This window comes from Dermochelys coriacea, chromosome 1 (assembly GCF_009764565.3).
Source record: "Dermochelys coriacea isolate rDerCor1 chromosome 1, rDerCor1.pri.v4, whole genome shotgun sequence".
Classification (NCBI taxonomy): Eukaryota; Metazoa; Chordata; order Testudines; family Dermochelyidae; genus Dermochelys; species Dermochelys coriacea.
In genome coordinates this window covers 215,579,580-215,723,758 of record NC_050068.2, presented here as the reverse complement: position 1 = coordinate 215,723,758, position 144,179 = coordinate 215,579,580, and the positions used below count along the sequence as shown (strand labels likewise).

Below are 144,179 nucleotides of genomic sequence, written 5' to 3'. Positions count from 1 at the left end.
CGGTGGGCCAGCCTATATTCCATCCTAGTCCCAAAGCCCGCCGGGGATGTCAGTTGGCGGCTCCTTCACGGAGCCGTGAGCACGGGTGTGTACTTGGCGCGGTTCACCACAATCCCAGACACCTGCCCCTTTTGCGGCGTGAGGGATACCCTGGCACATGTCTACTTGGAGTGTGCCAGGCTGCAGCCCCTATTCCGGCTCCTCACCAATATCTTATTACGTTTTTGGTTGCACTTCTCCCCTCACCTTCTCATTTATGCACTCCCTATCCGTGGCCCCACAAAGTCACGGGATCTCCTGGTCAACCTCCTCCTGGCCCTAGCTAAAATGGCCATCTACAAAACCAGAGTGAGGAGGTTGGCCGATGGAGTCTCCTGTGACTGTGGGGCCTATTTCCGATCCTCGGTCCGTTCACGTATCCGGGCAGAGTTCCTCTGGGCGGCGTCCTCTGACTCCCTTGACGCCTTTGAGGAGCAGTGGGCGCTGTCCGGGGTTCTCTGCTCGGTGTCCCCGTCCGGTTCCCTTCTTTTGACCCTTTGACCGCACTCCTGTCCCTGTTATTTTATTAGTTGTCCCCCGGAATTTTTTGGGTATCTAGGTCCTGTGGATCCCCCTTTTAGGCTGGGGGGGACCCTTTAGCAGTGGACGGGCTTCGCCCTCCCACTTCCCGGATCCCAATAAGACTGCTCTCCCATAGCCTTCTAGCTTGGAGGGAGGTGGGAAGCTGCTACTCCTGCTACTGCTGCTAGGCCCTGAGCTCTCCCTGCTGCTCCAGCTGCTCCCCTGGCTGGGCCAGACACCCACCCCCCCCTTCTCTGCTACCTGGTTGCTGGACCCCCCACACTTGGGTGCTGCTACTGCTGCAACTGCAGCCCCGGGGGGGGGGGGCTGCTAGCCCACTCCCCAGAGAGGAGGAGTGAGGGACCCCAGCCACTGCTGTTGTGGACACCACCACCACCACCACCTGAGAGGGGTCCATTCTGCCTGCCTGGACCACCACCTGGAGCTGCTGCTGCTGCAGAGGCCGCTGTCTGGATCTGCTGAAGCCCGAGGAGGAGAAGAAGAGGATCATCTGCCAGTGGGGCAGCACCTAGAGACTTTGCAGACCACCATGGAGGGGGCCCTAAGACTGAGTAATTTTCAAACTGTGCTCTTGTGGTGGGGGTTTTGACTGTGTTTACAGGGACACAGGGGGTGTGGTGTGGAGCTGCCCCCCGATCCATCTGTGTGTCCCCCCCAACCCCCACCACTATTACCACCACCGCTGCCCCCTCCACCACCCCCACTGGCTGTATACCATCTGCCTCAGCTCCTGCCTCTGGACTCAGCTGCTTGCTTGGCTTGCCACGCCCTATTTCCACCCTTTGGGCCAGAAGCAGCAGCCAGCTAAAAAAGACTTGTGCAAGTGCACATGGGCACATGTGCCCCCCCCAGACTGCCTACCCCCCAGTTTTGCCCTTTACTACCTGCCCCATTTGCCACTTGCTTTGCCTCCTCTTTTGCTCCAGCCCCCCTTACTAGCTTCAGTTTGTTTGCCTGCCCCGCTCATTTCCTTCTGCAGCCTTTGTTTGTTTGCCCCGCCCCAGCCGCTGAAGCTAGCCCCTTGGTTTCCCTGTTCTACCCCCAGACTGCTTAGCCCCTCGCTCCGTGTGCCCATGCCCCCTCCCATGCGCTTGTGCAATTCCCCTTTTTAGTTGCAACCCTCTTCACTGCACCCTCAATGTTGTTGAATCCCCCCCCCCGGTAGTGCACCAAGAGGAGCCGGAATTTCCACCTTGTGTCGGTGACTGACCCCTTACCCCTGATTGCCCCCCGTCCAGCCCACCCCTTTTGGCACCCTCCTCCCCTGCCTGCAGCCTAGCGGGGAGGAGTGGTCGACCTGCTTTCCCTCTCCCCTCCTCCTTTTGATGTCCTCCCTTTCCTCCTTGCTCATGATGGCGGGGGATGAGATGGGTGAGACCTCTCCAGTAGCCCGAGGTCCCCCTCCCCCGCCTGCCCCTCTGTCACCCCCCCAAGCTTCTACCTCTGCTGCCAAACCATCTGCCATCGCCCCCGTTGGGGCACCAGCAGCGACGGGCACCGGGGTGACCTCCACTGCTGCCACGTCTATCACCCCCTCAGATTTGCGGGGAGTCCTCCCAGCCGGCGGGAAGGGCCAGGGGAAGAAGAAGGGGAAGGGCCCCGCTAAAAAGACCAGGCCCTCCATGGCAGGGGCTGTCCCCGATGCCCCGGCCCCATCTCCAGCTGGGGCGCCCCTCCCCGCTGTTCCCTCCACCAGCTCTGCAGGTGACCCTCCCCCGGCCCCCAGAGCATACGCCCAGGTGGCGGCAGCCCCCCCGCCTGCCGCTACATCATTTCTCCAGCCCACCGCCTCCGCTACCATCTATAGCGGCCGGGGCCCCTTTCCCACCATGACCAGGAAGCACGGCGTCCGTTGCCTCCTGGTGCCCGCCTCACCCCACGTGGAGACTTATGTGCGGGCGTTGGCGAGGGTGGTGAGGCCCACGGCCATTGTGGCGGCCTCCAAAATGTATGGCAAGGTCGTCTTCTTCCTAGCATCGGAGGCCGCCGCCCAGGAGGCGGTGGAGAAGGGCCTGGAGGTGGGGGGCGTGTTCGTCCCCTTAGAGCCGCTAGAGGACCTGGGCGTCCGCCTGGTCCTGACCTCCGTCCCTCCCTTTCTCCCCAATGTCGCCCTGTTACCCACCCTTTCTGCCTTGGGAAAGCCCATCTCTGTCATCAGCCCTCTCCCGTTGGGCTGCAAAGACCCCGCCCTCCGTCACGTCCTCTCGTTCCGCCGGCAAGTGCAGCTTCAACTGCCGCCGGCGGCGCGCGACGGAGAGGCACTGGAAGGGTCCTTCCTAGTCCCCTACCAGGGGGCCCATTACCGGGTGCATTATTCCACGGGGGAGGCCCGGTGCTACCTCTGCCGGGCGATGGGGCACGTCCGGAGGGACTGCCCCCTGGCCCGGGAAGAAGGGGCATCCAGGATCCCCGAGCCCCGGCAAGGCACCGACCCCGTCATCGCCAACGCCCCTGGCTGCCCGGCGCCCGAAACCGCCCCTCCTCCTTCCCAGTCCACCATTGCTCCCGCTCGGGCCCAAGGGGCACCTCCCCCACTATGCCCAGACGAGCGGGAGAACCCCGCCCCCGCTGTTTGCAATCTGGCGGGGCTTATGGAGGAGGGTGCGGCAGGGACACCACCAAGCATGGGAGAGGGCCCACCCCAAGGGGAATCTTCCCTCCCTTGTGCTGCCCCACCGTTACCCCCTCGAGTCCCTGAGCCATCGCCTCTGCCCCCTGACACAACCCCTGCTAGCCAGCCCCTGGATGATGCCATGGAGGGCTGGGCCCTAGTCCAGGGGAAGCGGGGCAAGCGGAAGGCTTGAGCTCCGCTCCTCCCATCTGATGCGGAGGCCCCCCGGAAGACCAGGAAGGGGGGCACCGATGCCGAGCCTTCCGCTCTACCCACGGGTGTGTTCCATCCACTAGAGCCGGCTGGGGAAGACGTGGCAGCACTGAAAGGCAGTATCTCGCCTCCATGTGAGTCCCTCCCCTCCAAGACCCCTGAGGCACCATCTGAAACCCCAGTGTGCCCCGAAGTAACCGTCGCATCAGGTGCCAGCGGGGAGAATCCCGGGGTAGCGGAAAACAATTTCCCCTCTCTATATGAGGAGATCGAGGCCCTGGGTCTGACCCCGGTCACCCAGGGGGAGGACGATCCTATGCCAGCGGGCCTCGATCTGGGCGACTTCATTCCAGCCCCCCTTTCCCCATGTTCCCTCCCCCTAACCGTTGCTTCTGCTCCCACCTCCGAGGAGCCCCTGGACTCCTCCATCAACCCAGCTGCAGAGGGCACCCCGCTGAGAGCTGCCGAGCCAGTTGAGGCGACGGCCAGTGCCACGCAGCTGGAACCTGAGCCACCAGGGGCATCCCTCGCTGGTGAGGAGCATTCGACCTCCTTTCCGGGAGAGGACCCTACAGAAGAAAGTCCACCTCCTGATGCCGTGGCTGCCAAATCCACCAGAGAGCTTGCGCCTGTCATCTGTGAGAGCCCTCTCCCGACCCAGACTCTCACCTCTACCCCTGCCCCTGCCCTTATCCCGCCCACCTCCCGAGATATTATTGCCACCCCTGGGACTGTCTCCTTCCCCTTTCCAACAGATGACTCCCAGGGAATGGCCTTTGTGTTTGCCCGTCCCGACCCACCAGGGGCTGCTATCCTCCTTCCGCTGCCCCCTATCGCCCCAGCATTCAGGTCAACCCATCAAGAGCCCCGTCGGGGATCCGCACCCTGTCTGCCCATCTCGCTGGGCCAGGGGGCTGTACCAAGGGCCCCATCGGGGAGCAACCAGACCATAACCCCAGCCCCCCATGCGCTGCGAGAGGAGTTGCGGGAGTTCCTAGAAGACGTCCGTGGCTCTCGCAACAAAGTCCAGCTTGCCCTCCAGCGATGGGGGGACTTTAATCAAATCCTCCGGGCTGCAAGGGCCCTCATGGGGGAGGGGAAAAGGACCGGGAGACAGGGCGCCGCGGCCTACCAGCGGGTCCGCCACTTCCGTGACTCCTTACTCACCTACGGGGTGGGTCACGGACTGCTGCGCGGCCCGCCGGGAGCCACGAGCATCCCTGCCGGCGAGGATCCCCCCCAGCCCTCCTAATGGCCCCCTTTACCATCGCAACATTGAACACCCGTGGCTGTAGGATTGGTCTCCACAGGTCCCAGGTGCTCTCCTTCCTTCGAGAGGGGAGGTACTCTGTGGTTTTCCTGCAGGAGACCCATACGGATCCGACCGCCAAAGACAGCTGGCGGCTGGATTCGGGGAACAGGGTCTACTTTAGCCACCTCACAGTTCATACGGGTGGAGTGGCGACCCTGTTCTCCCCCGACCTACGGCCCGAGGTGCTGGGGGTCGCCGAGGCTGTGCCGGGTCGCCTGCTGCACCTCCGGGTCCGTATGGAGGGGCTCGTAGTCAACCTCGTCAACATCTATGCCCCAGCATCGAGCCCGGAGCGGCTGCAATGCTATCAGCAGTCATCCGCCTTCCTCGGCACCTTGGATCCTCAGGAGTGCCTGGTCCTGGGAGGGGACTTTAACATCACCCTTGAGGAACGGGACCGCTCGGGGACCGAGCAGAGCCCGGCCGCCATCGCCGTCCTCCAGGAGATAGTCGAACACCACTCCCTGGTGGACGTCTGGTGCGACAACCACCCGGATGACACTTCCACGTTCACCTTTGTCCGGGTGGAGGCCCATCGGTCGCGCCACTCCCGGTTGGACCGCATTTATTTATCACGCTTTCATCTTTCACGAGCCCACTCCTCCAGCATCCGGCCAGACCCATTTTCTGACCATCACATAGCCACCGTGACAGCCTCCCTCTGCGCGGAGAGGCCGGGGCCGGCCTATTGGCATCTTAACAACGGCTTGCTGGAGGATGCGGGCTTCGTGGCGTCCTTCCGGGAGTTCTGGCTGGCCTGGCGAGGGCAGTGGCATGCCTTTCCCTCGGCACGGCGGTGGTGGGACGTAGGGAAGGTGCGCGCCCGGCTCTTCTGCCGTGACTACACCTGGGGCGCCAGCCGACGGAGGGATGCAGCGATAGAGCAGTTGGAATGGGAGGTCTTAGAGCTGGAGAGGCGTCTGGCCGCCAGCCCCGAGGATCCACCCCTCTGCGGAGCGTGCCGGGAGAAGCGGGAGGAGCTCCGGACCCTCGAGGACCATCGGGCCCGGGGTGCCTTTGTTCGATCCCGCATCCGTCTCCTTCGGGAGATGGATTGCGGCTCCCGCTTCTTCTACGCCCTTGAAAAAAAGAGGGGGGCTAAGAAACATATCATCTGCCTACTGGCAGAAGATGGCACCCCCCTCACGGATCCGGTGGAGATGTGCGAGAGGGCGAGAGCCTTCTACGCAAGCCTATTCTCCCCGGAGCCGACCGATCCTAACGCTTGCAGAGTGCTGTGGGAGGAGCTCCCGACGGTTAGCGTGGGCGACCGAGACCGGCTAGAGCTGCCCCTCACTCTGGCCGAGTTCTCGGAAGCCCTCCGTCGCATGCCCACCAATAAATCTCCGGGTATGGACGGGCTGACCGTGGAGTTCTACCGCGTATTCTGGGACGTCCTGGGCCCAGACCTAGTCACCGTCTGGGCCGAGTCTTTGCAGAGCGGGGTCCTCCCTCTTTCGTGCAGGCGAGCCGTGCTGGCCTTATTGCCGAAGAAGGGGGACCTCCGCGATTTACGAAATTGGTGTCCTGTCTCGCTCCTCAGCACAGACTACAAAGTTGTGGCAAAAGCCATCTCTCTGAGGCTAGGGTCCGTGCTGGCGGACGTGGTCCACCCAGACCAGACCTACACCGTACCGGGCCGCAGCATCTTCGACAACCTATATCTGGTCCGGGACCTATTGGAACTTGGGTGTAGGGATGGTCTGTCGTTCGCCCTCCTGTCCTTAGATCAGGAGAAGGCGTTCGACAGGATGGATCACGGGTATCTCCTGAGCACTCTGCAGGCGTTTGTCTTCGGACTCATGTTTGTGAACTTTCTCCAGGTGCTGTACGCTTCCGCAGAGTGTCTGGTAAGGCTCAACTGGACCCTGACCGAACCGGTCAACTTCGGGCGAGGAGTACAGCGGGGTGCCCCCTCTCAGGCCAGCTGTACGCTCTGGCGATCGAGCCCTTCCTCTGTCTCCTCCGAAGAAGGTTGACAGGGTTGGTGCTGAGGGAGCCGGAGCTGCGTCTGGTCCTGTCGGCGTACGCTGATGACGTGCTCCTCATGGTCCAGGACCCAGGTGACTTGGTGCGAGTGGAGGCTTGCCAGGCCATCTATTCAGCAGCCTCCTCTGCGCGGGTCATCTGGGTCAAGAGCTCTGGCTTGGTGGTAGGGGACTGGCGGCAGGCGAGCTCCCTCCCACCCGCGCTTCAGGCCATCCGGTGGAGCACCGGTCCGCTGCTCTAATCTGGGCGTTTACCTTTCTGCCACGCATCCCTCTCTGCCGGAGAAGTGGCAGAATTTAGAGGGCGGGGTGATAGAACGACTCCGGAAATGGACAGGACTACTCCGGAGCCTCTCCCTTCGAGGGAGAGTGTTAGTGCTTAATCAACTAGTCCTGTCCATGCTCTGGTACCGGCTCAACACCCTGGTCCCGGCCCCGGCTTTCCTGACCAACCTGCGGACATCGATTCTGGAGTTCTTTTGGTCAGGACTGCACTGAGTCCCTGCAAGGGTTCTCCATCTACCTGTGGAGGAGGGAGGGCAGGGCCTAAAACGTCTGCTTACTCAGGTCCATGTCTTCCGCCTCCAGACCCTGCAGAGGCTCCTTTATGGTGCAGGTAGTCCGGCGTGGAGCATACTGGCGCACGCCTTCCTGCGCCGCTTCCGAGGGCTCCGATACGACCGGCAGCTCCTTTATCTCCATCCGAGAGGTCTTCCGCGAGACCTCTCCGGGCTGCCGGTCTTCTACCAGGACCTCCTCCGGACCTGGAAACTCTTTACAACGAGCAGGTCCGTGGCGGCCACCGAGGGGGCAGATCTCCTCGCGGAGCCCCTGCTACACAACCCCCAGCTCCGTTTGCAGGTGGCGGAGTCCCGCTCGGTGCGCCAGAGGTTGGTCCTGGCGAGGTCACAAGAGTCGGAGACCTCCTGGACTATGACCGGGGAGACTGGCTGGATCCCCTAACCTTCGCTCAGCGCATGGGGCTTTCCAGACCTTGTACTCCCCGATGCATACTTCAGGAGGTGAAGGCCGCTTTGCCCCCCGCTGCTCGGGTTTATCTCCACCGGGTCCTGCACGAGGGCACGCCCCGCCCACCCACTACCCCAGGCCCGCCGGACCTTTTAATTGGACCCCTCCCCCGTGGACCCAACCGATCCCTTCACCCCTTCACTAGAAGCCGGCTGCACGAGATGCAGCCGGTCTGTTTTCAAACCGCGCCAAGAAAACATCTCTACACGCTCGTGTTCCACGCCCTTCACGCCCGCACCCTCGTGTCCCGCCCCGATACAAAATGGCGGGACCTCCTGCCACCTTTGGAGGGTGAAGAGCCCCGGTGGGCCAGCCTATATTCCATCTTAGTCCCAAAGCCCGCCGGGGATGTCAGTTGGCGGCTCCTTCACGGAGCCGTGAGCACGGGTGTGTACTTGGCGCGGTTCACCACAATCCCAGACACCTGCCCCTTTTGCGGCGTGAGGGATACCCTGGCACATGTCTACCTGGAGTGTGCCAGGCTGCAGCCCCTATTCCGGCTCCTCACCAATATCTTATTACGTTTTTGGTTGCACTTCTCCCCTCACCTTCTCATTTATGCACTCCCTATCCATCGCCCCACAAAGTCACGGGATCTCCTGGTCAACCTCCTCCTGGCCCTAGCTAAAATGGCCATCTACAAAACCAGAGTGAGGAGGTTGGCCGATGGAGTCTCCTGTGACTGTAGGGCCTATTTCCGATCCTCGATCCGTTCACGTATCCGGGCAGAGTTCCTCTGGGCGGCGTCCTCTGACTCCCTTGACGCCTTTGAGGAGCAGTGGGCGCTGTCTGGGGTTCTCTGCTCAGTGTCCCCGTCCGGTTCCCTTCGTTTGACCCTTTGACCGCACTCCTGTCTCTGTTATTTCATTAGTTGTCCCCCGGAATTTTTTGGGCATCTAGGTCCTGTGGATCCCCCTTTTAGGCTGGGGGGGATCCTTTAGTGTGGACGGGCTTCGCCCGCCCACTTCCTGGATCCCAATAAGACTACTTTTCTACAGCCATCTGGCCTTGCCCCGTCACAACGTGTATATGTTACTTACAGTGCAGTGTGCTGCCCAAATTAGGATCTTCATGAGTAGTCCCATTGACTACAGTCCTCAAGGTAAGTAGGGGTATCGGAGTGTTGCTCTCTTTGTTTAAGTTCCCCAGATTAGGGACACTTCCAGGTGCAGTGAGGGGGTCGTGAGGTGGATCCTAGCTCTATGCTAGAGTGAACCAGAGTGAATGGGTCTGTGCTATAAACCTGGGGATTGTGATTCACAGATTCCCGCAGTCCTAGCAGGGCTGACAGCCCTTCATCAGGTTGAGGTTGGTGTTGCAGAAGCAACCTATATGAAGAGATCTCATCCAAACTGTGAAGCCATTACAATCCCATTTTACTCTCTGGAAAAGTAGGTGTTTGCCTGGTGTTCCTGGCCAAAATGCTTCTCCCCCTTCCCCTCCCCGCCCGTTGCCCACCATGGGTTATGTGCTGGTAGGCTGCAGTCCACAGCTGCAGAGCTTGCTCAATGTGTGTATATGTTTATAGACATAAGAACAACAAAACCTACAAAACAAATATTCCCAACATAGCCCCCATGGTTGTGAAAGGGTGGGAGGAAGGAGGAAGGGTGGGAGAGAAGAAAGGAGAGTAGGGAGAGGATGATGAGGAGAGGATGTTGGAGTCTGGCCCATCAGCCCTGCAAGGAACCTTGCTAGCAGATGCTCAACTCCCCAGTGAATAAGGCCTGCCCAGTACCCCTATGTATTGTAAAGCCCAGCCAAGCAGTTGCAGCTTGCAATGGTCAGTGAGACAATCACCAGCCCAATTTTTTTTCCTTCTGCCCAAAGATTGTGGGAAGAGAGGGATTCTGCTTTGCTGGGAATCCCAAAAACAGACAGCCAGGCATGTACTGTGTGTTGGCCTAGCCCCAATCTTCATCACAGACAGAGCAACAGTTCACCCTGGTGTGACAGGCGGGTCAACTTAGCCGATCCCACACTTTCCCAGTATGTACAGGGATTTTTACCAATCATGGAACACTACCTGGCAACAAGGGACAAAATTCAGTCACCAAACAGACGGAACAGGGAGACCCAAAAAGATTGAAATATTAAATAAAACCCAACAATATTTGTAATTAAAAATTTAAAAAGGACAGCAACATTTTTGTATCTGAAATTTTTGTCACAGAAAGGATATTTCTTTCAAATTCGCTTAATTCAAAACAGCAATTATGAGTCGTATTTTTTCATTAGAAAATTTTCAACCATCTCTACCCTAACAGCAGCTTAACTTTATGAGACTCAAACTCCCTTCAGCAGGGCCTGAGTGAGGAAGGACGGGATTATTCTCCCACTACTCTTTTTATCTCAGGCAATGTCATTCTTTCCTCTCTCCAGTGTAAACTCTGTTAGCTCCATCTCTTACATAAACACCTTTAGAACATAAGAACAGCCAGACTGGTCAGATCAACTGTCTATGTTGCCCAGTATCCTGCCTCTGACAGTGGACGGAGCCAGATGTTTCAGAGGGAATAAACAGCACAGCAATTTCCAGTGATCCATCACCTGTTGTTCAATCCCAGCTTCTGGCAGTTGGAGGTTTAACGAAACCTGGAGTAAGGAATTGCATCTCTGACCATTTTGGCTAATAGCCTTTGATGGACCTGTCCTCCTTGAATATAGCTAATTCTTTTGTTAAACCCAGTTATACTTTTGGCCTTCTCAACAAGTTTCATGGATTGACTGTGGACTGAGTGAAGAAATACTTCCTTTTGTTTGTTTTAAATCTGCTGCCTATTCATTTGAAATGGCAGTAGCATGATAGTTAAGGTTGCACCAGAGTTTTTCTTTAGGCAGAGAAATTAAACTTTCACCGGAATTGCCCATTTTGTATATTAGGACTGAGTTTAAAATGTTATTCATATGTAACCCTTCTGCCAGGTCGAGTCAGCAACAACATCTACAGGGTCCTCTTAACAATACAGAACAGAACCTGCTCAAGTCCCACTCAGTAACCTGGGAAAACTGATGACCATAGATAGAAGGTGATAAAGTACAGGTAGGAACAGAAGAGAAACAGTCAAATGAAAAAGAGTCCCATTCAATTGCATCACATAATGACAGACAGCAAAAAAGTGACACATTTTATAAGTGCTTGTATGTGAATGCTAGAAATCTAAATACTAAGATGGGTAAACTTGAGAGCCTGGTGTTAAATGGGGATATTGATGTAACAGGCATCACAGAAACTTGGTGGAACAATGATAATCATGGGACATGGTAATCCCAGGGTAGAAAACATACACAAATGACAGAGTAAATCATGATGGTGGGGGAGTGGCAGTATATGTAAAAGACAGTATAGAGTCTTACAGAAAAAAACCTTTAATGACAAACTTTACAATAGTATCTCTAAATACCTAGGTCTAAGTATTAGACCTACTTTCGGACAGTGTCTCTATTGCAAGAGACTGCCCAGCATGCACCAGCAGTGAGTCTCCCCCACTAACAGCTGAAATCACTGAGAGCTGTGTTAAGGTTGCGGGGGGAGGGGGATAAAGACATCTTGGCAAGCTGGTGTGGCAAGAGGTGTGGCAAGCGGCTAGCAGGGCGGCTGGCAGAGAGATGTGGCAAGCAGCTAGCAGGGCGGGTGGCAGAGAGGCTGGTGGAGAGTGCCAGAGCAGAGCCCCGCAGAGGCATGGCCATTGGCCATTGAGGCAATGAGCGAGGGCCCGAGCAGTGTAGCATGTAAGGTGCCTCATTACCCCCACCCCTTCGACACAGGGTGGGAGTAAGGATGAACCTCTGAATTCTGGGGCTGCACTGGCCAAGGACAGCAACTGTGAGTGGGGTACACAGAAGGGACAGCCACGTTAAAGGGACTTTTGGGTTGCTGGACTTAAGACCTTGAGGGGAAAAGGACACTGCCCAACTTACTCAGGGGTGGGTCTTTTGCTCATGTTTTTTGTTTATGAACCCTAGTTGCAGTGTTTTCCCAAATTAATGCTGAGTTAATTCCCTCCTTTTATTAAAAGTTTTTGCTGTACTCAAACTCCGTGCTGGCAAGAGGGGAAGTATTGCCTCTTAGAGGTGCCCAGGGGGTGGTGTGTAATTATCGGGGCTCAAGCTGGTTTTGTGTTGTATTGTTGAAAAGGAACCCCTAGATACTGAACCTGGCCCTTGCTGCTGCTGGCTTCACCTGGCAGAAGGGTTACATCTACACTACGCTCCTTGTGTTGGCAGAGTGAATCCACACTACCAGCTCTTGCAGAGATGCAGAACAGTGCACTGTGGGTAGCTATCCCACTGTGCAACTGGCTGCAGGGTGCTTTGGGAAGGGTTTGCAATGCCTCATGGGGCAGGTACAGCATCACATGATGCAGGTTTCTCAATCCCATTGTTCCATGGGCATCCTACTAGACTTCCAATCACTTTTCATCTGAAGTGTGTCAGGAGAATAGGGGAGAGTGTTTGACAGGAGACAGAGACAGAGTGTGTGTGGGGAAGTTTGTGAGAGATTGTGTGAGGGGGATTGTATATGTGAGAAAGATAGTGTGTGTGTTGGGGAAGTGTGTGTGTTGGAGGAGAGTGTGTCAGCATACTGTCTCTTTAAGTTCAGGCAGCAGCTTGAGCAACTAATCCTGAGGTAGAGGGAGAGGGACACCCTGCCACACATCAGTCCCCTGGCTCTGCAAAGCACAGCTGTCTTTCCCCCTTTCTCCCCGCAACAGCAAGCCACTGTGCCTGTCTACTCTGCCTGCCGCTGTCTTCCTAGTGCCGGGGAGAGCAGGATTCCACATTAATGGTTTCTTCTGAGTTCTCCCACAGCCTCCTCAACTGCCAGGAGTGGCATCCTCAGCAGCTCTGTGAGCTTTCTACGTTGAGGAATGTCAAAGCTTCCCAGAGCTTTGAAAGGGGAGGGGTGCATGCCCGTGTAGCGAGATGCAGGGCAGCAGACTTCAAAACTGTGAGAAGAGTGATCAGGGCAGGCATTATGGGATACTGGGATGGGCCAGTTATGGTGAACATAACGAAGGGCAATATCTACACTGATACTTTGTTGCTTTAACTTTGCTGCAAAAAGCCTATAGGGATCTGGCCTTTGTTCGGGGAAGGACAGCAAAAGATCTAGGAGCCCAGGCCCCCAGGTAGGGCAGAGCACCCAACAGTCTTAGGGGTTCTGCCTTCTGGTTGGGGCAGATCAGAAAAGGGTCTAGGAACCCAGGCCCTCAAGCAGGGTGGGACACCAAATAGTCAAAGGGCTCTGACATCCTGGCTCTGACAGATGGCAGACAAATGCAGGCCTCCTAGCCTAAGGTGGGGAGGCTGCCACCTCATGGGTGGGGTTGGTAGAAGCGGGGTAGGGAAACCTGGATCCACCCTACTCCACTGGGTCCCAGTCCAGAGTCCTAACAGTGGTGGATCAATCCGCCACTTGGTCAGCAGAGATCCAGCCACAACACGCTGACCTGGCTTCAGGCAGCTACACAGCCAGACTACAAACAGTTGTCCCTGGGCTTCTTCCTCCCCTTCCCTTGGGCTGTTCCTGGATCCTGTCCTTCATCTCACCGGGATATATGGCCAATGGTAGTCCCAGCAGCTCCTCAGTCTCTGGAGTGGCTGGCAGCTCTGGAAGCTCAGGCAAGTCTTCAGGGTGGCAGAGGTCCTCCTTGGCATCCTGCTCTGGCAGTGCAGTGGGGGAGAAGCATCTGTCTCCCTCGGCAGCTCCAACACAAGTGAGTTGCGGGGCCCACCTCCTTGCTACACAGTGTCATTAACTCTAACATACCTTTTCACAACTCTTCCACTTTTAGCAGTAGCCCAAAAATGAGTATCTTCTTCTGTACCTGGAACTTGAGACATAGCTTCAGAATTAGTGGCAGAATGAATTTCCTTTCAGCTCTGTGTTCTCTTCTTTTGCCTTGGAATTAGGGGTTCACTTCTGAGATGTCAGTTAGGACCTGAGGGCACGTGTCTCAGAAGCCTGGCATTTTGAATCGAGATACAATCATCCTTTTTGTTTCTAAACATAAATTAGTTTTTGGACAAGTTTCTAATGATAACAAATTGCTCATTTTTTACAGGCTGAGTCCAGCATGCTCAGCCTTGTAATGCTGGCAACATAGACACGATCCCCAAACCGGAAATCCTGGCTCTTTATAGTTCAGTGTTCTTGATCAACTTTTTGCTTCATTTTCTCTTTATACACATTGCTGTCAGAAGCTAGGCAGGGAAACAGTGCAGATTTCACATGAGAACTCATTTAGCAGGGGTTTCCCCTGAAGCTCTCCATGTATAGTTGAGCAGTATGCAACTCTTTCTCCCAATCCTTTCCTTCACTTAGTGGTATTGAAAGCTTTTTTCAAGTAACAATGAAAATTCTCTATCTTTTCATTACTATTTGAATCAAATGGAAAGGTCCTTCTGTGTTTGTTTCCACAGTCTTGAAAGAATTTTTCAATGTAATTATTCACAGACTATTGTCCATTCTCTGTAATGACTTTAGAGGGCTCTTCCTAACATGCAAAGACATCCTTGAGTTCTTCTCTTGGTTTTTGGTGTGAAATCTTTGATCAAAAGTCCCTTGCAGTGTGATGTCTAGCGGCCAGTTGTGAAAAAAATGAAGTATTACTGTCTGAGTTCCAACCAGATCTAGACCTAGCTTTATCCACAAATCACGTGGTATGTCTAAAGATTGTAGCAGCTAGTCATCATGCAGAAGTTGATATATTACAATTTCTGATCAATTATTCAACATCTGAGTGCCAGAAAAGCCTTACAGCACAAAATGTGTTTAACAAAAACAAACAGTAACTGTGTTAGTCTCACAACTCACTGAAATATTCCTGTCATCTTGGAGATTTGAATCACAATCTAATCTCCTTTTAATACAATACCATCCAGGGTAGACAGTTCATTTGTGGCTCTCTGAAATGGAATGCTTGTCCATTGTTGTGTTTGGCCATTTTCCCAACTGTCAAATTTTATAACATTCCCTTAAGAGATCATCTTGCTAAGAACCAATCCTTAATTCCACCAGAGCTAATACTTCCAAATGTGATTTACACATTGTGTTCTGTTATTAAGTCAGAGGTAGTTATGGAAGCTGAAGTTATAACAAAGAGTATGAATGTCTCTGACTGTCCCTCTTAACCATGGCCCCCATTCCGAAAAAACAACAGAAAGAACTGGAGTCCTATTCCTTTCTTTCAGGCTGGAGTATTCTGGCAACCAACCTGCTTTGAACAATTTAATTTTTTCAAAGAAAATAAGTTGGTCCCCTAGAGCACCCAGGTCATTTTGCTTTTCCTGTGAAGTGTGCAATAGTAAAATGTGATGGTTGAAGTCTCCATCCTAGTTTCTGGATTTTAAGTGGTAACACAGTAGATTTACTATAATTGGACGCTACTTAGGGGGTTTAAGATCAGTCATTTACTTCCTCAAACATATATATGAAATAAAAGGATCTATTGCCCATGCATGGCCAAGAATTCCCTTTCAATTTAAGAATAATATATTTCAGTGTTTTATAATTTCACTCCCATTTGACTCTTTTTTCTGTTCAGGTTTCAGTTCTGAAATATTCAAAAAACCACAGGCTTCTCTGAAGAAATGCAATTCTCGTACATTTGCTGCTCTTGGTGCTTTAGGAACAGCTTCCACCAGCTTAGTAACAGCTGATTGTATTAAACCTGATCCAAAGTGTCACAAATATTGGTTTTTCATTTAAGTCTAAAACAACTTTTAATTTCACTGGACTTTCAAGCCTCTTTCTTGAAATTGATCAAAAATTTCCTTCAGTCTTTCTTGCAGTTAGTCCTCATTATCAGCAAAGATAACCAAGACATCCATATACCAAACATCTCCAGGTAAACTACACTTGAGGTAAACTATTTAGTACTTGTTGATAGATGTTCGGCTGCATGTGTGTGTGTGTGTGTGTGTGTGTGTGTGTGTGTTTGTTCTTTCAGTGTGCTGTCCCAATTCTGTGCAGATAGCGGAGATAGCAGACTTCCCAATAAATCCGACTCTGTTTTTAGCAAAGGCAACCGGCCAGGTTTATTGTCAACATGGCATGATCCTACTATCCCTCAGACTCTACAGGACCACTAACACATTTTTGTATGCCCATTACAATGGACCAGCTCAGTGAACGGCGGGACTTTCCATTCCCCCCTAGGCCAGGCCCTGACACCCCTCTCAGAGATACCTCTTTATACCCCAATACAAACAAGTTACGTTCTGCCCCTCTGACGTACTTAGATGCTACTCTCTGACATAGCTAACCACTACCCATTACCTTGTAGCTGTTGGTTCAATCAAAACTTCTCTATCCATCATGCTGTCATCCTGACCTTATTTTTAGGATGGGTCAGTGTGTTCCTGTTATCTTTGGGGAATGTGTGGGTATCGAGGTGTTCTGGTACCACCCTTCTGGAATGTGTTGGTGTGAGTGCTCTATGCCCAGCACCTCTTAGAAATGCGCGTTTTTGCAATATCAGCCCTGTTCTTCACAGATTCTGTGGGCAGGGTCTGCCTCTTGCTCACAATTTAACTTTGCTTTATATCAGCAAAGCTTTGACCACTAATTTAGCCCAGGCCTCAGGCCTCACATAAGGCTTCTGATACAAGGGCTTATATTTCAGGCCTTCTTCCTACTACAGTACTGAATCCTTTTTATAGGTCTCAGGAGCACTGTAAGGTCCAAAATGAGTTTTAAAGACTCTGTAACAGACACAGTGAATTAAAATGGTGGATTCCTGAGTCAGGTCATTATATAACTTGCCAGATGCCTTTCCAGCATCAAGTTTAACAAAAACTTTTCAGTGGTTCATGGCATGGGGAATATTTATCTTTTGTAAGTATAGAGTGATGCTCTCTAACCACAGGTTTATTGAGTTTTCTTAATTTTGGTCTTCTCAAAGTCCGATCTCTTCATTATCATTTCTGATGCCCATTCTGTCCCCTTTCTATGGGGAGCTGTGGGGTTGCTGCCTGCAGGCAAGGGCAGTGCACAGACTTGCCTGGCCAAACCCTGAGCCTAGGAGCCGGGCATGCTGGTTGCTTCTGGGAGTCGCTCGAGGTAAGCACCGCCTGGCCGGAGCCTGCACCCCTCACCGCCTCCTGCACCACAAACCCCTCATCCCCAGCCACACCCCAGAGCCCGCAGCCCCAGCCAAAGCCCTCAGTCCCTTCCTCACCCCAACCCCCTGCCCCAGCCTGGTGACAGTGAGTGAGGATGGGGGAGAGCAAGAGACAGAGGGAGGGGGGATGGAGTGAGTGGTGGTATGGCCTCAGAGAAGGGGCGGGGCAGGGGTGTTGCCTCGGGGAAAAGGGGGTGGGGAAAGGGTGTTCAGGTTTGTGCGATTAGAAAGTTGGCAACCCTATATGTCTGTGTGTGGGCTGCAGCCAGTCAGACATACCTTGGCTCTCACCAGCATTGGGTACATTGCAGGGTGACTCCAACATACATTTGTGGGGGAAGATCCCAGACTGAAGGTATGTCTGGTACTGCCCAGCCCTCTCCTGAACAATACAAACTGATATAAAGTCAATTTTATTAATAGAAATGATATGCAAAAATCTTGTTTCCCAAACAAACTTCCATTCACATAATAAAACAAGTTAATTAACTACAAAGAGATAGATTTTAAGTGAATACAAGTAATGAGGAACAACAGTCAGAAATCATTACAAGACAAATAAAGATAAAACACAACTACTGCCTAACTTAACAAACTATGTTAAACGTAAAGCCAAGTTTTTCTCATCAAAGGCTCTAACAGTCTTACTGGCCAAACTTCTTAGGCCAGGACCCTTTCTTCTGTTTAATGGCTGCTTCCTTTGTTCCTTCTGGTGCAGTGAATCAATGGGCAGAGAGAGTAAGACAGGAGGAGGGGGGACATGGAGTGCTTGTCCCTCATTTTTATAGTATCAGTCTCCCTCTTGGAAAACATTTCCATTCTCTGCGTAAAAGAATAAATGGACACAAATCAGACGTCAAGAATTATAACATTTAAAAACCAGTCAGAGAACACTTCAATCTCTTTGGTCACTTGATTACAGACCTAAAAGTGGCAATTCTTCAACAGAAAAACTTCAAAAACAGACTCCAGTGAGAGACTGCTCAATTGGAATTAATTTGCAAATTGGATACAATTAACTTAGGGTTGAACAAAGACTGGGAATGGATGGGTCATTACACAAAGTAAAACTATTTCCCCATGTTTATTCCCCCCGCCCCCCACTGTTCTTCAGACGTTCTTGTCAAGTGCTGGAAATGGCCCACCTTGATCATCACTACAAAAGGTTCCCCCCCCCTCTCCCGCTGGTAATAGCTCACCTTACCTGATCACTCTCGTTACAGTGTGTATGGTAACACCCATTGTTTCATGTTCTCTGTGTATATAAATCTCCCCACTGTATTTTCCACTGAATGCATCCAATGAAGTGAGCTGTAGCTCCCAAAAGCTTATGCTCTAATAAATTTGTTAGTCTCTAAGGTTCCACAAGTACTCCTTTTCTATTTCCAGCTGAGATTCAGGAAACAGAAAGTCTCTAGGAAAGGATGTTTCCTGCTATTTTTCCTCACCTATTTGAGGTTTCTTTGTTCACCCTTCCTGCTTGATGACTCTGTTTACTTCTTAAATGCAAATTAAGCAGAGCACATATTCCTTTGTTTGAAACAGATGTTTGCCAGCCTCAGTTTGGAACATGTATTAAGATCACCATACAGTGGAATCTTATAACTTCACTTGTTGACACACCCATTTTACTAGGAAATATTGACCAACAAATTATGAATTTTCAGATGACACTTTACAAGACATACTTTGTACAGAAATTATTACAACAGTGTGTAGGGTGCGGACACGGGTACGTTCTGTCACACCCTCCTATTTCTGAGCTCATAAAATAAGCTCTTCTGCCTCTGAGTCAATGCTATAAGAGAGCTCATACTTTCCCACATCAATCTGGGGACTCTTTTACTTAAGAGTTTCTTTATTTTATTCCTTTCTGCGAACTTTAGCATTGTGTCCCACTATGTTTTTTTTACTGTCTGTACACTTAGCACTCCTTTTCCCACATTTATCTTGTGAATGCATAGACTGGCCACGATACTAACAAATACAATTATCGTTTACAGTGCATTTTGTGCATATGCTGAAGATTTATTTTGTTTATTAAAACAACTGTTAGCTGCGAGCCTGCACTGTGTAAATGCTCTGATCTGCAGACACAGCAGAAAGAATTCTAGATTCTGCCGGCACTGACTCAGACATTCCTGCCATTGCCACTACCATTTTCTATGTTTAAACTCAACTGTTGCTAGAATTTTCCCTATAATGTTTTGCGAGCACATGTCCCAGGGAGTTAATCTCTAATTTCATCTTATTCAAATGTGTCAAAAATGACAAGACTTAGCTAATTCCCTCAATATATTTACATAGGGGTGGATGGATATGACAGCCATTTGTATTCTCTGTCTGAATTTGCACAGTTCATATACTATGTTTTATATGGAATAGCATAACCATCTAAAGGCACCTCCTTCCAAGTAGTAGGTCCAAATTCAAGAGTTACTCCCAGGCTTTACTTGGTTGGAATTCAGCCTGGTTCTGACTTCTCCTCCTGCCTTAGCAGGCTACTCCTAATCCTCCTAGCCAGGTAACTCCCTTGATATCAGGGTCTTCCCTGCAGGATTCTTTCCTCAGTCTCTGCCACAGCTTCTTGAGTTTCCCCCCACTATCTCCAGCTTCCTGCTGCATTTTACTGGGGAATCATCTATCTTCCATCAGGCCCTATTAAGGCAGCATGGATGGCTCCCTCACTAATCAGGATTGGCTGGCCCCAGGCCTCCAGCCCTTAAAGGGCAAGCCACCCTGTTTCAAGGAATCTCTTAATCCAATTCCTGCTGTTATTTTGTTAATATAATGGTTAAATGAAAGGTCTGAAGCCTTAGACTTGCTGCTCGTTTGAGAATACAACTATGCGGTCAAGAGAAAAGGATTTGTAAAGGTATTTGGGTAAATTGGGGATTGCCATTTTTCTACCACTCTTGCCTTCCAACCTGACTGCAACTGATCTGTGTGCAGAGAATAAGACATTGATGGATTCTTTCTTCTCCTGGGAGATTGTCAATGGACTACATTAAGCAGATCATAAGGTGAATGAGGCTTGGGGCCTGCAAGGCCAAACTTCTGCTTGAGTTGGGGAGGGGGGATAGAGGGAGCTGAAACACTTTCCCAACTTTCGAGAAAAGGGCTGGGAACTCCCTACCTAAGCAGTGAGAGAGACTGAACTGGGGTTTAGGCCAGAGGGCTAGTATGTAAGGACCCCAGGAGGCAAATGTTTTAATTACCTTTGGACTGAGTGAGTTATTAAGGGGATCTGAAGAGGAGAACAGAGGCAAGGTACAGCAGACTGACCTCTGGCCATGAGGGGGCACTCAGGAGGCAGCCAATCCTTGTTACAGTCCCTAAATTCTTTGGTTTTGTGTCTGTCCAAGCCACTCCCCCTCCTCTTACTATCTCTTGTATTTCCTATTAGCCACATACAGCGTGCCATAGCCGTCTCCTGCCTGGATCACCTCTGCTGGATAAGGGGATTCCCATCCTCATTGTGGGCAGCCTGGCTTCCATCCCACTGGGAACAGTCTTGTGTCTACATGCAAAGACATTTTGGCTGAGATCAGCTGGTGGCTTCTGTCCTGCAGAGGAAAATAGGAGATAGTGGCCATTTTTTTATAAAAGCAAAAGCCATGAGAGGGCCCCAGATTTTCCTGGGAACATAGCAGCTTTAAAAAAAAAGAAAAAGCACATAGGTTTGCGAGATTTATGACAATGTTGTGTGATTGGGCTGCTTTGAGACTGTCCAGTCATTGCTCTCAATGCAGATCCTCTGTTGCTGGGCACTGACTGTGCTGGTAATAGCAATGGGGGTGGAACTCAGTGCTCTTTGTAATTCTGTTCTGTCTCTCATAGGTGCTGAGGAGCTGAGGCTGGCGGATGGAGGCAGCTGCTGTGCTGAGAGAGTGGAGGTTAAACACCAGGATCAGTGGGGGACGGTGTGTGATGATAGCTGGGACATGGCAGCTGCTGGGGTTGTCTGTAAGCAGCTTGGATGTGGAGTTGCTCTCAGTGCCCATTCTAATGCTCATTTTGGAGAAGGAACTGGACAGATATGGCTGGATAACACTTTCTGTCGTGGTACCGAGTCTGCTGTCTGGGCATGTGAACACAACAGTTGGGGTGAGCATAACTGCAGGCATGGAGAGGATGCTGGAGTGACCTGTTCAGGTAAGGAATTGGCCAAATCAGTCCTAAAAGCAAATCCTTTGAGAGAAAAAGGCTTGAACCCAGAGGCTTCATGGGCCTATGACCCTAATGAGACATGGATAAAAACTAGAGTAAGTTCTGTCATTATTATCCATCTTACTGGATAGTATAAAAACCTTGGGGGATTCCTATCAAATGAGAATTACTGTCTCTGAAGGGATTTCACTATCCCAGTCTTCATAGTTCCAGTGCCATGTCTTTCATTTTCCTTTTAATGGTGGCAGAGGGGTGTTTAGTCCAGCTGCAGGAGGCTGAACCATGGACCTGGGTTCCTCACAAGGAGAAGACCCTGATCTGTCTGGCAACTTCTCTGCTCTGCAGGGCTGAAACTCTTTGTGGTGCAGTTCACTTAGCCAGGTCCAGTGCTGCCTGCTCTACAGGGCACTGTGACTGATTCCTAGAAACGGAGAGCAGGGACAGGATAAAAGGAAACCACATGATCCTGGGGTGAAGGGGCAGCTAATGCCCCCCCTCCACGTTTATAGCTGCAGGATCAGATTTCCCCCATTTCCCATTAAGCTCCATTGATGGGAACTGGAGGAAGAATATAAGAAAGTAGGACTTCCCTCTACCCCCTTAATAGTGTCCTTCCTCTCTCCCTTCCCCTTTTATTCTCCCTCGTATTGGAATCCCCATCCATACCTTCTTCAACAGATGCCCATCGGGTACAATATTTCTACTCCCTGCTCTCCTTCCTTGAGCATGTCAAAACCTGGAACTCCTGTTGCAAGGGAAATTACAAAAGTAGTAGTAATAATAATAATAATAAATAATAAATCATTCTGATTTGGAACAGCAATTTAGAATTTCAGAATTTCTGTGTAATGAGAATGCTGAAATTTAATTTCAACCTTATGGAAACATTTTTGTTTGGACTTTATCTGCTCAACTATTATGTAAAAAGAAAAGGAGTACTTGTGGCACCTTAGAGACTAACAAATTTATTTGAGCATAAGCTTTCGTGAGCTACGGCTCACTTCATCGGATGCATTTGGTGGAAAATACAGAGGGGAGATTGATATACATAAACAGAGAACATGAAACAATGGGTTTATCATACACACTGTAAAGAGAGTGATCACTTAAGATAAGCCATCACCAGCAGTAGGGGCGGAAAGGAGGAAAACCTTTCATGGTGACAAGCAAGGTAGGCTATTTCCAGCAGTTAACAAGAATATCTGAGGAACAGTGGGGGGTGGGGTGGGGGGGAGAAATAACATGGGGAAATAGTTTTACTTTGTGTAATGACTCATCCATTCCCAGTCTCTATTCAAGCCTAAGTTAATTGTATCCAGTTTGCAAATTAATTCCAATTCAGCAGTCTTTCATTGGAGTCTGTTTTTGAAGTTTTTTTGTTGAAGAATAGCCACTCTCAGGTCTGTAATTGAGTGACCAGAGAGATTGAAGTGTTCTCCAACTGGTTTTTGAATGTTATAATTCTTGACCTCTGATTTGTGTCCATTTATTCTTTTACGTAGAGACTGTCCAGTTTGACCAATGTACATGGCAGAGGGGCATTGCTGGCACATGATGGCATATATCACATTGGTAGATGCGCAGGTGAACGAACCTCTGATAGTGTGGCTGATGTGATTAGGCCTTATGATGGTGTCCCCTGAATAGATATGTGGAAAGATCAGATATTCTTGTTAACTGCTGGAAATAGCCTACCTTGCTTGTCACCATGAAAGGTTTTCCTCCTTTCCCCCCCTGCTGCTGGTGATGGCTTATCTTAAGTGATCACTCTCCTTATAGTGTGTATGATAAACCCATTGTTTCATGTTCTTTGTGTGTGTATATCAATCTCCCCTCTGTATTTTCCACCAAATGCATCCGATGAAGTGAGCTGTAGCTCACGAAAGCTTATGCTCAAATAAATTTGTTAGTCTCTAAGGTGCCACAAGTACTCCTTTTCTTTTTGCGAATATAGACTAACACGGCTGCTACTCTGAAACCAACTATTATGTGTTATTCATAAAATAAAAATTTTAAGTTAAATGTTTGGATAAGGCTGAAATGAAATATTTTGATCTTATCAAATCTTTTTGACAACTTTTCGTCTAAAGTTTGACAAAATTAGTCTATTTTTGCAGAACGTTTTGATTTTGTCAAAACCAGCTTTTTCAGATGGAAATCTGTTCCATCATAAAATTTTTGAGCAGCTCTACTCTTTCCCCTAGGTGTCCTCATTTGTGCCTCCCTATTCTGTTCTTCCTCTTCTCCTCTTCCTGTATATGGGATATATATCTCTGTCTCTTCAAGTCCCTCTCTCTGACTGCTCTCCCTGCTCTGAAGGTCTTGTTTTCTCTCCCCCCGCCACCCCACATGTGTCCTTCATCTCTCTTCAGAGCACAGAGCAATAGAGATGAGAACTCCTTGTAGAAATTATAGACTACTCCCTGCCCCGAGGAGTGAGATTAATGGACACATCAGGAAGGAAGGAAGTATGAAAGAGGAATGCACCAAGGGAGGGGGAGAGTGGAAGACAGATGAAAGAGTAGAAAGTAGGAGGAAAGTAGAAATGCAGGGAAAGAAGAATGGAGTCAAATCATTCTCTTTATCTGGATCAGCTGTTTGTCCTACATTTCCATTTGATTGGCTGAAGTTTAAGCCACTTGACTCATATTGGGTGTACACAGGTAAAACAGTCCATTTGCAGGCTCCATAGGAGGCCTGGATCCTGGAGAGCTCAGCATTCCTCTGTCAGTGTGAGCAAGCAATCAAAGAAGAGCTCAGCTGCCGCTCACACAGGCAGAGATGAAGTACTGAGCAATTGCCCTTTGCTGCCCTGCTGTTCCCCTCAGGGGTTCCCTCCTTGCTAGGGCTGGATTAACCTAATACAGAAGCCTAGGCTCACCTGCCTCTAAAGCAGTACCACTCTCTGTATGCGGTGGTAGTAGAAAGAGTCAAGTATGCAAGAGCTTTCTGAAGAAACTGTGGTCCCCTGCCATTGCCACCAGGGCATCAGGCTGGCCAGAACTTCCCTCATTTCCTGCTCCCTCTCTTCAGATAGGCTGGGGTCTAGTCCAGGACAAAGGTGGTCTCAGGTCCCCACCAAACCTGACACAGCCCTTTGCTCTGGGACATGGGAGGTGCCATACACTAGGCCCTCTGCTCCAGTAAGTGGAAGAGTAATGGCAGGCTGGAGGCTCCCTCCATTCTAACCCCTGCCCCTCCCCAAAGAGCTTTAGGGCAGCAGCATCAGAGGCAATGGGTTTGACCCGGTTGAAAAGCAAGAGAGACACTGCTAACCCACAATCGCTGCAGCGGGATAGCATATGTGATCTCTGTGGAGAAGGGAGGTCCATTGGTCCCTTATGGTCCACCCACAGACGACGCTTGAAAAGAAAGAGTTCTTTTAACATTTCTGTCAATGGCGCAAGGATTCCTTCAGAGCCCTGCCCCATTCCAAATGCATCTGTACATTGAATTAGATGGAGTTTTAAAAAAATGATTAGTACAGTTCCATGTTGTTACATATGCAGATACAGTGATGATAAAATATTGGAGATAATTATTAAAAACATCTTTATCATTATTAAAATATTAGTGTACATGAGCAAAATACATTTCTATGGCCTTATAACTCAGCCAAATCAGAGTGGATCATCACCCTATATAGCAACAACTCTCCAAATTTCAAGTTTTTGTCCTATTCCACTGAAATGCTAGAACTGTTCAACATGCTCAAAAGTGTACTTATTTTACTGCTGTCTTTCTCAAAAGTGGTTGAAATACCTAGCTCCATCTTTTTAAAAGATTCACCTTTGACAGAGGACAGACCTGGAAAATTTCAGGCCAAAAGGTGGTAGTTTAACAACACTATAAGCAACAGAACAAGGGCTTTAGGATGCAAAATGCTTATGCAACATTGGTTATAACTAGAGGCATAAGTTATACACCTGTTAAGAATGTCAATGGCTGCTACCCCAGCAGTGAACTCTACCCACCTATACAGCTGTACCTTCACAGAAAAGCAGGAACTGCCATAGCAGATAAAGGCCTCCTGCCTGTTTGAAAGTATCTTAGTGATGGTGCAAGAAAGTAAACTTAATTTTAGTCAAGTGCGAGGGAGATTATGGAATGTCAATGTAACTAACATTGATGGATTTACTGACGGTCTAGGACCCCTTGAGCCCCAGCTGATTGGAGGGAATACTGCCTGCTCAGGACATGTTGAAATAAGACACGGAGACACATGGACCACAGTCTGTGATTCACACTTGGACCTTCAAGCCGCCAGTGTCATCTGTAATGAATTAGACTGTGGAACAGTTGTATCCACCCCAGAAGGAGCACGCTTCAGTGAAGGATATGGGTCAATCTGGTCTGAGAAGATCCATTGCTTGGGGAATGAATCACACCTCGTGTACTGTCCCAGAACATTGCATCCTAATGAGACATGTTCACACTCGAGTGATGCCAGCATTGTATGCTCCGGTAAGGATTCAAAGTGATAACTTTAAAATATCTATGTGTCTTACAGCTGGGTTGCTCAGCATCTCTCTACACAGATCACCATATTCATCCACATTTTCCCCCTGAGAACCCACAAGCCTTTGCACTACTGGTTACAGTGATACTTCAACAGGTTCCTGACTGTTAGGAGAGATAACTCCACTCTCTCTTCCTCTCCCAGTGCTCTAGTTGCCAGGAGAGGATCAAGAAGAGCATTATTGTCTCGACCCCTTGTCCTTGTGTTGAAGTGGAATAGTTCTGCTCTCCAGTAGCGCTCTCACTCATACTCTGTCTCTTCTTGTCCCCTCACCCCTGCCACAATGTGCATGTTATTCAGGGCTTCTTGGATGCTAAGCATGCCCTACTCTGCCATGTTTCTAAAGGGAGTGGTATTTTGTAAAGGTCAATACAGAAAACCAAGAAATGGGAGACTTGATTTATTTCCCACTCCGACACTGACTCTGTCACTCAATCTTTGTTGCAGATTACTTATATGTAAAATGGGGATAATAACATTTCCCCCTCTCTACCCCATTGTGAGTTTTAATCCATTAATGTTTATAAAGAGCTTTGAAATCCTTGGACATAAGGTGCCAGAGAAGCACAAAGTATTATTATTTTTAAAACTTGCATGATAGAGTTGCTAGTTGCAGTCACCTTTATTTGCTATAGCTCAGTGGTTTGAGCATTGGCCTGCCTAAACCCAGGCTTGTGAGTTCAATCCTTGAAGGTGCAATTTAGGGATCTGGGGCAAAAATTGGGGATTGGTCCTGCTTTGAGCAGGGGTTGGACTTGATGACCTCCTGAGGTCCCTTCCAATCCTGATATTCTATGATTCTATGTAACTGTCTGTACTACCGATTGATACTGATGAAATATTATGAATAATTGTGTACAAAAAGTCTACCAAAAATTAAGATTTTTGCATCCAAAAGTGCAGGAAATGCTAACAGTAGGGTTGCTTATGCAATCTCAACTCTGGCCCCTTATACTTTATCATATAATCTTTAATTACATGATCACATGCTATTATTTCCCATGCTATCTTGCCTCATCTATTGTGCATCTTGTTCCTTTCTCTCACACCTTTGTGCTTTATAAACTCACCTGGCTCGTATAACATTCCCATATTATTATTGTTATTTAACAGTTATGTTTAGGGCCCTACCAAATTCACAGCCATGAAAAACATGTCACAGACCATAAAATCTGGTCTCCCACTGTGAAATCTGGTCTTTTGTGTGCTTTTACCCTATACTATACTATACTATACTATACTATACTATATTATATTGACCCAAAAGTGAGCTGCAGGGTGGGGTGGCAAGGTCATTTTAGGAGAGTCATGGTATAGCCACCCTTACTTCTGTGCTGCCTTCAGAACTGGGTGGCCAGAGAGCAGTGGCTGTTTGCCAGGCGCCCAGCTCTAAAGTCAGCACCCCGCTAGCAGTAGCACAGAAGTAAGGATTGCAATACTATACCAAGCCAACCTTACTTCTGCACTGCTGCCTTCAGAGCTGGGCAGCCGGAGAGTGGCGGCTGCTGACTGAGGGCACAGCTCCGCAGGAAGCAGCACAGAAGTAAAGATGACAGTACCACACCATGCCATCCTTACTTTTGCGCTGCTGCTGGCAGTGGCTCTGCCTTCAGAGCTGAGCTCCCGGCCAGCAGCCACCACTCTCCAGCTTCCCAGCTCTGAAGGCAGTGCTGCTGCCAGCAGCAGCACAGAAATAAGGGTAGCAATACCACTACAATAACCTTGCAACCCCCCACCCCACCCCCATAACTTCTTTTTAGGTCAGGATCCCTACAATTACAACACTGTGAAATTTCAGATTTAAATAGCTGAAGTCATGACATTTATGATTTTAAAAATCCTATGACTGTGACATTGACCAAAATGGACCGTGAGTTTGGTAAGGCCCTAGTTATGTTGTAATAATGTCTAGAAGCCACAACCAGGTCAAGGCCCCATTGTGCTAGACACTACAAAGACATAGAGAAAATAACAATCCCTGGCACAAAGAGCTCACACTCCAAGACATAACAGGGGGATGAGACAAGCAAACTGGTCAAGGTAGGAGTGGAAGGAGATGGTAATAAAAATAGTGTGTGCACAATTTTTTACCATTATTCATAGGCTGTGGAGCCAGAGGGACCACCCAGGCCATGATCTGACCACTTTTTGGCCAGGCCAAACCTGAGTGGTGCTGTGACCCTGTGTGGCAGGTTGCAATGCCGTTCACTCACATTAGGAGGGTGTGAGAATAGGGGCTCATGGGCCAGTCTGCTGGTAGGTGAGGGGCATTAGACAGTGGAAGAGAAGGGTCAGGTGGGGGAGCGGGCAAATCTGTGTTTCCTGCACATACACTTTAATGGCACTCTGCAGCCCATGTTATAGGACAATAATGACAACTCACCAGCTGCCTTACCATTGTCAGGTTGCATGTTGCTCTATGAATTATGGAAGAGGTGAGTTTTGAGGAGGGACTTGAAGGAGGATTAGATGATAGTGTTATAGCTTTTGACTGGGAGTTCTTCCTATGCAAGGGAGGAACATGCAGAGATGTTTAAGGAAGAAGCAAGCAATGAAGGCTGCCTTCATTGGCAGAGCAACGGTGGGAGTTAACAGCTTGATAAGTAGAGTTAAGCAGATAATTGATTTTTTCAGTTCAAAGACCAAAAATAAAACCTGAAAACTAAACAAAACCAAATTTAAAAAAATTGTTTTTGGTCAAATGAAACATTTTGTTCTTCCCAAAATAATTTTATTTCAGTTTTTGGTTTAGTTTCATTTTTCAGGTTTTTCACCCTTTTGTGGGTTTTTAAAACAAATATAGCTAAATTTCTAAGCAAAATGTCATTTTGAAATGAGAAGTCAATTTTTTTCATTGCAAAATGAATGAAATGAACCATTTGGACTTTTTATTTTCTTTCTTTTTTCTGAAACTATTCACCAAATGCAAATCAGCAAGTTCCTGTGCAAACAGGACTGTAAGGCTTTGAGCAATGAGTCAAAGATGGCAAAAAGGTTGCTGGGATTGATTCCCCCACCTGCAATCAAGGTGGAGAAGGAGAGTTGCTTGGCTAAGAAAATGGTGGATTTGAAGGAGCAGAGCATGAATGTGTAGTGGAGGAAGTCAGACTGGCTATAGGATTTCCACCAGAGATGCTCTGCTGTAGGTGAGTAGGAGTGTTTGGGGTGAGGCTGGGCTGGGGGTTGGCAGGCCGGACCTTACAGTGGGAGAGTGGGGCTAAAGAGTCAAAGGTGCAGGAAGCAACCACCATGTCACTTCGGGAAAGAAAAGAGAGGAGAGGCTAAGCAGGTCATTGACATTGATAGACTGGAAATCAAGGAAGGACCAGACAATGTGGCAACAGAGAGGAGACTGATGGGCAATGCTAGAAGTGACCAGGTGATGGCCAGAGCGGGGGAACTCAGCAACAGCAATATGCAAAAGAGAGCTATGCTAGTTGAAGACCATGTCGAGTGAATGTCCCATTAGGGGAGTGGGAGAGCTGATCCAGGGCTGTAGGTCAATGCAGAGGGGAGGGCGAGGAGACGGGTAGCTAAGAGGTTAGAAATTGAGCTTGTTTCAAATTTTTTAACATATCCTGCTTTCATTGGAAAATACTAATTTGTCAAAACTCAAACTGCGGGAAAGGTTGATTTTGGCAAATTTTTTGAAAAAAGTTTCAAAATTGTTGAAATGTCCCATTTTGATATTTTTGAAATGGAAAATTCAAGTTTTTGTGTCAAATGACTTTTTGTTTTGAAAGTGAATTTATAGTGCCTTTTTAAATTTAAAATGTGTAAATCATAACTAAACATTTAGACATTATGTAAACTGATCCAAAAAAGTGTTTCAATTGACCTGATCCAAAAAAATTATGGATTTTCAGTTTGTGAAATTTTTTGAAATATCAGCGTTTCATTCCAGTTCAGTATGGTAAAATTTATCAAAATCTCAAACATTCGTGCACAACAGGAAAATTGTTTCCCTTCAAACTCTAGTCAGATGGGCCATTAACATGGGTGATAAAGTCTTCAGGGATGAGTGTGGAAGATTGTAGATAAGAAGATAAGAGGAGGAGAGAGATCCAGGACCTGAAATCACAGAAGAAGGCTGACAGGGAGGAGCTGGGTAGGCAGTAGCTGACAGTAACATAGAGGGGGAGAGGAGAGAATAGGTTGGAGTGCTTCTCAAAGGAGGAGAAAATGTGAGAGCAGAGAAGTCCAACACACTCAGCTTGTTCCTTTGGGGATGATTCAGGGCCGGGATTGTGAGAAGAGGAGAGGCCTCTGTAAGACAGAGCAGCTGCAGCGACAATGTCAGATGAAGGGATGCAGGTCTCTGTGAGAGACAGGAGCTGGAGGGAGGGAGTGATGAAAAGGTTGTGGATGTCTGTGATCTTTTTAGGGATGCAGTGTGCATTCTAGGGACAGCAAGAGGAGGAGGGGGGCTGGACATGAGGTTAGGAATGGTGGCATGAGAGGGGGTGATGGGGATGGGCTTGGAAGTTGGAGATCGTGGGAATGAAGGGGGTCCAGGTTTGGAGAAGTTGTAACCAGAAACCAAGAGGAGGAGGCAGAGGAGGATGTGGGATCTAGCTGGGAAGGGGATAGAGATCAGGATGGAAGAGAAGCGGGTAGAGCTGGTGGGACCTGTGGAGGGGTGAAGGTAATAGAATGGGGAAATGGAGCCAGTGAGGGGGAGTTTAGGGTTGGGGGAGGAAGAGGGCAGATCTGTGATGCACGAAAAGGTGTGATAAGAGCCATGGGCAAGTGACAGATGAACATGGTTAGTAAACAAGTGAACAGTGAAATAATAAATGGAATCCAATTAAATCAGTAGCAGTGAATCAATAAGCAGTGAGATGAGATATGAGGTGAGTTAGTTAGCAGTGAGTTAGTTATTCCTAGAGATGGTCAGGAATTTTTCATCAGAATTTTTCTTTAACTGAAAATGCTGTTTCCTCAAAATCAAAACTTGCCCTGGGAAACTTTCAGTTTTGCTAATAGAAATGAAATGTTTCATTTGGGCTGGGTTCAACCCTGATGGGAATATTTCAGATTGTAGAACTGACCCAAAATGTTTCATTTCCAGTCAGTTCAACATTAATCTTCATTTCCCGGTTGTGGCACATTGCCTCATGGGAGTTGTAGTTCAGGCTCCAGTTCTCTCCTATGAGCTGGGCTCCCTGGCCAGACAACATCTCCGCTTATACAGTGCAGTCTTTCCTCTAACTGGTAGCACAATTGCCTCATGATAGCCACGTGTCTATAGGTGCATGGTGGGAGATTTAGTCTGGTCAGGGAATCTGGCCCATAAGGCAAAACAGAGGCATCAGAGAGAAATGAAGTTTAATGTTGAACTGACTCAAAACAAAACACTTGGGGTCAGTTTGACAAACTGAAAGGAAACATTTCAATTTGGGAACGTGGAAATTGTTTATTTAGATTGAAGGTGAAGATGTAGTGAACAGTCAGGCGAGTGGGACAGTAGCAGCCAGTACACAGTCAGAGCTGTTGCCCTGAGAAGCTCATGTGGCTGTTAATCAAAAGCAGGAGCTGGATGATCTTCGCAGTCACAGAAGGGGTTGAAGGATTTAGCCGCAGGAGTCAGGGGAAGATGGCAGCAGCTCTGCAGGGCTTTGGAACAGCAACAGAAGGGGTGAAGTGAGGAGGGTGAGTTCAGTTACTGGGCTAGGGTAGGTAGACGAGGCTGTGAGCTCAGTCAGGTGACACAGGAGAAGGGGCAGCCAATGGGAGAGAAGGCAAGTTAGATGGTGCAGATCTAGAGAAAAAACAAAAGTGGAGTGATACCAGCCAAAGAGTTAGATTGGGCAGTAAAGGTTCACTTTCAAACCCCGTGCAGCCAGGATGTGTTGCCTTGCCCTGGGAGGGAGGAGGAAGATGGTGGTCAGCTTCAAGCTCAGGCTTTTCGGAAGAATTATACCTGGAGGAGTGCACACAGGGACCCAGTGGCTAACTGGACTTCTTGATCCCCATTTATTTTTTTAACCCTTGTTGGTGTCCTGTAAATTCTGTTTACATACAGCCTCTCCCCCAAAACACACTATGTTAAAAGAAAGTTACTTAGGTTACAAGTTGAGCACTTGAAAATTAGGAAATGCCAGAGTTAACGTGGCCTGGGCAATCCCTATGTGTATGTAGATTACGATACAGTTTTTACTTATGTGCTCACTTACTATTATTTCCACAGGAAAATACTCTGTCCTCTGATCTCCCTTCTCCTTGTTCTCAGGGTACGGCGGGTACAGGCTGGCAAATGGCAGCACAGGGTGTTCGGGGAGAGTGGAGCTTCTCCATGGAGGCACCTGGGGAACCCTCTGTGACTCCCAGTGGGATTTACAGGCTGCCCACACCCTCTGCCAGCAGCTTGACTGTGGATTCGCCCTGTCGATGCCAGCAGGGCAGCTCTTTGGCACAGGAGATGGGCCTGTCTGGAACGGCACATTTGGCTGTGAGAGGAACGAATCCCGCCTGAGGGATTGTCCTGTTACTGCGCTGGGCAAAACTGAGTGTCCCCCTGGGAGCGAAGCCAACGTGGTCTGTTCAGGTGAGCAGCTGCAGGGGGAAAGAAAAGAATTAGGGATTGGGGAACATCCTCAGCCAGATCTTCACAGTGTGGCAATCTGCCAAGCTCCATTGGGCTCAGTGAGGCTATGCTGATTTACACCAGGTGGGTACCTGGCCCATAAATTGGAGCCCTGTCCCTGCAGCAGCCAAGTCTGCTGGAACTGATCCCTCTGTGAAATGCTTGTGCTGCCTTCAATATGGAATGTACCAAGGAAACCAAATTCTGGTCCCTGTTCCTCCCTTCTCACTAATTGACGTGGATCGAGTATCAGTTTGTGAATGTGCAGGTGCAGAATAGTCCCACAGCCCCCACAGGGTAACTGCTAGCATTGAACACGAGCAAGAATCCCTTCCTGTTCCCCACTCCCCTCCTTGCCATTGCCATTAACACTGATCACTGCACCACCTCGACACTCACTTTCCCTTGTGCTCAGGGTGCCCAGGTGGCAGGTTAGTGAATGGCACCGAGTGCTCCGGGAGAGTGGAGATCCGACATGGAGACACATGGGGAAGCCTCTGTGACTCCCACTAGGATTTGCAAGATGCCAACGTCCTCTGCCATCAGCTGAACTGTGGATATGCTGAGTCGATCCTGGGAGGAGCCCATTTCGGGGAAGGGAGTGGAAAAGTATGGAGTGACGCTTTTCATTGTGAAGGGACTGAATCCTGTCTGTGGGATTGTTTTCACATGGCCCTGGGCAACCCAGCCTGCTTCCCCAGAGACACGGCCAGGGTTACTTGCTCAGGTAAGTTTAATATAGACATGTATATGTTAGTTACAATGCAGTGTACTGCCCAGCTTAGGATCATCATGAGTAGTCCCATTGACTACAGTACTCAAGGTAAGTAGCGGTATCGGAGTGTTGCTCTCTTTGTTTATGTTCCCCAGATCAGAGACACCTCCAGGTGCAGTGAGGGGTGGCGAGGTGGATCCTAGCTCTACGCTAGAGTGAACCGGAGAGAATGGCTCTGTGCTATAAACCTGGGGTTTGTGATTCACAGATTCCCTCGGTCCCTGCAGGGCTGACTCAGCCCTTCATCAGGCTGAGGTTGGTGTTGCAGAAGCAACTTATATGCAGAGATCTCATCCAAACTGTTGGGCCATTACAGTCCCATTTCACTCTGGAAAAGTAGGTGTTTGTCTTGGTGTTCCTGGCCAAAATGTCCCCCGGTGCCCATCCTGGTTGTGTGCTGGTGGGCTGCAGCCCTCACCTACAGAGCTTGCTCAGTGGGTGTGTAGATTGATAAAATCTTTAATTCCTCACAGCACTTCAGAAAAATTGTAATTTCTTTGCCAAAGATCCCAGTTTTCAGGGAAGTGTTCAGATGGCTCCAGAGCTTGGCTCCTGAACCAGCTGGGAATTTTCACAAAGATCCTGCTCTTCGTGAGAGCAGCTGGTGCTTTAATGAAGATCCTCCTCTACAATGCAACACAAAAGCCTGCAGGGGTCCTTTTTCCTGCAAGCATCTCCAAAGATTTTCCCTCATCCAACTTCAAAAACTTCCTCATTCCACACTGGAGAACAACAGTGGCTGATAGATGGCAAGTTATCTGAGGGCTACCCAGAGTGGCATAGGCCAAGATTTTTAAAGGTATTTAGGCATTATTGCACTGATTTAGGAGCCTAACTCTCATTTTCTAAAAGGATTTAGGCACTGACCGGCCTTAATCAATAGGATCCATAGGCTTCACATCCCTGAGCATTGTAGCTGTGTCAATCTAACCCCCAGTGTAGACAGCAATTGAAGAATTCTTCCATTGATCTAGCTAGCACCTCTCAGAGGTGGATTACCTACAGCAATAGTAAAACCCCTTCTGTCACTCCAGGAAGAATCTGCAGTGCATACAGCGTCATAGGTGGAATGCTGTAGCTGTGTCACTGTAGCACCTGTAGTACAGACATGGCCTTAGTAAAACAAACATTTAATGCACACCAAAAGTATTGTAAATAGTATTTGGAGTACTACGAAAAACTTTAAAAAAAATCTATTAGACAGTAAATCTACTGGTTTTCCTTATACAGCCTTCCCCCCCTTTTGTTTCTATTACAAACATTCAAATATAAGGTTTCAACTTAACATGTTCTGTATTTCAGCACACACATCAAAACACATTCCCCACTGATCTTCTCTCAGAGGTGATTTCTCAGGCTTCGCAGTGCAGTCAAAACATGTTGTGTGTGTCACCTGGATTCTTCTGAGTTTAACAAATGGCAGCACCTCAGTCATTTCAAACACTTCAGAACTTGGTCAGCAACCAATCAGTGTGGGGATCTCAGCAGCTAGCAGAGTTCCAGCCCTTGAACTCACTGGCTCTCAGTTGCTGATGAAACAGAAATCTGTAGCCTGTATTCAATGTGGTACAAGGATTGGAAACAGCCCTCACAGCAGACAGATTTCTCAGTCCTTCATCTATCAGCTGTTGAGTCCACAGGGCTGTATTTGATACCAAAAAATAAGGTTGACCAAGCTACATCTCTCAGGGGTGTGAAAAATCCACACCTCTGAGTGACATAGGTAAGCCGACCTAACCCTCGGTATAGAGAGCACTAGGTTGACAAAAGAATTCTTCCATAAGCATAGCTACTGTGTCTTGGAAAAGTGGATTAACTACAGCAATGGGAGAACCCCTGCTGTTGGCCTAGGTAGTGTCTACACTGAAGGGCTACCAGACGTGCAGTGGCAGCAGTGGAGCTGTGCTGCTGTAGCCTTTCAAGAGCGGACAAGCCCTTTAATTCCACTATTTATAACCCTTCTCCGATTGCACTCTATTGGCGCAGCCCTCAGAGGGTGACTAGGGTGTGACCTGCCAGGTTGGTTGCCCACAATGTAACAGAAGTGCAGAGTATCCAGCTATAACCCATGTCCCCTCCCCACTGCATCTCTCCCTTCCTGTTGGAGAAACAAAGTCAAATGCTGCAGTGCAAAGCATGTAGGTCACATTGACCCAGAGATTCTGTGCTGTAAGTGAGGGGAGAGTACACTGGGTCCAATTCTCACTAACCCCATCTAATCAGTGTAAAGGAGCCTTAGTGGGAGAATCAGACCATATGTAACTTACTCTGCAGAAGAGAAGATTTAGTCTGCAGAAGAGAAGAATGAGGGGGGATTTGATAGCAGCCTTCAACTACCTGAAGGGGGGTTCCAAAGAGGATGGAGCGCGGCTGTTCTCAGTTGTGGCAGATGACAGAACAAGGAGCAATGGTCTCAAGTTGCAGTGGGGGAGGTCTAGATTGGATATTAGGAAACACTATTTCACTAGGAGGGTGGTGAACCACTGGAATGGGTTACCTTGGAAGGTGGTGGAGGTTTGTAAGGCCTGCCTTGACAAAGCCTTGGCTGGGATGATTTAGTTGGTGTTGGTCCTGCTTTGAGCAGGGGATTGGAGTAGATGACCTCCTGAGGTCTCTTCCAACCCTAATAGTCTATGATTCTATGTAACTTTAATAGAAAAGAGTAGTTGACTCCCTGTCTTACATGCAACATTAAGCCCATCCTGAGCTATGAATCACTACTGACCTGTGTATATATATTTATTTAGGAAGTTTTAACTGGCTTACAAATCATGTTTTGGAAGCACATTGGCTCCTTTGAAATGAAAGGTGCTGTACACACTGTATAAAAAAATCTCCAATGGCAATAAACACCTGAAAGGGTTTTGGCTTCTCCTACAAGGAACTTCAACAACTTTATGTGCTCAAAGTGAACAAACTTTTAAAATGAAATATATATACACATATATGTTTAGAAAAAATGGGACATTTTTCCCCATTGCCCAGAGGTCACTCACCCCTCCAAACATCATCTCCAGCCAAGCCAATAGCTAGAGTTCATGGGAAAGGAAACTCAAATGTTCAGAGTTGCAGACCTGGCCTGGAAAAACCCTGCCGGGTGCAGAAAAGCCTTTATTGTGTTAGCTCCTGTCATAAATATAAAGGGAAGGGTAACCACCTTTCTGTATACAGTGCTATAAATCCCTCCTGGCCAGAGGCAAAACCCTTTCATATGTAAAGGGTTAAGAAGCTAAGGTAACCCTGCTGGCACCTGACCCAAAATGGCCAATGAAGGGACAAGATTCTTTCAAATCTGGAGGGGGGGACAAAGGATTTGGGCTGTCTGTGTGATGCTTTTGCCGGATCAGATCAGGAATGCAGCCTTCCAACTCTTGGTAAGTAATCTAGTTAGAAATGCATTAGATTTCCTTTTGTTTAATGGCTGGTAAAATAAGCTGTGCTGAATGGAATGTATATTCCTGTTTTTGTGTCTTTTTGTACCTTAAGGTTTTGCCTAGAGGGATTCTCTATATTTTGAATTTGATTACCCTTTAAGGTATTTACCATTCTGATTTTACAGAGGGTGATTCTTTTACCTTTTCTTTAATTAAAATTCTTCTTTTAAGAACCTGATTGATTTTTCATTGTTCTTAAGATCCAAGGGCTTGGGTCTGTGTTCTTATCAAGGATTCTTATCAAGCCTTCCCCAGGAATGGGGGTGTAGGGCTTGGTGGGATATTTTGGGGGAAGACGTCACCAAGTGGGCTCTTTCCCTGTTCTTTGTTTAACATGTTTGGTGGTGGCAGCATGCGGTTCAAGGACAAGGCAAAGTTTGTACCTTGGGGAAGTTTTAACCTAAGCTGGTAAGAATAGAGTTCAGACCGGGGAAGGAATTGACACCTCCTTATGAGTTTGGAGCTGATGCGATGATCAAAGTTCACCATTGTACATTGAACAGTGAAAACTGGGCATGGCTTTCTTTAAAGGAGCCACCTGTCCTGGCAGTGCTGGATCTGGGAATTGTAGCAGTGAAATAGGCCAATACCCAGATTCCTGTTGTAAATCACAGCTATCTCACAGTGCTGTTGATATCAGTGCATTGTGTGGGCATGGGGGCCTTTTGCACTGGGCACTTTGAAAACCAGGGACCTGATCTGCCAGGTGTTGCTGAGCACCTTCCACTCACATTAACTCCAGAGAGAAGTGAGAGCACTCTGCATCTTACAGAAGGGGCCCAGCTCCTCACAGGATATGGCCTCAGAACTGGGGAAGCCTTTCCCACCATTATCCCCTGCATTTCTGAGTAGAGAGATAAATGGAGCCCTTGAGATAGGTTGTTCCCTGTAAAACTGCATAGCAGTGAGGGTTTCCTTCCACGTGCTACAGAAAACTGTGTTTCACATCACACGTGTGCATTATTTATAATGCAGTACCAGCGGGGAGTTTTATTCAGTGTATTTCCTATCTCTCTGAGCCCAGGTCGTTCTGAATCGCTCAGGCTGTTGAATGGAGAGAGCCGGTGTGATGGCAGAGTCGAGATTTCCCTCCATGACTTGTGGGGCAGAGTGTTGGATGATCAGAGGGACATGGGCGATGCCAGCGTGGTGTGCAGGCAGCTCCAGTGCAGAGTCGCTGAGAAAGCTTATAACCCCCGTAAGTCTCAGCGAGGAAGGGGCCCTGTGGGGCTGAGAAGGGTCCAGTGTGCAGGAAATGAGTCTCGTCTGACTCTCTGCGACAACTCCACGTCTGAGACAGCCCAGGCAGGAATTGCTGAGGATGTCGGTGTCGTTTGCTCAGGTGACTTAGTGTGAAAATCTTATAAATATCCTGTCCTTGTTCAATGGGAACATGACCCACCCCAGGGCCTGCCTCCACCCCACCTTGTGCTGTGATCTCAGCAGTCCTTGAAACGATGACGATCTGAGGTTCAAACTTTTGCCAATTTATAGTAAAAATATATTATATACAGAAAAAGCATAGCCACATTATAGGTTTAATAAAATGCAGCAAATTCCCCCAGTCCTGTCTCTCTGTTGTATATTTTTATGTATTGGAGCTAATAAAAAAAATTGATGAAAAATCTTCACAATAAGATTACTGATTTTCACAGAAAAGAAAAGGAGTACTTGTGGCACCTTAGAGACTAACGAATTTATTTGAGCATAAGCTTTCATGAGCTACAGCTCACTTCATCGGCTGTAGCTCATGAAAGCTTATGCTCAAATAAATTTGTTAGTCTCTAATGTGCCACAAGTACTCCTTTTCTTTTTTGCGAATACAGACTAACACGGCTGCTATTCTGAAACCTGATTTTCACAGAATGTCTCTTTCCATTGAAAATGTTCAGATTTTTGTTGAAAAATCTAAATTTAGTTGCAGAAAAGAAAAAAAATATTCATGGTCATTTAAATATTTTGTGGGAAAAAAGAATGAATTTCCCGAGCAGTTCTAGTGTATCTAGTGGCTTCTTTATGTTAAAGTCTTAAAAAATGTGCTGTCTTGAATCAGAAAACAATAGTAAGAAAAGGAAGTCATATGCAACCTGTTTTGACCAAGAGTGCCATGGATAGTAGCTCTGGGCTAGATCCCCGAAGGACTTGTGCATTGCAAGGCCTGACTCCTAGGTGTCTTGCTACCCAATGAGATCCTCAGCCCTGAGTCGCATGCCTAGCTTCCCCGTACAATGCATGGGAAGAGTTAGACACCTCAGAAGCCTGCAAGCTGAAGGGGGAACCACCTAAATTTGCCAGCAGTGAAATGCCAAGGAAGGGAGAAGGGCCTAGATATACCAAGTTATTTAGATGCCTAACTGCCATTGATCTAATCCTTAGGCCCCTGACACACAGGTCAGAGATAGGCACCCATCTTTGCTCAGGACTCTCAACCACGAACTCACTCATGTAAGCCAGGTCATCTCTCCATTTTATCCATAACCCAGTGGTTAAAGCACTCAACTGGGATGTGGGAAATCCATGTTCAAATCCCTGCTCTTCCTGATTTGGAGCAGGGATGTGAACACAGGTGAGTGCTCTAGTTACTATAGACTATAAGGTATGATGGGGTGGGTCTCTCCTGCTGGAAATGTTCCACTTTGTACAAATAATTGGTCACTGAATCAGAGAAAAAGCAAAAGAGTGACTCTAGCCTGGTGGCCAGGACACTTGCATGGAATGAGGGAGAGTCAATTCCCTGCTTCAATAAATATGTAACAATTTATACATTATGTATTTATAAAGAGGCAGTTAGGTATCTATGTACCTTTGTGGATCTAAGCCTCTGTCACTTAGGAAATACATCAAAGCCCTGGTCTACACTAGGAGTTGAGGTTGAATTTAGCAGTGTTAAATCGATTTAACCCTGCACCCGCCCACATAACGAAGCCCTTTTTTTCGACTTAAAAGGCTCATAAAATCTATTTCCTTACTCCACCCCCGACAAAGGGATTAGCGCTGAAATCAGCTTTGCTGGGTCGAATTTGGGGTACTGTGGACACAATTAGATGGTATTGGCCTCCGGTAGCTATCCCAGAGTGCTCCATTGTGACTGCTCTGGACAGCACTCTCAACTCAGATGCACTGGCCAGGTAGACAGGTAAAGGCCCGCGAAATTTTGAATTTCAATTTCCTGTTTGGCCAGCGTGGCACGCTGCAGGTGACCATGCAGAGCTCATTAGCAGAGGTGACCATGCACAGCTCATCAGCAGAGGTGACCATGATGGAGTCCCAGAATGGCAAAAGAGCTCCAGCATGGACCGAACGGGAGGTACGGGATCTGATTGCTGTATGGGGAGAGGAATCCGTGCTATCAGAACTCCGTTCCAGTTTTTGAAATGCCAAAACATTTGTCAGGATCTCCCAGGGCATGAAGGACAGAGGCCATAACAGGACCCGAAGCAGTGCCACGTGAAACTTAAGGAGCTGAGGCAAGCTTACCAGAAAACCAGAGAGGCGAACGGCCACTCCGGGTCAGAGCCCCAAACATGCCGCTTCTATGATGAGCTGCATGCCATTTTAGGGGGTTCAGCCACCACTACTCCAACCCTGTTGTTTGATTCCTTCAATGGAGATGGAGGCAACACGGAAGCAGGTTTTGGGGATGAGGAAGATGATGATGATGAGGTTGTAGATAACTCACAGCAAGCAAGCGGAGAAACCAGTTTTCCCGACAGCCAGGAACTGTTTCTCATCCTGGACCTGGAGCCAGTACCCCCCGAACCCATCCAAGGCTGCCTCCCAGACCCGCCAGGCAGAGAAGGGACCTCTGGTGAGTGTACCTTTTAAAATACTATACATGGTTTAAAAGCAAACATGTTTAATGATTAATTTGCCCTGGCATTCATGGCTCTCCTGGATGTACTCCCAAAGCCTTTGCAAAATGTTTCTGGGGAGGGCAGCCTTATTCTATCCACCATGGTAAGACACTTCAGGCCAGTAGCACATACTCGGGAATCACTGTAGAACAAAGCACTGCAGTGTATGTTTCCTGGCGTTCAAACAACATCCGTTCTTTATCTCTCTGTGTTATCCTCAGGAGAGTGATATCATTCATGGTCACCTGGTTGAAATATGGTGCTTTTCTTAAGGAGACATTCAGAGGTGCCCATTCCTGCTGGGCTGTTTGCCTGTGGCTGAACAAAAATGTTCCCCGCTGTTAGCCACGGGGAGGGTGGAGGGTGGAGGTGCTAGCCACGCACTGGGGGGAGGCAAAATACGACCTTGGAACGAAAGCACATGTGCTGTGTATGTAATGTTAACAGTAAAGTTTACTGTGAAAAAGTGTAGCCATTGTTCTATAAATTGTGTCTTTTTAAATACCACTGTCTCTTTTTTTTTCTCTACCAGCTGCATGTCTTTCAAGGATCACAGGATCTTCTCCTTCCCAGAGGCTAGTGAAGATTAGAAGGGGAAAAAAACGCACTCGCGATGAAATAGTCTCTGAGCTCATGCTGTCCTCCCACACTGACAGAACACAGACGAATGCATGGAGACAGACAATGTCAGAGTACAGGAAAGCACAAAGTGACTGGGAGGAGAGGTGGCAGGCTGAAAAGACTAAGCGCTGGGCTGAAGAGAGGGCTGAAGCTGAAAGATGGAGGTAGCGTGATGAGAGGAGGCAGGATTCAACGCTGAGGCTGCTGGAGGATCAAACTAATATGATCCAGCATATGGTTGAGCTGCAGGAAAGGCAGCAAGAGCACAGACCGCTGCTACAGCCCCTCTGTAACCAACCACCCTCCTCCTCAAGTTCCATAGCCTCCTCACCCAGACGCCCAAGAACGCAGTGGGGGGGCCTCCAGCCACCCAGCCACTCCACCCCAGAGGATTGCCCAAGCAACAGAAGGCTGGCATTCAATAAATTTTAAAGTTTTAAACTTTTAAAGTGCTGTGTGGCCTTGTCCTTCCCTCCTCCACCACCCCTCCTGGGCTACCTTGGTAATTATCCCCCTATCTGTGTGATGAATTAATAAAGAATGCATGAATGTGAAGCAACAATGACTTTATTCCCTCTGAAAGCGGTGATCGAAGGGAGGTGGGAAGGGTGGTTAGCTTACAGGGAAGAAGAGTGAACCAAGGGGTGGGGGGTTTCATCAAGGAGAAACAAACAGAACTTTCACACCATAGCCTGGCCAGTCATGAAACTGGTTTTCAAAGCTTCTCTGATGCGCACCGCACTCTCCTGTGCTCTTCTAACCGCCCTGGTGTCTGGCTGTGGGTAACCATCAGCCAGGTGATTTGCCTCAACCTCCCACCCCACCATAAACGTCTCCTCCTTACTCTCACAGATATTGTGGAGCACACAGCACGCAGTAATAGCATTGGGAATATTGGTTTTGCTGAGGTCTAACCGAGTTAGTAAACTGTGCCAGTGCGCTTTTAAATGTCCAAATGCACATTCTACCACCATTCTGCACTTGCTCAGCCTGTAGTTGAACAGCTCGTGAGTATTTTCAAGGCTGCCTGTGTATGGCTTCATGAGCCATGGCATTAAGGGGTAGGCTGGGTCCCCAAGGATAACTATAGGCATTTCAACATCCCCAACAGTTATTTTCTGGTCTGGGAAGAAAGTCCCTTCCTGCAGCTTTTGAAACAGACCAGAGTTCCTGAAGATGTGATCATCATGTACCTTTCCCAGCCATCCCACATTGATGTTGGTGAAACATCCCTTGTGATCCACCAGTGCTTGCAGCACTATTGAAAAGTACCCCTTGCAGTTTATGTACTCGCCGGCTTGGTACTCCGCTGCCAAGATAGGGATATGGGTTCCATCTATGGCCCCACCACAGTTAGGGAATCCCGTTGCGCAAAGCCATCTACTTATGACCTGCACATTTCCCAGGGTCACTACCCTTGATATCAGCAGCTCAGTGATTGCGCTGGCTACTTGCATCACAGCAGCCCCCACAGTAGATTTGCCCACTCCAAATTGATTCCTGACTGACTGGTAGCTGTCTGGCGTTGAAAGCTTCCAGAGAGCTATCGCCACTCGCTTCTCAACTGTGAGGGCTGCTCTCATCTTGGTATTTTTGCGCCTCAGGGCAGGGGAAAGCAAGTCACAAAGTTCCATGATAGTGCCCTTACGCTTGCGAAAGTTTTGCGGCCACTGGGAATCGTCCCAGATCTGCAACACTATGCAGTCCCACCAGTCTGTGCTTGTTTCCTGAGCCCAGAATCGGCATTCTGCCGCATGAACCTATCCCATTAGTACCATGATGCCCACATTGCCAGGGCCCGTGCTTTGAGAGAAATCTGTGTCCATGTCCTCATCACTCTCATCACCGCGCTAACATCGCCTACTCGCCCGGTTTCGTTTTGCCAGGTTCTAGTGCTGCGTATACTGCTGGATAATGCAGGTGGTGTTTAATGTGCTCCTAATTGCCAAAGTTATCTGAGCGGGCTCCATGCTTGCCGTGGTATGGCATCTGCACTAAAAAAAGGTGCGGAACGATTGTCTGCCATTGCTCTGACGGAGGGAGGGGCGACTGACGACATGGCTTACAGGATTGGCTTACAGGGAATTAAAATCAACAAAGGGGGTGGCTTTGTCAGAAACAGAATGGCCCCCTCAAGGAGAGAACTCGAAACCTCAAGGATAGAACTCAAAACTGGGTTTAGCAGGCCGTTGATTTCACGGAGGGAGGGAGGAGAAAATGAATACAAAACAAATCTGGTCTATTTCTTGTTTTGAGCCACTTCATCTATCTTTATACATCTTGCTGGCAGCAGACTGTTCAATTCGACTGCTAGCCATCATCATCTCCTGGGTGCTCGGCAGAAGACGGTGCAGTATGACTGCTGGCCATCGTCTTCTGCTGGCTGCTGATTAAAAGACAGTGCACTGCCGGTAGAATTCAATCGCCATGAGACGAAACTTTAAAGGAAATGACTTTGCTGAGTCACTCTCATGTTTGCCCAGGCGCCCCTGACCTCATCAAGGTCGGTTAAAAGAGCACCCAGGACTACGTTGATGACGGCTACCAGTCATACTGCACTGTCTGCTGCCAAAAGGCAATAAACTGCTGCTGTGTAGCAATGCAGCACTGCATCTGCCAGTACCCAGGAGACATACAGTGACAGCGAGCTGAGTGGACTCCATGCTTGCCGTGGTGTGGTGTTTGCACAGGTAACTCAAGAAAAAAAGTGCAAAGCAATTGTCTGCCTTAGCTTTCATGGAAGGAGGGAGGGAAGGGGGGCCTGACGATATGTACCCAGAACCACCCGCGACAATGTTTTAGCCCCATCAGGCACTGGGATTTCTACCCAAAATTCAAATGGGCAGCAGAGACTGCTGGAATTCTGGGATAGTTACCCACAGTGCAAAGCTCCGGAAGTCCGGTTGCCTCGGTACTGTGGACACACTCCGCCGACTACATGCACTTAGAGCATTTGTGTGGGGACACACACAATCAACTGTATAAAAATGCTTTCTACAAAACCGACTTCTATAAATTCGACCTAATTTCATAGTGTGGACAAACCCATAGTTGCTGTTAGAATGTGACGTTGTTAAGTCCTAATCTTATAACTGTGCAATTTTCCTTCATTTAAAAGGGGAAAAAAGGAATCTGTGATGGGATTTTTACATTGTTCTTGGTTGTAGATGACGATTGTACAAGATAATTCTATTATTCTTTTTGATGGTATATTATTTATTTTAAGACTCCACAATAAAAGTAAACATAGGACCATAACACTGGTATCCCTGGTATCCTTCAAGTAACATATCCCTATATCATGCACTCTATGTTACTGCACTGAAATCATTTTTCATGCCCATTCCAACTGCAGGGTAACTACGGCACATTAAGGGTCCATTCCTGCTCCAATTGTGTCAGTGGGGGCTTCACAGTTGATCTCAGCAGGGTAGAATTGGGCCCTAAGTGTCGGGGACTTTATTGTAGACTTGTGCATCCAATTGCCTTTCTTTCCCTGTATTTCTAAAATAAATTGTTACGATGTCTGCTTTTTTAAAATCCTCTGGTGTCTCTCCAATTCTATAACAATTTAAAAGACTACTTGTTTTTTGTTAAATTTATTGTCTAATAATTCCTTGAACAATTTGATGCTTATCCTTTAAGAGCAGTTTGAAAATATTTAAACTTTCCAATAAGGGGTGATTCTGCATACCCTTAGTTTCACTAGTACCTCTTACCCATGTGATGAGTCCCACAAGATGGGCCCTACCAAATTCACAGCTATGAAAAACATGTCACGGACTGTGAAATCTGGTCTCCTCCTGTAAAATCTGGTCTTTTGTGTGTGTTTACCCAATACTATACAGCTTTCATGGGGGAGACCAGCGTTTTTCAAATTGGGGGTCCTGAACCAAAAGGGAGTTGCAGGGAGGTCACAAGTTTATTTTACGGGGGGGAGGATGGTATCGCTTCCCTTATTTCTGTGCTGCCATCAGAACTGGGCAGCCCCAGAGAGGCAGCTGTTGGCCGTGTGCCCAGCTCTGAAGGCAGCACCCCACCAGCAACAGTGCAGAAGTAAGGCTAGCAATACCATACTATGCCACCATTACTTCTGTGCTGCTGCCTTCAAAGCTGGGTGGCTGGAGAGTGGCGGCTGCTAACTGAGGGCTCAGCTCTGCAGGCAACAGCGCAGAAGTAAGGGTGGCAATACCACACCAGGCTATCCTTACTTCTATGCTGCTGCTGGCAGCGGCTCTGTCTTCAAAGTTGGGCTCCCGGCCAGCAGCCACCGCTCTTCAGCTGCCCAGCTCTGAAGGCAGCACTGCCACCAGCAGCAGTGCAAAAGTAAGGGTAACACTACTTGCACCCCCCCCACCCCAACTCCTTTTTGGGTCAGGGCCCCTGTAATTACAGCACTGTGAAATTTCAGATTTAAATAGCTGAAATAATGAAATTTATGATTATTAAAATCCTATGACCATGTAATTGACCAAAATGGACCCTGAATTTGGGAAGTCCCTACCTATAAGGGTTACTCAGTTGAGTAAGGACTTCAGAATTAGGCCCTTACACTCACTTGGTGTTTATCAAAACTGCTCTGTAAAAATCTTCCTCATTTCCTTACATTACAGGCTTCTTTTCTTTTCTGTGTTTCTTTCAAAGACAGATTTTTAAAAGTATTTCAGTATCTCAACCATTGCACTATCATCATTAATTTGCCTGGAAGCTGTTCAGCTATTATTATATTGCATGTTAACAACTGGGATTCATCCTTGCAGGAAGCAGGCGGATCAGACTGGTGAATGGGGCAGGTCGCTGTGCTGGGAGAGTGGAGATTTATTACAATGGCAGCTGGGGGACAGTCTGTGATGATGCCTGGGATCTGTCAGACTCCAATGTCGTTTGCAAACAACTGGGATGTGGACATGCCATCAATGCAACTGTCTCTGCTCATTATGGGGAAGGATCCGGGCAGATCTGGCTGGATGATGTGAACTGCTCCGGGAATGAATCCGATCTCTGGGTGTGTCCTTCCAGGGGCTGGGGCCAGCACAACTGCAGACACAAAGAGGACGCGGGAGTTCTCTGCTCAGGTCTGTTCTGGAAATGCTCTTGTGAACCTGGTTACCAGGGGATTTAATGGAGGAGGAAGATATCTGAGGAGAGAGCTGAGAATGATTGAGACTCTCCCTTGCTGTCTCTCCTCCCAACCTACAGGGATCATGATTAAAAAGTCACCATTTCCCATCGGTTCCCACCCAGGGGTATTGGAAATATCGAAGCATTTCTCTAGTGGTGGGAGGGCAGTCACTGCTGTATTGCAGGTATCTGTGTGTGTAACTGCTGGGAAATGGTGACTTTCAAGAGATGATCATTCTATTTCTAATGGGCTTGTGATGTCCAGAAGAGTTTCTGATTCTTGGAGTGATTGTCTCTGGCACTTGCATCTGCAAAATAATGAACAGGACTGTTAGGAATTCACTCTTTACACCCCAGTTCTTTTCAGAAACAGATGATTTAAATTCCCTTTTTGTGCATTTCCTTCTAGAATTCACAGATCTGAGGCTGGTGAGCGACAGTGATTGTGCTGGGCGGCTGGAGGTTTTCTACAATGGGACGTGGGGCAGTGTTTGCTCCAATCAGATGTCTGGAGTCACCCCAAAAATTGTATGCAAACAACTGCATTGTGGAGATGGAGGACAGCTTGAAAGAGACTTTGCATATGGAGCAGGTTCTGGTCCCACGTGGCTGGACCATGTTTCATGCCGTGAGCAGCACAGGTCCCTTTGGCAGTGCCTGTCAGGCCAATGGAAACAGCAATCCTGTGATAACCGAGCAGAAGAGACCCATATTTCTTGCAGTGGTAATTTTGAAACTGTCTGTGTGCATGCACACATGCACCCTCTACGTGTTTAATTCATTGAAAATGTGTGATAGAAATTTTGCATGTATTTACTTTTCAGAATAGACAGTTTTACATTCTCAGCAGTGACACAGACATATTTTCATTGTCCATTCTAGGAATGAGAATGAGGCCCATGGAAAACAAACTGGGGAATTAGTTATTTATACAAGCTGTGTGGTACACAGTGCAATCACCTAGTGAGAGCTCACAAATGTCTCCTATTAGCTAGCATCATTTGGGAATCTCTGTCGTTATCCTTTGGGGCTAAACAATCAGAGATGGGCCCAGTGTCAGTGACCAGAACATAGATGGTTGTGGTGAGTGGTTGGAGCAGGAGTCAGGTACAGTGGGTAGAGCAGGAGCTGGTAGTCGGAACTCGGAGCCAGGGGTCAGAGCCAAAGTCATAAGTCAGGAATCGGAGGCGAGAGTCAGGACTGGGTTACCTGGAGCAAGGCAAGGCCAGGATAAGTCTGGGGTGAAAGCAAGAGCAAGGCTGGGAACAAGGCAGGAGCACAAGGTATTGCAGCTGTGGGAAATGCTTTGAGCAGTCACTGAATGGCTACTGTGGCTGCTGGATTCAACAGCTGCACTGCAGACCCTTCCCACCAATCAGGCAACCTACTACAGGCCAGCTGCACTTGTTAGGCTGCCTGGAGACTGCTCTGCTTCAGGTGCTGATTTCTGAAACCCTGCCTGTGAAATCTTGGTCAGGATCAAAATTCCCCAAAATTGTGTCTGTGTGTAGGTATGATGGGGGTGCTCTAGTCACCGCAATATGGCACTTCCTCCTGGTTGTCCTGGGGACTAGCTTGCCAGGTCAATGCCTCTCCCCATGGTTGCAAACCATCCCTGCCTCTCTGTCTCTCTGTCTGCAGCTGCTCTCTTGATCCAGGAGCCGCTGTGGTCTCTTTGTGACTCAGCCCTCCAGCTAGGTCACTATTGTGGTTTGCACTTCTGGGCGGGGGGAGTCTCTTCTCCCAGACAGGCTCAGCCAGTCTTCCTATAGTGCCACTTCCCTAGTGGCTGGTTGGGGAATCTGGGCCCCAGCTCTACTCTGGGTTCTGGCTGAGGGACCCTCTCGTCAGCAGTCAAGGTCTGTTCCTTCCCATACTTTGCTGCATTTCCCTAAGCACTTGCCTAATCTTCTTGCTATCTCTTCGTTCTCTGTGTCGACCAGCTTTCCCGCTACCTCCTCCTAGGGATTTAGATTTAAGCTTATGAAACTGCTGTAATTTAGAGGTTTAATATAACAATAACCCTACTCTCTCCTACATCCCACACACTTCTCAGTCTGTTCATGTCATAATTTTCTATCCATAGGAATAAAAAAAAACCTACCTCAGACCCCGTTTGGCGAATGCCCGAACTCTACAAGTTGTACAGGTATCTCTGCTTCTCACTGTCTCACTCTTGGTCCCTAAAGACTTTCCCAGCTGTCCCAATAACGTGAGGTTTCTGCATTTCCAGACCAGGAGAAGTTACGTGTCGTGGGAGGAGAGGACAGATGCTCGGGGAGAGTGGAGGTTTGGTTCCGTGGCTCCTGGGGAACAGTTTGTGATGACTCCTGGGACATGGCAGATGCTAACGTTGTGTGTAAACAACTGAGCTGTGGATCGGCTCTATCTGCCGCAGGCGAGGCTGCATTCGGTGAGGGGACTGGTCCCATCTGGGTGGAGACGTTGAATTGCAGAGGGACAGAGTCATCTCTCTGGGACTGTCCTGCCAAGCCATGGGGTGAGAGTAACTGTGATCATAAGGAAGATGCTACTGTTAATTGTTCAGGTGAGAGACAGGAGATGGTTCTGCTTCATGCTGTAATTTTCACAGAAGGGATGGATCCAACTGCCTCCCCACCTTCGTCACAGGCCAGGCCCTCTCATCCCCTGTGTGCAGGAGCATCATGGATGCTGTGGGGTAGAATCTTTGTTGGGTAAGATTAGCTAAGGCATCATCCCACATAGCCCTTGTATCCATCATAGGTCCCAGTGTGCTGGTTTGTTACTAGTGTTCTCAGCACAGAGGACTTAAGTTGGGCCCAAAATCTCTATCATACAGGCCCTATGCTCCTGTGCAGGAGTTTCTGGGAATCAGAACAGGTCACAGCTGGAGACCCCCAGGGACTCTCAGAGGGCCCATTCTCCTGGTAACAAACATGTCACCTCCCCCTCACTCCAGACTCCAACTCTCCTCCCTTTCCCTTTGCAGGTCTGACAGAGACAACAGATTCACTGACTAGAACAGGTAAAACATCTATCTCCTTCCATCAAGGGTTAAATTTACCTGGTGCTGGGTCACAGAGGAGGAACTGCAAGCTGCAGCCTGAGGAAAGGAGCTCCTTTCCATGGCCTGTGAAATCTAAGGGTGAATGATACCCGCGTGCTGGGCAGGACTCCATGTGACAGGGCAGAGCCCATGATTTAAACAGCAGTCTGTGAGCTGCCCCCATGGCACACAGACTGTATCCCAGCCCGTTACCTTGGTCTCATGGGCCGTGCAGTGAGTGACTGGGGAGCTCCCTGGGGCCCCCCGACTCTCACATGATAATCTGTCTCTGTTGCATGTTCATTTCCATCCAGCTCCCCCGCGCCGCCCTCCAACTGACAGTGGGAGAGTCACAGTACCCGTGGTCATCTGCATTATCCTGGGGGCCTTGCTCTGTCTGGTCTTAATCATTCTGGGGGCGCAGGTGCAAAGTGCCAGGGCACAACGCAGGGGTGGGTCCTGCTTGGTATCACTATGTGAAATGCCTCTGAAATAGCAGGAGGAGCAGTAGCTGAGGAGAGGGGCATTGGCAGTGTAATGGAAGACTAAACTGTATTATACTGTTCAGCTACAAGGTGGTGCTGTATGTCGCAATTTATTTAAACTAATCTCAGTCATGCCATGAAGAGCATTAAAGGGATCTTATAGAGAACACATCTGGCGTGAATTTATCTAGGAAGGAAACTCTATAGCCGGTCCATCAGTGGTACAGAAGTCTGACCAGCTAATAGCAGCCCTGCCACCTACTTGTAAAGGGTGTACATGACATGGAGTCCAAAGTTCAGCAGTGCCAGAGTAGAACAAGAACAGAAGGAAAACAGCAACAGAAGTTACATGCAGAAGGAACAGCAACAAAAGTTGCAGACAGAAAAAAAAAAAGAACAGAGATTGCAGGATCTCATCAATATCCCTCTCTTCATTGCCCCAGACAACTTCAGCTTAGATAAATCTTCACAGTGGACAGATGAGAAGCAGCATTTTGCACGATTTCAAATTGCTACAAAATTCTGTAAGGAAACTGAAGGTATACAAGTATGCTCTTTAATTTATGCTACGAGGAAGCAGGCAGAGCATAACTTTAAATCCTATGATTTTAATCAAGACAGCCATGAAGACAACCATGAAAGGGTTCTGGATAAGTTTAATGCATACTTTATACCTCAGAGAAATATGGTTTATGAAAGTGCATGTTTTCACCAGAGAATTCAAGGACTAGGGAAAATGTTGAATGGCTTATTAGAGCTCTGCATGCGTTGGCTGAAAACTGTGATTTTGCACAGCAAAATATGAAAATATCAGAGACAGGCTAGTAGTGGTTATTAGGTTAACAGATAAAAATATTTCACAGCAGCTACAATTAAAAACAGACTTCACCCTACACATTGCTATTCAAAAAGAAAAGCAGTCTGAGCTGTTTAGACAGCAAAACCCAGAGCAACTTGCCAAACTTGAAAAACAAGAAACTAGCTTAGAAGCTGTTAATAAATGCAAGTAATTACCATAAGACTGCTTAGGTAAGGAGACAGAATTCCCAGGCTAAGAAAGTTGAAATCCAAGCAATTACAAAAGCCTTACAGCCTAAATGCATAAGATAAGGACAAATTCATATCCCAAGAGACGAGGAATGTCCACCCAAAGGCTCAGGGTATAATAAATGCACAAAACATGGACATTTTGCTGTTGTTTGCTGCATCAAAGTAGTCATGGAGTTGATTCGTATTACAGACAATCAAGAGACATTGTTTCTGAGATTTATAATGTGTAGGGTCCTACCAATTTCCTTCCCCATGAAATCTGATCTCCCACTTGCAGCTGAGAGCACCCAGTCAGGGGGTGCCTATCTGCAAATTCTGGCTGGGCTGGGAGGGAGACGACTTGTCCTTCCCCTGCACGTCCGCTCTCTCTCTCTCAGGGGGAGATCAGACCCACCTCGGAGTGTCTCCTCCTACTGTAGGAAGCTCCAGTTCTGGAGGTTCCTGCAGCTGGAGGAGACTTGTGGAGGTGGGTCCAATATCCCCCTGCTCCTGGGAGTGCCCCAGGCAAGGGACTCCTAGCTGCAAATCCATGCTAGGCTGGGGAGGGACAGGACTTGTCCTTCCCTTCCCTTGCATGGCAGGGGAGAGTGGAGGGGGAGGGGGGAAAGACCCACATCTGAGTTCCTCCCCCTGCTGCAGGAAGCTCCCTGCCCAGAAACTGAGGTTCCTGCAGCTGGAGAAGACTTGTAGAGGTGGGTCCAATATCCCTGTTCCTGGAAGTGCTCCTGCCAATGAGCTCCTAGCTGTGAGTCCCTGCTGAATTGGGGAGAGACAGGACTTGTCCTTCGCGTGCATGGCAGCTCTGGGGGTGGGGGGGAGCAAGGGAGATCAGACCCACTTCAAGATACCTTTGGGTTCAGTCCCCCATGATTACAACACCATAAAATTTCAGATGTAAACAGCTGAAAATGAGAAAAGGACCAATTTGAAAACCCTATGGCCATGAAATTGATCAAAATAGACCCTGAATTTGGTAGGGCCATAATCATGTGTGAAGATATGGAGCCTGTCTGGAGAGTGAAACTGAATATTCAGAGAAAGGCTGTTGACTTTAAAATTGACTCAAGAGCAAATGTCACAGTCATCTCAGAAGGGACTTAAATAACTTTCAGCCCATCCCAGAGCTGAAGTAACCTGACACAGCTCTGACTAGCCTTGGAGGCATTCGGATTGCATGGGACAGTTTATCACAGAAACAACTTACCAATACAAAAGCTTTGCATTCAGATTGCATGTGATCAAAGGATCAAAGGTCAACAACCATCTCCGCCTCAGTGTGGCAGCCATGATGGGCCTAGTGAGAAAGGTGGAAGAGCTTCACAGAGGATTTTGGATTTTTGAAAGGCAACCCAGTAGAAATAAACTCAAGAGACAATGCTGAACTGTACAGTGTACAAATACCAGACAGAACTTGGAAGAAGCTAGCTGCAGGTTTATGCGAATTCAGAGGACATCATTCCCTGATTGTAGTGGACTATTTTTCCCAATATATAGAAATAATGTACTTGAAAGACAAAACATTTCACAATGTTATCAAAAAACTACAGTTCACTTTTGTTTATTTCGATATTCCAGAACAACTAGTGATAAACAATGGATCACAATTCACTGCAGGAAAATGTCATTCTAAACAAAATATGAGTATGATCATATTACTAGCAGTCCACATTACCAACAAGCAAATAGAGAGTCTGAGAGAGCTGTACAGACAGCCAAAAAATCCTGCAATAGGAAGAGCCATTCCTTGCTCTTCTGAGTTACAGATCAGCATAAATAGCAGCTACTGGATGTGGTCCAGCACAACTCCTGATTGGAAGACAACTCAGAACTACTGTTTCAGCTTTAGAAAGGAATCTATCTCCAAAGTGGCCAGATATGAATAGAGTAGCCAATTGGATTAAAAAAGTCAAAAAAGAGCTTAAGAACACTTTTACAATAATTCCACCAAATGCATCCGATGAAGTGAGCTGTAGCTCACGAAAGCTTATGCTCTAATAAATTTGTTAGTCTCTAAGGTGCCACAAGTACTCCTTTTCTTTTTGAGAATACAGACTAACACGGCTGCTACTCTGAAACCTTTTACAATAATTGTCACTCAGTAAGAAAACTACTGTGTCTAGAAACTGGTGACAATTTTGTGCCATAAGAACATAAGAATGGCTATAATGGATTGACCAAAGGTCCATCCAGTCCAGTATCCTGTCTTCCAACAGTGGCCAATGCCAGGGGCCCCAGAGGGAATGAACAGAACAGGCAACCACCATGTAATCGATCCCCTGATGCACACTCCCAGCCTCTGGCAAACAGAGGCTAGGGACACCATCCCCGCCCATGGAATTTATCTAGTTCTTTTTTGAACCCTGTTATAGACTTGGTCTTCACAACATCCTCTGGCAAAGAGTTCCATGGGTTGACTGTGAGTTGTGAGAAGAAATACTTCCCTTTGTTTGTTTTAAACCTGCTGCCTATAAATTTCATTTGATGACCCCAAGTTCTTGAGTTGTGAGAAGGACTAAGTAACACTTCCTGATTTACTTTCTCCACACCAGTCATGACTTTATAGACTTCAATCATATCTCCCCCTTAGTTATTTCTTTTCCAAACTGAAAAGTCCCAGTCTTATTAATCTCTCTTCATATGGGAGCTGTTCCATAGCCCTAATAATTTTTGTTGCCCTTTTTTGTACCTTTTACAATTCCAATATAGCTTTTTTGAGATGGGTTGACCGCATCTGCACACAGTAGTCAAGATGTGGGGATACCATGGATTTATATAGAGGCAATATGATATTTTCTGTCTTATTATCTATCCCTTTCCAAATGATTAACAAAATTCTGTTTGCTTTTTTGACTGCCACTGCACATTGGGTGGATGTTTTCAGAGAACTATCCACAATGAATCCAAGATTTTTCTTGTGTGCTAACAGCTAATTTAGACCCCATCATTGTATATGTATAGTGGGGAGTATGTTTTCCAATGTGCCTTACTTTGCATTTATCAACAATGAATTTCATCTGCCATTTTGTTTCCCAGTCACACAGTTTTGTGAGATCCCTTTGTAACTCTTTGCAGTCTGCTTTGGACTTAATTATCTTGAGTAGTTTTGTATCCTCCTCAAATTTTGCCACCTCACCGTTTACTCCTTTTTCCAAATAATTTATGAATATGTTGCATAGGACTTGGCCCAGTGCAGGCCCATGGAGGAAACCACTATTTACCTCTCTCCATTCTGAAAACTGACCATTTATTCCAACCTTTTGATTCGTATCTTTTAACCAGTTACCGATCCATGAGAAATCCTTCCTTCTTATGTCATTACAGCTTACTTTGCTTATAAGCCTTTGGTGAGGGACCTTGTCAAAGGCTTTCTGAAAATCTAAGTACACTATATCCACTGGATCACCCTTGTCCACGTGCTTGTTGACGCTCTCAAAGAATTCTAGTAGATTGGTGAGGCATGATTGTCCTTTAGAAAAACCATTTTGACTTTTCCCCAACAATCATCTATGTGTCTGATAATTCTGTTCTTTACTAACATTTCAACCAGTTTGCCCAGTACTGAAGTTATGCTTACCGGCCTGGAATTGCCAGGATCACCTCTAGGGCCTTTCAAAAAAATTGGTCTCACATTAGCTATCCTTCAATCATCTGGTGCAGAAGCTGATTTAAATGATAGGTTACATACCACTGTTAACAGTTCACAATTTCACATTTGACTTCCTTCAGAACTCTTGGGTGAATACTACCTGGTCCTGGTGATTTATTACTGTTTAGTTTATCAATTTGTTCCAAAACCTCCTCTAATGACACCTCAATCTGGCACAGTTCCTCAGATTTGTCACCTAAAAAGACTGGCTCAGGTTTGGGAATCTCCCTCACATCCTCAGCCATGAAGACCGATACAAAGAATTCATTTAGTTTCTCTGCAATGGCCTTATCATCCTTGAGTGCTCCTTTAGCATCTCAATCATTCAGTGGCCTCACTGGTTGTTTAGCAGGCTTCCTACTTCTGATATACTTTAAAAAAATGTTGCTGTTACTTTTTGAATCTTTGGCTAGCTGTTCTTCACATTCTTTTTTGGCCTGCCTAATTATATTTTTACATTTCACTTGCAGAGTTTATGCTCCTTTCTATTTTTCTCACTAGAATTTAACTTCTACTTTCTCAAGGATGCCTTTTTGCCTCTCATTGCTTCTTTTACTTTGTTGTTTAGCCATGGTGCCATTTTTTTGGTTCTCTTACTATGTTTCTTAATTTGGGGTATGCATTTAAATTGAGCCTCTATTATGGTGTCTTTAAAAAGTTTCCGTGCAGCTTGCAGGGATTTCACTTTTGGTGCCGTACTTTTTAATTTCTGCTTAACTAACTTCCTCATTTTTGTATCATCCCCCTTTCTGAAATTAAATGCTACCATGTTGGGCTGCTGTGATGTTTTCTCCACCACAGGAATATTTAATTTAATTATATTATGGTCACTATTACCAAGCGGTCCAGCTATATTCACCTCTTGGACCAGTGCTCCACTTAAGACTAAATAAAAAAGTGCCCTTCCCCTTGTGGATTCCAGGACTAGCTGCTCCAAGAAGCAGTCATTTGAAGTGTCAAGAAGCTTTGTCTCTACATCGCATCCTATGGTGACATTTACCCAGTCAATATGGGGATAGCAGCTGTTGGATGTGTTCCAGTATAACTCCTAATGGGAAGAAAACTCAGAGCTACAGTTCCAGCTTCAGAAAATAATCTATCTCCAAAGTGTTCAGCCATGAAGAGAGTAGCCGAATCGCATAAAAAGGCAAAAAGAGCTTAGGAACACTCTTAAAACAGATGACAGTCTAGAGTCTAGAATCTGGTGACTGTTCATGCGAAATTGGGTGGAGGAAAAGAATGGACAACTCCAGCTGTCTCAAAGAAAAATAATTGTACCCAGATCACATGTGATTGTGACCAACAGTGGAGAGTTCAACAGAAACCATCAATACCTTCAGTTTATTCCTCAGAAACAACAATCAACAAACCAAACTCTACAGATGGTAGATGCATAACAAGAAGAAGATTCAAGGATTCCAAACCAGCTGTAGCCCGTTATTGCAACTAATGTACAGCCGGATGACCATGTTGTTATGTGCTTGGGTCGGGTAATTAGAAAACAAGTACAATTGAGAGACACTTAATAGACTGATTCATACTGACCTACAATGATAGCATGACAGTTTAAATTTTGAACGGTAGGAATGTAGAACTTAGGGTATGTCTAGACTACCCATTGGATTGGCAGGCAGCGATTGATCCAGCAGGGATCACTTTATCGCATCTAGACTAGATGCGATAAATCGACTCCCGAGCGCTCTCCCATCAACTCCTGTACTCCACTGCTGCGAGAGGCGCAGGCAGAGTCGACAGGGGAGCAGCAGCAGTCGACTCACCGTGGTGAAGACACCACGGTAAGTCGATCAAAGTATGTCATCTTCAGCTATGTTATTCACGTAGCTGAAGGTGTGTAACTTAGATTGATCCTGCCTCCTAGTGTAGACCAGGGCTTAAAGTGGAATACTTAAAGGAATGCTTAACTGTATTATACTGTTCAGACGCTAGGTGGCACGTGTGTAACATAAGTTGTTTCAGCTAACATCAGCTATATCTGGCAGGGTATTAAAAGATCTTATGATGTACACAAGCAGCGAGTATCTCTCTGGAAGGGAAGCTCTGTAGCCAGTCATGCTAGTAGGTGAAACCTAGGTGGCATAACAGTAGCAGTGAAAGCTGCTTGCTGAGGTGTGTTTATTCATGCAGTGCTGCAATCACACTTCCAGATTGCAGTGTGGATGAACCCTTATGTAGATAGCACTTTCCATTGTTAAAGCACTGCACAAATAGTAGCTAATTATTCCCCAGATAGTCTCTAGGCAGGACATAAATATGTAAGTACTGTTTTGCTTATAGGTATAAACACCAAGATGGAAGAGGTATGATTTTGGGTATTAGGAGTTGCAGGACAAATTTATCAAGGGACCATAAAGGCTGAATATCAAGATAAAATTAATGACAGTGAAATACCCAATGGAATACTTCAAAGGGGCATAGTCCCTGTCATGTGGGAAGTTCAAATCTAGATTAGACAGAGCAGTGGGAATGTGCTGTAGGGAGCAGTCCTGTGCTGTGCCCAGGAGGAGGGGCTGGATGATCTCATAGGGTTTCCCATTCCTAGTTTCTGACTCTGGCAGACCCTGCCCTTTGTTTTCAGGCTCCAGAAGATCCCTGGACCCTTTCTCTGAGGCCATGTACGAGGAGATTGATTATAACCTGATGAGAAAGAAGCAGATGTTCGGTCGCTCAGGTCTGTGTGTCATTCCTAACAGGGAGCAAATCTCCAATGCACTTTCCATCTAATACTCTGACTTAGAGATAAATATCTGCAGCCTTCAGCCCTGTGAGCCCTGGATGGCTGTGGGCACTGAGTCTGTGGAGAGATCTGCCAGTTACTGGACTCGAATGAGTTTCCTCCCAAGCAGACTCTTCTAGCCCCATTCTGAGGACAGTCGGTCCCATCTGTACATCCTGCAGCCTTGAAGGGTAACTAGTTATGGGTCAGAAACCTGTCTGTTTACACCATTTTGACTCAATATCAATCAATCCTACTGAAAGGTGAACTGTCAGATTGGAAGGAGGTTATTAGTGGAGTTCCTCAAGAATCAGTTTTGGGACCAATCTTATTTAATCTTTTTATTACTAACCTCGGCACAAAAAGTGGGAGTGTGCTAATAAAGTTTGCAGATGACACAAAGCTGGGAGGTATTGCCAATTTAGAGAAGTTCCGGGATATCATACAGGAGGATCTGGATGACCTTGTAAACTGGAGTAATAGTAATAGGATGAAATTTAATAATGAGAATTGTAAGGTCATGCATTTAGGGATTAATAACAAGAATTTTAGTTATTAGCTGGGGATGCATCAATTAGAAGTAATTAGGAGGAGGAGGAGAAGGACCTCGGAGTATTGGTTGATCATTGGATGACTATGAGCCGCCAATACGATATGGCCGTGAAAAAAGCTAATGTGGTCTTGGGATGCATCAGGAGAGGTATTTCCAGTAGAGATAAGGAGGTTTTAGTGCCGTTATACAAGGCACTGGTGAGACCTCACCTGGAATGCTGTGTGCAGTTCTGGTCTCCCATGTTTAAGAAGGGTGAATTCAAACTGGAACAGGTACAGAGAAGGGCTACTAGGATGATCCTTCCCCATTAAGGAGCTTGGCTTGTTTAGCCTAACCAAAAGAAGGTTGAGGGGAGATATGATTGCTCTCTATAAATATATCAGAGGGATAAATACCAGAGAAGGAGAGGAATTATTTAAGCTCAGTACCAATGTGGACACAAGAACAAATGGATATAAACTGGTCATTGGGAAGTTTAGACTTGAAATTAGATGAAGGTTTCTAACCATCAGAGGAGTGAAGTTTTGGAATAGCCTTCCAAGGGAAGCAGTGGGGGCAAAAGATCTATCTGGCTTTAAGATTAAACTCAATAAGTTTATGGAGGAGATTGTATGATGGGATAACATGATTTTGGTAATTAATTGATCTTTAAATATTCATGGTGAATAGGCCTAATGGCCTATGATGGGATGTTAGATGGGGTGGGATCTGAGTTACCCAGGAAAGAATTTTCTGTAATATCTGGCTGGTGAATCTTGCCCATATGCTCAGGATTTAGCTGATCACCATATTTGGGGTCGGGAAGGAATTTTCCTCCAGGGCAGATTGGAAGAGGCCTTGGAGGTTTTTCGCCTTCCTCTGTAGCATGGGGCACAGGTCACTTGCTGGAGGATTCTCTGCTCCTTGAAGTCTTTAAACCACGATTTGAGGACTTCAATAGCTCAGACATAGGTGAGAGGTTTTTCGCAGGAGTGGGTGGGTGAGATGATGTGGCCTGCGTTGTGCAGGAGGTCAGACTAGATGATCGTAATAGTCCCTTCTGACCTTAGTATCTATGAATTGGGAAGATGCTGCTCTCAATTTAGCACATTGTCAGGCTCTCTGAGCATGGTCAGTGTGCCTCCTTGAGGCTACTTCTGAGATCCATATTCTTCTATTTACTAAGGGCGGGAGTAGACCGCAGGCTTTTACTCTTGGAGGGACGTGGCCTACTCTGGTAGCAAGGCAGGGGAGGGGAAATATCTTGCTTAACAAAGTGGGAGTTTGTTGGCTAAGGAGGTCTGGACCTTCCGAAGACCAGCAGCCTCAGCCATGATTTTCTGCTGGACCAGGCCATGAAGTAGCAACATTCAGAAGGAGTAAAAAGCATTCCTCTCTAAACAGATTCTTACAGCCTGAGTGTGAATGAATACAGGCTCCCCAGTTAATGAGAACGATTCAAATGAAACCCACAGCAGTCGAGGATCCCATGTTAAAGTGCTCACTCAGTCCCTCCCTCGCCTCATGAGGTCAATATGGCTGTTCCCAGTATCTTCCCAATGTGATTTTATCTGCCCCAAAGCCACATTTACCACAAAAAAATGGATATTTCTCTTGGGAGGTCAGCGCCAGTTGCTGTGAATTCAGCATCTTCTCTAGAAGGAGCAAAATACTGAGACCATAAATCCTGCTCCAGGACCTGGAAGCATTGCCCATCAGCCAGTTTCTCTGCTGTCACTGTGATAACATCCCGTTTACCATCTCTCCAGTCTCCTTTTCAGATGATTCAGTGGCAAAGCTGCAGTATTACACCGGGGATAGTGAGGAGGAAAACAATCCTGCAACAGAAGAAGGTAACAAGGGAGGGGGGGTCAATACAAAGACAAACATCCACATATAGGTGGGGAATTTAAATTCCACATCAAAGATTTATGTCCAAACTCTTAATGGAAATGTATGATCAAATCCTGACCCTTTCTCTGCGTAGCTCATGGTGCCCTCCCCCAGGGTAAAAACTGAAGAGAATAGGGCAGAGAAATATTCACTTGGCATGTAAGAATCTGAATTTAACAGCTGGCACCTATCACTAAACAGTTCCTGATCTGGGCTCCATGATCTTAGCCCTCTGCCTCTCCAGCATAAGCATGTAGCCCATGTCACGTTCTACCCCTTATAAGGTAAGAGACTTACTCCTGAGGGAATTCTGCACCAAAAGATTAAAAATTATGCACACAATATTTTAAAATGCTGCAAAATTTTGCATATTTTATTTGTCAAAATAACACAATATAATCACACCATTTAAATTATATACTGACAAGTATTTCGAAATAAATTATCAAAGTAATTGAAAAGCGTGTGACTATATTGCTATTGTGTTACTGTGTTATTTTGGGGGCGGGGGGGACAATAATAGAAAATGTGGAAATGGCTGAAGTGCTAAATGACTTTTTTGTTTCAGTTTTCACCAAAAAGTTGAGTTCCAAATGGACATCTAACATAGTAAATGCCAGTGAAAATGAGGTAGGATGAGAGACTAAAATAGGGAAATAACAAGTAAAATATTACTTAGACAAGTTAGATGTCTTCCAGTCACCAGGGCCTGATGAAATAGTCCCTTGCACTCTTTTAACTGTATGCAGTCTGGCAGGATAATATGAAACAGGTAAACTGAGGTGTATATTACATTCATAAGAAATAATATACATAAATCCCTTGTTCTCCACACCTGGCATGTAGTTTATTTCTCTATTCAGTGGAAAGCCCCTTTTCATTATGATTAATTACCATCTTTATTTCAGAGGTCCCTGCCCTGCCTGGAGGTGCCCCATGGGACAGTTATGATGATGCCAGAGAAGTTTATAACACTGAAGACGATCCTGCTTCTGGACCGAGTGCCCAGGAAGTCACTGGGGACCATGAGGACAGTGACAGGAACAGAGATGATCAGACTGGTGAGTGGGGAAATGCAATGTTGCCAATTGTCACAATTTTTTCATTAGTCCCATGATATTTGTTTTTCTAAAAGTTTCAGTTTCTGGAGTTTAACCTAAAGACTCAGAAACCACAAGACAAAACTGAGAAATGAACCAAAAATTGTTTAAATCTCATTATTTGTAAGCCAAACTCAAGATATTTGAGGCCTGACCACTCATTTCTGAATACTTGGGGTTGGCAATGCTGGAAAGGTCTATGTTTCCCAGTGATTGATCCACAGGAACAATCTCCAGTTGGAAACGTGGGTTTTGCAGCAAGGAAGCGACCCTGGCCAAAGCGATGGTTGTGAGGAGTCTCCTCTCCCTGTCTCTGTGAGCAGACACGTTTGAGATAGAAATTCCAGATGGGATTGTTGGGCCTGTTTATTGGGATCTCTGTTGTTGGCAACTCACCTGGAAGAGCCTTTACTGGCCATTAGAGGTCACTGTCACTGCACTGAAATACAGTTATTGGTAAAAAGAAAAGGAGTACTTGTGGCACCTTAGAGACTAACAAATTTATTACAGCATAAGCTTTCGTGAGCTACAGCTCACTTCATCGGATGCATCGGATGAAGTGAGCTGTAAATACATCCAATGAAGTGAGCTGTAGCTCACGAAAGCTTATGCTCTAATAAATTTGTTAGTCTCTAAGGTGCCACAAGTACTCCTTTTCTTTTTGCGAATACAGACTAACACAGCTGCTACTCTGAAACAGTTATTGGTAAACTCCTAGGTGTATCCCCACCCTGACCTTTACTAAGCAGAGGTAAATGGACTTAAACCAAGAAAGAGAGAAGATTTCCTAGATAAGGTCCCTGATCCTACAAACACTAGATCCATCTGTCACTCTACTCATATGAATAGTCTCACTGACTTTAGTGGGACTGTCCAAATCAGCAGAATTACGTGTGACCATTGGCAGGATCAGGGCCAAAGTTCCTTTCCCCAAACCAGGTGTCAGTGCCCTGGATAGAAATGGGAAGAGCAGGGCCCTGCTGTGGGGTTGGTTACTGGCCCAGCTTCAGGTTTGAAATCACTCTCTTCTATATATAAATGTTCCTTTTAGGCTAGGATCAGACCTGGGGCCCAGCGATGAAATGTGCATTTATTTGGTCTTGATGGCAATAACATGCAAACAAGCATTGTGTGGGCAGGTGAGATCTATGAGGTCCAGGCATGTCCCTTGGGGTAGGGCCCCCACCCTACTCCAGCCACGAGATCTCTGCTGGCGTGTGGTCCCTTAGGGACTATATCAGCTGTCAGCAGTTACAGCAGCCCCTAGTGGTCTGTCAGGGAGTCGTCACCAGCTCACTGCCATCCCCACACTTCTCCTGCACCAGGGAGGTCTCAGCACAGAGAGAATCTGTTCCCACATGTTTTCTTTGAAGAACAGAGAGAGATAATGGATTAAACTTGTCAAAGGCCCACTCAGAGGAACTGGGGGCAAAGACTGATTCACAGCCCATACTGTACGTGCATTATGTGAATGCACATGGGTGGAGAATGGATACATTGACTATAATGTGACCTCCTTGCTATTTTCAGGCAGGAGTCTGCAATCGCTAAGAAGTGAAGGGGCCTCTGGGGCTGAGAGGGACGCCCTGTCCCCACCTCCTCATGACCTGGGTTATGATGACGTTGATGATGGCACCTCTGGGACATGAATATAAGAATGGCTGAGTTCAGATCCAATATCCTGTGAGGATGTAAATGCTGTATGGCTAAACTCTTCCTGTCCGAAATGTTCATTCACCCATGGGGGGTATCAGAGAAAATCCCTGCCTGGGAACTACTTCAATCAGCTTTTTTTATTGCAGTTTGTTTAGATGCAAGAAATGTAAGACAGGGGCTGTGATTTCCCCTGTAACTTCCCATTGATCAGTCAGTCTGGAACTTCCTGCTTTTTTGTTCCTAACATTTCTTCATTGTGAATTTTTGCTTTTTCTTATTAAACCCTTTTTGAAGATCTGTTCCAGGGCTGATGTTTCTCTTGTGAGGTCTGTTAGGTGGCTCCATGGGGACCAGCAGGGAGAAAGATAGAGACTGAATCACCAAAAAGGAATAATGTTAAAATGTCACTTCTCAGGTATCACGGGCTCTAGGGCGGGGCACTGCACTGAGAGTGAATGTTCTGTCAGGGGTGTGGTAACAGTGAGAAACTTAGCAACAAAATATTCCTAACTCCAGAGAGGGCCCTAACCCCCAATACAGACTCCAGACTTTCCTCTGAAATCCAGGAGGATAAATGGGAGGTTATTTACAGGTACCTTAATGCACGCGCGCGCACACAAACACACACACACGATTAGTGAAAAGAGGCTCCTAATCTCTTCTCTGCCCTACAAATTCTGATACTATACCCATCACTGTGGCCCCAAAGCATCTTAAAGAGATGCATTAAGTGGCATAATTTTCTTCCATCACATGTGGTTTGTTCTCCATCCCTCCCCCTGGGAAAAAATGTGCATATGGATTCTTATGGAGGGTTATGGAGGGTTATTTGTGGTTTTATTTTATGACCTGCTGTGAGCTTACATTAGTGAAGGCAAGTTTCAGAAGCTCACTTTCAAGTGGAACAGAAAGAGGGTTCAGGTGATTTTGTGATCCTGTAGGAGTTGGGTCCAGAGTCTTGAATCAACCAGAAAGAAAACTGTCTCCTGAACAAATGAGATTTCTCTGGCAGGAAACAGCTCCACTATGCCTGAGGGATAATCTTGCTTTCCTTTGTCACAGGCTCAAATTCTAAAGGCTCAGATCCTCAGAGGCATTTAGGCCCCCTAACGTCCATTGATTTCAATGGAACTTAAATACCTCTGCAGACCTGGGCCTAAGTGCCTTGAAGTTAAGGACTGAGACATGATATTCTAAGAGAAGTTTGAAATGCTTTGTTTTAGATAAGATTTACTCATCTTTGTTTAAAGAAGGCATCTTTGTACCATTTTCACTCTTATCTGCATGGTGCATTGTGGGTGTGGCACATAGTGGTGGTGTATGATGGTATCTGTATGGTGGTGGTATGTTATGTGTTTTGTATGGGGTCTGTGATAGTGGGGTGTTGCATGTGATGGTGTATGTGTCTGATGGTGAGGTGTCTGTATGTTGTGTATGTGTTTGGTGTGATGTGGATAATGTGTGGTAAAGGATTGTGTTGGATGTCTATGTGTGACTGTGGATATGATATTTTGTGTGGTGCAATATTGCAATTTAAAAGTAAAAAATGTAAAATGAAACATTTGAATAATTTCCTCTTAGAAATGTTCACAAAATCAATACTTCCTTCAAAGTGTTTCCATTTTCGGATGGAAAAAAAAACCATTCCTTTGGAAAAAAATGCAATTAGCTTTCCTGGTTCTCTTTCTAAAAGATATGCTTAGTTGGACCAGAAATTATGGGCTTGATGTCAGAATTACTGGGTGAAATCTGTGTTATTCAGGAGGTCAGACTAGATGATCATAATGATCCTTTCTAAGCCTTGAAAGTCAAATATGAATCTCTCTTGTGAGATAACCCATCAAGGTACACACACCCTCAACAGAAATATGCACAAGTAAATAAGCATCCTGGCTGAGTTTTACAATATCGAGCAACTGAACGATCTAGGTACTCATACGGCCACCGTCACTGTAATATCTGAGTAACTCCCAGGCATTCATCAGTTTTCCCTCACAACAACCCTGTGAGTCACATAAATATCACTATCCCCAGTGTACAGGTGAGGAGCTGAGCCACAGAGAAATGGGTAACTTAGCCATATGTGATGCTTCAGGGTTCACCCAGGCCAGTAAGGGGTTCAATCAACACCTGCCTTGCATCTCTGGATTCCTTAAATGCTTTGCTGCTTTGGCTCACAGCCCTAAAACCAACAGCTAGCAAAGAAGCCTGAAGTTCACACCCTGCCTTGCTCCACCAGGTTACTCTTTGCAGGGTGACCTCAACAATGCTCCCAGCCCCCAGTTCTCCCCACAAAACCTTTCTCTATGCACTGCTCAGCCCCTCTTACTGGAGCACCTACAAAACCTTGTCAAGTTTGCTGCTCCTTTAAAGAGACAGTACACAAGAGCTTATCAAGTTAACTGGGCTTGACAAACTCTTCACTTCAATCAAAGCACTGAGATGGTTTATGGGCAGAGTAAAATAACAAAAGGACATAGGTTTAAGTGATACCAAGTATAAGGAATAAGGAGAGAAACAGTTACAAGCAAATGAAAGTAGAAAGACTCTTCTAAGACTAAAGCTCATCTTAAGAAACTTGAGTGTCTTGTTCAAAGAAGTTTTTCTCACCACACTCCTCCAGTATGACTGACTCATTCTTTAGCCAGGGCCCAACACACAGAGCTGAAAGTGCTTGGTTTCTTTGACTCTTCAGGTGAGGAATAACTTAGGGGTTCTCTCCCCTTCTCTTTATAGTCTAATAAGTCTTTGATATGCATTCATCTGAAGTATATCCCCAAATAGAGTTCCTTTCACCTGCTGGTTGCAGATGACATACTGGTTAGCTTGATAGTCTCAGGATCCCGGGCAAAGATAGGCAGAACTAATGGCAGGAGCTTGGGATCTCAGAACTGAAGCCAGGGGTCAGAGCCGGTATCGGGGTCAAGAATCAAACTGGAGTCAGAGTCAGGAATCAGGCTGAGGGTCAATACCAGGTATCAGGGCCCATGTTGGGAACCCATGGGTCAATTGGGAGTCAGAATCCAAGTCAGAGTCAAGGTCAGTTCCAGGGGTTGAGGAACAGAGAAGCAAGTTATGACAACTAGCTAAATCTCCACCTTCCTGCCTGGACATTTCCTGCTATGTTATAAGAACACAAGAACATAAGAATGGCCATGCTGGGTCAGACCAAAGGTCCATCCAGCCTAGTATTCTGTCTGTTGACAGTGGCCAATGCCAGGTGCCCCAGAGGGAGTAAACCTAACAGGTAATGATCAAGTGATCTCTCTCCTGCCATCCATCTCCACCCTCTGACAAACAGAGGTTAGGGACACCATTCCTTACCTATCCTGGCTAATAGCCATTAATGGACTTAACCTCCATGAATTTATCTAGTTCTCTTTTAAACCCTGTTAAAGTTCTAGCCTTCACAACCTCCTCAGGCAAGGAGTTCCACAGGTTGACTGTGCATTGTGTGAAGAAGAACTTCCTTTTATTTGTTTTAAACCTGCTGCTCATTAATTTCAGTTGGTGGCCCCTAGTTCTTATATTATGTGAACAAGTAAATAACGTTTCCTTATTCACTTTCTCCACACCACTCATGATTTTATATACCTCTATCATATCCCCCCTTAGTCTCCTCTTTTCCAAGCTGAAAAGTGCTCGCCTCTTTAGTCTCTCCTCATATGGGACCCATTCCAAACCCCTAATCATTTTAGTTGCCCATCTCTGAACCTTTTCTAATGCCAGTATATCTTTTTTTAGATGAGGAGATCACATCTATATGCAATATTCAAGATGTGGGCGTACCAGGGATTTATATAAGGGCAATAAGATATTCTCCATCTTATTCTCTATCCCAGGGGTTTATATAGGATCAATGCCCTAATCAGGGATTGCTAAAACCACTGTCAGTCAGATCACTTAAGGCGGAATTTCCTGTGGTGTTTAGCCTCTGCGGATTGTGGATCACAGGAAGTAGCCCAATTACAGCTGCTGCTGCTGGGTGGGAGCGTGGGATGTTGGTTGCCTGCTAGCCCTACCAGCCAGGCTTTAAGTCATGCTGATCCTTACTTCTAGCTTTGTTTACCTGACATGTAAATGTACCTCCATTGTCTCAGCCTGACAGCCAGGCTGGTCAGACAAGCAAATACACATTCCTTTGTCTAGGGCAGACTGGGCTTACATATTACTTGCCAAACACGTTAAGAACATAATACTAGATCACTAGCACATATCCATAACTTTGTATACGTACCCCATACATATATCACACAATGATTTTTGGAACCAGGATGTTATCAGCTTGTATATGATATCTTACATGACACCTTCAGATCCAAATTATAACAACAGTGTATCAGGTGTACTGAGTGTGTCAGACCTGACAAGAGTTGTTAAAACAGAGACATGAACCACCAAGGTGCCTCTGAGTCACCCCATATAACTGCAAGCACATTCTCCCAGGGGAGTCTGAGACATTGGCACAGAATCTGTTGGGGGTGGGGAGAGCACAAAGATAAGACATGGCCAAAGTCCGCTAGCAAACAAACACCCCAAGATTCCCCCCCACAGCAGTGAGGACACCGGTAATGAACAGACACAACATATTAATGGAACCCACCCTAGAGTTCTGTTTGCAGGAGCCCAGCAGACATACGACAGGGGCCTGCATCTTGCCTAGGATGTAACTGGGGTTCATCCCAAACACTCCTGTTCTGTCCTGCCCAGGTACAATATCCCACCGTGACCCACATCACTGGAGGCACTTTCTAAAAGGCAGCTGTGGAGGTCATGTGTCTCCGTAGAACGGCTGAGACTGCTTTGACTGATCAGCTTTTACCTGGATCCTGTGCTTTGCAGATGAAATCCAGCCAAATCACTGCAGACTTGCAATAATATTCAAAGACTTCACAAGCACATGGTTTAATGTACGTGGTGCAGTTTTGTAAGCACATGGGTAATTAGGTGGTTCTAGTCTAGGTATAGGCACTGCACTATAGCAAGTGAGATATCCCAGGGTATGTATGTTGAAGGACCAATGAGACTAACACAGACTTTAATGTACACGTGACTGTGTGAAGGATAAAAAAATCAAATAAACCAAGTATCTGTGAGTGACGACACAGTCCTACCAGCACCTTCTCCATGTGATTGACCCTACAGCCAAAGATCTCTCCAATTCATTTCTGCTAACAACAGACAGTTTCAAAAGCAGATTAAAGCCAGGTAACCTCTCCCTGTGTGTAGGAGATCACTTGTCAATCAGTGCTGCAATAGAATCCACTGCTGCACAACAGATAATGGTAGGAAGGTAGCCACCAAACAGGATTTGCACAATTCCAATGGCCAATGACACATACCCTCCAGACTTCAAGTGGATTTTGGGTGGAGAGAGCAAAGCTTCTGTTGTAAATGAAATCAGACCACTTTTCAGTGTGATGGTTAGAAATGCTGCCCACAATGTACACCTGCTGCTGCTTTGGTAGAAAGGCTTCTTAGCACTTCCAGCCGGCCTGCTTGGGCCCAAATACCTAATATCTTAGAGCAGACCGAGTCTGACCTGTACCTCATTGTGGTGGAGGGGGTGTAACATCTGAAGTAGGGGACTGCTCGTTGGAGCTATACCATCAGCAATGAAGGCTTGTCTGAAATATCACCTTGGGCATTATGCGAGGTGGGCAGATCCAATGATGGCTGACACAGGTGATGAAGATGCAGGGCAGCAACTTCACCTAGCTACCTGAGGCAAAGGAAGTCTCTGAGAAAGACTCAATGGCTCAGGTTGCACAGCATGAAGCCATTACTGATAGACCAGGGAAAGGGTCGCATTACTGCACCTCCATCTCATCCTAGTGGGAAGAGGTATTTCCTGGGATAATCATTTGCTCTTGTTTTTCCAAATGGCACACAATCGCTACTGCTGATGGTCTGGCTAAGCATTGAGGAGGATACTTGGTGGCCCCAAGCAAGACAAAAGCAAGTGTGGCACCCACGAGCATGTCTAATCAGTGACTGCACTCTACAAATTAGGCACTGACCTACATTCCCCATAGCTGTGGGTAGAAAACCTCTTATCATTCCCAACTGAGAGTTGTACAGACTTCTGTGGCTGTAGGGAAATGAGGAGCATTTGATACCCTGTCTTGCCAAGGCTGGGACTAAGGAGACAAAATCTGTAATTTCTTCCACCACTATTTCTGAGAAGTCCTTGCCTGAGGAATTGCTCGAGGAGGTGGATCCACGTGAACCCAGACTATTTGCCCTCAGCAGCAAATTTGGATGGTTCTCATAATGAGAAACATCCATCTACTACTTCAGAGACATGGCTGATGGGCTCCAGACTTGTTTGGCTGAATCTATGGGGATCTGTGCCATGTCAGCAGGGGGCAAAAGCCCCTGACATGGCACAGATCCCCATGGATTTTGATTACTACAACTCATGGGTTTTGATTACTACAACTCATGATGGCACTGGTTGTTATGGGGATCTATAGCCTGCAATTTCCATGTTAGACCAAAACCTTTTATGCAAGGGTGGGGTCATTGTGTCCACTACTGGCTGAGACTATTAATGCCTTGCTATGGAAGAGCACAGAGCCATCTTCGCTCAAATGATCCATTGTTAAGTCAATGCACAAGCCATGACTTCAAGCTCCCATTGCCCTGCCTTTACTCTCCATGTTCTGATAATTTCATTGAGCAGGTTGCAGGGAAGCTACTCTGATGTCACCTGAGGTCTCCTGCTGTATCTGAGTTGTCTTGGTCAGGACAAATCCTGGGCATGGCACAGAAACTGCTCTGATTTCATTGGTTGATGATCTTCTCCTAGCTGTGCTGGCTCTCTTAGATCTGCCATCAGCTTCTGACATCCTTGACAATTGTTTTGTGGCTGGTCTACATGCTATGGCTTGGGTGCAGGGTGCTGCCTTGAAATGACTCCATTCTCTCCTTCCACAGAGATCCCCAAGTGTCAAGGAAGATAGGGTGAGGGGAAATTTTAAAGTTTTCAATTTTTGTTAAAATTTGAATTCAATAAGGACAAATGCAAAGTGCTCCATTTAGGAATGAACAATCAACTGCACACAGCAACTCTGAGCAAGGGAGAAAATATGGCATTTCCCCACCCATTCAATATTCTTGTTTGAATCAATTTATTAAATAACTTTTTCTTTGTCTGACAAGTTTCACATTCACCAAACACATTTTCTTTCCCTTTTTAATGTGATTTTTGGTCACCAGGAACAGAGGACTTAATAGGTCAGAGTCAAGTAATGAGAATGGACACAAAACTCAGTGACCATGACATCCTAATCAGGGATGAGCAATATTTCATGGACAATAAACAAGCTTTAAGGCAGAGCTAAGAGCTCAGACATCCATAACTCAGCTGAAATCCTGGGCAGAACAATAAGTGTCAGAGCACTTTCTAAGTCCCTGTCCCAACAACTTTCAATCAGGTTTCTGACCAATCTGATGTGATCTGCTGTAAACACAGGATCCCATCTGGAGGCTGCGATTCCCATGGAGCCTTGGCTCCTGACCACTACTGGATCCATGAAGAGGCCAGTGGGCCTGGGCATGTCTATCTTGTTCACATGGCATGAGCTAAATTTAGGTGTCATTTGGGGCTCCCTTGTCTCAGGAAAATTCTGGAGCCCCAGGGGCACAATTTGGGGTGCCCTTAGCCCAGTTCAGTTTGCCCCATGGACGGTCTGAGTTCATCTTTTTGAGCTCATGTTCAGAAGCAGCGAGATCGGGTTCTCTGAACCTCATGGGGGTAGGTTATGTTTTGCAGTCTTTGGAAGAGTGGACATGTCCAAATGGACTCCAGTAGAATCCTAGGTGCCTGCCATCAGGTGTATGTACTCCACATTCGTCCAGCAACCAAAACGTTAATACAGACATTGCCAGCCACTACTGATTGGCAGTCTCACAGCAGCTGGTAGGATAAAAGGGCTGGGAAGCAGAGGGGTGGGCAGGCTACCAGAGGAGTGAGCAGACTGGAGAAAGTAATTCCTGTCAGCAAGGTTTTATCTGTATTCAGTTTTCTTACTGTATTAGGCATAGCTTTGCATGTTCTATTTTATTTTGCTTGGTAATTCACTTTGTTCTGTCTGTTACTACTTGGAACCACTTAAATCCTACTTTCTGCATTTAATAAAATCACTTTTTACTTATTATTTAACCCAGAGTATGCATTAATATCTGTGTGAGGGGGAGGGGGGTAAACAACTGTGCATATCTCTCTATCAGTGTTATAGAGGGCGAACAATTTATGAGTTTACCCTGTATACGCTTTATACAGGGTAAAATGGATTTATTTGGGGTTTGGTCCCCATTGGGAGTTGGGCATCTGAGTGTTAAAGACAGGAACACTTCTTAAGCTGCTTTCAGTTAAGCTTGCAGTTTGTGGGACATGGTTCAGACTTGGACTGTGTTTATGGCTGGCAAGTGTGTCTGGCACAACCAGGCAGGGTTCTGGAGTCCCAAGCTGGCAGGGAAGGCAGGGGCAGAAGTAGTCTTGCCACATCAATTGGCAGCCCCAAGGGGGTTTCTGTGATCCAATCCATCACACCCAGGTTCTGCAGTCCTGGGTCCTAGATCTCAACTCCTTACACCCATGCTACAGACCCTCTGTATTTTATTCCCTTGGTGTGGGTTTTATGGGTGTCTGAGTTTTTAAAATTTGTCTGGTTTGGAGCTGTAGGAGGGTGGATGGATGACTCTTTTCTTTTCTAGGGTGGGTGGAGGACTGGCAGGAATAGGTTCGTGACTACATGTGCCCTTCTGCAGGCTTTCCTGACTACAGCTCAGTGAATACTTGATTTTTCAGTTCAGTGGCAAAACCAACAAAATCTGAAAGAACTGATTCATTTAGGGCCAAAACTGCATGTTTTTGTTTTTTCTTGCAGAAACAAAATATTTAAAAAAATCCTTTCTCCTCTAATGAAGGATTTGAAATGTGATTTTGAAAAGACATTTCAAAAAGAACCAATTTGGGGCAGGGCCGGGAGAAATTTTAGTAATTCACTCAGCTGTAATCAGGAGAGCTTGCAGCGATGCACATGCAGTTACTAACCTGCTGGAGCTCATTCGCTGACTCGGCACTGGGTCCAGCGCCCCCTCACCTTCATTTTCTCTGATAGTGCCCTGTAGACCTCTGCATTCTGGTGACTCTTATCTAGAGGGAACTGGACATGCTTGTCTCCAGACAAGCCAATCAAGTCCAGGACCTCTACATGGGTCCAGGTGGAAGCAGAGGGGCCATGTTTGCTATGGGTATGTGAACTCACCACTACCTGGTAATGAGAAGACCACTCTTGGCTGCCTGCTAGCATTTAACCAGAGAGGGTACATCTGGTCAAGATGACCTCAGAGCAGTAGAGCACACACAAGCAGATTGATGCAAGTATGAAGCAATGCAGGGTGGGACACTAACTGGAGGACTGTCAGCAGCATTAACATTAGGAATTATTTCACAGGAAACTTAGAGTGAGCAAACTGATTGTGAAGTGGAGCTACTCCTTCTCCAATAAAGGATAGTTATGGTTATGGCAACCTAAGACACCAATAAATTGCTCTGAGAACAGGGTTCATGTGGACACAAAGAATTTAAGGTGAGCTAATTACAGTTAATGTGATGTAACAACCCCTGTAGACAAGCCATAAGAGTAATTGAGAAGGGCTTCACACTGAAACCAGTGTTCCAGGTGTCAGGCTCTGTTGGCGTGAGGCCGTCACATGAGATCCTAATTCCAAGCAGTCAGAGCAGCTCTGCTTTCTGGCATTGTCCAGCACATTCCCCTGCTTCATTCCCACTAGTATTGTATCTGGTCTGTTCTAGACTATCTTCAGTCACAGTGACTTGGTTACTTCCCCTTTGTGTCTATCCCACGCTCTGCTCTTTCCACTGATGGGGAATTATTCCTCCTCTTTGCCATTTGCTTTTCCCTTCTGAACTCTCAGCCATTATTTTTGTATTTTCAGATGATATGAATGAGCACCTACCCTCCTGGTTCTCACCCCTGTGGAGACACCTGCCTTTTCTGTCCCTTGCCCCTTATTCTCCTTTACTCCCCAGTCTCATGTCCAAGCCTCCTGGCCTCATCATGGAATAGTTTCCTTTCTTTGAACTTTCTCCAGTTTTTCAATAGCCTTCCTATAATAAAGGGACAGAGATACAATATTCCAGTGGAGGATGTACTAAGACCATGTAAACACTCATCAGTCCCATTCAGTCCCACTTACAGACACAGTCACGTACTCTACTTTGTGTCAACCTGTTCACTCATGAGAATTATGTTGTTGGCTACCCCCACGCACCAGCAGTGTCACACTTTGCCCTTTTATTCAAACTCTCTCTCATCACTGGAACACAGGAATTGGCATACAGGGTAAAGGGCTGCTGCTTATTTACCAGTCCTTGATGTTAGGAGCATAACCAACACCCTCTGATGGATGTATTGACTCTCTTGGTCACATTGATCTGGTTGGAGGGGACACTGCCAGATCAGGACGTGTTGAAGTTAAACATGGAAATACATGGGAGACAGTCTGTGATTCACACTTGGATTTCAACACCACTTCTGTTATCTGCAATGAATTAGGGTGTGGACAGGCTGTAGCCACCTTGATAACAGCTCACTTTGGAGAAGGACATGATCTGATGTGGAAGCAAAAGTTCCACTGTGTGGGGAATGAGTCTCTCCTTCAGAAATGTCCCAGGATGTCCCGTCCCAACCACACATGCTCCCACACTAATGATATTGGTGTATTGTGCTCAGGTAAGAATTCAAACTGATGAACCACTAACATGGCCCCTACAGCTGAGCCACTCAGTCTCTTTTCTCCCACATCCAATATCCCTCACGTGAACCCACATCCCAGAAAACTTTGCGTGTTTCCAAGTTGCTCCAAAGGATTCCTGTCTGCTGCAAAGGATGGCTCCACTTTCCCACCACCCAGAGGGAGCCAAGAAGAGATGGTGTGAATCCCATTATCTGTCTCATATTCCTCACCCTATTTCAAGGATCTCCAATAAATGGGGACAGTTCTATTTATCTTTCTCCTGCTAGAAGGATAGGGTCGCAGAAGAGCTCTGATTTCCCTTATCCTCCACTAGGGATCCATGTTCTCCACTGCTGAGCACTCTCTTCCCCACTCAGATACATCTGTAAGGGGAAGGGGCAGGGTTTAGTGATCAGAGCACAGAACCATAAACCAGGAGACATGGGTTTTATTTCCAGTTCTGGTTCTGTATTCAATAATGCCACGTGCCTCAGTTTCCCATCTTTAAAATGGAGATAACAATAAACTACTACCTCAGCAAGTGGGTGTGAGGCTTAACTTCATAGTGTAAAGTGCTTTCAGGCACTTAAATGCATAGTTCTATGTAGGGGCTAGGTGGTGTTATTTTAAAACATACTTGAGAGAATTGGAGCAGTTGTGGCTACTTTTACGTTATTGCCCTGCAATGGGGGTTGGCTTTGTGCCACCCATTAATAGGGATCTGATTATTAGAGACTAACTGGAAGCTTGTGCTATTGCATGGGTGTAATTTGTAAAGTCCAGTGAAGCAACAGTGACTGCTGGAAGCAAATATTAAGCAAAAAAACCAGAAAGAATATGAGTGCAAAACATGTACATTGTCAAACTCTAGTGTATGTATGTGACAGCTTTGGCTCATATCATCTAACTCAGATATACCCACCTCCTGCCCAGTTGTTTTTTGTATTGCTTTGTCAATGTTTTCACAAAATTTGGAACCGCACATTTTATTAATGTTGAAAGACAAATGGTTGACAACTTGTTTTATTTGAATGTGAAACTTACTTATTATGAAGGTGCCTTTAATCACACTGAGTCTATCACTGTACCAATACTGTATTTAATGCTAAAGTATGTTTTTGCCCTAGTCTGTCTTTGGACTTTTTAACTGCCCTCTGTTCCCCTGCCAATGTGTGTGTGTGATAATTTCAGGTTGAAAAGTCAACCCTGTAATGCACACACAAAACACCCCTCTCCCTGGCTGCTCAGCTGGAGACTGAACTTGCCCTCTCCTCACCCCTGAGATGGGGGAACTGCCTTTCATTCCTTCTTCACCCATTGCAACACTTCCCTGCCTCCTGCTGCCCTGGGACACCACCTAGGACCCAGCTCCATCACTTCCCTGACTCCCCACTCCCTGCCTCCTGAAGCCAGGGGCTTGTCCTCTGCCTGGTTCCCAGCAGGAACACTTTCCCAACTTTGCCCTCCCCTGCATCTTGCTTCCCAGGGACCCTCTCTCTGCTCTAGGGACATACATGAAGGCAGGCCTCAGTGGCAGGGAAGGTCTGTGTCCTCAGCCCCAAGGCTCTTGCACAGAGCTCAGTCCAGCCCTGAAAACTGGAGGATCAGAGGAGCTTCTTGTGTCATCACACCTGCTCTTCCAAAATCTATCAAAATCCTGTGACATGTGATCAGCTTGCAACAACTGGAAACACTGGAACACTGCCCTTTTGTGCTGCTTAGAGGGGACCTCTATCTCCCACCATCACCTCCAGGTTGGGGAGATGCCACCTAATCCCATACCTCGCCCACCCCCATCACTGCCCTCTGACCCCCCTCAGCCTCCCGTTTGGACCCCATTTCCTCCTACAACTCAATCCCCTGTAACTCCTAAATCGGCCTCTTGCCCCCAGTATCCTGCTCACCGCACTCTCCCCATCATTCTTTCACAGGGACTCTGCTGCCACTCAGACTCCCTGGGTCCTGCCCAGCCCTCTGAGCCATACAGGAGCAGCCATGTTCCCTGTGGGCTTCATTCTCATTGAAAACAGTGGAAGGCAGCAGCCAACTTTACTCAGGGCAGCCTCACTCCCACATGCCGACAGACTGTAGGGAGATGGCAGCATCTTGCTGACTTCAGCCTCAGTGACAGCAACAGGTGATGGCACAATTTGGAATAAGGAAAACTCTGAGAGTTGGAAGTGGTTTATAACTTGAAAGTTGGATGGTAAGTGTCCACGACTCCCAGTGATGACTGAATCTGGTGATATTCTGAAGCAGAGGAGCTCTCAGCCTGGCTTGTAGCTTGTCCCAGCATTTCACGCTGACTCAGCACACATCCTAGGTGTCAGAGTGACTCACAGAGTGACATTCCTGGGATCTTCTTATATGGGTAACAAAGATCACCTTCTTGTCAGGGTCAGGGTTTTGTCAGGACACAAATCTAAATGGAGGAGATAAAATTAGGGTGGGGCCAGCTAGCGAGGAGCCTTTCCCAACATCACCACTAACGACAGAGCTTGCAAAGGATCTGCACTGCTCACTGCATAACTCACCCACAATGGGGGTCCTTGGAGGGCAGAGGTTCCTAGTGGTTAATGTCTGTTCATTCTAGAGGCAATGGTAGGGGAGCCCGAGCCCACCCATTCCATCAGGCTCTGACCTAGGGTGATCACATAAAAACTTAAGAACAGCCATACTGTGTCAGACCAAAGGTCCATCTAGCCCAGTATCCTGTCTTCTGACAGTGGCCAATGCCAGGTGATTCAGAGGGAATGAACAGAACAGATAATCATCAAGTGATCCATCCCCTGTCGCTCATTCCCAGCTTCTGGTAAATAGAGGCTAAGAACACTTCAGAGCATGGTTTTGCACCACTTTTCAAAATGCAAAACCAGGACATTTTCAGGAGCCCCACCCACACTGTGGAGCCGCTTCCTCCTCTTTCTCCCAAGACCCTGACCCCTGGTCAGGCTGGAAGCCAGAGCTGGGTCATTGTAAAGAGCCACCCAGGCAGCCTGAGCCAGTGTGGAGGCCCTGGACCCTTCACCTGCTCTGGGCGGGGTGCCAGGTTGCCCAAGAGCAGCCCCAGCCCATGTCCCCACCCCGCCCGAGGACAAATGCTGCCCCAGAGTCATTCAGCCTAGGACTGGAAATGTATATTTCAGGATTGCCTTGCCCAATTAGGGACAGGGGTTAACTTTCCCCAACCGAGGGCCTTACAAAGGTCAGCAGAATTTGGCCTCCAGGGGGTGGTGAGGTCCTCTGAGCTACTTTCCCTGGGTCACTTCCTATCACTTCTTCTGGATTCACATATGAAAAAAAAAATTAAAGAAGGTAACCCCAACCTGCTGGCCCCATCTGGGATCTGCATACAGTTCTGTCCCCTCTGGAAGGCTTCTCCAGCTCTTTTTGGTGCTAGACGCACTCCTCCCCAGTCTCTCCCTTCTGAGCTGGGTTGCTCCCTTTTTAACTCTGTCTCCATTTGAAGCATGTTGTGCAGAATTGGAGGGGCGGGCCTAGCTGGGCCCAGTATAGTCCTTTCAGCCCTTCCATACCAGTATGGATTTGTACCCCATCACAAAAGCTCAATCCATTGCAGCCAGCTAGTTAGCTTGTTGCTATGTGAATTAGGATCCGGACTGGCTAGCCATGGTTATGCTGCCAGGTTGGCTTCAGGATGAGCAGGGGAAATTGGAAAAAGAAGGGTCTTCTTCCTAAAAGGTAAAGTCCTGAAGAGAGGAGGCCAAGACTGGAGAAAGGGCACACTTCTGGCCATGCCATGCGCAGGGTCAAGTCCTAGGGGAAGTGCAGCTGGTGTGTTTGACTCATTTTGGTCCCGATCTAGCAATGACAGTTGAGGGCGCTCAGGCCCCCACAGGCTCCTCTCAATGCTTTGTGGGATTGTGCTTTTTATTTGGGGGACCCTCCCTTGCTGAACTCAATGTTCTGGAAGGGCCCAGACTATTTGCAGGCAACCTGAACTCTTTATTAATGATGAGGTTTTTTGCCATTTAATTCTACTGAAAGTCTGCTCTGATGAAGCCTTGGCTGGGATGATTTAGTTGGCGCTGGTCCTGCTTTCAGCGGGGGTTGGACTAGATGACCTCCTGAGGTCTCTTCCAACCCTGATATTCTATGATTTTACCCACAATCTCAGAACAGCGCTATAACTTGGGGCAGGGGAATAGTCATCAGCATTTGCTTTTTAATTGTCATCAGAAAGCCCCAGATTGCGCTCTGTTTGATTGACTGAGGCAATTCACAACTCTAAGAGCTACTGTTTCACTGACATCAACGGAAGCCTCAAGCAGCTCTTCACCAAAGGAAATGATCCCCCTGGAGCTGGCAATAACCACTCGGGCTTATCTGCTCTCCAGCTGCATTCACTGAATTAAGTGTAGCTGTACTGAATGGTGAAGGAATATATTGGAGCAGTTTGGGAGAGCTGTGGTTGTAATATGAGGAGATCTGGGGATTAGTTTGAGGAGTATCTGAGAGCTGTGATATGAGATCTGAGCCTGAACGCCCCCATGTGTGTTATCAAAGGAAAGATGTGCATATGGACCTTGAGGTTGCAGTTGGGATCGTTTGTGTAGACTGTGTCAGTAGCAGGGCACTGGGTTCATCTTGCCATGGGTATTGTCAGTAGTGAGTTGGGATATGAGAGCTGTCTGTGGATTTAATGATGGGTAGGGGAAAGTATATGTTTAGGTGATACCTTGTGTTGATGAGTTAAAGGGCTATAAAACATATGAAGTGGTTGTTAAATTTTGCAAGTGTGGTGTGCTCTCAGGGCGTAGGCTCAGTGTTTGAGCACAGGGCAAGTGTAGGGAGTGCCCAGGGTGGATAAAAATCAATGATTTTTTTTATTTAAATTAGATTTTTTGATAAAATGTTTTTTGTGGAAAAAACCTATCTAAAGGTAGTTTTAATTAAGATGCATTATAGCTCAAAGATATCTCATCATGGCATAGGGATTATAAATTCTAATTCTATAGTATGCGACAATATATTCATGTAATATTTAAGAAAAGTTTTGTAAATGAGTTCCAACAGTTCATGGATTAGGGACCCAATCTGATGGGTTCCAGGGGCTTCTGTATAGATTATTTAGGTTAATCTTTCTATCTACCCAATGGGACTCAGTGCTCAGTCTACAAAATACCATCAGAGATGCTTAATTTTGCAGTTCTCAAATTATGGACTTGTGTCTCCAGAGATAACATGCTTGTTAACAGCAAAAATGTTTTTAATTATATAAATGAATAATATAGAGAGGTGAGAAATAACAGACCTCAGCCCTATTGTCCTTCTGCAAATTTGTGTACACAGAGTCAATCCCTTACCTCTCTCTCTCTGAAAGTGCTAAGTTTCAAAAAGTTCAATGAATAGAAGTTTGTTGGGGGTGGAATAGACCTGTACAAGGAGAAGAAATCTGGAGATAAATGTGAGAAAGGAGGGACAGGCAACAGAAACAAAATTGAAACTGTTTGAGCAGCATATTCCAGAAATCTTGAGGTCTTTCTGAGTGTAGCCTTCATTGATTTGAGATCTACCATACCATTCTCTCATTAGAAGGGAAAATCTATAATGGCAGGAGGCCTTAAAAGAGACACGGTTTGGGAATATTTTAATGAAGTTCCTCTACCTGTGGGTAAGACAGGCATGCGTGCAAAATGCAAACAGTGCAACAAAGAAATTCAAGGCCTGGTTCCCCAAATGGAACAACATCATGAGAAGTGTTCCTTCTCAGGAGGAAGCTGCATTGAAGATGAAAGGAACATGTCTGAACATGCAGGATCTTCAGGTTGGTAAACTTTTTTATTTCATATTTCTTTCTTAAGGACTGTCTGTCTTCCTTCTGGACTATTGTTGAATTCTCATGTTTGAGCAAAAAATATCGTTGTTACTCTATGGTACTATCATTTTAGATGCAGTTGTGATAAAAAATAGATAGCTGAAATAGCCAGATCTTCCTTTTACAATTTCACCTTTAAAGTTGTACTGTCTGTCAGTGAATGCAATGAGTGATACTAAATGAGCAGTATGGTAATAATAATTAAATAACTGCATTGACTTATTTTGTTTAGGAGAATCCATCCTCAACATACAGGATTCTGAAGACTATCCACCTTCAAGATCATCATCATTTTCTATAGTTTCAGAGTTATCTGCCAATCATAGTGTTTCAGTCACATCGTGTATGTCACATAGCCACAGTATATCACTTGTAGCAAAAAAAACCAAACTCCATTATCCAGAACCAACCATAGATAAGTTTGTGATAAGAACCAGCAGATTACAAAAAGAGGTAATTCGTGAAAAAATTGCCTGGTTTGTTTATGCAACAAATTCTCCTTTCCGTATGATTGAGAACCCACACTTCCTTAACATGGTTCAGTCATTAAGACCAGGATACTGTCCATCCAACAGAGCAGATGTCACAGGCAAATTGCTGGATAAAGTATATGAAAGAGAAATTGAGCAGTGTGCAAAAGGTCTAGAGGGCGAAATTGTTAACCTGAGTCTTGCTGGGTGGATCAATCTACATTCTAATAGATGGGTGGATCAACCATCTACAAATCTGATAAAAATATTCTCTACCCCATTATCCAAATCATTAATGAAACTATTGAATAGTACCAGACCCAGGACTGACCCCTTTGGGACCATACTAGATACATATTCCCAGTTTGACAGCAAACCATTGATGACTGCTCTTAGAGTACGGTCTTTCAACCAATTATACACTCACCTTATAGTAATTTAATCTAGAGCACATTTCTCCAGTTTTCTTACGAGAATGTCATGTGGAACTGTATCAAAAGCCTAACTAAAATAAAGGTATCTCAGGTTTATTACTTCCCCCCCATCCACTAGGACAGTAACACTGTCAAAGAAATAAATTTGGTTTGTAAGGCATGATTTGTCTTTGAAAAATCCATGCTGGCTTTTCCTCATAACACTATTATCCTCAGAGTGCTTACAAATCGATTGTTTAATCTTTCTTCCATTGTCTTTCTAGGTATTGAAGTTAAGCTGACTGATACCTCTTTATTTCAGTGTTTATAGATAGTGGTTGCCCTACTCCTGTCCTCTGGGACCTCATGTGTCCTTCATGAGTTCTCAAAGATAATTGCTAACGGTTCCAAGATGACTTCAGCTAGTCCCTTAAGTAGCTGAGGGCTTGTCGACACTACCACTGAAGTAAGTGTAATTTATGTCACGCAGGGGTGTGAAAAAAACCACTCCCCTGAATGATGTAAGTTACATCAACTTAAAGCGATGTCTACACCATGCTATGTCAGCGGGAGATACTCTTCTGTCAACATAGCGCGATATAGCTGCGCCGATGTAGCGTGGTAGTGAAGACAAGCCCTTAGTGTGACAATCAGAGTCCAGATGCTCCAAGGGAAGCACAGTGGGTCTGAAACCCAAAGAATAAATAATTGGAACAACTGTTTGTATACAGTATTATTGTACTATAAGAGTGTATTGGGTAAGACTTCATATAAAAACTGGCAACATGCTGATTATGGATATCGGTGTGTGAGATATATACAGATGGCAAGTAGAGTTATGTCTGTGTGATGAAAATATGTTCCTAAAATATGTTTTGGGGACAGACTTGATAAACAAGTTTGTTCTAGACAAAGGAATGTTGTTTTGCCTGTTTGCCTGTGTCTCCAGTGTAAACTGAGAAAGGTGAGGCCAGAGACAGTGGAAGTTACATTACACATGTGTCAAAAGGGGGTGGGGAAGGGAGCTGTGGAAAAAATAGTTTGTGATAACATAATTAACGACTGTATCATAATGCATACGTACAAGGGACCACATTAAGATTCCACAGGCAACCATAATTCTGCCATTTCCTAACTGCCAAGTGTTTGACTTTTCAATGTTAATGTTCTTTTAACGTGTGTGTGTGTGTGTGTGTGTGTGTGTGTGTGTGTGTGTGTGTGTGTGATATATGTAGGGACTGTGTTTGTACGCATCACAAATGGGCTATTGTATACAAACAATAACCTAATTGTGCTATTGAGGAATACTACTCCATTACAGGTGCGTTAGTGAAAGGTAGTATTGCTAAAATGTGCTTAATGTAGCAATTTATCAGAAAAATCTACAACTTCCTAACTTTGAATAGTGTGATCTAGTGTGACACTCTGTACCTCAAAGTAGCACCATGCCCCCTCCAAATCACCACTGTGATATCATTATGATATATTTTGTACACAGTATGTCTTGTGAAGTATCATTTTAAAAGTCTTGATCTGGAGAACATTAATATCCTCTTGGATTGTATGTGCTTTCATCATATGCAAAGTTATAAAGTATTGTTATGTGTATGTTACTGAAATATGTTGTGAGGTTGGAAACACCTACAACCAGCCTTTCAGGTACAACAATGGAGTAGCCATCAATAGGCAGACAGTATTAATGGATCATCAACACCCATTAAGGAAAGAATTCTCTGTCCCAGAGATTGTATACAATGGAGATTGCCTGGCCAATGGGAACTGCCTGATCCCCATCACAGTAAAGAGGTTTCCAGCAAGCTGAAAGAAAATATAAAAGGGAAGTGACACATCATCACTTGGCCTCTTTCTCCACCCCCCACACCCCTCTCCCTGACAACTCAATATCTGGAGGAATATCAGTAGGACAAAGACTATGAACTGGGGGAGGGTAGTCCCAGGCTGGAAAAGAATCCCAGCCTGTGTATTGTTTCAGAGTAGCAGCCGTGTTAGTCTGTATTCGCAAAAAGAAAAGGAGTACTTGTGCCACCTTAGAGACTAACAAATTTATTTGAGCATAAGCTTCCGTGAGCTACAGCTCATTTCATCGGAGTATGTATTGAGGATCTGTAACCTGCTTGTACTGTCAGGGTGAGACATTGCTTGATTCAAATCCTGTTTAGTTTGTAGAATTTAGACTATAAATTTATTTTTATGTCTTAAGTAACCAACTTTAATCTCTAAGCTTGCTACTTATAATCACTTAAAATCTTTCTAAAGTTAATAAACCTCTTTTATATTTTACTTAAAACAGTGTGTTTTGGTTGAAGTAGTTGGGAAATCTCAGTTCAGTTTACAAAGGCTAGTGTATGCCTTCTCCATATCGAGGGAGCAGTGCTGGGGAAGGGCAGAGGGAGCTAGGGAGCTCCAGCCTAGCAAAACCCCAGGCTGCAGGCCAAGTTAAGTGCCCACAAAGGGTCCTGGGGCTGCAGAAGGGCAGCCCAGAGATAGGCAGAGGCAACAGGTCCAAACCCTCCTTGCCAATGATGAGTGGCCTTTACAGACTGCAGTCTGCCCCAATGAGCGGGGACTAGATGGTGACGGGCAGTAGCCACTGAGGCGAGGTGGAAATAGGGGGTTGGGGGTTCCCCTAAGTGGGGAGACCAAGATTGTGGGTTGCTGTGGTGGGCAGAACCCCTGGGTAAAGGGCACCGGGGTTAGGGAGGGACACGGGGGCCAGCGGCAGGCGAGATATCAGCTGGCAGATAGCGCTCTGGGGCTGGAAAGAGCTAATTCCCTGGACAACCAGCCAGAGGCACTGCGTCAGTGACTCATCTTCCTGCCACACCTGGGGAATGGCACCGTGGCACAGTGAGCACAACTTCTTCTGAGTGAAGTTTATATCTCAAATACTAGTGTAGTGATTTTAAGTGATAAATTAAAGGGTGGTGGCTGGAAACAGTAAAGAAAAGGTTAAAAGTTTTTTTATTTTCTGTTTGCTTATTTGTGGACAGGGAAATAGAAACAGAAAGGCATAAAACTGAGCAGCAGCAGTGAAGCAATTGCAAAGTTAGACATGTTCAGGTTAGAGGCAGAGGAAGAACAGAAAGTGTCAATTAAAGGACACAGAGATAAAAATGAACATGAAAGAGCTTAAGGTGAAGAAGAAGGAAATGACCACTGCCTTAGAAGCAGCAGCACACTAGCGAGCCTTGAAACTAAAGCAACTGGAAGCTAAGACCCAGAAACAAGGCAAAGAGGCTGCAGAGGTGGAGGCTGCCAGAGAGGAAGCCACATACAGAAGGGTCATGGAGCTACAAGCCAAAGAGGCTGAGGAGAAGGAAAAGGAATGGAACACCAACTGGAACTGTTAGAAAAGCAGAAAGAGATCCCTGTGTCACCAACAAATACCATCACTCTGAGACTCCACAACTGGGACCAGCTGTGTCTTGCATACAAAGAGTCAGACTGCATTGAGGAATACTTCACTACTTTTGAAAAGCTGTGTGAAGTCCATGAAATGCCTGAAGACAGGAGAGTCCCCACACTGATTGCAAAATTGTCTGGTAAAGTTCAAAATGTATTTAATAAAATGCCAATTCAGGATACTTTAGTATAACTCAAAATTTAAAGAAACGGTTTGGAAAAAATGTTCCAAATTACTCCTGAGGTGACGAGGGTAAAATTTAGAAATCTTAAGAGGAGTGTTGGTGTGAGTAATAATGAATATGGGTTAAGGGAAAAGGTGTTGAAGATTTTGAACAATTGCTTTATGTCACTGCTCAGGAACATTTCTTGAGGATGTGTAAGGATGATGTGAAGCAATGTATCTGGGATAAAGCATTAAATTTGTGATAGAAATGGCCACTCTGACAGATGCCTTTTAGGAAACCCAGTCATCTATTGAGAGTAAACTGCAAAAAGAGGAGTTTAAACCTGGGGGGAAGAGGGGAATCCTGTTTTACCCCTGGTGAGAAGGAGCATGGTTGGGAGGCTAAACACTCACCCCTTTCCTGGTAATTCCTCTCTCAACTCTCCTGAAAGGGGTGAGGAGCCCCAAAACTGCTATCAGTGAAACTCTTCTGGGCACCTAAGAAATCGATGCCCTGAGCTGAAGGCAAACCAGCCAAGAAACAACTGCCAGCCAAGGTGCCCTGTTGGCTGTGGATGGACAATTATCTTTGTGAACAGAACTCTTTCCTACCTGAACCAACAACATTTGAGAAGGGGTGTCAGCGTCACCTCCTTAAAATTAACCAGTCCACACACACACTGTGATTAGGAGTGTGATATTTATTGAAATGGCTCTAGCCAAACTCAATCACTCAGGGCAATGAGAATCTGAAATCACATTTTCACAGCTGTCATTTCTCCTGGTGAAAAGGAAAAAAAAGAGAGTGATTAAAATCTATAGATTATTTTTTTATGCAGAAAATTATTTTTCTCTCTACAAATTATAATTTTGGGAGGAATTTGTTGCCATACACGTGATTTTCAGGAATCCAGTCTTCTACAAGAAACACCTACGTATAGTGTGCACCTGGGTACCTGGGTGGGAGAGGGTTTCCGGGACTAAGCACACAGTCTCAACTTTGTTAGGACAGACCAGCAACTGTGGCAATGATCTTCAGGGAATGAAGGTAAAATCCAGGATGGATCTTTGGGAGTGTTTGCAGAGATCAGGCTTTTCTGATCCACAGCAGTGTGTGTGGATTTATCCCACATCCAGCTCTCTACTTTCTATTTTCCTCTCCACAAAAAATCAACTCTCTTCTGCTCTTCTTTTCCCATTCACACCTACCCAGTGTCTATTGCTCTCAGTTACCTTTTCCTGACTCCTAGCAGGTTTTCACTTGAATCCTGACTGCAGGGCGTATTGTATTCAGCAAGAGCGTACTCGTCTGGAAAAGAAAAGGAAGAAAACATCCATATTCCAGTGACAAATCGCTCCAGCCCCAGTGCATGCACATCTGTGGTTAACACATATTCTGGATCCACCAGCATCCGAAGGATCTTGTTGTGGCCTCCCCAGCTGTTTAGGGACATGTTTCCATGGCTGATTTAGAATGCACGGTCACTGCCCAATGCATTCCACTGGGCCTATTGACAATGTTCAGAAGGGAGGACTATCAGTAACCACAGGAGCCATTTCTGATGCTAATTATGTTGATCAGTGTGTACAATCACAGGAAGCAGAATATACCCTCCCATCCCTGGACAGCTCTACTGATCTGGGCAGAGACAGTTCCTGGTGTTTATCCCAAAGCTGGGCAAACAACATCGGAACTTAATGTGTAATAGTAACTATAGCTTTTGGTACTCGATGATGACTGATAGAACAGAAGTTGGTCCAATAAAAGCTATTACTTCACCCACCTTGTCTCTCTGATACAACCATGATTACTTAGCTGCTAGCTATTATGGCAATGATATGGTTGGTGGGTGAACCAGGCCAGACTAGACAAGAGAGAAATGCTGATCCCGTGTCATTTATTTTTAACATCATGCCAAATCAATGGAACGAGGGCAAAGCCACACATTGAATCAGATAAAACGCAAAGGTCCCTGTAGTGGCTTGTAATAAGTAGTTCTTGGGAGTGCCACTGTTCATCCTTCTTTTTATTCAAATTAAACAGGAAGGTGGAGAGAGAAAACTCCCAATGACCCTACTTGGGCCCAGTGTGCTGTATCATAACCTCTGAGAATTGGTAGAATCAGTAATTGCTGATAAAATCAGTAAAAACTGAACCCTCACTTTCCACTCACTGTTGCGCAGAGAGAGAAAAAAAGGCAAATGCAGAAATGGAAAGACAGGCCTGCAGCTGGGGAAATGAACCAGATTTTTCAGTTATTCAGCAGCCTGGATCATGCTAAAGCTTGATTCACTAGATTTCTTCTCAGGCTCAGGGAGGTTTACCTGTTTCATAGTAGTCATAGAGGTGCACTGAAGCAGGTTTGATATCAGACACAGGAAGGTTTTGCTCAACCGAGAAAGAGAAACTGATTTTCTCCTGAGACACCTGGAAATGGGAGAGAAAAAATGCATCAGACTTTGTTTTGTTTAATATCTACTTCACTGAATTGCTCTGAGCAGAGATTTCTAAGCCCTTCTCTCTCTTTCCCCATCCCCCCATAAACAGTTTCTAGTTTCTGCCAGCTGCCCTCTCTCTAATTGTTCAAATCCCGCTTTAAAGTGCTGTGTTTTATTTAGACCATCAGCTCATAGGGGCAGGAATGGAGGTTTATCTATGCATGTAAAATGCTGTGGAAATGTGCAGCTCTTCCATAAAGATTAATAATAAATGCACAGAGCTCCCTTTCCATGGCACTATACTGCTGTTATATTCTGCATTACCCCGTACTCATTTGTAGGTCTCAGGGACAACAGAAAAATATGCAGAACTTAATTGCCATTATTCTAAATGGATTTATATAGTGTGACTAAGTCATCTGAACAGCTCACTTTACCAATTAGAATCATAGAATATCAGGGTTGGAAGAGACCTCAGGAGGTCATCTAGTCCAACCCCCTGCTCAAAGCAGGACCAATTCCCAACTAAATCATCCCAGCCAGGACTTTGTCAAGCCGGGCCTTAAAAACCTCTAAGGAAGGAGATTCCACCACCTCCCTAGGTAACGCATTCCAGTGATTCACTACCCTCCTAGTGAAAAACTTTTTCCAAATATCCAACCTAGACCTCCCCCACTGCAACTCACCCATTACTCCTTGTTCTGTCATCTGCTACCACTGAGAACAGTCTAGATCCATCCTCTTTGGAACCCCCTTTCAGGTAGTTGAAAGCAGCTATCAAATCCCCCCTCATTCTTCTCTTCCGCAGACAAAACAAGCCCAGTTCCCTCAGCCTCTCCTCATACGTCCTGTGCCCCAACCCCCTGATCATTTTTCATAATTTGTCATTTTTTTTCATAATTTTTCAGAATCATTTTTCTGATAATTATACGAGATGGCAACGGACACCTGAAATCTCTCTGTAAACAACAATAACCACAGGCTGGCTGATGATGTGTTATTTCATTCATTTAGGAGTACATTTTAAGTTCCAAATTTTACAGAAACAACAACAACAACAACAAAAGGCACATTCTTCCACAAACTTACATTTGCCAAGTAGAAGAAGACATGGTTGTGCTTGGACTCCACCTGCATCACCTTAGGACCATCCTGAAGCTTTAAACAAGGCAAATGATACCAACTTTAAACACAAGAGACATCCCCAAACCTACACAAACAGCATGTCTGTGGTGCCACAGTGACAGCTAATCGTCACGATTAGTAATACAAAAAATGGTATTTATTGCTGAAGTCCTAAGAGGAGTATTAAACAATCACCATAATGAAACACAGGACTTCTCAAAATTCACCCCCCCCCCTTTTTTTTTGAATTTTATTATGAATTCAAAATTGGACCCATTTGAACGGAAAATTTTGCATGTTACCATTTTTTTCAACTCAAGCTGACTGATTTTCTAGTGAAAAGTGAAATGTCTTTAACGCGAGGTAGCTGTTTGAGCAAAATAGTTCCACTATAAAAATAGGCCCCCAAAAAAGGGCAAAAAATGGTAAAAAATAACAATTTTGTTTTAACTGCTCCCAAAAGGAAAATGTGGAGAGTACAAAAAAATTCCACACAAAGTACTGCCAAAGACAAGTTCTGGATTTCATACAGCTCCAGACCCAAAGGATAAACCCAATCCCAGGGTGATAAATGTGCTCTAAATGCACACACATACACAGAGAAAAGCAGACAGTGAATGAACAGACTCTGAGAAGAAATGTTTTCTATCACATACCACTTCCTTTTTTCACTTCCCTGGCAGTTAAGCTGCATAGTTTGATATTCACAAACATTTCTGTGTTATACGCCAGCCACAGCTGCTGTTGAAAGATGCCAATCTGGAGATGGGCCTGAGATTGAAACCCTACTCCCACCCCAGATTTGAGACTGTTTGATATGGGGATTTGAGCCTGTTACTGGATTAATTCAGGTGTAAATCCCATCCTACTCGATGTCTGTGTGTGAAATGCCTTAGAGCAGTGTTTCTCAAGGACCAGGGTAAGTGATCCCTGAGATTTCCCTGAGACAATTTAGGAAGGCAGGAACCCACTCCCTGGTATCAAAAAGGTTGAGAAACACTGCCTTAGTATCCTTGGCTGGAAGCTGAAACTAAATAAATCCAGGCTACCAATAGGGTGCACATTTTTAACAGTTAGGGATATTAACCACTGGGACAATTTACCAAGGCATGTCTTGCATCCTCCATTATTTGAAGTCTTTAACATGAGATCAGGTGTTTTTCTAGGAAATAAGCTTCAGCTTAACCACAAGATATGGCCTTGATACAGGAATACTAGGTGAAATTCTCCGGCCTGTGTTATGCAGGAGGTCAGACTAGATTATCACAGTGGTCCCTTCTGATCCTGTAATCTATTAATCATAACCTGGGGGGTTAGATAGTACAACACAGAGTGGGGAAAGGGAAATATAGATTCTTCCATGTTTGTTAAACTGTGCTACACATATATTGGCAACATCACATGGCAAGATATCCAGGTAGACATGGGGAACCACAAACATCACATGGTTGATGACTCACAGTGCCCAAGGCCAAGCACATTTAACCTCTCCAGGATTAGTTACTATGTAAATCTCACTTTATCAAATGAGCAGCTAAAGCACAGGGGATGTGGCTAGATCCCTGGCCCAAGTGGTTTAACTGAATTCTCCACATGACTCAGGACACCAGTTTGCTACTCTGCTCCTCTTCTTAACCAATCCCTGGTGTAATATCCTCTAACTCCCGCTGCCCTTTGGGTGGCTTACTGATAACATTCCCTTTCTGTACCTTCTGCAGGGACGATCTGACAGGGACGAAGCCGGAGAGCATCTTGACATCAATAATGGCCATGTTGGAGGTACTGCGCTTCCCGGCATAACTGAAACGAGAGAGACTGGATCACGATTGGGGAGGAAACACAATGACATGCACAAATACCCTATGAAATCTCACTGAACTGTATGGCCCTTCTTGCCCATTCAGTTATATCAGCGGATGGAAAGGTTAGCAATAGGAGTAAGTGTCATTCAGCAGAAGGTCCTACATGCCTTACTGCAGCTACACAATGGTATGCTACAGTGTGCTCTTTTTAAATCCCTCCCCCAACACATTACCCTATGTGGCATCCAGGGAGCCAGGGCAGTGGGAAGGGGTTACCTGGCTGAGAGGACAAGGTCAAACTTTGGCAGGAAGCTGCCTGCACAGGAGCCATTCACTGTCTCCACTGAGAGAGAGAACCCAGAGGCCTTTTGAGGAAGGTAGATGTTGTATCTCAGGGTTGTCTAGAAGAGATAAAAACTGTCATGTAACAAAGCAGCCCCTGCATCACCTGTGGTAATGCTGTAGTCCTGTTGAAGGGAAAGGAGAGAAGATCTCCTGAGTTATCAGCTGAAAGGGCTGGGAGCCTTGTTTACCTGCAGATAGACACAGCCATTGCCTTTTACTTTCACACTGTAATTCCCTGGGAGACTGGGCAGGGACACTTGCTGCAGCAGTAAGCGGTTCCTGTTATGCACCTGGAAAACCTTATTCAGAAGTTCCTTGGAGCTGATGTCGACGGTGTTTTGACCATCCTTTGAGAAGGTGAGATACCCATATTGGGCTAGTGCTTGGAGAGCGACAACAGTGTCCTGTAAAGTACAACATGGCCCCTCATTAGAAAGAGTCTCCACTGGGATATAATGCATAAGACTGGTGCAGCTCCTATACATCCCAGAGAGCCCGTCACCTCCTGTTCTGGGATAGAATGGAAGGAGTGGTGCAGAGAGAAGGTGGTTTTGTGGCTTGAACTGAATTAGGACACCTGCATTCTATTGCTGATTTCCACTGACTTGTTGTGAGAACTCAGGCAAATCATCATTTCCTTATATTTAAATAGTGGTTATCAAGACATCTATAGCAGAGCTCTCTGTGTCCTGACAATTAATGTTACAGGAGCACAAAATATCCAGCAGCATTAAAGACAATGGAACAAATTAACTCAGCCAGCTGGTGAATCATTTGCTAAAAAGCATCCCACTCCCCCGCTTTCAGGACCATACTCTCCACCTGCTCCAAAACCCCTGTCAGATAAATGGCTTTTGTACCAGATTTGGTCTATTTTGGAACAATGGGAGAGGGAAGTTTCAGAATCCCTGGGTCCTCTCTAGGGGCACCCTCCCAGCAGTGGAGGGACATGGGGATCCAGCATGAGAGCTTGACTGTTTTCAGGGTCTATTTCTTTGAACAGAAGCAATATTTACCTGTGTGGATGAGAAGCCTCCATATGCATTCTGCTGTTTAGCGACCCACTGCACGATCTGAGCTACGTATGATAACTCCTCTGGGGTCAAGGTGGGGCCCTGAAGCAGCGCCAGTATCACATAGCAGGTCATCTCAATCTCAGCAGAGGCAGCACGGGAGTTGAAGGAGGGGAATTTTTCTGCCAAGGGCTTCTCTTTCCGCTCCCAGTGCACTGAGCCGCCTGAGAACAGAAAGGAGATTATGAGGAGCTTGATCAGTTACCTCATGGTTAATGTGCTCAGTGGTTTGAGTATTGGCTTGCTAAACCCAGGGTTCTGAGTTCAATCCTTGAGGGGGCCATTTAGGTATCTGGGGCAAAAATTGGGGCTTGGTCCTGCTTTGAGCAGGGGGTTGGACTAGATGACCTCCTGAAGTCCCTTCCAACCCTGATATTCTATGACTCTATGTGCAATGCTGCCATGCGGGGGATACAGCTTGATTCCCAGTGCTGGTCCCTTGCTCCCATCCCTCTTTCTCTCAGGGCTAGCAGTGGGAGGTTATAGAGGGCAACCTCATTTCTCAGTAGCTAGAATTCTGAACTGCGAGAGACCCAGGATCTATTTCCAGAGAGAGGGTGTGGTAGAAGGGAAGGAGTGCAAACAGGGGTCTATACAAAGAAAGGAAAATGAAGCTGCAAGAACATCAGGCCTCAGTTTCCCCTTCTGCATAGGCCAGAAGGTAAAGAGACATTCACAGAATTCATATTCCACTTTGGAGATAAGTCCAACTAAGGTTGCTGTGGAATGGGAAGGTAGCAGGGGCTGGACATCAAAGACTGACGTTTTTCATACCACAGGCTATTCCACTCTCAAACCATTCTCAATGGCTATCTCATGGGAAAACTCAAATGACACTCACCAACTTTTGTAGCCGATTTGTCCAGCTCCTTCAAGAAGAATCTCCATTTCTCCTTGTTACCGGCTAAGCCATAAGTGTAAGCCAGCAGAGCTTGGTAATAAACATTGTCCACATTCCTGATAGATGCAGCATCCAAGCAGGACAGACCATTCTGGACCACTTTGTGCTGTTAATAAAAATGTGGTTTAGGTTTGTTTGGTATTCAGTTTAGTGCATCAGTTTCTCCTTAAAGATTTCAACTGTTCTTTAATCATCCATCACTGGAATCTCATGCTGAGCATATGGCATGTTCACTTCCAAAGGGGCTGCAGAGTGCAGGAAGATCTCTTAAAGAGGAGGTCTTTTCTGAAAAGTGACCATGAAGAAATGGTAACTTCTTACCAACACACCTGCTGGACTAGGCCTAGGGGGACCTGGGTTTTATTCCCAGCTCTGCCTCTTGCCAGCTTAATGACTAAGTCACTTTGTTTTTCTGTGCCTCAGTTTTCACATCTGTAGAATGAGGATAATGATAGTGCCCTCTTTGTAAAATAGTTTGAGATCAACCGATGAAAAGTGCGATACTAGAACTAGGCATTATTAATTATTATTATTATTATTACTGTTATTTATTTGCTGACTTTAGTGACAAAAATAAATTTTCTCTTCTATCAGACTGGCAGAATTATTCCAACTCTGGATGAATGAGTTGGACTCTATTCCGGCTCATACATCAACAAGGGACTTGTTAACTATCTTCCACCTGCAGTCACAGATACATCTGGTGACTGATAATATGGTGATAATGGGATTGCACAAGTGTAACTAAAGAAACAAATTGATCGTGGAGAATGTTTCATTTACTGTCTTTCTTGGGTCCCTATCTGGTCCCTACCACCATTGTATCTGAGTGCTTCACAATCTTTAATGTATTTATCCTTACAACATCCCCATGAGAAAAGGAAGGCCCTTTCATGGATCAGTAACTGGCTAAAAGATAGGAAACAAAGGGTAGTAATACATAGTTTTCAGAATGGAGAAAGGTAAATAGTGGTGTCCCCCAGAGGTCTGTACTGAGACCAGTCCTATTCAACATATCCATAAATTATCTAGAAAAAGGGGTAGATAAGTGAGCAACAAAATGACAGATGAAATTCAGTGTTTACAAATGCAAAGTACTGCACATTGGAAAACATAATCCCAACTATAAATACAAAATTATGGGGTCTAAATTAGCTGTTACCACTGAAGAAAGAGCTCTTGGAGTCATCATGGATAGTTCTCTGAAAACATCTGCTCAATGAGAAGTGGCAGTCAAAAAAGCTAACAGAACATTAGGAACCATTAGGAAAGAGATAGTTAATAAGACTGAAAATATCATAATGCCACTATATAAGCCATGGTATGCCCACGTCTTGAATGCTGCGTGCAGTTCTGGTTGCCCCATCACAAAAAAGATATAGGAGAAATGGAAAAAAGTACAGACAAAGGCAACAAAAATTATTAGGGGTATGGAACAGCTTCCATATGAGGATAGATTAAAAGGACTGTTCAGCTTGGAAAAGAGACGACTAAGGGGGGATCTGACAAGGCCTATAAAATCATGAATTTTATAGTGGAGAAAGTGAATAAGGAAGTGTTATTTACTCCTTCACATAACACAAGAATAAGGGGTCACCCAAAAAAATAAATAAGTAGCAGGTTTAAAACAGACAAAAGGAAGTATTTCATCACACAATGCACAGTCAACCTGTGGAACTCATTGCCAGGGGATGTTGTGAAGGCCAAAAGTATAACTGGGTTCACAAAAGAATTAGATAAGTTCATGGAGGACAGGTCCATCAGTGGCTATTAGCCAAGATGGTCAGGAATGCAACCCCATGCTCCAAATGTCCCTAACCTCTGACTGCCAGAAGCTGGGACTGGATGACAGGAGATAGATCACTTGAAAATAGCCCTGTTCTGTTCATTCTCTTTGAAGCACCTGGAATTGGCCACAGTTGGGAGTCAGGATCCTGCACTAGAATAACCATTGGTCTGACCCAGTATGGCCATTCTTATGTTATCATCATCATCCCCATTTTAGAAGAGAAACAGAGAGATGAAGTGATTCGCAGGAAGTCTGTAGCAGAGCAGGGCATTAAACTCAGGCCTCCCATGTCCCAGGATAGCACCCAGACCACATCTTTTCTCTCCATTGCAATCATGATGTTGAAAAATGAAAACACAGCTTCAGGCTAAGGTCCTAGAATGAGTTTGCAAGGCTAGAAGCTAGAACAGCTGTATAGTGTACACTAAAAAAAATTGAGCTGGATTCTGCCTTTAAGGAACTCTGTTTTCTAAAACAACTGGACTGTTCTTGAGAGCTAAGATTTTCTACTGATGAGTGAATCCATAACTGCAGTTAAACTGGGGACACAAGACATGACTAACTGATATCATGCATTAAGTATCCAGTGCATTTGTGAGGCCATTTACACATAATAATTCTGTTACGTAATTGGGTACAGACCCCTTGATATGGCCATATAGACACTCAGTGTGCAAAAGCCAGTATTTAAGACCTCACTGAAGAGTAGAGATGAGGCACAGATTCTCACTTCCACGCCTGTTTATGACATATGACTGACCAGTCTAATAAGGCAGGGTAGCACTTAATTCATAGATTCATAGATACTAAGGTCAGAAGGGACCATTCTGATCATCTAGTCCGACCTCCTGCACAGCGCAGGCCACAGAATCTCACCCACCCACTCCTATGAAAAACCTCACCCATGTCTGAGCTATTGAAGTCCTTAAATCATGGTTCAAAGACTTCAAGGAGCAGAGAAGCCTCCCTCAAGTCAACCATGCCCCATGCTACAGAGGAAGGCGAAAAACCTCCAGGGCCTCTCCAATCTGCCCTGGAGGAAAATTCCTTCCCGACCCCAAATATGGCAATCAGCTAAACCCTGAGCATATGGGCAAGATTCACCAGCCAGATACTACAGAAAATTCTTTCCTGGGTAACTCAGATCCCATCCATCTAATATCCCATCTCAGGGGATTTGGCCTATTTACCCTGAATATTTAAAGATCAATTACTTACCAAAATCCCATTATCCCATCATACCATCTCCTCCATAAACTTATCGAGTAGAATCTTAAAGCCAGATAGATCTTTTGCCCCCACTGCTTCCCTTGGAAGGCTATTCCAAAACTTCACTCCTCTGATGGTTAAAAACCTTCGTCTGATTTCAAGTCTAAACTTCCTGGTGGCCAGTTTATACCCATTTGTTCTTGTGTCCACATTGGTGCTGAGCTGAAATAATTCCTCTCCCTCTCTTGTATTTATCCCTCTGATATATTTATAGAGAGCAATCATATCTCCCCTCAACCTTCTTTTAGTTAGGCTCAACAAGCCAAGCTCCTTAAGTCTCCTTTCATAAGACAAGTTTTCCATTCCTCGGATCATCCTAGTAGCCCTTCTCTGTACCTGCTCCAGTTTGAATTCATCCTTTTTAAACATGGGAGACCAGAACTGCACACAGTATTCTAGGTGAGGTCTCACCAGTGCCTTGTATAACGGTACTAAAACCTCCTTATCCCTACTGGAAATGCCTCTCCTGATGCATCCCAAAACCGCATTCGCTTTTTTTCACAGCCATATCACATTGGCAGCTCATAGTCATCCTATGATCAACCAATACTCCAAGGTCCTTCTCCTCTTCCGTTACTTCTAATTGATGCGTCCCCAACTTATAGCTAAAATTCTTGTTATTAATCCCTAAATGCATAACCTTACACTTCTCACTATTAAATTTCATCCTATTACTATTACTCCAGTTTACAAGGTCATCCAGATCCTCCTGTATAATATCCCGATCCTTCTCCGAATTGGCAATACCTCCCAGCTTTGTATCATCTGCAAACTTTATTAGCACACTCCCACTTTTTGTGCCAAGGTCAGTAATAAAAAGATTAAATAAGATTGGTCCCAAAACCGATCCCTGAGGAACTCCACTGGTAACCTCCCTCCAACCTGACAGTTCGCCTTTCAATAGGACCCGTTGCAGTCTCCCCTTTAACCAATTCCTTATCCACCTTTTGATGTTCATATTGATCCCCATCTTCTCCAATTTAACTAATAATTCCCCATGTGGCACGGTATCAAATGCCTTACTGAAATCTAGGTAAATTAGATCCACTGCATTTCCTTTATCTAAAAAATCTGTTACTTTTTCAAAAAAGGAGATTAGGTTGGTTTGGCACGATCTACCTTTTGTAAAACCATGTTGTATTTTGTCCCATTTACCATTGACTTCAATGTCCTTAACTAATTTCTCCTTCAAAATTTTTTCCAGGACCTTGCATACTACAGATGTCAAACTAACTGGCCTGTAGTTACCCGGATCACTTTTTTTTCCTTTCTTAAAAATTCATACCGAGCTGGGGAGTCCGGCTTCAAGCAATGCTGCAGTGACATAGGCTGTGAGTGAAAGTCCATCTTCTGCTCCACCCTGAGCAGAACACAAGGAAAAAGGAGGTTAATATGCCCTGGCTAAACCAAAATGTATACAAGTGAAATACTCAACTACCAGTCAGACTAGACATTATAAGGAATCTATATGTTGGGTGGACATACAAAAAACAGGGGGTCAAATTTTACTCTTGGTTACACCAATATAAAGGCAGAAGGACTTCAGTAGGTTTACTCAGAGCTTACACTTGGATAATACAGCAGAATATGGCCCTGTGGTCCTTAGTTATAAATGCATATATGAAGCATTGCAGAATAAAACCCAGAACCTTTGGCTCATAAACACACCCGTTTCTATTGCATTGTCTATCAATACTAGTAGGAATTATATTCTGTCCATGGGACAGCTGCTAGAGGGCAGCTTATCCCAGTGACAGGGTTGAACATTTGGGGATAAGGATAGCATTTGGCAGTGGCTGAACAGTTCTATCCCTGTGGCAGGACTGGAAGCTTGGGAGAAAGCTAAGATCACTCACCTTCAAGGCATTGTTGAAATGGTCCCCAACATTTTGGAAGCAGCCACCTGGCTTCTGTTTACTTGCCAGCCAGATCAGGGTTTGAGACTGGACATCATCATCAATATAGATGTAGCGTTTGGCTTGTGCAAAAGACTTGTATACGAAAGCAGTGAGCCTGCAAGTGAACCACACAGCAGGAGTGAGGAGCAGGGAATCTCTCTTTATTCTGCTACCACCTTCCACAGGGGTGGCTGGAGGAGGCAGAGCCCAATCTGGTCTCATTTAAACCTCCACTCCATGATTTTCCCCATGACCATCCCCTGTCAAGCAGTGCTAGCTGCAGAAGTCTGCACACTAGACACAGAGGTGGGACTGTGAGAACTTTGAGTAGAGGTACCATGTTCCAAGGCTCATTTCCTGACACACAGAACTCTCCCTCAGCAGAGCAATTCCTAGAGAAAGGGCATGAACACTTGTATGTTTCTTGCTGGGGCAGTGTGCCACACCCCACACACAGAAGTCCAGGATGCCCCCAAACACTTAGCAGTGAAAGCTGCATGATTGACAGGAAGCCCTGCAGACTAGACTGACAAACCCTAAAGAGTGATGTTCTCTGTTCATGCACAGAACAGATACAATTCATACTGCAGTGGTGTAAGCTTCACCAAGCTAGCCATTCCCCTCACCTACCCACCACACCAAAATCTGCATCAAAATCTGGAGGCGAAAGGCTCCCTTTGCCATTGCCCTATTCCCTTAAGCAATCCAGTCCACCTCAACGGGTAGTGATCAATGGCTCCATGTCTAGTTGGCAGCTGGTATCAAGTGGAGTGCCCCAAGGATTGGTCCTGGGGCCAGTTTTGTTCAATATCTTCGTTAATGATCTGGAGGATGGTGTGGACTGCACCCTCAGCAATTTTGCAGATGACACTAAACTGGGAGGAGTGGTAGATACGCTAGAGGGTAGGGATAGGATACAGAGGGACCTAGACAAATTAGAGGACTGGTCCAAAAGAAATCTCTTGAGGTTCAACAAGGACAAGTGCAGAGTCCTGCACTTAGGAGGGAAGAATCCCATGCACTGCTACAGACTAGGAACTGAATGGCTAGGCAGCAGTTCTGCAGAAAAGGACCTACGGGTTACAGTGGATGAGAAACTGGATATGAATCAACAGTGTTGTTGCCAAGAAGGCTAATGGCATTTTGGGCTGTATAAGTAGGGACCATTGCCAGCAGATCGAAGGACGTGATCATTCCCCTCTATTCGACATTAGTGAGGCCTCATCTGGAGTACTGTGTGCAGTTTTGGGCCCCACACTACAAGAAGGATGTGGAAAGATTGGAAAGAGTCCAGCGGAGGGAAACAAAAATGATTAGGGGGCTGGAACACACGATTTATGAAGAGAGGCTGAGGGAACTGGGATTATTTAGTCTGCAGAAGAGAAGAATGAGGGGGGATTTGATAGCTGTTTTCAACTACCTGAAGGGGGATTCCAAAGAGGATGGATCTAGACTGTTCTCAGTGGTAGCAGATGACAGAACAAGGAGTAATGGTCTCAAGTTGCAGTCGGGGAGGTTTAGGTTGGATATTAGGAAAAACTTTTTCACTAGGAGGGTGGTGAAACACTGGAATGGGTTACCTAGGGAAGCGGTGGAATCTCCTTCCTTTGAAGTTTTTAAGGTCAGGCTTGACAAAGCCCTGGCTGGGATGATTTAGTTGGGGATTGGTCCTGCTTTGAGCAGGGGATTAGATTAGATGACCTCCTGAGGTCTCTTCCAACCCTAATATTCTATTATTCTTTTGTTGGTGATGGGAAACTATCCTGACAGAAGGACACTATATACATGTAAATAGTAAATAGCAGTGGGGGAAGTTTAGTTTGGATGTTAGGAAAATCTTTTTCACTAGGAGTGTGGTGAAGCAGTGCAATGGGTTACCTAGGGAGGTGGTGGCATCTCCTTCATTAGAGGTTTTTAAGGTCAGGCTTGAGATGGGTGGGATGATTTAGTTGGGGATTGGTCCTGCTTTGAGCAGGGGGTTGGACTAGATGACCTCCTGAGGTCCCTTCCAACCATGATATTCTATGATTCTATGATTTTAATATCTTAGAGGTGAAAGGCTTTATCTCCCATTCCCTAGTCCTGGGCCATCCATTTCCCCCCATCCTGGGGATGGACTGTAACCAGTGTCGTAGAGGTGAAAGGCTCCATATCCCCCTGAGTCAGCCATTCACCTTCTGGCACTTCTCTCCCTGACTACAGAATCAGATTGTTGAGGTATTTCCGTTCCACACCATAAACAGCTTCCTCTCCTATCCCAGGTCCCTAAACAGCTTCCCAGCTCTCACCAGGTGCTCCCTTCCTCATCTCTGGTCCCAAACGAACTGTAGGATCCATCCGGGTGTTTGTATGACAACTGCTTCTGGTACCCTGGAACCAAAACAAGAAGAACATATTTTCTAACCCCAGTAATGGACCTGTTTTGTTCTCTGATAAATTGAGGCTGAAGAGTTTTGGACTGAAGAATAAAAACGGTTTTAGTGAGTTATTTCACTGGCTATGAATTCTAACGGCTTGTGTCCTGTAATGTACCATCATGCACATCTCTGGGGCTTTCTAAGCCATCAATAACTACTGCATGTACACTAGAACTAGAATGGCATTTCAGCAAAATCGGCCACAGGATTATATGGAAGAATCTTAAACTTCTCACCGCTTGTTAAGTATCCAATGCCCTTGGATTCGATCTCTTTAGTCAGCTGCCCTATCTTATTCAGATAGTCCAGGATGTAGATGTTGGGAGCAAACAGGACCATGTTCTGCTCCCCACAGCCATAGGGCATCTGGAGAAGATTCTCCATGTTCCTCATGGCCATGCCCAGGAGGTCCCCTGAGGAATGGGAGACAGAGAGAGTCAGTGGAGTTCAGAGTTGGTATTTAATAAATTACAGGATACACTGTTTTATTTTACCAGATTATGAATTTGCAGACAGATAAGGACTGACAGAGAAATTACAGTGCAGAACACAAAGCCTGGGAGAGAAAGAGAAATTGCTCCACATGGGTAACTTCTTAGGCCATTAATTTTTAAAATATAGAGCTGCAGACAAATAAGACAAATAGGGAAGATCTAAGGAAATAGGAATCAAGAGTAAAGAATATCTGAGCATCAGTATTGAGTTGGGAGCTAAGAAACAGCTGTTTCCCTTTTAAAAAACAGGCTGTGTTCTTGAAGCCACATTCTGCCCATGCTGCAATTTCAAGGTGATTGACTTGCAGGGAGTTGCATGGGCTTAACTAAGAGCAGCATTTGGCCTGTGGATATGTCATTGCTAGGATTCATTTCTCCAGTGGGGTCAATGGGGCCACCTGCACTGCACCTAACATTGAGCCAGAAAGATACTTTTTAAAGAACCATACTCAGTTCAAAATTATGCTAATTAATTTCAGATCAATAGTTCCCATGGTTCAGTATTTCCACTTCTTTGCACCTTGTGTAGTTATTGGAGCTTCTCAGATCCTGGCATTCCCATTCAGTGGGAAATTCTGAAATACCACTTTTCTTCTCATTCCAAATTGGAACGAAAAAATGAAATTTCAAGATTTCCTACAAAATGAAACTCCAAAGTTTTGCTTCAGAAAAATCTAAATGACATTTTATTTCAACCTTATCAAAACATTCTTTTCATTTCGACCAGGCTGATCTTTATTGAAACTAAATGTTCTGACTTTTTTTGTCAAAATTATATGGTTCCTGCAGAATGTTTTAATTTAGTTGAATCAGCATCTTCCAATGGAAAAACATTTTGTTGGAAAAATTTGGACCAGCTCTTATAGTTATTCACAGCTTTGAAAGGGGATGTGAAATGCTAACAACTCAGATTGACAGTGTTGTACACCCACTCTACACTCATTTTGCACTGGTGTAGTGACAACACAAGGTTAAGACCAGGGGAGACTCAAGACCTTTATTCTTAGTATAAACATTAAACTTACCGAGGACAGAAAAAGAAGCTCTGGCTGATCCCTGCACCAGGTTCGCTGGCAGCTTTGGAGACACCATTTCAGAGACAGCTTTTCCTGTTGTAAGATATAATAATAATAATAATAGTAATAATAAAAAATCTCTTTTTTTGAACCACTAACTTTCCCTTCTATGGTACCTTCTTTCCAACAATGGTCATACAATTTAAGCCTGGGATCCTGGATATGTACTCGAGTGGCTAGTCAGTGCTGCCATGGCTTCATTACTATTATTATTTGCTGTAGTTAGATTAAACTCTCTCAGGTAAATCTACATATGCTACACTCATACCTCTGATTGCAATGTAGACACACCCTATGATACACAGTTGAGTGGTTTTAAGTCTATTCATTGGAGGGTAGCTGTGCACATACACACTAGCCATTACCTCCCATGAACAGAATTAGAATAGAACAGGGTTGTGCCACTGCCTGAGGGCCTGCAAGCGAAACCAACCACATAATTTTAATGATCCAAAAGGACTGACATGTGGAAAGCAAACAAACAACCACAGAGTGAAACATATTGCAACAACTCTTTCAACTTCAAAGAACTAAGGGGCTATTAATTAGGGCAGGGAAGGGCCCTGGTTGAAAAGTGTTTTAATCTGGAAATCTGTTTAATAGTAATCCCTTGCTGAATTTGTAGCCATGGTTGCCTTACAGGAGGGAATTTGGAGAGATGCCCTTACCTGTTGTGCAAATGAGGGAGCTCTGGGTCACCTCCTTTTTGATGCCTTCGGGCTGGTTGGCAGCAGGAAAGTGGAGAGGGAGGAAGAGGAGAGGAACAGACATAACAATGAAACCAGAAACAAAATAATGCTGGAAAGCACAACTTTGTAGTGTGCAGCATTGTAAACAGGCTGCCCCCAGACTACTGAATGAAGGTGACTGCCCTTCCACTCCAGTGGCATCACTCCCTCCCCATCTTGGCACTCAGCAGCCTTTGCTCTTTGTGTACCATTCCTCTCCACCAGGAAGGCAGCTGGGAGATGTGCAGGAGAAATTCACAGCTGAGGAGAGCTGGTCACAGTTCCAGCTTCCTTTGGTGCAGCACCTACCCTAGAGATCATAGGACAAATCCTGCCCCTTTATCTGCACCCCTGCAACATCCCTATAAGAAATGGGCCAAAGGCACCAAATGTGTGGAAAAGAACTTCCCCAAAGTCTGAGATCATCTCTTCCCCACTGGCTTCACTGGGCTTCCACAGGTGTAAATGAAGGCAAATTTTGACCCAATGAGTGACTGGCTGCAGTAATATGCCAGATGTCATAAATTAGTGCAAATTCTGTCCTCGCTTACATCTGGACAAGCCCACTGATGGCCCCTGTGCACCACTCTGGCTATGCACCTGGAAAATTGTCTCCCTCTAGTGGGAAAGAGGATAAAAGACAGATTGCTCCTTGCACACAGCCAAAGGAGGTGCTCCTTTAGCTCACGTGGAAGAGCTTTTATTTTTGGTGATGAAGATCCCTAGTTCTGTTTCTGCTGACAATATGTGCTGGTTTCATTACAGCTGCACGGATGTAAGGCTTAACTGACAGCAGAATCCAACCAAGTGAGTCCAGTCACAAGATATGGGAGATGGTGAAATTCCAGTACTGGCCATGTTGGTAGAGCGTTTGGCAACTAGTTTGGAGAAAGTGGGTTGAACTTTGATGCCATTACTGCTCTGTGGGTTGCAGCCTGGCTCACTAGTTCCTCCAAGGATCACATGTATCCCATGGGCTTCCCAGGACAGCATTTTGGACAGAGTCTCAGGGTCACTGTTCAACAGATCAGCCAGCTGACCTACCCCAAGACAGTTGGGAAAAAATAGAACTTGCCTCAGACCCTGAGCTGATGCTCTCACAGGATGTTTTGGAGAGGGAGAGTCAAATCAAATTAAAAGAGACGCATACCCCAGAGAGACCATTCTCTCTCCCACAGAGTTGGGATTTTTTATCATACCTCAACTAACAGCAGCTGCATGACAGTGTCCACACGTTCTATTCCCTGCTCCTGAGATGTGTCACTCGACTTTGCCTCAGCAGTAACCACGAAGCTCACATTACCTGAAAGAAACCCCCCACAAGCCCAAGAAAGAAAATTAAACCTGAAAGCCTAGAATTATACTGGCTGAATTCACTCCTCCAAAGGTGGCCTGAGGGAACTCTGGGAAATTCCCTCTCTTCCAAGTCAGCCAGCAGTGTGGATGAATTCTGGTCATTGTTTAATACATCTCATCACAGACAGAATTCACAAATGAAGAGACAACTACTGGTGAATCCTGCCCACCTGACACTTACAGGGCAGCGTGGCAGAACTTCACTTAATCTCTTGCAAGTACCAGCACCATGGAAATGGAAAGAAGATGCCAATACCTTTTTAATCAGTACAAAATGTAACCTAACAAAAATTCAATTACTCTGGAGACACAGTATCTTTTCTATTGTTAACTTTGCCGCCAGGGCTCTATTATAAGCCTGCTCTTTACCATGCGATAATTTTGGACAGAAAAATTATTTTAGCTTCTAAGAGTTCATGATTACTCTCTAGGTTCTGTAAAATTGTTTCTGTGTCAGGCTTTTTGAATGCAAGTTTGAAGTACATCAATCTGTTGTTTTTATTTCTGAACTTTAAAAATGACCCTATTATGAAATTTGAACCACAATGGCAAACTCTTTGGGGGAAGTTTTTGTAAATTAAAAAATAATGTTGTACTTCCATCTTTCTACACATACAAATCTCCAAACCATTTCACACAAAGGCTACTTTTGAAAAGAAAGTATTGAAAACTTAGAGCCAGATCCTCACTGGAACCTTACTGAAGTCAATAGAGCTATGCCAATTTACACCAGGATCTGGTCCAATATTCCTAGCACATTTTGTTGTTATTGAATGATTTCTGATCTTGGTTGTTGATGTGAAAATTTTCAATGTCCAGACCCTGGTGATTAAAGCTTTAGATATTTGTGGGTTTCAGTGAGCTAAGAGCAAGACTCAAGCATTTAAAATTCTCTGTTGACAAGGAGCAAGTTCTCAAGTTTGGGCAGAGAGTTTGGGATTATGCACAGAAATATCTTAGGCAAGTGGACTCCTGAAAATGTTTCACTTAAAACCAGATGAGCTGAATGGTCCTTTCTGGGACATGAGAGGAATGAACGATCAGGAACAAGAACAGAGGCAGAACACGGGGTCCTACTTCACTGCCGTATGCCTGCAGAGATTGTGCCAGAGGAGTTCAGCAGAGCTGCTTCAGTGAAGTCTGGTACAGATAGCAGCAGTTCCTGTCTGTGGGTTAGCGGGCAGGGTATCGTGTGATAGAGAATTCCGGAGTGAGACTGGACTAACCAGCAATGTGCCATGAGAAAGACAAAGGCAGAGAATCTTACCCAGTTTTTGAGGAATAATAGTCCAGGAGGAGGTTTTCCTCTCGTTGGCACACACCCTTGCAGTGTTGCCCTCTTGGGAAAGAGGCTCTATCTTGTAATCCCTGGACTCTTCCAGTATGGTACTGATCTGAGAGAGGGAGACAAAATAATATTGCATAGGCTGTTCCTAATGCTTGGCTGGGGGACAAAAGGAAGGTTTGTTGATCTCCTCCAGAGACCGATTCTGCAGCATACCCACTGACGTCATCTTAGAGCTGTCCTGGGTTAGAGAGGTACAACACAGGTAGGAGGGATGGGGCATTCTTCAGAGGAGATAATAAACCCTGACCCTTATGCCCATCTACTGTGGCCATTCAAGTAGAAAGCAAATTGTACTTTGCAAAATGACTTATTCCAATACCCTGGCCAATATCCTCTCTGATGGCTTGTCTACAAGGCAAGGTAGTACATGGCTAGCCATGGTATGAATCTACAACACACTAGCATGCCATGCACTACGTTGACCATGCTACCATGAAAAGTTCTGTATTGCGTTTTGGTGTACTCCCATTTCAAACAGCAATATCTCAAAGAACACCAAATGCCAAAGGATAGACCCCTGAAAGGAGGGTTATATCAGAAAATATCTGCCAGAATGAGTTCTCAGTTATAATAAATTCCTTCTCCATTAAAGGATAGATCAGCATCCTGTAGACAAACCCAGCTTAAAAGAAATCACTCCACTACTGTGTAGGAAGCCAGTTTAAAGAAGGCCGAGTGATGGGAATGGGATTGTGAATGCTTCGTTCTGCATTGCTGCTGCATTCTGCTCTAGCTGCAAGAGGTAGAGCCTTGCTGGAAACACTATTAAGAGGGGTTCAGGAAGGAAAGGGAAAGGACATACTGTACCTGGATGCATTTGTTCAGGTAGTTGAAGACATTGGCTATTAAATTAAACTTTTCCCCTCGGACAATGGAGTAGGGCAGGGTCAAATCAACAAAGAAGGGCTGGAAGGCCTTCAAGGAGGTAGATGGGGATATGCCAAATCCAGCCTCCTCTTCCAGGCAGAAAGCGTTGGCTTTCCATTCCGTGATGGTGTCAGGGATGGTGAATGAAACACTGGCCTTTCCATTAGAACTAAAAGTACAAGAGACAAAGTGAGAAAAGAACCTGATCGTTCAAAGGGTATTTTACAGCTAAATAATAGCAGAGACTCCCAAGCTGAAATAATATTCTCCTTTCCCACTTAGGTTCCACAGGATATACCCCCCTGTGATGGGGCGTCTGCCTGCAATGGCCCTGATAGGGTTAAAAACCAGCCTGGAGGGCTGCAAGGAAACAGCCAATTTGGGCAGTGGCTGGATCAGCCAATCAGGTACAAGCCAGCCCATATAAAAGGAAGCTGCAGGCCAGAGCAAGTCAGTCTGCTACAGGAAGCTGAAGGGAGGGGACTGGCTTCCTAGAGGGCTGCTGAACTAGCACCATGAACAGGACTGCTAGGACTTGCAAGCCCGAGGCCCTGGAAGAGGGTGAAAGAGCCAGAGGCAGAAGCCAAAAGTGCTGGGGCTGAGTGGAAGTGGGCCAGGGAGTTGAGACAGACTGGTGCAGAAAGAAAGGAGGGCCAGCAGGAAGCTGTTGTTTGCAGGGACCCTGGGCTGAGCACTAGAGTAGTGAGTGGGCCTGGGTCTCACCCCCTCCACTCACCACTGAAGAAGCGGCCAGGCTATGGACTGCCAAGCTGCTGCAAGGAGTGACTAGACTGTTACGGAAAGAGTCCCCCGGAAGGGGGGAACCTGGATTGTGACATGGTCGGAGGGCTGTGCCACAAAGCAGAGGCAGTGAGATTGAAACTGCAGTGGGTCTGCAGGCAGAGACAAGGACGGGAGAGCCACCACCACCAGATGGCACCTGCTGACCAGAGCTAATACCCAAAATGGCCAGCAGGAGGTGCCAGTGTGGTGACTGATCCCGTAACACCCTCCATATTCAGAAAATGTTGTTAAGCTGGAGGTAGAGCTGAAGGTTCATATCAATGACCAGAATGTTAAATCCCTTGCAAGGATGTTGGAATTGCTCTTTTTTTTTTAATTAGAAAAGTAGGGAATTCTGTTTTTTTTTAAAGAAACATAAAAGAATGCTGTAGTTTTGTAACACAAAATAAAAAAAAATCCAAAACAACAAATCAGATATGATACATTATGGTTGACATTCCAAATAGATTAAACCACAGAAATTCATAATTAAGATCAGTATCTTTTTGAGGTGCTTTTCCTTGCCTTCTTGTTGCAGATGCTATTGGCAGCCTTTGGAGAATACTGAAAGCAACCTGGCTGTTGAAAATCAAAAATGGTTTCCTGCCTTTTTTTTTTTTTGGTTCTTTAAACAAAAACTTTTGCTGTCTAGACTTGAGAGGATTGGGGGGCCACCTTTCTGCCCAGCAGGAAGTAGCTTGCATTGTACTGAAAACAAGGACCAGGTAAAGATCCAACAGGGCATAATTTAGAACCTATCAGACTCCAGGGGCTTGGAGATGGGTAACAAATGGGAGCCCATCTGTCACTGAATAGGAAGAAAGACAACAAGGGTAAGAACATAGAGGTCTGGGAAGCAGTTACATGTTCCATCACCTTCCATGTGACATCTGGTGAACACTGGGAAGTGACTCAGAGACCCTTAAAATAGACAAGGACAGAAAAGAAGAACACTCACTTGATGGGAACTAGATCCCAAATCCAGGTCTCAGGGAAGAATTTCCGAACTGTCTTTATCACAGAAGACCCACTCATTATCCTTCCGTCTTCTAGAGGTGAAGAAAGGAATTGTAGATATAGTAAAAGTGTCATATTAGAGAAAAGAGGGTAGAGATATCTAATGGGATCTGCCTGGAAACTCCACTGAGCATGGTCTGAGCTAAGAGAAACAGAATTTTTTCCATGGGACTTCTTGCAGGAAAATTCTAAAAAATAAGGAACTATGGAGGGGGGAGGGAACTACTCTACTTTTTGTTTTCCAACTGGAAACGTTAGAAAACAGTAACAGCTTAGTTTTACCCAACTCTTTGTTACTGGTTTCCAGTTGGAAAACAGTAAGAAGGTGTGAAAAGTATTTTTTCTCCATTGTCTTATACTTTCTGACTATTTTTCACTTTTTTCCTGTTGGAAAGTCAGCTGTGTCCACTGGCTAGTTAGAGTAATTGGAGGGACATATTTCCTATGATCTGTCCCAAGCCCCCTTCTATAGTCAAAGGGGGGGCAAAGGCTGGAAAGGTGACTTCCAGAGCGGCATTCCCTACAAAGATCCTAGGGGTCCTATCCAAGACTCTGTTCCCTATTTAAAAGTTGGGTAGTGAGTCAGAGTTCTGTCATTGACCTGCTTGTGATATTGAGCAAGTCACAGAATCATAGAACCTGAGGGTTAGAAGAGACCACAAGGGTCACCTAGTCTAACCCACTGCCAAGATGCAGGATTTGTTGTGTCATTTAACTTGTACGTGCCTCAGCTTTCTCATCTGCAATATGAGGCTCTAGGTACCTTCTATCTCTCCCTGGGCTATAGAGAAGGATAACTGTAATACTTATCATCCGCTGTAAAATGCTTTGAGATCCAGGGCTGCAAAAAGGCCATGTGAGTACAAAGTACTACAGTATAGGCATCTAAACCATTAGTAGCCCCATTATATTTTCTGATACTTCCTTGTTTAGATTTTAAGTCAGTTGTGAGCTTGTGAAAGGCTCTGGACTGATGAACCTTGGAGAATGAAATCTTTATCATCCTCTGAAAAGAGGCAACATTGCAACTTTTCCCTCATTTTCCATGGCACACAAGCTGAGTCAGACTCCAGTCAGTCCTTCGGCCATTCTGCAGAAACTACAACGGAAGCACTAACTGAGGCAAACCATGATGTGGAGACTTGTCCCACTAGGAACTAGACACACTGATTGGCCAATTCATTCTACACAGGGGACACTATTGAGGTGCAGCCAGATTGGAACTGGTGACCTAGAAGTGAAAAGACCAAACCCCATTTCCCAAGCCATCCCTTTTTTACACATTATCCAGTCCACCCCTTTTTTACACATTATCTTTACCAGCAAATCCACCATCTAAAGCATAGGGGGGCGTGGAATCTTTCGGGCATGCGTTGTCAGATGGGCACAGGACCGGCTTCCGTATTGTAGAATTAGTAAAAACCTTTAGACCCATATTCTTAAAATAAAATAATAAAACAATTAATTATACTGCTCAATGTATTAATAGAACCAAACCACTTCATTTCTCCCACACCCTGTTCATTACTAACAATGCATCCCATTTAACGTCACAAGTTTGGTCTGCTCAGGGGATCAGTGCTCAGTTATCCATGGGGGCACTTCAATATTATGGTGAAGCATGGCATAAATGTAGATTTAGGGGGCTATATGAGTAACAGAGTTAGTTGTATATTAGTTGATGAGAAAAAAGTTTGATGAACTTAGGTCATTTTTTTGTTCACAAATCATTCCCAAACCACTCCAAACTTGTCATTTCATTCACTATTAGTAAGTATTTTGGTTAATAAATTATTAATAAATGTTTTCAAAAAAAATTAATCAGTTGTTATAGATTATGACAGAGTCCAACAGGTCAATAACTTATAACCATGGCTTATAACCATCTAAAACACCTTCTTCTGATGTGTTCATAACCATCTATAACATATTACTCCTGTCCATAATATGCTTACAATATTGATTAATCATTTATTAATCCTTATAAGCCATATATACATGGAACCTTAATATAATCTGTGACCAATTTATTGAAACTGTCTCCATGCCACCCCCTAGACACAGAATGTCCCTGCTGAGCTAATACCAGGAATGAAATCCTAGCCCCACTGAAGTCAATCTCAAAACTCCCACTGACTTCAGTGGGGCTAGGATTTCAACCTAGGTCATTACTTTTGTCATTCAGTTCCTTCCTCAAGGCCCATAGCTACCATGATGTCAATAATGAATTAGCAAGCTAATAACCACTAACAGTTAGAGCTGCTGCAGGTGATTGATGTGTGCTAAACAGAAGCTAAAAGTAGAACCAACAGCTATCTCCCTCTCCATTCCACTTGTGTGCTGCATACCTTTCCCCTGCCATTTTTCATTTTTTTAGTAAGAATGTAAGAGTTGCCATACTGGGTCAGACCATGGTCCATCTTGCACAGTATCCTGTCTTCAATATTGGCCTATACCAGAGCTTATGGGGAGTGTATAGAATAGGACAATTATAGTGTGATCTTCCCATCTTCTGCTCCCAGCTTCAGGTAGCCAGAATTTTAGGGCTTTCCCCCAGCACTGAGTTGTGTCCCTGACCATCTTGGGCTAATAGCCTTTCATGGACCTATCCTCCAGGAGCTGATCCAATTCTCTTTTGAATGCAGTTATACTTTTGGCCATCACAACATCCTTTGACAATGAGTTCCACAGGTTAGGTGTGTGCTATGTGAAAAAATACTTCCTCTTGTTTGTATTAAACCTGCTGCCTATTAATTTAATCAGAGGGCCCCAGTTTTTTGTATTGTTTGAAGGAGCTAAATAATACTTCTCTATTCACTTTCTCCACACCATTCATGATTTTATAGACTTCTGTCATATCTCTTTTCTAAGATGAGCAGACATAATCTTTTTATTCTCTCCTTGAACAGAAGCCATTCCATACCCTTGATCATCTTTGTTGCCCTTTTCTGAATCTTTTCCAGTTCCACTATATCCTTTTTGAGATGGCATGACCAGAACTGGACACAGTATTCAAGGTGTGGGCAGATCATGGATTTATATAGTTACATCATGGTATTTTCGGTCTTATTTTCTATCCAAAATTTCCTAATATTCTGTTAGCCTTTTTGACAACTGCTGCATATTGAGTGGAAGTTATCAGTTGTCTTCGAGACTGCAAGTTCTTAGGAACAGGGATTGTGTCCTCTTTAGAAAATGGCTACCACACTGTGGGCTCAACCATAATAAATATAACTGAGCATAATTCAGGGGACAGTCTAAACAAAAGTCATTGCAGGGGGAGAACGGAGGACCCCCTCAGATATGGCAGACATTTCCAGTGAATCCACCTTTCCCCTACCAGTGGAGAGCCATTGCCTGAGCAGAGCTTTAAAATCTGAGACATAAATCTACAGCCTTTCCCTCCTCTGTTGTCCTTTTTCTGGAGCCAATACAATAAGAGCAACATTGGGGAAACATTCAGAAGACGTACCCTGAAAACCCCATAGACGTCCCCATCATAAGTAACTTTCACAGGCAAATAGTATAAGCCATTGAAAAAGGTCTCTGTAACTGGGATGCACGGCTCTTTGTCGTCATCTTCCAAGTTTAGCCCGTTGTAGTAATAGTCATAATACTCTTGCACACGGAGCTGACTGTATACCTGGTGGGAGGGGATGAAATCAGGTGAGCACAAGGAAACATCTCAGGGGTGTAAAACCCTGTGTCACCACTGTCAATTATCAGGCGTGAGCAAATTCCAAGCTGGACCCTTTGCCCTTCAACAGAGGATACAAGAAGTGTTCCAGCTCAGTAAGAAAACTGTCCTGGGATACTTCAGGCTGTATTAGACTCACATGCTCAGCCTCTTAATACAGAGTGGACTAACAGTGGCTTTGGAGCACCACAAGAGAGAAAACACAATGAAGAAGAGACCACCTGTATTATGCAACCTCCTGCTTTAAGAGACCACCTCAGAAATCTCCTCCAATGTACACAGTACATGTATGCTCCAACTTTATGAGAAAACTGCCCCTATTATAGTGAGGTTCTCTGAAAAGTGACTCTGTAAAAATGGTACCAGGGGTTTCCCAACAATTCCAGATTCTTTTTCAAATTGCTAGCTCCACAAACTTGCCCTGGGATCTTAGTGTCAAGCTGGGTTCTCTCTTTCTTGAATATCCTCACCAGTAATACAAACAATGCAGGCTGTTGGTGACACCTGTGCAATCCTGTTGCTTGCAGTAGGTTTGCACAACTGTAACTGGCTGGAACTTAGTAACCAATTTTGTTGATGATGCACAAGAAGGAATAGACTCCATCACCTTCTCTCTGAGCTGTGCTGGCATTGCAGAGTGCACAGGAGCAAAAATCAGCAAACATATTTTTCTCATTAAGGTGAGTAGATATGAACCTGAATGTTTCTGCACAACGATCTTGATTCAAAGCCCCCTGAAGTTAATTGAAAGATTCAGATGACTTCTACATGTGTTGGATCAGGCCCAACCAGCAAGCCTTCTTGAGTAAGAAGATGCCATTTTACATAATCACTTACTTCCCTAGACTATATACCAATTTTGAGTGCATTAAGTGGCCCTGACAATGCAGATTTCTGGTATTTCCATGTAATAACAGTAATACTTTGCACTTATACTGCGCTTTTCATCAGTAGATCTCAAAGCGCTTTGCAAAGGGAGGTCAATATCATTATGCCCATTGTACAGATGGGAAGACAGAGGCACTGAGACTTGCCCAAGGTCACCCAGAAAACCTGTGGCAGGGTCAGGAATAGAACTCAGGTGTCTTGATTCCCTGTCCAGTTCTGTGTCCAGTAGGCCACCTATGAACTGAGACTAGATAGCCACGTGTTGCAAAAAAGTAACAAAGATATTGCAATAAGCAACAGCACAATTGAAGATTTCTCTCTGTGCCTGGAGGTACATACTCATCTACATCCAGTATGTGGCTACTGGAGAGAGGAACTTTGGAAGCACAGTAATGAAGCAGAACTCAGAATTGTTTCTTGGCACTTCCCCACCATGTTAAGCTATAAACCCCCTTGGGAAGCACAATATTCTGCACATCTCTGAGTAGAGAGAGAAGAGGATTTGTGGCAGGCTTACAGTGTCAGCAGACAGCTCTTGCTCAGGTCTCAGGAGCAGGACACTCTGATCCACAGCCCGTAGGGCACAGTAGGAGTTGGCAGCAGCCTCAAGGTGGAGACTGATGTTAGAGCCTGGGAGCCCCTGATTCTTGGAGAACTGCAGCTGGACCTGGAATTGAGCAGAGAAATCAGAGCCCCTTAGGAGAATCATTTTAATGTGTAAATGTCAATCTCATGGAGAGATGATGAATAGGTTCTCACTCTTCTCCACAACCTCCTTCTATTCTCTGCAGGGCAAAGGCCTCACTATCAAACAGAATCTCCCAGAGTCCCTGTTCTAGGGCCAGACATGACCTCAAAGGCCCTGCAAAGCATCCCTGCTCCTCTCTCTTCCCAACTTCACAGGCAGTCCTCGCTCTGCTTGAACATCAATCCATGTCCCTCCTGTCTCCCTGCTATTCTTCAACATTGGCATTCACTTGTTCAAATGTGTTTGCACTTTCTTTGCTCTCTGCCCTTGAAGGAAAGCCTGAGTGCAGGGCTGGAATCACATCTGCTCGGTTCCCCGAGCCTGTGGCAAGCTGAGGTGGGTCTCAAAGAGAAAGCGGAGCTCTCACCTTGTTCTTGAAGCACTTCTCAATCTGGAGTCTGGTGCTATCGGCCACCAGCTCACCACCAGGGTGCACAGTGTAGACCAGTATCTGGGCAGTGGGAGCCAGCTTCTCACTGCCAGTCAGCAGGATGAAGAATGTGCCATAAGGAGCTGCAGGAGGAACATGAAGCCAGTAGTAGGAAAAGCCAAAAGAAGAGACAGGAGGAATCATGGCTTTAGTGGATGAACTAACATTTTTGCCTGTAAGCTAAAAGCTTCTTTAAAAGGAGATAGTTGGCTATGAGGAGACCCAGCTCTCATTAGCCTTCAAACTGTTCCCCTCAGTGAGATAGCAAATGCCAACATTAAGATGATGAGCACCAGGCATCTTGCAGAGTGTGAAGTGAGCTGTAGTCGGAGAAGAAGTCTATTAGCTTCACTTCTGGGTAGGAAATGTGTGTATGAGTGCTACAAGCATGGCACACACTGAGAATACTGTTCACAGAGATTTAACTCAGGATCTTCAGCACCAAACAGCCCAGGACTCTAGCTCCTGAGCAAAAGGAGAGGTCCTTTAGCTGGCTGAGATAGTATAATAGCAGGCTGTTATGATCATTAGAGGAAGACAGCCTTATTTGCGCTAGCCTAGTGTATTACACCAGCACCTGCAGGATGATGGCATGAGAAACACACAACATGGGTGTTTCTGTTACACCAGGAGTAAAACATGCACAAACTTACTGTTGACAACCAACTACTAAAGACAGGTTAGTCATCCAATCAGGAATCAGAAACAATATCATGTGATTTTAGGTGATCATTCACATACTTCAAATTATGAATAATGAGGAGTTATAGTGAACAGTTTACAAACACCCCTTGAGGAGAAATTAAAGAGAAAGAAAGGTACAAATTCACACCAAGTATCACTCCTAGATAATCATTCAATTTAGAAACAACAAGATTAATCTGGCTGTGATGCCAGGGGATGGACCACATATGCAGTAAAGTCCTCCTTCCAGGGCTAATAATGCTGTGATTATGGCTTATGTCGGAGATAGGTCTAGTAACTAACACCACATGGAAACAGATTCCAGCCAGCTGCTGTTCTCAATTTTGCCCATTTCACTCAAGATACTTATGCTTTGGGGTTCACATCTTTGTTTTCTAACATCTCAGCACTTACCACCTCTGATGCTGACTTGCTGTTGGCCATTCAGAACAATTTTGCCTTTTGCCATCACCTGTGCACAAAAAGATACCATGAGACCGGATCAGAGAAAGTTAAATTTGTTTCAGTGGGCTAGTAAATATCTATTATTTAGTGATGATCAGGATTGTAATGTTTGGTGCTCACGAAAATGAGGGATGGATCGCCTCATGATAGTTGGATGTAGCTGCAGGCAGATCTTGTGCTAGTGCCCGCATTCCTCACACACAGCTGTATCAATGCCCCTCAGCCTTGCCCTGTAGCTCCTTTCCTCCTTCTGCTATTCCAGTCCTGGGCTCCCCTCACAGCTCTGCCAATGCCCCTCGGTCCTGCCCTAGCCCTGAGACCCTTGTCCTGGCCTATCCTGCGTGGCAGTTGTGCAGCACAAGGGACTGAGGAATAGTCCCCCTAGTGGTAATTTTATGCTCTCCACTGACTGGTGCTCACAGTGCCCTATGTGATTTTAGAGATCAATGTTTAATTTGCTCCAAGTTTAAATGGGCAGAGCCCTGGTGGAACCCATTGACAAGATAATGGCTCGGTTCTGATTTTTTACCACTGACTTGTCTAGTTACATATTTCTGACTTGATCAATACTCAACCGAGGTTAAAAGCAAAGAGGCTTTCAGGGAAGCAGAGCAGCCACCCAACATTTACCACATAGTAGAAGTTCACACTGGTGGCATCCTTGTATCCCTCTTCGTTCAAAATGTAGTGCACCATGATCCTCTTCTGCTGGCCACAGTTCAGCGTCTCCGGGACCTGCTCGAGCTTCACAAAGCTATTGGTGCGGGAGTAGAAGCGCTGGATGTAATAGGTTGTCTGAGATTCGTAAGTGTCCATCCAGCTAAGGTCTCTACAGTCATCTATTGCATATGTAGCCTGACAAGAGACATAGAGAAAAAAGCAAACAGAGTCTTTCATGAAGTGGAAATTCAAGAGTCAAAGGGCAGCTGGGGCAGAAGTGTTTCTTCACAGCTGTCTCTAAGATAATCTGGGTACAGCAGTGGGAAATGGTCTTTAGAGGCTATTTAGTCTAATAGCTCTACCAATATTTTGTGTATGAGCTTGTGTAAACATTCCTGCACAGCAAGTCCAGTCCAGCTAGGCTGCATGCTGTGCTAGCCCTCTGGAGTCCTTAACCCATCCCGTCTCTTCTGGTGTGCCTAGACAGACAGGTCACTGGACATCCTTGTGGTGCTGGTTATGGCTGCATAAGCTGTTAGGGGACTCTGCAGAGCGGGCACTGCACCAGTCCCAGACAGACTGGATTTGCTGCTACCTCTCTTCTCCCCATGCCAGGGAAAAGTGAGCATGTGTCAAGGGATGTGTGTGTCTCTGGAGCAGCCCAATAGGGAGCGAGAGAGGCAACGGCACAACAAATAGTTGGTTTTGGAGGTCAGTGCATCCAGGTGGGATGTGGAAAGACAAAGAGGTAGGGAGGGGGTTCTACACTGAGGAGAAGGTAGGAAGGAACTGGGGGTTGCTTGAGTCTCACCACTTCATAGTCACTCTCCAAGCACTGATGCTGTCTGCTAGTTGTCCCCCTAGCCAGGCCATTCTTGGGGTTTCTACAGGCCTTTTTGACCAAGTGACAAAATCCAGCAAGATCCTCTGCCCCCTGTATGTCTACTTAGCATTTTATAGTTTCTTTGGTGCAACCTAACCGAGAATCAAATTGGGGACAACACCAAAATCACAGGAGGCAGGAGGGGCCAGTACCAAACTGCAGAGCAAGCTGGAAAGATTGGAGCTGGGAGCGTGGGCTGCAGGCACTGAGGGGAGATTTCATCCCAATGAAGGCAGAGCTCTGTGCCCAGGGAGAGGAGACAATTAGAATATGGATACACCGTGGGGGGATAGAGCCAAACAGCTGAAATCATCATATTAAAGTGAGTTGATTATCATTTTCTCTGATTAATATTGTCCTCATGTCATCCTTTTAGATAACCACATCTGAGGTTGCTGCTGGATCAGGACTGGAAGACCAAATGAAAACAAGCCCACTGAGGTCCTCTTCCTTCTTCTCTACTACCCTCCCCATGGATGCAGGTGTCACTGGAGGGACCAGCTACTTTCCCACACATTGCAACTCACCCAGAACAGTATTTTCCATCAGAATACCAGCTTGCTTCTCCCTCCTCCCCCAGCTGAATGACCCTTTGGGGGAATAGAGCCTTTCCCCTTAGTTCTCCCAGTTACTTACTCTCAACTTAAAACTTGGCTCAAAGAATTCGGAGGTGTCGATGGAAAACCGAGCAGTGCCATTCTCATTTGTGATATAGTCAGCCATGTGCTTCTCATTGAGCTGTAGCTTGATGGTCTCATTTGCAACAGGGATGCCCTCCTCATTTTCCATCTGAATCTGAATAAATAAAGGTGTCCAAGGTGTTCAGCAAACATACAGGACAGATAAAGCCCTACTTACTCCCCTTAATATGTTAGGTTGGCTTCAAAGCCTTCGGTATTGAAGACAACTTGTGTGGAGGCTACAGTGAATAGCAGAAGGTGTTGTCATCAAATAATCAAGTATATTTAAAACACATGCACTGGTCAGAGTATTTTGTGTGGGTTCTGTGAAGGGCAAGGAGAGGAAATTCCCTGTGGAGCTTCACAGGAGGGACAAAGGAAGACAGGAGGAATATTCCTGCTGTGGAGAGAAGGAAGTGTTTATATACAGGATTAGTTACAAACCAGGGTAACCTGGTTTATACCTAATCCTGTATATAAACACTTCCTCAGACCTGACCTCAGACTCTTGCTTGCTGGGCCTGCTGGGATGGAATGGCTGCAAAGGTGGTGTTCTTTGCAGGATGCCAAACTTGCAGTGCTTAGGGGACTTGGAACTGATCTTGTGCCTTAACAAAGACCCTTCCCCCCAGTATAAATTCTTTCTTCCTTGTCCCCACAGGGCTCATGTCATTTTGACTGTACAGACCCTTGCCCCACACACACACACACATGATAATGCAAGGCTCCATGACCCAGACAGGTTTCCTCATCTTCTCTGAAAGCCCCTAATGCAATGGGAGAACTGTGCATTAGGGGCTATGATCATGTGGTGTTACCGAGGCAACCTGCCACTGGGAGTAGGGGGATGGCCATTACAGCATCACGGAGATCATTTTTGCGACTTCAGAGTTTGCCCAGGACATTCTCTGTCTGCTGTCATACCTCTCCATAGTAAGGAATTCCTCTTTTGTAGTACATGTCCATGTTCTTAAACCACATTCTCTCCCTTGCCTGGTAGATGGAAATGTATTCAGCACCTATAATCTGCACACCTGAAGAAGGGTGCAGAAGAAGAGATAAGAATCAGAGCTGGGGGGAAGATATGGTTTTAAAGAAAGTTGCACTGAATGATCAAATGCAGGCTCCAGCACCTTGGAGGGGATAATTATGCATATAAAATGGTACTTGATGGTGACCTGAGTCTTATGCTTGGCCATCAGAGATTCCCATCAAAGAGTACCAGCTCTCAAAGTGGCCTCTCAAACTCAGCGTGCAACCCCCGCCCATACCCCAGCCATATTCTGGTCTCCTTTCCCACCAGTGTTACCTGTTCCATCCTCTGTGAGGATTGCCTCCACTTCAAGGAACCGGAACATCCTGGGATGATAAAGCTTGAATGTTTTGGTGTTGATGACATTCGTGATACAGCCATCCTTCCCCAGCTGAAAAGTGAAGGGACCACTCAGTGAGCATATAGGGAAAGAGCCCAGGTCTCTGAATGGTGAAACAACTGCTCTTTGATGTCATCTGTAAAGCTCTTCAGACCTTAGCAACCCTGCTCTCATCTCCCTCACCTACCTCTTTGCTCTTGTCTTATTGCTTCTCTCTTGCTCCATACCTAACCAATCCTTCACCACTATTCTGCCTTCTTCTGCCTGAAATCTTCTCCCTTCCTGACCTGCTCCTCTATGTCTTCTGGTCCCCTCTCAAAACATACTTCTTGTGTGATATTTTAGACTTACCTATACATGATTAACTCCATGCATAGATACTTTTATCCTGGAATATGGCCTTATTTTAAATTAATTTAATCTAAAATTAATTAAGCTAATTTGGAGTAGGGCACTCTGAGGCCTTGTCTACACTTGAAATGCTACTGCAGCACAGCTGCACTGCTGTTTCACTTTGGCATGGACACTATCCATGGTAATCGGAGGGGTTCTCATATTAGTGCAGTTAATCTACCTCTCGGAGAGGTCAATGAAAAAGTTCTTCTGTCCACACTGGAGGATTTAACTATGCATCTCAGGAGTGTGGATTTTTCACATTCTGAGCAGTATAGCTGGGCCAACCTATCTTGTAAGAGTAGATCAGGCTTTGGTCCAGAATAAAGGTGTCCACACAGAGTTAATTAGGAATAGCTATTCTGGAATATCTTCCCATGTAGCCAAGCCCTTAGTTTACTCAGAAAAGGTTCAATCCTGCAAGGTGCTGGGTACTCTAGCCCTGATTCAGCAAAGTACTTATGCACATGCTTAACTTTAAAGCATGTGAGTAAACCCAACTGATTTTAATGTAGCTACAACAATTCACACCAGTTAAGGATCTGGCCTAAAATGTTTTAATAGTCTGATTGCAAATCCCTTCCACCCTCAGTTTCGTTCTCTCGACTCATGTAATGACAGAATTATATTAGTTCTCTCTTCCTTGATGAAATCTCCCAGGGCAGATAAAATCTGAATATCTAAAGTTTTTTTAAAAAAGAGAAAGGGAAAGAGAGAAGATGCAGAAAAAATGTTTTAGGTGAAAAGAACAAAAAAGAAATCACACCTTGTTGGCCTTCCTTACACATCATAAAGTTCATAAAACAAAAAACAAAAAGGCACAAGGCCAATGTTTTATACCCTTTGCAGGTTGTATTCAATACATAAACAAGAGCAATAAAGATCTGTTTATCAAAGAGAAGAGGTGGCTACTTTTCTCCTACCCTCTTCCCTGAAATGGGATTATTTCCCTTTGAATCTACAGGCTAACAGTTTTGGTGTTAAATCTGGTAAAACACAATTCAGCTGCTAGCACACCTATTCCTGGGATAGAGTGTTGTAGATTCATACTCTTTGCTGAAGAAAAAAACCCAGTGTCCTGGCCAAAGTGCCCCACTCAGTGAAATAGGCTATAGTGTCTGAGGCTGCAAATGTAGAATAGTCATTGCATTTGCTGCACAGTCACTGCACTCCCTGTCGAACCCACTTATCTGTGGCTCCCATACATAATTGGCCAAATTCATCCACAGTGTATTAAAAAAACCTTCCCATCAAAAGGTCTCCAACTATGCCAATGAGATATTGGTGAAAACATGCCTTCCTCTGACAGCGCCTCTAGTCCCATCCCAAGAAATAGGAAAGGGAGCCAATAAAACCTCCAGGCACCATGTAATGTCCTGGATGATAACATTTGTAAGAAAAGAAGGGCAAGCAGTGCAGGCCCCTATCATACTTGTGCAGTAACAGCTTCACAGAATCCTTTGGGGGTCTCGTTACACTTTTCGTTATAGTGTTCTCTGCACACACTGAGTTGGACTCTCCCCTGCACAGGCTGGCCATAGGTGTAGCTAGAGAAGGAGGAAACACAAAAATGAATCAGCTCACAAGATCACAGTTGCCAGGGCTGTCAGGAAACCAGTATAGGCTGTAATACAATATGGACTAAAAGCTAAAATCCAGATAAGGCTAGTTCTGCTGGACTCAGGCTTCAGACATATTTCCCTCTTCATTCCCTGCTTCTCATGGAAATTTCATTACTGCCTTACACAGGACTAGGGTTGCCAATTTTCTAATCGCACAAAACTGAATACCCCTGCCTCACTACTGCCCTGCTCCTTCTCTGAGGCCCCACCCCCACTCACTCCATCTGTCCTCCCTTTGTCACTTGCTCTCCCCAACCCTCACTCACTTCCACTGGGCTGGGGCAGGGGGTTGGGGTATGGGACGGGGTGAGGGCTCTAGGGTGGGGCTAGAAATGAGGGGTTCAGGGTGAAGTAGGGGGCGGCCAGGTGGCTCTGTGTGCTGCCTGTGCCTGCAGGCACTACCCCCGCAGCTCCCATTGGCAAGGTTCCCAGACAATGGGAACTGTAGGGGCGGCACTCAGGGCGGTGCAGCGAGCAGAGCTTCCCTGATCACCCCTGCACATGCTGGCTGCCTCTGGGAGCTGCGCAGAGCCAGGACAGGCAGGAAGCCTGCCTTAGCCCCACTGCACTGCTGACCAGACTTTGACAGACCAGTCAGTGGTGCTGACTGGAGCCGCCAGGGTCCCTTTTCGACCAGGCATTCCGGTCAAAAACCAGATACCTGGCAACCCTACCCAGGACAAGATATGTCCCATGAAGGTACATATTAGGCACTCTTACACAGGGTTACATGACACTTTTCCCTTGGCCCTGCAAGTGATGAAATGGGAATTTTCTGTAATATCTTATTATTAATCCCATGTGTGCCATAGTTTCCCCCGTACATGGCATTGCTACCCAGTGAGGGCTAAAGGGTTAAATCTATTCTTGTAGCCGTGCAGGAAACATGAGGTGCATGTCACCTAGCCATCTGGTATGAACCATATGGGTCATTAAAGGACTGGCAGAGACTGACCCATATCAATGGGAAATTGGAGAAGACAATGGAAACCTCCAGAACACTTCAATCTCCCTGGACACTCACTAACAGATTTAAAAGTGGTAATTCTTCAACAAAAAAACCCTCAAAAACAGACTTCAAAGAGAAACTGTAGAACTGTAATTAATTTGCAAACTGGACACCATCAAATTAGGCCTGAATAAAGACTGGGAGTGGATGGGTCATTACAAAAAGTAATTTTCCCTCTGCTGATTCTCACACCTTCTTGTCAACTGTTGGAAATGGGCCACCTTGATTGCATTGGCCTCGTTAGCACTACAAAAGTAATTTTCCCTCTCTTGATATTCACCCCTTCTTGTCAACTGTTGAGAATAGGCCACTTCTACCTTAACTGAATTGACCTGGTTAGCACTGACCCCCACTTGGTAAGGCAACTCCCATCTTTTCATGTGCTGTAATATTTATACTGCTTACTGTATTTTTCACTCCATGCATCTGATGAAGTGGGTTTAGCCCATGAAAGCTTATGCCCAAAAAAATGTGTTTGTCTCTAAAGTGCCACAAGGACTCCTCGTTGTTTTTGCTGGTACAGACTAACACAGCTACCCCTCTCAAACCTCCAGAACATCAACACCTAGTAATCAAAGAACAAGAGGAAAGAGGTTCCCCTTCCACTCCCCCACCCCCGCCCAACATCTCTCAGCAGGGAAGCTAAGCAGAGGCCAGCTTGCCAGCTCCAGAACAAGGACTGAGAGGTGACAGGCAGGGGATAAAGACTTGATTTTTGGGAGAGGCTGAACTGCTCTCACCTGGGAAAGGCACAGAAAGCCAAAGCCAGAAATGGATTCCACAGCAGCTTGGCTAGCTAATTGGCTGGCTTGGCCAGATGGACTATGTTTTAGGCTATGTCTGCACTAGCACTTTTGTTGGTAAAACCTATGTCATGCAGGGGTGTGAAAAACACACCCATAAGTGATATAAGTTTTACCAACATAAGCACCGGTGTGGACAGCACTACATCAGCAGGAGACACTCTCCTGCCAACATAGCTGTCGCCGCTCGTTGGGAGTGGTTTAATTACACCGGCGGGAGAGCTCTCTCCTGTCAGCATAGAGAGGCTATACGGGAGATCGTTCAGCAGCGCAGCTGCATTGGTACAGCTGTGTTGCTGTAAGGTCTTTAGTGTAGATATAGCCTGAGCTTTCATTTCTCTGTACCAGCATAAAGAATTCTGATACTCTGTCCCAGTTGCCTAATAAAACCTACTCTGTGTTGAAAAGGCTGTCTGGTGTCACTGCAGATACTTGCTGAGATGCACTGGTCTCTGGAGCGTACAAATCTCTGACTAGGAGTCTGTCTCAGTTGGACTCGTTGGGCAGAGCTTACGGGGTAAAGCAGGAGTGCTGGAGCCCAGAGGCTCAATCTTGGAGGTGGTGAGGCGGCAGGGCCTCTCCTGAAGGAAGAGTGCACATTGAAGGGGTTTCTCCAAGAGATTGTTTAAAAATGGGGTGTAGCACAGATCCTGTGAATCCGTGACAGTGAAATACACAGGGACCTTAATGCTAGACATCTTAATTTATTAACCTACGTACCTCTCCTATCCTCTTTCTTTCCTTTCTCTCCCCTTCCTATATCTCTATAGTGATAAAAAAAACAATACCTAGTATAAATATATTGTTTTGTGTCTTCAAACTACTGGGCAAACATTATCCTCACAGCCCCAGCTGCATAATGCAGGTGAATATTATGATCATGTTATAGAGAGTGAAAGTCAGATGCAGGGGTTAAGTGGCTTGCTGTAGGTCACAAAGTGAATCATTAGCAGGGTCAGGGTTAGAATTCAAGAGTTCCTGTCTCCCAGTCTTGTGCTCCATCCACAATATTGCTTCTCTGAAACCTGCTTGTATGAATTTACACTCTTTCCCGCTTGATACTCACACAGCACAAACATTCACTTTGAGTTCTTGATCCAAGAAAGAGATCCTCTTTGGTGCGTTGATCGTCACTTCAAACTTTGGCAACACTGCAAATGCAAGGTAAATATCATTGCTAAGTGACACCTTAGGTGTGAGGCGGGAAGAAGAAACAGAGAAACCTAACTGCACCAGCATTTGAGGGGTATGAACACCAAAGAGAGAGATTAATTGTTTAGAGGGATACAGACAGGTATAATTAAGAGTAAGGGAATGATGTTTTTAGAAAAGGAAAATTTAGATTTAATAGTATGAAAATTTGTCTTTACAAGGAGCTGTATTATTACTATTATTATAATACTCATATAGCATATTCATCTGTAGATCTCCAAGCACTTAACAAAGGAGATCAGTGTCACAATCCTCATTTTACAGGTATGGAAACTGAGGCACAGAAAGATTAAAGTGACTTGCCCAAGGTAACCCAGCAGGACTGTGGCAGACCTGAGAATAGAACCAACATTTCCTGGTTTTCAGGGCAGTGCTGATCCACTAGCCTGCACTACTCCATTAGGAAAGTTAGGAGTATAGTGTCCCAAGGGAAGTGGACACCCCAGTAGGTTGGAAACAGAGTTTTCTGAAGGAGTGGGTGGGAAAGGAGCTCTCCCTGCTAACACAGGAAGCTTGAGATTGTCAAAGCTCTGCCCAACGAGCTCACAGGAGACAGGTGAAAGTCCCAGTGGTAAGATGAGGGATGGCAAATTCATAAGAAGAAAATAAATCAAGGGAGTTGTTCCATATGTAAAATGACAGATACTAGACAGATCATCAGGCATTGGTAGCTTTTATTTTTCTATCTGCCCACAGTATCCTTCCACACTGTTTACTTTGCAGTCCACCACAGCTGCCAGATATTCTATTAAATAATAATATATTCTAATTTAATATATTCTATTGAATAATAGCTTTAGACTTCTAGAACACAGTATATGCCTTACATGCAATACCAATCTCACCCGGTGATATGAGGTTTAACTTAATATTATTTCCCATTGTACAGATGGAGAAACTGGTGCACAAAGAGGTGACATGACTTGACCAAAGTTACACAGCAACTTAGTGACAAAGCCAGAAAAAGAACCCAGACTTCTGACCCCCGGCCTTCTGCTCTGATCAGTAGGCCACATTCCTTAGTATCTATCAAGATACCCACTACTTATCCATCTCCCCATTGGCCTCAGTCTCTCCTCCCTGCTTCCATGCCTTGGCTTACCTGTCTTAACCAGTGAGTTCAATAAGAAAAATCATTTTATACAGTCTATAAGGTCTGCACTGCCTCATGCCTGGGTTTGACAAACAGCCTGTCACAGACTCAGGCTGTGGGACTTGGCCATATAAGACATAATTAACTAATGCAGATTAGATCCACTGCAGGTGCTTACCATATTCCTCCACAGTGAACCAATGATACGTTTTGTCACCTGACATCTTCTCAACGATGATTTCATAACTCCCCAGGATTGGTTCTTGGATTAACGGGAATGAGAGCTGGACAATGGCATTATTGGATGTTACATCTAGCCACTGAAAGATCCGATTGTGCTGGGGATCCTAGTAGGTGTGGGGAGATAAATACAGATGCTTTTATCATCTTTTTCAAGGTCCTCCCACTTTTTTTTCTTCCTTCTTTTACATTTCATAGATTCACAGATTCCAAGGCTGGAAAGGATCATTGTAATCATCTAGTCTGACCTCCTGTATAACGCAGGCCATAGAACTTACCCAAAATTCTCCCCAGAGCAGATCTTTTAGAAAAACATCAAATCATGATTTTAAAATTGCCAGTGATGGAGAATCTCCCATGGTCCTTGGTAAATTGACCAAACAGTTAATTACTCACATGGTTAAAAATTTACACGTTATTTACAGTCTGAATTTATCTAGCTTCAGCTTCCAGCCATTGGATCATGTTATACTTTTTGTCTGCTAGACTGAAGAGCCCATTATTAAATATTTGTTCCCTGTGTTGATACTTATAGACTGTAATCAACTCACCTCTGAACCTTCTCTTTGTTAAGATGAATAGGCTGAGCTCCTTGAATCTAACACTAAAAGGCAGGATTTCTAATCCTCTAATCATTCTAGATGCTCTTCTTTGAACTTTCTCCAGTTGCTAACCTCCTTCCCCGAATTGTGGGCACCAGAACTGAACAGAGTATTCCAGCGGTGGTCATACCAGTGCCAAATACAGAGATAAAATAATCTCTCTACTCCTACTGGAGATTCCTCTGTTTATGCATCCTAGGATTGCATTAACTCTACTGCCACAGCATCACACGGGAAACTCATGTTTAGCTGATTATCCACCACGATCCCCAAATCTTTATCAGAGTCACTGCTTCCCAGGACAGAGTCCCCGAGTCCCCTGTCCTGCAAGTATGACCTACATTCTTTGATCCTAGACATATATATTTAACTTTAGCTGTATTAAAACACCTATTGTTTGCTTGTGCCCAGTTTATCAAGTGATCATGATTACTCCAATTCAGTGACCTATGATCTTCATTATTTATCACTCCCCCAATTTTTGTGTCATTTGCAAACTTTATCAGTGATGATATTATGCTGTCTTCCATGTCATTGGAATCATACCTGCTAGATGTTGATTCCCTATTTACAATTACATTTTGAGACCTATCAGTTAGCCAGTTTTTAATGCATTTAATGTGTGCCATGTTAGTTTTGTTTTGCTCTAGTTTTATAATCAAAATAGTATGTGGTACCAAGTCAAACAACTTACAGAATTCTAAATATATTACATCAACAGTATTACCTTTATAAACCAAACTTTTAATCTCATCAAAAAAATATCAAGTTAGTTTGACAGAATCTATAATCCATAAGCCCATGTTGATTTGCATTAATTTTACTATCCTCCTTTAATTCTTCATTAGTCAAGTCCCTTAACAGCCAGGACTCAATTAATCCCTAACATAATTTTGTTTGGGATTGATGTCAGGCTGAAAGGCCTATAATAACCCAGGTTGTCCTTTTTACCCTTTGTAAAAATTGGAACATTAGCTTTCTTCCAGTCTTCTGGAACTTCACCAGTGCTCCAAGACATTAATAGTCCAGCAAGATCCTCAGCCAGTTCTTTTAAAGCTCTTCAGTACAAGTTATCTGGACCTGCTGATTTAAAAATGTCTAACTTTATAGCTTCTGTTTAACATCCTCAAGAAATATTAGTCAAATGGAAAAAGTGGTGTCATACAATGAGACTTGTGTCATCTCTTTTTTCCCCAAATATGGAACAGAAATATTTATTAAACATTTCCATCTTTTCTGCATTATTATTTATAATTATATCATTTCCATCTAGTAATGGACCGATACAATTGTGAGGATTCTTTTTGTGCCCAATATATTTTAAAAATTCCTTCTTATTATCCTTTTCTCTCTTCTAAATCAGGTCAGCTTTTTAACCAGCATGATCTTCTTCTTCAATTGTGGATTTTGGGGCATCTAGTAAGGTGTTGTTAAATTATTCCCACTTATCATTCACATTTTTCTATTAAATACTTTCTCCCAAATTATGATTTGGTTCATAATTGTTTTCAGCTTTGTGAAATTGGCCCTATTAAAGAACTAAGTATACCTATTTCTGGTCTAAACTTTATTCTGCTTGCACATTATAAATTGGATCAAGTCATAATTACTTGTAATTAAGCTACCTTTTTTTGTTGTTGTTCTGTGATCCGTTCCTCATTATCTGTTAGCATGGGGGATTTTTTTTAATTACACTGGTCCTATCTGGGGCTGGGGGATGGTTTAACATATAGGATGTGACTAAGGATACAGTCTTATAGATGCTGAGTGATCTGAACCCCTGTTGCTTCCCAGGATCAGACTGTTTGTGGACTAAACTACCCTCAAATTAGGCTACACTGGATATCGGATACACAAGCTGCCAATCTACCTGAAACAACACAGGACTGGGACTCAGAAGATCTGGATTTTATTCCCAGCCCTGCCACTGGCATGCTGGGTGGCCTTGTGCAATCACCTCACTGCTCAGTGCCTGTTTCCATATCTGTACAATGGGGATATTAACACAGACCTCCTCTGTAAAGTACTTTGAAATACACACATGAAAAGCACTGTATAAGAGCTATGTATTATCTGCATTTGCCCTTTCTAGGACATGATCTTACAGGGAAAGACAACTCCTGTACATACATGGTAAACTTGGGAGTGATATCATCACATCAGCCAGTCTGCTATAATCTGATTGAGGTAAATTTAAACTGGATTCTTTATTCAAGCCCCCTCACAACTACCACTTGTGTTATGCTCCTTAGTTCTGTGGACTCCTTCCCTCTGGCTCCCTCTAGTGTTTGAAAGTCACTTTGCATTTACTCAACCCTGCTCTAGTCCACTGCCATTAGAGTCAACATAACTTAGATGCTAACATCACTCTGGGAAATCCCTTTTTGAGGAGCGGTACTCCTGGCTGTGGAAGCACAGAAAATGACACCCATCCTAATGGTCAGTGAGGAGAGGTGGGGATGGCTGGTATGTTAACTGAGATAAACAGAGATATAGGTGTTGGATTTAAATGCTGTAGTTTACAATAAGTATCTATGTTTTAAAAATAAATAATACATGGGTTTTTGCTATTGTACTTTACACTCGTCACCAAAAATCATTAAGAACGATCTAGCCCTCTGTTGTTATTTCCATTATAACATAACAGAGTGTGTGGAACAATATATTCATTATTTTTATAATATTTTGTACTCCCTAGAGCACCATCCGTTTGGGGATCTCAAAATGCCTTACAACACTAAAGAAGTTTAGCCTCAAAATAAACCCAGGAGACAATTATTATTGTCCCTACTTTACAGATGGGAATACTGAGCCACCGGTGTTCAGTCCAAGGTTACACATACAGTCTGTGGCAGAGGTGGGAAAAGAATCTAGATTTCCTGACTCACAGTCATCTCCTATAACCAGGGCTCCTCCCTATAATAGTGAGGAAGCTGATGCATAATCATATAAATGAAAAACCTTGCTCCCTTCTTTGATTCTAATCAGATTGTCTTGTATAAAAGAAAACCATAGAGGGGCCTAGCTTATTCAGGAAGTATTGTGTACATGGTAAGTACTCATGCACCTATGGAAGGGGATTGTTTTTTCTTCCCTTCCTGGAACCCTTTATTGACAATTTCTTGCAATGCTCAGTGCCTGACACTCATTCTCAACACATTCTGCACAGGTTCCATCTACATGGGGATCATGGGAGGAATTTGCCTTCAGGGTGACAATTTCTCAAGCAAACACTCCGATTCTGGAACCTGAGAGAACTCTGTCCTTCGAAATAAGTCATGGTTTATAGTACGATGCACCTCTTACCTGAAGGATGATCAGGGGATACTGAAAAAGATAAAGGGCAAAAAACCAGTTAGAATTCAAGGAAATTAGTTACTGATTTAGAAATAAACTGGATGATAAGGCAAGACTGTGGCTGCTCCTTTTCTGGGTGCACAAGTTTGGAGTAAAGGCACAACGTTTTCATTCAAGCCTATCTCAACTTGTGACCAGAAGTTAAGTGGGTTAAGGATACAACCCTAATGTCACCTGTCTGTGAAGACGACAGTCTAAAATATTTACAGATTTCCACAGTCTCTTGATGTGGGGACTGGTGAGGTGACTCTCCCCCTTCAGATCTGTGTTCTCTAGGGATGTCCCAGGCCCTTTCCCCCATACACAGGTGGGTCAGTGACTAGTGATGTGAATCCAAGGAGTATATTCGCTAGAGAGACATCAGGAGATCTACTCAGCCCATTTTCCCGATATAAAGGTGAGATAGTGGCTGATTAAGTGAATCTATAACAGGCCCTTGAAAAATATTGACTCCCAGTCACACTCACCATCTCCTGAACAGGTTTGAAATTGTTATCCAAAGAGACAACTCGGAACATCACTGAAAAGAAAGGGGGTGATGGGGAAAGAAAAAGAATGAACAACGTTAGCAGCAGAATATCATTTTCTAATATATGTTTTGAAACTAAGTTTCTTCAGACACATCATTGAAGGAAAGTTCGAAGTGTTAAAGAGAAGTCTTTTGAGTTATTGGAGAAGCAAAAAGTATTTGAATGTTATTTTAACTGGTTAAAAAAAAATCAACTAAATTATTTCCTACATGAATCAGCTGGGGTCAAATATATCTAAAAAGTAAACACACATGGTCATATCATCTCTCACCTTCTTCTCCATTATACCAGGTGTAATTTTAGCCTACATAACATATATTGAACTTCCTGAACTTAAATCTTGGGGCAGTGGAAAGATAAATCTAAAGATAATTATTCGAAGTTTGGAAGAAGAGAGTGTAATTGACTTTCCCACCCTAAATTAAATGTGGACTATTCAAACTGTTTATCATGCATCATTTTATTTCCTACGTGTTTCATTGTCATGTACAACAACAATTAAAACCCTTTCACTGAAATAAAATCACAAATTAACCGTACTTAGTGTGATGGGGTGTACTCCCCACACTGACTCTGAGAGGGCTGAATTAGGCCAGGCAGGCCCAATCAGCCAATCAAGCAGCAAACAGGGGAGATTCAGGCTGTGTGGAGGGAGCTAATTAGAAGGAAGTTCACCTGTGAGAAAACAGACAAGGCTTCTATAAAGCCTGGGAGTTGATGGGGCTGCAAGGAAGTAAGCTTCAGTCACACCCTGTGAGAAGGGAGGTGTGTCTGGAGGCTACAGAGGCAGGTAACCTACAGTTAGATCCTGAGAGGAGAGAACTTGGGAGGGTGGCAAACCCAGAGGGGGTGGAAGCCAGACAGGTAGGAAAGGCTCAGGGAAAGAGCCAGCAAGGTCCAGGAGGGAACAGACCTGAGCTGCTGATTAGAGGGTCCCTGAGCTGGAACCCAGAGTACAGCATGGACCTGGGATCCCCTACCAGCCACTGTGGAAGTGGCACTGGCTGGGCAGGGAATGGGAAGACTGCCCAAGCCTGTTGATAAAAAGAGACTTTGATACCCTGGAAAGGGAGAGCCAAGTCACAAAGAGGCAACAGCTGCTCCTGGAGGGAGAGAGAAGCTGCAGACAGAGAGAGAGAAGAGATGAAGTGCAACTGCAGGAAGGGGTATCAGCTGTGCAGAGCTAATCCCCAGAATGGCCAGGAGGAGGTGCCATCCTGTGGTGAGTAGAACACTGCGTGGCAGTTAATCATGCTTGGATATTTCAAATATGGCTGAATGAGGTTATTCCAAACTAACAAAACAAATGATGCTTGTATTAAGAAACACCACAGGTTTCTGCTCCAAAGGTATTTTCCAGAAAATATGAAGCATCTGAAAAGAGGGGAGCAACTTCATCACCATGAGAATAGCCCAGGTAGAAATGTAGAGGGACTGGCAGGGTCCTCTCTATCTATCTTAGGAACTTATATGGCCCCAATCACCATAGTAGTAGAGCACCTTACAATCTTTAATGTATTCATCCTCACCACACCCCTGTGAGATAGGGAAGTGCTTTTATCCCCATTGATGGGGAACTGAGGCACACATAGACTGAGTGACTTGCCCAAGGTTACACAGGAGGCCTGTTGTAGGGCAGGGAGCTGAACCTGCATCTCACAAATCCAGGACTAGCACTCTAACCAGTAGACCATCCTTCCTCTCCAGTACCAACAAATCTCGGGAACACTGTCCTAAATGAATCAGGAAAAACCCATCCATCATTGCTTGCTGTCTTCAGGTCATGCTCTGAGATTCACCTCTTCATCAGAGCATTCCCCAAAAGAAAAGAGTAGAAGAAAACCCAGTCATGTGTTCAATGATAGAAACCACAGAATAGGAAGAACTGATTTTCTCTTCTAGACACATCTCGCTGTCTTTATTCTTTATTTAATTTATTTATGTATTGTATTGTACGACCTGTAGAAATGATGACTGAATCAGAATCTCAAATTCAGATAAGCATAAACAACAAAAGATCTGGATATTCCTGAAGTGATGGATTTCTGTAAACCAGAAAGCCATAAGATCTCTCAGAGAAAATTCATTCAATTAGGAACATATAAATGCTATTTATGCATTAAAATTCTATGAATAAGCTACTTTCCCAGCTGTCTTTTGATGATCCCTACCTGGGGCTGCAGCCAGAGACCATCCCAGGGACTGATTATGGACATCCTGCTCCAGTTCTTCTCCTTCTTAGCAATGAGACTCCATCCTAGCCTCCCTGCCCCCAGACATCCACACTCCCAGTTCAATAATTAACTCATACCCCCCTCCCCGCCATTCACCTGTCTGTCCAGGTTTGTAAATGGGTTTGTCCGTCTGGATGAAGACAACGCTGTCCACATTCTGAATTGCCACCGATCTTCTCTCTGACAGGTGGACTGTGTGGCCTTTGGCAGAGAAAGTGATGATAGCCAAAGGGTCAGAGGTGGCAGGAGGAGCCTGGGAGGGAACAAAAAAACGAAGACAAAGTGTTTTAGGGTCATCTATGAGATGGGTTCCCAAGTGAGGGTGATGACCCCTAAGAGAATCATGATGAGTTTGATGATAGATTGTCTGTCTGCCAACAAAACAAATTCTAAAAGTATGTTTACGCTGCAGTTGGAGGTGTAATTTCCAGTTCTGGCATACATATACACACTAGCTTTGATTGAGCTACTATAATAAAAATAATGTAGCCGCAACAATACAAGCAATGGGTGACCTAGAATCTCAGCTGGGATTGTACTCAGGCAGCTAGTCCAAGCTGTTGCCTGTGCCATTGCAGCCTCACCTCTATTTTTTTAGTGTGCTAACTCAATCAAAGCTAGTGCGTGTATGTTTAGTGAAGCTGGAAATCACACCTCTAGCCCTATGTCCCCTTACAGTCTGTGCTATAGATTGGTACTAGTTTTATCCCCAGGCTGTAGACTCAACACACAGTTCAAATCCACACACAACAGCTAGCATAAATGTTTCCTAATCTCTCATGACTACTGTGTATTGACCCTATTGATGTGCAGAGCTGTCAGGCTATTAGCAAGTTCTAAAGTGCTTTTCCTGCTGTGTATGGGATCACCTAACCATGGGCTCTTCTGTGGCTTTTGCCACAGCTCTGCACTGTAATGAGAAAGGAGACTAGTGTGTTCCAATTGGATTATGAGCTAGATCGAGTCAAATCCGCCTACACCCTGGGATGAAAGTCAAATGTCTTTCTCTGATACACTCCCTGATCTCTCTCTCTCTCTCCGCCCCCCACCCCCCCGCTACTCTAATAGATTTTTTTTCTTCTTCTTCAGACTTGTTTTCTAATCTTTTTTTCCTTCCCCTGCAGTCTGTCTTTGGGTAATCTACACTGAGACTGGAGGTATAACTTCCAGCTCTAGCATGCTAAAAATAGCCATTTAGCTGCAGCTGCATGAACAGCAGGAGAGGCTAGCCACCTGAGTATGTACCTGGGAGTTCAGACAAGATTGTGCTCTGGGCTGATATACCCTCCTATGACTTGTGCTTCTGTGGCTACACTTCTATTTTGATTGTTTTAGTTTGATCAGAACTAGTGTATGTCTCTTTGAGCTGCAATGTACGCCCCCAGCTCCAGTGTAGACATACCTTGTGTCTTGTTTTTCATTTCCCATCCCCATTCTCCTTGACCCTTTCTCCTCTTGTTCTTCAAGAGTAGGATCAGTTTGGACGATAGGAGGGATGTGTCCCCCTTTGTCTTTAGTTGAATTAAAATATGAAATACCTTGAACTCTCTGCATTGGAAGAAATTTTTTTCTGTCACAGATTCCTCAAATAGCATGGTCTTGATGTCATGATATTCCAAGTGAACATTCAGGGACAGTGGCTCACTGAGGTTGTAGAGCTGTACACACAGGCTCTGCAGAGAGATGCTCTGCAGCACCGAAGGGACCACCAGGACATACTGACTACAGATAAACAAAGCCAAACAGCCAGGTCAATCGGCAGAAAGGAGAGGACCCACAACAACAAACATTTGGAGAAAAACTTAGGGCTTGTCTACACTCGCAATTTTCAGCGCTGCAACTTTCTTGCTCATGGGTGTGAAAAACCACACCTTTGAGCACAGGAAATCTCCAGCGCTGATAGCTACGCCCCTCGTGGAGAGGTTTTTTTAAGAGTGCTGGGAGAGCTCTCTCCCAGCGCTGTGACGTGACTACACAAGCCACATTAAAGTGCTGCTGTGGCAGTGCTTTAATGTTGCCAGTGTAGACTAGCTCTAAGTGGCTACTGGGAATCCTGATCAAAAGCTTGCTGAAATCCGCGGAAAGACTCCAGTTTAACGGGCTTTGGATCAGGCCCTAAGTGAGCACAGTGTGTTGTCCCTCAAGCTATTCCACTATGAGATGATTCTCCACATCCCCTCACCTCAAACTTGAACTGGAGGGACAAGCTTGAGGGGTGGTATGTATCATACTTATCTGGCCCTCATCACCATAGTATCTGAGCGTCTCATGTTGTCTAATGGATGTATACACCTCTGTGAGGGAAGGAAGTGTTATCCCCATTTTACAAATGAGGAACTGAATCACAGGGAAGCTAAATTACTTGCCCAACATCACACGGGAAATCTGTGGCAGAGCAAGGAAATGAATCCATGTCCCCAACTAGTGCCCTAACCACCAGACCATTCCCTAATAGAGAGTTCTGTTTCTGTGGCCTAGTTAGCCATGAGCTTATTTTCTGAGACTATCAACACAAGTACCAGTTAATGCTAATTATGGTGGTAGATCTAGGCACATTTCCATCAAGAAAGGAACTGAAATGTCACAATATATTTGCCATTATACACAGGAAATGCAAATTCAGTCTTGGCATGCAATGCTTGATTATTCCAGGAGGAGAGACTACCCAATTCAGCTTTTGTTTCTATCACACTCTATCCTCTTCCCACCCCTCTCACTTTGTTGCTCCCTTTGTCTCCTGCCATTATGCCTTTTTTAAAAATGCTGCTTCTTATGGTTAGAACAGGCTCCCACTCCCAGGGCATCCTCACTCTCACCCTTCAAGTCACTCCTCTGTTTGGTTAGGCTTCTGCTGCTAGCCTTCCCCCTGCTCCCCTGATTCTTTCATTAAAATAAAAGTCAGAACTGAGAAACTGGACATGCAACCTAAAATGAATCGCATCATATTTTTGTTGTAATCCTGGCCCCACCCTTCCCTCCTACTTCTTTTCTTGATTTCATCTTTAACTGATCTTGCCTGGCTAGGATTGCACAATCCTCAGAACAGACCAGGAGTAAAATTTTTAAAAATGCTTAAGTGCTTAGGAGCCCAAGTCCCGTGAACATTCATAGGGTGTTATGCCCATAAGTCCCTCAGTAAAATGAAACTTAGGCTCCTAAATCACTGAGATGATTTTTAAATTTTTACCCCAAGTTTTCTATTTCTGTTAAATCCTGAGCACTGTATGGTGCTGTATAAGCAACACATGATACCATCAGCCTCCAGCATAGCTCTGAGAGGCCCCTACAGTGCCCCTTGCTATTCCAGTCCTACCACTCACCCAGTCTTGCCAATGCACTTTACTCCTGATCATCAGTGCTGTCTACTTATCTAGTCCTAGGACCTCCTCCTCATCTCTGCTGCTGCACCTCAATCCTAATCTGCATTAGTCCCTGTTTATTAGTCCTGGATCTCTACTAAACAAATCAAATTTCATACCAATTTTGTGAAAACGAGAGATTCACTCTATACTGAAACATCCACCAAATTCATTTCAGCCACACCTTCAACTGCACTTTAAGATTGAACCCAAATCTCCAGAGACAAAAGTCTTAGTGCATCAACAACAACGCCCCCAGAACAAATTAAATGATGGAAAAATAATGCAATATTATATAATAAAAGCAAATAATATGTGATCTCTTACGGCCCATGAGATTTTGCAGAAGTCAAATGAAAGACAAGAACACTCAGAAAAATCTTTGACCACATCGTCGTCCACGGAGATGAAAAGGGAAAGTTGAAGGTGGAACCTCTCCCACGAAGAGAGCATATCTTCTGGCTTTTTAAATACTCATGGCTGTTTCCTCCTCCTCACTCGTATTCCAATGGAAAGACAAAGAAAAAATTTGCATAGATTAATTTCCCTCTGTTCTGCCTTTCTTCACACCCTTTCAGGTGTTGCTTCATAAATGTAGCTTAGGGAAGTTCCAGTGTTGCCAATGAATTCATTTTTACAGGCCAAGCCACTTCCTGATTCTCTTAATGTTTCACTTGTGCTTGCCTCTCTGATTTTCTCTGCAATAGGGCTTGTCATCATTCCTTGATGCTCCAGCTTGTTAACATGTATCATTGCTGAAGTGCTTGTGTGCTCCATCAGGACACAAAGCTCCCACAACACTGCTGTGTCGTAGGCCTGGAATGTTGGATGATAATGATAACATGCACAAAGGGTGTTGTTAAATTCAACAAGGAAGGGGAAGAAAATCTCAAACACCCTTCTTTTTTTTTTTAAAAAAAGTAGGCTCAAACACATAAGGATGAAAGAAAGGCAACTCTTCATTTATTTACTTATTAAGGCCCTACAAACTAAGTTTCTATTCATGGTGTTTCATAGAGTTTAAGGTCAGAAGGGAGCATTAGATCATCTAGTCTGATCTTCTATACATCACAGGCCACCAGTACAACTCAGCACCCACATTGAAGCGGGGAAATGGTCCTGCTCTTGTGGGGAACTTTCCTGGCTTGTGCACTACCCCGAAGTCCTAGCGAAAGGATCAGAGTCCTCGCTCCCACTTCCTTTACCCAGTGGCCTCCCTGCCCTTGAGGACTCCCCTTCCACTCTCCTGTCTGGCAGAGTCCTCGTAACCCCAACAAGGCTGGGCCCAGGATTCCTGGGCGGCTTGACCCCCAACCCTGCTGTGGTCACCTAGGACAGGGGCTAGGGTGTCCCCACTCCGGGGTACTCTCTCTGCACTGGGCACTTCTCTGACCTACTGACCATTACATACAAGTTAAAGCAAATGCAAGTTATTTAATCAACAATTAATTTTAAAAAGAATAAGGAAAAATGGGAAAGGTTAAAGGAAACACATCACCCCACTCTGTGGCAGGGAACATCACAAACAGTGTTTCTAGAATGTCAGGGCAGTTCAGTCTGTTCCTTGTAAGTCCCAGCCTCCTTCTCAGGCCCTGGCTGTTCTGCAGGGATGCTGTGGGTTGGACACTTGCTCTGGTGGTGGCCACGCACTCTAAGGCTCTAAGTGGTAGGACTCTTCTTCCCAGTGTCGCCCTGCCCTGTAGGGGTTACGATCCAAACCTGGCCTGCAAAGCCTCTTGGCTGAGGCATCTCTCTGTGCTGGGCCCACTGCCCAGGGTCCCCCACACCCTCCCCAGCAGTTCACCGCACTCAGCTCTGGACTGCTGCAGCCCAGTTCCACCACTCTGTCTCTGCGCTGCTGCTGCTCTGCCTCCAGCTCCCTGGGCTGCTTCTTTAGCCCCTCTGGCTCTGGTTGCTGCAGCTCCGCTCCCAGGGCAAGCCTGCTCTCTCTGGGCTGTGCCTCTGGCTTTGGGGCTGCAGTTCTGCTCCCAGGACAGGGTCTAGACTCTCTGGACTGCTTTTCTAGTCCCTCTGGATCTGGCACAGCTCTGGTCCCCAGCTTAGCTTGGGCCCCTGCTTTCTCCTTAGCTCAGCCCCACTCTGTCTGACCCAGGCAATTCCAGCTCACACAGAGGATGGGACCTCCCTGGCCTACTGACTCCCTGATTAGCCTGCACGTGGTATCATTCAGGCTGACCTGGAGCATTGGCCTCTCCCCATTGTTCCTGGGGGCTGTCAGTCTCAGGATCCTGATTCCCCATCGACCCTTCCCCCTTTTTAGAACTGGGAGCAGCAACTAAAACACCCCCACTGAATGTTAATAAGGGGGCAACAGTCCCCTTACACACACACACACACACACACACACACACACACACACACACATGCTGAACCCAACAACTGAAATGACACCAAAGTATTACGGCCATCGGGGTCTAAACTATTATGTGCCACAATCGGAGAACAGGCGGGACCAACATGCACAGTGCCCATGGCCTGTGTTTCTGGGGATCTCTACTTTGCATCTGATACACTTCCCTGTAAGAGTCTAAACAGTCCAGAGATGAAAGATCTTTCCCTGAATCCATACTTATAGCTTCTTCTCACTGAAAACAAACTGACAGGGCCACTGCCCATGTGGGCTTTTCCTCTGATGGAGAGTGAGGGATGAATTTAGAGTGTTTGACTTCCAGTCATCCCCCACAATGACCATCTGCTTTGAAATTAGCACTTTGCTGTTCAAGTTCTTCATTTGCATTCCACAAGGCTTCTTTCTCATCCAATGGGTTATTAATTTACAGGAGTAAATGTTTGCTATTACATTATAATGGGATACAGAAAAGGGAAAACAATACAAGTAACATCCCTTTAGTTTTCTTGAAGATTAAACACCAAATACACTCTCATACATTTAATCATAATTTTGATCTAGACTAATACACAAGTGAATTGGCCTGGCTATGCATTTGGAAGCATTCAGTGAGTCCAGGGCATTGGCATGAGCTGGCACCTGGTTTGGCAGTGTCACACCCTCTTCCAACCATACCCTCTGGGAAAATCTGGGAGAAGCCTGAAAGCACATTCAATAAAACTGGTTGGAAAAATTTCAACACAACAGTTTTCTGTTGGAAAATGCAGTTTTGATTGAATCATTTTGCAGGAATGAGTCAATGTTGAGAAAATTTTCAGTGAGAAAGTCAAAACAAATTGACTTATTTCGGTTTGATAATATTAGTGTCTCATTTTGATGAGATGTTTTTTTTAAACGTTACCACTTTTGTTTCAATTTTTATAGTACATTTAAAATTAACATTTAATTATATTATAAATATGTTATATTATAATATTTTGACATTATTGAAACAAAATTTGATATTATCAATGTTTCCAAAGTGAAATTGTTCAGAATTTCCCTTCTTCAAGAAATTACTAAATTTGGCCTTTTCATTTCAATTCAGAACAAAAAATTACTTCAAAACATCAGAATTCCCCAAAGAACATTTTCCCCATTTTCCAACTGGCTCTAATGTTCAGCACATCTTGACTCTCTCAGACCAAGGGGGGAGTAAGTTCTAGTGCAAAGGATCCCTCATTGAATATGCCCTGCAGCCAGCCCCCTCTAGTTTATAACTGGGGGGAACAGTGAACATGGGAACAATGTTCCCATGTTCACCAGGAATGGGGGTTCCTAGCTCAAGCTCCCCAGCTGACTGCAACTGCCAGAGCATCACATGGGGAGAGACCATTTCCAAGGTAGCCAAGATACGTACCAATGAGGGCTTTGTAGATTAAAAGAAACCAGCTTGTTCAGCTTCACCCAGAAATAAACTGGAAGCCAGCGTAGACTGTGGAATAGTGGGGAAACAATTATGCACATTTTTTTACTTCTGTGCTCTGCTTAAGTCCCTTCATTAAACTTGTTTTTATCCAATCTGTTTAGAGCATTTTCTAAATGTTTCCATCACCACAATACCTGGACACCACACATATTAGTAAAAAAATCATTTGTCTGAAAAAGGACCGAACTTTTCTCTTTCCCCCTTCCCCACATCACATTGCACCAGTTTCCTAAGTGGGATCATTCTTGGAGATTACTACTCTTACTATTACAGTATCTGAGTGCTGATGATGTGCCCTCCAGGGGAGATGGTACTGACCATTCTTCAGCTGCCAGCATTGAAGGAAGGTCTGTGAACCTTACACTGTGTCCTAAGGTGGCAGGGCCACTCTGCTCTCTGATATTTGTTCAGGTAAGAAAGGTTGTCCCATGCATTGCCAGTGCACCTGCATGGGTATGGAAAACATGGGTCTGGCATGCCCGGGGTTAAATGGTGTCATCAGTTAGGTGGACGGTCTATTGATACTAGGTAGAGATACAGAGCAACGTGTAAGAAACCACAGAGAAGTATTGAAAAGGCTACAAAACTATGGGGGTAAAAAGGAAGTACGAAAAAGTGCTTTCTTCCAGACCCAGGATGATTTCAGGTAGAGAGAGGGGGCATAACACAGATGCAGAGGCAGTTCCATCCCTTAAAAAGACAAGACATTCAGGATGTACCTGTCCCCCCAAATTTTTAAAAGCTTGAGTTCTTTTCTGGCAATATTAAACTACTGACTGTGGAAGACTCTTCCCAAATGTATCAGAATTCATCAGTTCAATGTTAGGGTCATTAAGAAAATATGGAAACTGGGCTCAAAAAAGGGAGTGCTAAGGATGAAACATTGTCCTGATATTAAAATACAGAGGTCCAGAAAAGGCCCTGAGATTGAAGATATTGCAAATATGTTTACTGACATAAAATGGCCCTTGTTTTTAATAGTTACTCTAATGGGTGAACCTAAGGGTAGAGTTGAGGAACAAGTGTCAAATGCCCTTTGTGACTGATATCTTCAGACTGAATAGAAATGCAAACCTCCCAAAAGACTAAACATGTATATGTTAATGAATTGCAGGAAAGGAGTGTGGTGCATGAAGCTATGTAACTGAAGGGAGAAGCTGTCATTATGTTATCTGTGTGCTACACCTTTCCCTGTTGAAGAATTACCTTGTTGCTGTTGGGGGGGGGGGCAGGTGGGAGGAAAGCTGCCCTCTTCTGTTTCAGTTCAGATGCAGAATGTTACCAAGTCATTCATAGCTTTTGCTCGTTCTTCCAATGGATTTTATATTTGTGCTTTCTCCACTTGCTGCTTTTATATATCTAAAATACAAAGACCTCACCTGAGAAATTCATGTGTTGCTTTTTTACAACACTTTATTTCAAAAGTAGCAGAATTTGCTCATTCACTGTTTTTCATTATAAAAAGAAAAGGAGAGCAAGGAATCATCTAAGGGCTTGTCTACACTGGCAATTTACAGTGCTGCAACTTTCTCACTCAGGGGTGTAAAATAACACCTCCCCTGAGTGCAGCAAGTTTCAGCACTGTAAAGCGACAGTGTAAACAGTGCACCAGCACTGGGAGCCGCACTCCCTGTGCTGGTAGCTACGCCCCTCATGGAAGTGGGTTTTTTTAGAGCGCTGGGAATGAGAAACTGCAGAACTGGAAGTAATTTGCAAACTGGACACCATCAAATTAGGCTTGAATAAAGCCTGGGAGTGGATGGGTCACTCTGCTGATACTCATACCTTCTTGTCAACTGTCGGAAAAGCACTTAGAATCTTAGAGTTGGAAGGGACTTCAGGAGATCATCTAGTCCAACCCCCTGCTCAAAGCAGGCACAATCCCCATTTTTTTTTTTTTTTTTGCCCCAGATCTCTAAATGGCCCCCTCAAGGATTGAGCTCACAACCCTAGGCTTAGCAGGCCAACGCTCAAACCACCAGCTATCTTGCATTGGCCTCGTTAGCACTACAAAAGTAATTTTCTCTCCCTTGGTATTCACCCCTTCTTGTCAACTGCTGAGAATAGGCCACTTCCACCTTAATTGAATTGGCTCATTAGCACTAACCCCCCACTTGGTAAGGCAATTCCCATCTTTTCATGTGCTATAATATATATTCTGCTTAATGTATTTTTCACTCCATGCATCTGATGAAGTGGGTTTTAGCCACAAGCTTATGACCAAATAAATTTGTTAGTCTCTAAGGTGCCACAAGGACTCCTTGGGTTTTTTTTTTTTTTAGGGAAAAGGTGTCTTAATTAGAATTCATTAACATGAGGTAAAATCCAAGGGAAAACAAGGCAATTTGTAGTTTCCATATGAGTTAGCAGGTCAAGGTAAACTCTAGGCTACCTAAAAGTTTTTAACTTAACCAGCTAACGTGTGTGAAAACTAGAGATTGCCTTGTCTTCACTAAACTTTTAACCTCCTGTTAGCTAATTCAAATTAAGAACACACTTTTTCCTCATGACGATACGTCTTTGAGGGTCACTGATTAAACCTAATTTTCCTTGGAAAAAATTAAGTCCCTCTACTCTTGCTTTATCCAGACTTCTTTCTTGCAAACATTTTGTACACCTCAAGGCAAAACTTGTCTGACTCAGTCATGGAGATCTGTTGGAAAAGCTGCTACATGGCACCCTTCAGACCTCATAAAATAATTGTCTACATCCTTCTAACGGATTGCTTTTTGTGAATCATGTGTCAATGAGTCCAAAAATCTGTTCTATGGCTGTGATGAAATGGCTATGACCTGGGACTCGTACACATTGTGCAGCCTCAGTCTGTGTTGGAGCACAATCCTGTTTTCTTTGCTGGGGTGTGGAAAAGAAATCTACTTACCATAACTGGCAGCTTCAGAATTGTTTAGGCTGTATCCCAAATAGCAGGTTGCTTGGAGAGCTGCTGGTGCCGACAAGTAGCTTTGCAGAATCAAAGACACCTGAAGGTGATCAGCACCTAAAAAAAGCAGGCCACTTCATTTAGGTGCCAAAATAGATACTCTGGCTGGATAACTTTTGCCTCATTCATTCTAAGGCCAAAATTATCAAGAGTGGCCAATCATTCTGGGTGTCCAACTTGAGACTACAAACCTTATTTCAAGAGATGTTGAACACTCAATTCTGCTTACCTCAGCAGGTACTGAACCCCTCTGAAAAATCAGGTTTCTCAAATTGGGCACTCAAAATTACACAGGCTGTAATTTTTAAAAATAGGGTACTATCCCTTTAAATAGTTTGTGAGCCCTCTAATTGTCTTCAATGCTCCAGAAGGCTTGCATACAGTTATGTGCCCATGTGGTTCTTTCATAGTACATTTCATAGATTCCAAGGCGAGAAGGGACCATTGTGATTATCTAGTCTGACCTCCTGTTTATCACAGGCCATAGAGATGAGCAAACTGAAATATCTGATTTTATAGTGAGGCTATATTCTGATTTGAGATGGGGTTAAAACACAGGATTAGGATCTGGAGCTTGCTTTCAAACACACAACACAAACACAAGTGTTTGGTGTTTAGATTAAGAGTGTTGGGTTCAATCTGTCATAAAGCTAAGTAATGTGTACAATTTGCATCTAGGTTCAGATTTTGCATATCCTCCAAACTTCAGGTGTGTTTGGATTCAGGAATCTATTGTTAGTCCATCTCTAATTCTGGGCAACATTCTGTAAAGAATCCAACCAATCAATAAAAGACCCAGCCCACAGCACCCCTGGGCCCCCCATTCCACATTATGGAGTCTCACCTTTACCCTCCCTCAGGAACATTCAGCCCTGGTCTAACTCCATTTAAAAGTCAAGAGATTATTTCTGTAACTACCACAAAATGAGCCAGAGATCTGAAAATCCATCTATACTTTTCCAGCTTCATGACAATGTCTGCATATAGAGATTCTGCAAGCTGAGCTCAGCTGGTACCTGAGGTACATGAGCCAGGAAAGCATCCAGTTTGCTCTCCCACAGCTTGCTTTGTAAGCAACAAGTAGAGTAAAATCAGCCATGTCAGGCATAGAGACAAATATAGTGAATAGGGTGGTGCCATTTGTATATAGTCACTTTCTTCTGCTGTAACTGGATAGTGGATTATCCCCTGTTATCAGTGCAAATATTATTCATCTGATCAATGCCTGGGGTAATGGCCACACCTTCTGCCACTACCTCAGTTACACAATTGCAAGGTGTTTTAGCACCCATAAAAAATTATTTTGATGCCAGAAATTATAATTAGTTTTGAAAGAATGAAAATCTCTCCTTCCTGATGAAGCCAGTGAAATAGCTGTACAACACTCGCTGCTTTGCTATTGACCCTAGATAGGTACCCAGTGTGGTTCTGGGAAGGCCAGCACTTCAGGAGCTGATCTCAGAGTCTCAATTTATTGGCAGGCTGAGTTAGTTTTGGAAACATCAGTGATTTTAGGGCCACTCTTCTATCAGTGGGGCTCAGAGGATGACTTTATGCCCTCCCTTTCTCTTCGAAAAGCAAGATATTCCTGCAGAAGTTAGTTATCTGAACGAAACCCATTGAGCTCACATCACTCCATCTGCTCTTCGCCATAGCTTGTTTCTGATTAATAGAATGGCATTGCAGTCCAGCACTGAGACATGACATTTATTTATCACATTCTGGGCTTTATTGCATTACACAGGTACCCTGGCAGTACTGATTAAACTTCTGTCACAGCCTACCCAGAGAAAGACCTGGAATGTAAAGCCCTGGTTAGCAGTCTAAAGGAAAGGATGGACCTAAGTTTCCTCTAAGCTGCATGGCTGCACAGCCACACAGCAGGCTATCAAGGGCCACTCAGGTGTACAGCCACAGGGCCCTGGAGATGAGAGAGGTAGGGGTGGGCGGGGAGCAATTTGGGGCATGCAGGGCTGTGGCAGGAAGAGGCACCTCTCCCCCGGACCAGCCCACAAGCTGCCGCTGCAGGGAAAGGTGCTTCTCCCCCTGACACAGGCTGCTGTGGTGAGAGAGGGCAGGGCAGCCTGCACCCCAAACCCCTCATTCTGGGCCCCACCCTAGAGCCTGCACCCCCAGCCAGAGCCCTCAGCCCCCGCACCCCAAGCCCAACCTTCTGCCCTAGTCCTGAGCCCCCTCCCCCACCCCAAAGCCCTCATCACCAGCCCCACCCCAACCCTCTGCCCCAGCCCTGAACCCCCTCACACACTCTGAACCCCTCAGCCCCACCTCTACCACTCATCACCTCCATATTGGTGAACATAATAAAATTCCGCAAATGGATATCAAAAATTTGAGAGAATATTATGATGGACATCTTCCCAGGATATTACAACCATCTTATCTATCCATCTTTACTCTCTCTCTATGCCATTCACCCTTCCATCCTACCACTTCCTTCCCTTCCCCAGCTAGCATTTCCCCCTCTGTTACCTTTTCCAGCTATCTACTGGTGTCAGCAGGAAGCCTGACTACAGGCTGTGCTGTATTTAGAAAGGGCATATTTATCTGGAACAAGGAAGATATATATATTCCAGTGTGAAATCAGTTTTACCACCACTGCTTCAACAACATGTGGTCAGTGACTGATAAGTTCCAGTGGAACCACCCCAGGGACTGGAACAACACCCGGCACTGATGCCATCTGTGATGTAACAGCTTGGGTAGAATGCACAGACACACAGGATATGTCTACCAGAGGTTCTCAAACTTCATTGCACCGTGATCCCCTTCTGACAACAAAAATTACTGTATGACCCCAGGAGGGGGACCAAAGCCTGAGCCCGCCTGAGCCCCGCTGCCTTGAGTGGGGGGGGGCAAAGCTGAAGCCCAAAGGCTTTTTCCCTGGGTGGGGGAAGGGGAGGGCCTCAGGCTTTGGCTTCAGCCCCAGGCAGTGGGACTTGGGCCCTGGACCCCAGTATGTCTAACACCAGCCTTGGCAACCCCATTAAAATGGGGTTGTGACCCACTTTGGGGTCCTGACCCACAGTTTAAGAAACCCTGGTCTACACACTTACAGCTGGGGACTGTGATTCCCAGCTCAGAGAGACATAACTGCTTTAGCTCCCATCAACCCAGCATGCTGAAGGCAGTTAAGCCACAGAAGTGCGAGTGGTGGAGGGGCTAGCTACCCCACATATGTGTCCATCAGAGATGCTAGGTATGTCTTTGGGGCAGCTAGCTCTTCCCACCGCTCCAGTTGCCACAGCTACATTCTATTTTTGTGTGCTAGTTTGTTGAGAGGTAGAGGAGCTCCATAATACTTTGTACTTTTACAACGCCTTCCATCTGAGGCTCTCAAAAATAAGTTAAGGCTCACAACCCTTTCTTGGGGGTAGGGAAATACCTTGTTTTACATATTGGGAAACCAAGGCCCAGCAAGGGGAAATGACCATGTCATGGCCACAAAGTGAGTGTGTCACAGTCAGGAACAAAACATAAGCCTGACTCTGTCTCATGCTTTAATTACAGTTGTCTTTCTTGAGCTGCTCTAAAGACAGGCCCTGGTGACACTCTGGGCAAGTCTAGACTATAAAATTAAGTCAACCTAAGTTATGTCAACATACAGCCACCACAGTATTTGAATCAGTTTTACACATCCACACTGCACTCCTTGTGTCGGTGGCGCATGTCCTCATCAAGACCATTTGCACGAATTTAACTGCCACCGTGGGGCATTGTGGGATAGTTTCTGAAAGGCAGCAACAGCTGGTGTAAGCAATGCACTGTCTACACTGACACTGTATCAGTGTTACTACACAGTGTCACTACACTGTATCTAAGGTTTCAGAGTAGCAGCCGTGTTAGTCTGTATTCGCAAAAAAGAAAAGGAGTACTTGTGGCACCTTAGAGACTAACATATTTATTTGAGCATAAGCTTTCGTGAGCTACAGCTCACTTCATCGGATGCATTCGGTGGAAAATACAGTGGGGAGATTTATATACACACACAGAGAACATGAAACAATGGGTTTTACCATACACACTGTAAGGAGAGCGATCACTTAAGATGAGCTATTACCAGCAGGAAGGAAGGGGGGAAGCAGGAAAACCTTTTGTAGTGATAATCAAGGTGGGCCATTTCCCACTACGGTGCTAATAAGCGATGGTCACATAAACACCACCCTATATCGGAAACCTACTGACCGCTATTCCTATCTACGTGCCTCTAGCTTTCATCCAGATCACACCACACGATCCATTGTTTACAGCCAAGCTCTACGATATAACCGCATTTGCTCCAACCCCTCAGATAGAGACAAACATCTACAAGATCTCTGTCATGCATTCCTACAACTACAATACCCACCTCCTGAAGTGAAGAAACAGATGAGTACCCAGAAGTCACCTACTACAGGACAGGCCCAACAAAGAAAAGAACAGAACGCCACTAGCCATCACCTTCAGCCCCCAACTAAAACCTCTCCAACGCATCATCAAGGATCTACAACCTATCCTGAAGGATGACCCATCACTCTCACAGATCTTGGGAGACAGGCCAGTCC

At 45.3% G+C, this 144,179-nt stretch overlaps 2 protein-coding genes across 2 annotated transcripts in view; one reads left to right on the top strand and one right to left on the bottom strand.

The window, feature by feature from the left end:
• LOC119860485 (scavenger receptor cysteine-rich type 1 protein M130-like) overlaps window positions 1-62,364 on the top strand; it is a 1,081,813-nt gene extending 1,019,449 nt beyond the window's left edge. The window contains 15 exon segments of the mRNA XM_043513924.1: window positions 20,704-21,018; window positions 25,183-25,497; window positions 31,785-32,099; window positions 32,554-32,865; window positions 37,372-37,689; window positions 45,583-45,897; window positions 46,353-46,667; window positions 48,030-48,092; window positions 48,177-48,491; window positions 48,915-48,950; window positions 49,286-49,423; window positions 56,749-56,841; window positions 59,188-59,271; window positions 60,220-60,372; window positions 61,942-62,364. Coding sequence (XP_043369859.1) covers window positions 20,704-21,018; window positions 25,183-25,497; window positions 31,785-32,099; window positions 32,554-32,865; window positions 37,372-37,689; window positions 45,583-45,897; window positions 46,353-46,667; window positions 48,030-48,092; window positions 48,177-48,491; window positions 48,915-48,950; window positions 49,286-49,423; window positions 56,749-56,841; window positions 59,188-59,271; window positions 60,220-60,372; window positions 61,942-62,060 — 3,206 coding nt within the window. The 3' untranslated portion in view covers window positions 62,061-62,364.
• Window positions 62,365-83,834: 21,470 nt separating this feature from the next.
• On the bottom strand, window positions 83,835-136,684 carry LOC119858195 (ovostatin-like). Its single transcript, XM_038408214.2, has 37 exons — window positions 136,608-136,684; window positions 133,165-133,334; window positions 131,017-131,200; window positions 129,575-129,731; window positions 127,182-127,234; window positions 126,664-126,684; window positions 122,694-122,862; window positions 121,277-121,361; window positions 118,209-118,323; window positions 116,320-116,434; window positions 115,935-116,044; window positions 114,967-115,125; window positions 113,418-113,642; window positions 112,737-112,794; window positions 111,576-111,721; window positions 110,978-111,127; window positions 109,348-109,518; window positions 107,196-107,313; window positions 105,817-105,907; window positions 104,016-104,244; window positions 103,128-103,254; window positions 101,704-101,807; window positions 100,445-100,496; window positions 99,726-99,809; window positions 98,443-98,619; window positions 98,078-98,159; window positions 95,748-95,904; window positions 95,177-95,251; window positions 90,774-90,939; window positions 89,876-90,096; window positions 89,048-89,263; window positions 88,791-88,915; window positions 88,422-88,512; window positions 86,677-86,745; window positions 85,474-85,576; window positions 84,382-84,457; window positions 83,835-83,929 (listed from the first exon to the last, which is right to left on the bottom strand). The coding sequence occupies exons 2-37, from the start codon at window positions 133,227-133,229 to the stop codon at window positions 83,878-83,880; spliced, it is 4,398 nt and encodes a 1,465-aa protein (XP_038264142.1). The 5' UTR covers window positions 133,230-133,334; window positions 136,608-136,684; the 3' UTR covers window positions 83,835-83,877.
• Between the last annotated feature and the right edge of the window lie 7,495 nt (window positions 136,685-144,179).

Coding starts and splice junctions, on each gene's coding strand:
- LOC119858195 (XM_038408214.2), bottom strand. CDS start 133,229: ATGTGGTCAAAGATTTTTCTGAGTGTTCTTGTCTTTCATTTGACTTCT. Junction 105,908..107,195: donor TTTAGATGGTGGATTTGCTG/GTAAAGATAATG, acceptor CTTCACCTCTAG/AAGACGGAAGGATAATGAGT. Junction 95,905..98,077: donor GATGAGGAAGGGAGCACCTG/GTGAGAGCTGGG, acceptor GTTCACTTGCAG/GCTCACTGCTTTCGTATACA.